The sequence below is a fragment of the Macaca nemestrina genome, chromosome 12, assembly GCF_043159975.1.
Source record: "Macaca nemestrina isolate mMacNem1 chromosome 12, mMacNem.hap1, whole genome shotgun sequence".
NCBI lineage: Eukaryota > Metazoa > Chordata > Mammalia > Primates > Cercopithecidae > Macaca > Macaca nemestrina.
In genome coordinates, this window is record NC_092136.1 from 533,399 (window position 1) to 647,991 (window position 114,593).

The 114,593-nt window shown below is 56.2% G+C and overlaps 5 protein-coding genes and 1 long non-coding RNA gene across 11 annotated transcripts; 3 read left to right on the forward strand and 3 right to left on the reverse strand.

Moving 5' to 3' along the window:
* Positions 1-838: 838 nt before the first annotated feature.
* LOC105494143 (secretin) lies at positions 839-1,971 on the reverse strand. Its single transcript, XM_071074011.1, has 4 exons — positions 1,803-1,971; positions 1,619-1,720; positions 1,429-1,521; positions 839-1,255 (listed from the first exon to the last, which is right to left on the reverse strand). Exons 1-4 carry the CDS (start codon positions 1,871-1,873, stop codon positions 1,144-1,146), a joined length of 378 nt encoding a protein of 125 aa, XP_070930112.1. The 5' UTR covers positions 1,874-1,971; the 3' UTR covers positions 839-1,143.
* An 11,102-nt stretch (positions 1,972-13,073) lies between these two features.
* On the forward strand, positions 13,074-17,753 carry LOC105494142 (dopamine receptor D4). The gene is made up of 4 exons (XM_011762291.2): positions 13,074-13,453; positions 15,668-15,780; positions 15,889-16,586; positions 16,682-17,753. Exons 1-4 carry the CDS (start codon positions 13,181-13,183, stop codon positions 16,882-16,884), a joined length of 1,287 nt encoding a protein of 428 aa, XP_011760593.2. The 5' UTR covers positions 13,074-13,180; the 3' UTR covers positions 16,885-17,753.
* A 2,791-nt stretch (positions 17,754-20,544) lies between these two features.
* LOC105494141 (DEAF1 transcription factor) lies at positions 20,545-74,186 on the reverse strand. 2 transcript variants are annotated; one of them, XM_071074008.1, is made up of 12 exons: positions 73,723-74,186; positions 70,003-70,100; positions 66,940-67,069; positions 66,516-66,662; positions 65,464-65,603; positions 63,668-63,733; positions 57,456-57,582; positions 56,202-56,330; positions 55,459-55,587; positions 49,164-49,411; positions 32,831-32,920; positions 20,545-20,966 (listed from the first exon to the last, which is right to left on the reverse strand). In XM_071074008.1, the coding sequence occupies exons 1-12, from the start codon at positions 74,009-74,011 to the stop codon at positions 20,862-20,864; spliced, it is 1,698 nt and encodes a 565-aa protein (XP_070930109.1). In that variant the 5' UTR covers positions 74,012-74,186; the 3' UTR covers positions 20,545-20,861. The 2 variants fall into 2 exon arrangements, with proteins under 2 accessions (XP_070930109.1, XP_070930110.1); XM_071074009.1 differs by lacking the exon at positions 73,723-74,186 and adding an exon at positions 73,162-73,180.
* Positions 74,187-74,262: 76 nt separating this feature from the next.
* On the forward strand, positions 74,263-85,506 carry LOC105494140 (transmembrane protein 80). The gene is given in 8 exon segments (XM_011762289.3): positions 74,263-74,729; positions 74,731-74,803; positions 78,430-78,449; positions 79,693-79,786; positions 80,176-80,268; positions 82,434-82,635; positions 83,919-83,973; positions 83,976-85,506. Coding segments are annotated over 8 exon segments (885 nt in total). The 5' UTR covers positions 74,263-74,573; the 3' UTR covers positions 84,168-85,506.
* Positions 85,507-85,685: 179 nt separating this feature from the next.
* Positions 85,686-106,503, forward strand: LOC105494149 (EPS8 signaling adaptor L2). 5 transcript variants are annotated; one of them, XM_071074005.1, is made up of 22 exons: positions 85,750-85,835; positions 86,224-86,347; positions 88,954-89,075; positions 89,177-89,232; positions 90,026-90,090; positions 98,628-98,789; positions 99,187-99,336; positions 99,420-99,499; positions 99,613-99,755; positions 99,834-99,904; positions 100,091-100,217; positions 100,433-100,521; positions 100,615-100,689; positions 100,920-101,068; positions 101,192-101,321; positions 102,039-102,151; positions 103,505-103,610; positions 104,511-104,630; positions 104,865-104,937; positions 105,070-105,250; positions 105,380-105,512; positions 105,680-106,503. In XM_071074005.1, exons 3-22 carry the CDS (start codon positions 89,032-89,034, stop codon positions 105,758-105,760), a joined length of 2,148 nt encoding a protein of 715 aa, XP_070930106.1. In that variant the 5' UTR covers positions 85,750-85,835; positions 86,224-86,347; positions 88,954-89,031; the 3' UTR covers positions 105,761-106,503. The 5 variants fall into 5 exon arrangements, with proteins under 5 accessions (XP_011760614.1, XP_070930106.1, XP_070930105.1 ...); XM_071074004.1 differs by having other exon boundaries at positions 86,224-86,335; XM_011762312.3 differs by lacking the exon at positions 86,224-86,347 and having other exon boundaries at positions 85,686-85,835.
* LOC105494148 (uncharacterized) lies at positions 105,833-111,078 on the reverse strand. Its single transcript, XR_011610381.1, has 2 exons — positions 108,311-111,078; positions 105,833-107,367 (listed from the first exon to the last, which is right to left on the reverse strand). It is a non-coding gene; the product is annotated as an uncharacterized lncRNA (long non-coding RNA).
* Between the last annotated feature and the right edge of the window lie 3,515 nt (positions 111,079-114,593).

The following is a 114,593-nucleotide window of genomic DNA, read 5'->3' on the forward strand; positions in this document are numbered from 1 at the left end:
AGGCTGCCCTTGCTTGGCTCCTCCCCTAAGCTCTACCTCAGGCAAAATTCCTAAGGCCAACCCTTGAGGCTCAGAACCTGGGTGTTCGCCCGGGAGTACCTCCCTGCCTGCCTGATGGCAGGTTCTGAAGGAAGAGACTCTCCTCACTGCGTCCTAGGGACACCCCTGCCTGCCTGCCCCAGAGACAAGCCAGCTTCTCAGGGTGGGGCTGGACAGGGCCTTAGTGACCAAGGCTAAGGCGGGGCTGTGGGGGGCAGCTGGGAGCTCCTGGGGAGCCCTGGTGCCCAACAGAGATGGTGAGGTGAGTCTTGACACTTGCCCTGCTCTTTTCATTGGCCCCCGCAAGCCCCCAGCTCTAGGGAGAGGCCACTGGCTGGGGTCAGGGCGAGGAAGGGGCTGTCGTGAGGCGGGGAGTGGAGTCATTCCTCTCCAGGCCTGTGCACCGAAGCTTCTGGCCTCTCGTGGCTGGGGCTGGGCTCAGTGTCCCAACCCTGCACCGTACCCTCATGGTCGCCTGCAAGCCCTGCACGCTCCATACGCCACAGGCTCTGAGGGGTCAAGCCACTGGTCTGAGGCCACACAAGACAGAGGGTCCGGAGTCCTCATGCCAGAGTGGACTCCTGGCACCCCAGGTGACACCTCTGCCCTCCCCTCTTCCTGCCCGCCTGAGCCTCCCTGGCCCCTCCACACCCTCCCCACTGCCCCTTCCGGAAACACTGACCACATGCCACCCCCCACCCCCCTGCAGGAGCTGAGAGTCTGTCCGGGCTCCCCCTGAGCCCTTGACTGTTTCCTAATGAAGACGGGGGGGGGGCGGGGCCCTGCGGTGCTTAGTCGATGTACAGGAGGCGGCACTGATGCCAGAGATAAGGATGAGGGGCCCGCTGTGGCCGCCAGGTGTAAAGGGCAGCTGGGTGTGGTCACAGTCCCGGCTGGGTGGATGGGGCCCCCTTCCATCTGACAGCCCTGCCACACAGGGGTTGCCTCGATTACACCAAGTGGACACAACCAACTCCCAGTGTCTGGATCTGATTCTCCTTTATTGGTGCCGAGTTCCACCCCTCCCCCTCTCCCCCCAGCCTGCCCACCACCCCAAATGCAGCTCCGCTCCTAGGCTGGGCAGGTGGTGAGGGGGTTCCTTCCTCATCTCGGTCGCAGGGTTCCTTCTGCAGCAGCACCGGCAGGTTCTGAAACCATAACCCCAGGCCTGGGCCCAGGGGGCAGCCAGGGAGACCAGGCCCCGCCCAGGGGCATCCTGCAGAGACAGCACGTGCGGGGTTGGGGGCTGGGGCTGGGGCTGGAGACCCCGGCCCCGCCGCTGGAATTGGGCCTCCGGTGGCCACCAGCGCTGACCCAGGGAGGCCACGGACAGAAGGAAGGGTCTGGGGTGGGGTCTGGGGTGGGGTCTGCGGTGGGGCGGGCGCTCACCAGGCCTGCAGGGTGGGCGTGTCGGACCCGGACGGGCAGAGCAGACCCGCGCCGAGCCTGGACCAGGCCGTGCTGTTCTCTGCGTCCTGCTCGCTGTCCCCCGCCCCAAAACAGAGTTAGTCCTGGAGCTGGGGGGTCGCGCGTTGCTGCCAGGGCACCACGGCAAGACCCCCGCCCCACCCGGCCTCACCTGCGCTTCCCCACCAGGCCCTGCAGCAGCCGCTGGAGCCGCGCGCCCTCCCGCAGGCGGCTGAGCTCGCTGGTGAACGTCCCGTCCGAGTGTCGCCGGGCCCTGGGGGCGGGCGGGGGTCGGGGTCAGGGCCGCGCGGGGGGCGGGTGCGGCCGGGGGCGGACGGGCCTGGCGGGCGGCTCACCTGGGGGGCGCGGGGCGCGCGGCGGAGCCCCCGAGGAGCAGCAGCAGCAGCAGGAGGGGCCGGGGGGCCATGGCGGGGTCGGGCGCGGGAGCTGAGCGCTGCGGCCACGGCCAGAGCCCCGCGAGGCCCCTTTATGGCGGCGCCCGGAAGGGGGACGGCCCGGCCGCGCCCAGCGATCCCGGGAAGGTCAGGGCCGCCCCCCCAGCTGTCGCCCCGGCCCGGCCTCCCGCCCCCTCCGCCGCGCTGGCGCCCCTCGGCCGGCTGGGGGAGGGGGACGTCCCGGCCTGGGGGGCGAAGGGGACCCGGGCCCGGGCCCCGCAGAGGGAACCGCACCGCGAAGCCTCGGAGCCTGCGGGGCGCGGGGACGGAGGGGCCGTGGGACTTGGGGGAGGATTTGGGGGGACTGGGGGACCCCGGGGAAGGGGCGGCGGCAGGAGCTCCGGAGGCCCCTGGAGCACCCGGCTGGGGCGAGTTCGTCGGGAAGGCCTGAGCGGGGTGACTTTGTTGTGGGGGCCGGTGTTGCCATTTTATCCGCTTTGAAGTGCAGGGTTCAGGATCATTGGGTTCGCTGACATTTCCGTGCATCCGTCCCCACCATCCGTTCTCAGACTCTCCCATCCTCCCAAAATCCGTTCTCAGGCTCTCTCGTCCTCCCAAAATCCCTTCTCAGACGCTCCTGTCCTCCCAAAATCCGTTCTCAGACTCCCCATCCTCCCAAAATCCGTTCTCAGACTCTCCCATCCTCCCAAAATCATTCTCAGACTCCCCATCCTCCCAAAATCCGTTCTCAGGCTCTCTCGTCCTCCCAAAATCCCTTCTCAGAGGCTCCTGTCCTCCCAAAATCCGTTCTCAGACTCTCCCATCCTCCCAAAATCATTCTCAGACTCCCCATCCTCCCAAAATCCGTTCTCAGGCTCTCTCGTCCTCCCAAAATCCCTTCTCAGAGGCTCCTGTCCTCCCAAAATCCGTTCTCAGACTCTCCCATCCTCCCAAAATCATTCTCAGACTCCCCATCCTCCCAAAATCCGTTCTCAGGCTCTCTCGTCCTCCCAAAATCCCTTCTCAGAGGCTCCTGTCCTCCCAAAATCCGTTCTCAGACTCTCCCATCCTCCCAAAATCATTCTCAGACTCCCCATCCTCCCAAAATCCGTTCTCAGACTCTCCATCCTCCCAAAATCCGTTCTGAGACTCTCCCATCCTCCCAAAATCATTCTCAGACTCCCCATCCTCCCAAAATCCGTTCTCAGGCTCTTCCATCCTCCCAAAATCCATTCTCAGGCTCTCTTGTCCTCCCAAAATCCCTTCTCAGATGCTCCTGTCCTCCCAAAATCCGTTCTCAGACTCTCCTGTCCTCCCAAAATGAAGCTCTGTCCCCATCAAACGCCCCCTCCCCTCCCCAGCCTGGCGCCCCGTCCACTTTCTGTCTGTGGATTCAGCGCCTGCAGGGACTGCGCGCAGGGGGAGCCTCAGGGGATTTGTCCTTTGGAGACCGGCTGGTTTCTCAGCTCAGCGTCCTCCGCCTTCGCCGCCGCAGCCTGGCCTGTGTGGGAATCTCCTTCCCTTTAGGGGGAACCGTGTCCCGTTGTGTGCAGGGACCGCGTCGACCGCGTCCGTTCATCTGTGGGCCTCTTCATGGACACCTGCGCTGCCTCCCCTTTGGGGCGAGGGCGAATAACGCTGCTGTGAACGCGGGTGTGCAAAGGGCCCTTCCCAATCCCGTTTTCAAGCGTTCTGGGTGTATAGTTATGAGGGACTTGCTGGGTGACAGAGTAATGATGTGTTAATTGTTCTGAGGAAAACAGCCAAACTGTTTTCCACAGCAGCGTCTCAGACGGACACGTCCCCCAGCAGCACAGCAGGGACACGGCTCTTGTCCTCGCCGACACTTGCTACTTTCTGGCTTTTTGTTTGTTGTGTACTAACGATGCTGGTGGGTGCAATGTGGTGTCTGGCTGCGGTTTTTATTTGTGTCTCCCTAATGACCAGCACCTTCTCGGGTGTCTGTGAGCCATTTATACCTCATGGAGAGGACGGAGAAATGACCGTCAAGCCCTTGATGTTCTGCTGTGGTTTAGAGCCATGCACTGTATCCATCTGTTAAATCGGCCACACTATTTACCCCAGCATTTGCATCACAGCCCCGCCAGCCACGTGGGTCCTTCCTTCCTTCTTTCCTTCCTTCCTCCCTCCCTCCCTCCCTTCCTTCCTTTTCTTTTTTAGATGGAGTTTTATTCTGTCACCCAGGCTGGAGTGCCGTGGGGCCATCTCCGCTCACTGCAACCTGCAACCTCTGCCTCCCGGTTTCAAGCAATTCTCGTGCCTCGGCCCTCCAAGTAGCTGGGATTACAGGCGCCTGCCACCATGACTGGCTAATTTTTATATTTTTAGTAGAGACAAGGTTTCACCACGTTGCCCAGGCTGGTCTCAAACTCCTGACCTCAAGTGATCCACCTGCCTCGGCCTTCCAAAGCACTGGGAATTACAGGCGTGAGCCACTGCACCTGGTGGCCTCACTTTCTCTGCACACTGTCAACCTTGCAGCAGTTGCTATTTTTAACCTTCAGCCATTCTCTCTGCCACAACACCTCCTTGTGGTTTTAGTTGCATTTCCCCAGTGGTGGGTGATTCGGAACCTCTTTCCAGGTGCTTGTTTCCATTTGCACGTTGTCGTGGGTTAAATGTATCTTCACATCTCTTGCCTGTTTTTAAATTGTTCTCTACTGCTGAGTTTTTTTTTTTTTTGTTTTTTGTTTTTTGTTTTTGTTTTTATTGCAGGAAAATACGCAAAACATGAAACTTACCATTTCAGCCATTGTAAACAGTCACGGAATTGTACAACCATCACCACTGTTTAGTTCCAGAACTTTTCACTCCCCAGATGGAAAACCTCAAATCCAAAAAGCATTTACTTCCCCTTCCCCAATCCCTTCAGCTTCTGAGTAACAATGAATTTGCTTTCTGTCTCTGTGGATCTGCCTATTCTGGGTATTTCATACAAATAAAATCATAAAAGCTGGGCATGGTGGTGCATGCCTGTGGTCTCGGCTACTTGAGAGGATGAGGCAGGAGGATGGTTTGAGGCCAGGAGTTTGAGACCAGCCTGGGAAACATAGCAGGACCCTGTCACTATTTTTATTTATTTTTTTTGAGATGGAGTTTCACTCTTGTTGCCCAGACTGGAGTGCAATGGCGCGATCTCGGCCCACTGCAACTTCCGCCTCCTGGGTTCAAGCAATTCTCCTGCCTCGGCCTCTGGAGTTGCTGGGATTATAGGCATGTGCCACCACACCCAGCTAATTTTCTATTTTTCATAGAGGCGGGGTTTCGCCATGTTGGTCAGGCTGGTCTCAAACTCCTGCCCTCAGGTGATCCGCCCGCCTCGGCCTCCCAAAGTGCTGGGATGACACGCATAAGCCACCACGCTTGGCCCCAGAGTTTCATTCATTTTAATGGCAAAATCACACTGCATTTGGTTCATCCATGCACCTGCTGAGGACACTTGGTTTATTTCTACCTTGTATATATTGTGTGTGTGTGTTTGTTTGTTTGTTTGAGACGGAGTCTCGCTCTGTTGCCCAGGCTGGAGTGCAGTGTACAGTCTCAGCTCACTGCAACCTCCACCTCCCGGGTTTGATTCCCCTGCCTCAGCTTCCTAAGTAGCTGGGACTACAGGCATGCACCACCACACCCCCCTAATTTTTGCATTTTAAAAAATATTTATTTATTTATTTATTTATTTTTGAGATGGAATCTCACTCTGTCACCCAGGCTGGAGTGCACTGACCTGATCTCAGCTCACTGCAACCTCTGCCTCCTGGGTTCAAGCTATTCTCCTTGAATACAGGCACCTGCCATGCCTAGCTAATTTTTGTATTTTTAGTAGAGACGGGGTTTAACCGTGTTGGCCAGGTTGGTCTCCAACTCAGAGCCTCAGGTGATCCACCCGCCTCAGCCTCCCAAAGTGCTGGGATTATAGGCGTGAGCCACCATGCTCGACCGGGACTTTGTGTATTTTCAGTAGAGATGGGGTTGCACCATATTGGCCAGGCTGGTCTCGAACTCCTGGCCTCCAGCAGTCTGCCCACCTCAGTCTCCCAAAGTGCTGGGATTATAGGCATGAGCCGCCATGCCTGGCCAGTACTTTGTATTTTCAGTAGAGATGGGGTTTCACCATATTGGCCAGGCTGGTCTCGAATAGGCATGAGCCACCATGCCTGGCGTCTTTTGTATATTGTGAATAGTGCTGCTGTGAACATTTACATACAAGCTGTTATTTGAACACCTGTTTTCACTTCTTTTGGGTATATAACATATCCATGGAGTCATATGGTAACTCTGTGTGGAACTTGTTGAGGAACTGCTGGACTTTTTCTAACAGTGACTGTTTTACATTCCCAACAGCAGTGAATTTCTCCTCATCCTTAACACTTGCTATTTTTATTTATTTATTATCATGGCCATCCTAATGGATATGGAATGGTATCTTACTGTGGTTTTGATTTGCATTTCCCCAGTGACTAATGAGGTTGAGCATCTTTTCAAGTGCTTCATGGCCATTTTTTTTGTGTGTGTATATATATTATTTGTTTGTTTGTTTTGGAGACGGAGTCTTGCTCTGTCACCCAGACTGGAGTGCAGTGGCACGATCTCGGCTCACTGCAACCTCTGCCTCCCAGTTTCAGGCGATTCTCCTGCTTCAGCCTCCTAAGTAGCTGGGATTACATGCACATGCCACCATGCCTGGCTAAGTGTTTTGTTTTGTTTTGTTTTGTTTTTTGAGACGGAGTCTCGCTCTGTTACCCAGGCTGGAGTGCAGTGGCCGGCTCTCAGCTCACTTCAAGCTCCACCTCCTGGGTTTACGCCATTCTCCTGCCTCAGCCTCCCGAGTAGCTGGAACTACAGGCGCCCGCCACCTCGCCTGGCTAGATTTTTTTTTTTTTTTTTTTAGTAGAGACGGGGTTTCACCGTGTTAGGATGGTCTTGATCTCCTGACCTCGTGATCCGCCCGTCTCGGCCTCCCAAAGTGCTGGGATTACAGGCTTGAGCCACCGCGCCCGGCCGTGTTTTGTATTTTTAGTAGAGATGGGGTTTCACCATGTTAGGCAGGATGGTCTCGATCTCCTGACCTCATGATCTGCTCACCTCAGCCTCCCAAAGTGCTGGGATTACAGGTGTGACCCACCGTGCCTGGCCATATATATATATATATATATTTTTTTTTTTTTTTTAATTTATTTATTTTTTTTTTGAGACGGAGTCTTGCTCTGTCACCCAGGCTGGAGTGCAGTGGCCGGATCTCAGCTCACTGCAAGCTCCGCCTCCCGGGTTTACGCCATTCTCCTGCCTCAGCCTCCCGAGTAGCTGGGACTACAGGCGCCCGCCACCTCGCCCGGCTATTTTTTTGTATTTTTTAGTAGAGACGGGGTTTCACCGTGTTAGCCGGGATCGTCTCTCGATCTCCTGACCTCGTGATCTGCCCGTCTCGGCCTCCCAAAGTGCTGGGATTACAGGCTTGAGCCACCGCGCCTGGCCCCATTTTTTTTTCTTTTTTTTTTTTTTTTTTTTTTTTTTTTGAGACGGAGTCTCGCTGTGTCTCCCAGGCTGGAGTGCAGTGGCGTGATCTCGGCTCACTGCAAGCTCCGCCTCCCGGGTTCACGCCATTCTCCCGCCTCAGCCTCCCAAGTAGCTGAGACTACAGGCGCCCGCCACCACGCCCGGCTAGTTTTTTGTATTTTTAGTAGAGACGGGGTTTCACCATGTTAGCCAGGATAGTCTCAATCTCTTGACCTCGTGATCCACCCGCCTCGGCCTCCCAAAGTGCTGGGATTACAGGCTTGAGCCACCGCGCCCAGCCCCATATTTTTTTTAAGATGGAGTCTCGCACTGTTGCCCAGGCTGGAGTGCAGTGGTGCGATCTTGGCTCACTGCAACCTTTGCCTCCCCGGTTCAAGTGATTCTCCCACCTCCGCCTCCCAAGTAGCTGGGATTATGGGCACCCACCAGCACACCCGGCTGATTTTTGTATTTGTGGTAGAGATGGGGTTTTACCATGTTGGCCAGACTGTTCTTGAACTCCTGAACTCAAGGGATCTGCCTGCCTTGGCCTCCCAAAGTGCTGGGATTACAGGCGTGAGCCACTGCACCGGCCATTTGTATATCTTCTTCGAAGAAATGTCTGTTCAAGTCCTTTACCCATGTTCATTATTTATTTTATTTTGGGGCAGCCTGGAGTACATTGGCTCAATCACAGCTCTCTGTGGCCTCAACCGCCTGGACTCAAATGACCCTCCCACCTCAGACTCCCAAGTAGCTGTAATTATAGGCTCATGCCACCACACCCAGCTAATGTTTGTATTTTTAGTAGAGACGGGGTTTCTTTCTTTCTTTCTTTTTTTTGAGACGGAGTCTTGCTCTGTCACCCAGTGGCGCAATTGATTTTGGCTCACTGCAAGGTCCACCTCCCGGGTTCACACCATTCTCCTGCCTCAGCCTCCTGAGCAGCTGGGACTACAGGTGCCCACCACCACGCCCGGCTTTTTTTTTCTATTTTTAGTAGAGATGGGGTTTCATTGTGTTAGCCAGGATGGTCTCGATCTCCTGACCTCGTGATCCGCCCGCTTCAGCCTCCCAAAGTGCTGGGATTACAGGTGTGAGCCACCGAGCCTGGCCTGTTTTTGGAGGATCTTCTATACGTAAGACCATGTCATCTGCAATAGTTTTCTTTTCCAATTTTGGATACCTTTAATTTCTTTTTCTTTTTTTTTTTTTTTTTTTTTTTGAGACGGAGTCCCGCTCTGTTGCCCGGGCTGGAGTGCAGTAGCCGGATCTCAGCTCACTGCAAGCTCCGCCTCCCGGGTTTACGCCATTCTCCTGCCTCAGCCTCCCGAGTAGCTGGGACTACAGGCGCCCGCCAACTCACCCGGCTAGTTTTTTGTATTTTTTAAGTAGAGACAGGGTTTCACCGTGTTAGCCAGGATGGTCTCGATCTCCTGACCTCGTGATCCACCCGTCTCGGCCTCCCAAAGTGCTGGGATTACAGGCTTGAGCCACCGCGCCCGGCCTAATTTCTTTTTCTTGATTAATGCTCTGGCTAGAACATCCAGAACAATGTTGAACAGAAGCAGCAGCAGTGGGTATCCTCGTCTCTTTAAAAGGCTTTTAGTTTCTCACCAATGAGTATGATGTTAGCTGTGTTTGTTTTTTGACACAGTCTCCCTCTGTTGTTCGGGGGGAGTGCAGGGGTGCGATCTCGTCTCACTGCAGCCTCCACCTCCTGGATTCACGTAATTCTCGTGTCTCAGTCTCCTGAGAAGCTGGCGTGCGCCGCCATGCCCAGCTAATTTTAATTTTTGTATTTTTAGTGGAGGTGGGGTTTCAACATGTTGGGCAGTCTGGTCTTGAACACCTGACCTCAAGTGATCCACCCTCCTTGGCCTTCCAAAGTGCTGGGATTACAGGCTGAGTCACCGTGCCTGGCCTGATGAAGTTGTTTCTACTCCTAGTTTATTGAGTCTTATTATCATGAAAGGATTTTGAATTTTATGAAATTTTTTTTCTGCATCAATTGAGATGATTGCGTGGGTTTTTCTTCATTCTGTTAATCTGGTGTATGACATTGAATTTCGTCTGTTCACTCACCCTTGCATTCCTGGGATAAATCCCACTGGGTTATGGTACATAATCCTTTAAAAAATGCTGCTTTTCAGCCGGGCGCAATGGCTCATGCCTGTAATCCCAGCACTTTGGGAGGCCGAGGTGGGCGGATCATGAGGTCAGGAGTTTGAGACCAGCCTGGCCAACATGATGAAACCCTGTCTCTACTAAAAATACAAAAATTAGCTGGGTGTGGTGGTGCACACCTCTAATCCCAGTTACTTGGGAGGCTGAGGCAGGAGAATTGCTTGAACCCGGAAGGCGAAGGTTGTGGTGGGCTGAGATTGTACCACTGCACTCCAGCCTGGGTGACAGAGCGAGACTCCGTCTCAAAAAAAAAAAAAAAAAAAAAAATGCTGCTTCTCTGACGGGCAGCACTTTAAAAGGGATTGTGTTTGCTCATATTTTGCCAAGAACGTTTGCATCTATATTCATAAAGGATACTCATCTGGAATTTTCTTTTTGTGATGTCATTAATGTTGAGTTTTGAGAATTATTAATATTTTTTGTATGCAAGCTATTTGCTGGATATATGATTTGCTAATTTTTAAAATTTTTGTTTCTATTTTTTTATATTTATTTATTGAGACAGAGTCTTGCTCTGTTGCCCAGGCCAGAGTGCAATGACGTGATCTCTGCTCACCGCAACCTCTGCCTCCTGGGTTCAAGCAACTCTCCTTCCTCAGCCTGCCAAGCAGCTGGGATTACAGGCACGCACCACCACACCCAGCTAATTTTTTGTATTTTTAGTACAGATGGGGTTTCACCATATTGGCCAAGCTGGTCTTGAACTCCTGACCTCAGGTGATCCACCCGGCTCGGCCTCCCAAAGTGCTGGGATTACAGGAGTGAGCCACTGCGCCTGGCGTAGACAACCCAATTTTTAACAAAAGCAAAGATTTTTAACAGGCACGTTCCAGAAGAGGGCACACTGACAGTTAACAGGCACATGCGAAGTGGTCAAACGTGAGTAGCCATCAGGAAAATCAACGACGTCCTACTACACTAAAATGGAAAAAAAAACATTGCCGGACGTGGCCATTTGCAAATATCATTTCCCAGTCTGTGTCTTTTGATTCTCTTGACAGCATATTTGAGTTAATTTTTTAATGTGTAAGGTATGAGTGGAGGTCCTTATTAAAAATTGTTTAGGCTGGGTGTGTGGCTCATGCCTGTAATCGTAGCATTTTGGGAGGCTGAGGTGGGAGGATCATTTGAGCCCAGGAGTTTTTTTGTTTTGTTTTGTTTTGTTTTGTTTTGTTTTTTGAGACGGAGTCTCGCTCTGTCGCCCAGGCTGGAGTGCACTGGCCGGATCTCAGCTCACTGCAAGCTCCACCTCCCGGGTTTACGCCATTCTCCTGCCTCAGCCTCCCAAGTAGCTGGGACTACAGGCGCCCGCCACCACGCCCGACTAATTTTTTGTATTTTTTTTAGTAGAGACGGGGTTTCACCATGTTAGCCAGGATGGTCTCGATCTCCTGACCTCGTGATCCGCCCGTCTCGGCCTCCCAAAGTGCTGGGATTACAGGCTTGAGCCACCGCGCCCGGCCGAGCCCAGGAGTTTGAGATCAGCTGGGCTAACATGGCGAGACCCCGTCTCTACAAAAAATGAGAAAATTAGCTGGGTGTGGCACTACGCATCTGTGGTCTCCGGCTGGAGCTGGAGGATCACTTGAGCCCAGGAGATTGAGGCTGCAGTGAGCCATGATTGCAGTGAGATGCGATCACATCCAGTTACATTTGATTTTCAGATAAACAACGGAAGTATATAGTATAGGCTGGGGGCAGTGGCTCATTCCTGTAATCCCAGCACGTTAGGAAGCCAAGGCAGGTGGATCACCTGAGGTCAGGAGTTCGAGACCGGCCTGGCCAACATGATGAAACCCCGTCTCTACTAAAAATACAAAAAAGTTAGCCAGGTGTGGCGGCAGGCACCTGTAATCCCAGCTACTTGGGAGGCTGAGGCAGGAGAATTGCTTGAACCTGGGAGACAGAGGTCACAGTGAGCCAAGATTGTGCCACTGCATTCCAGCCTGGGCAACAAGAGTGAGAAACTCTAGTCAAAAAAAAAAAAGAAAAAAAGAAACTGGAATTGTCTGTCTTTTCTCATTGTTTTAAAAGCACTCTTTATATATTCTGGATCTGCATTCTGTACCAGAGATGTGTACTGCAAACATCCTTTCTCCGCCTGGCTTTGTTTTCACTCTTGGTGGTCACAGACATCTTGGGGGCCACTTGAAGGAATTCTAAGCTGACCAGAGGCTGGGCTGGACTCACCGTTGGGCACCCAGCCGGAGACCCCAGGGCCACCCTCCCGGGTTCCATCCTAGAAGAGAAGAAACTTGCACTGTCCCAGCCTCTTCTGTGGTGACTTCTTTTGCACAAGGGTTCATGGGCAGGAGTCTGGTCTGCACAAGAGGGACTTAGCCTGGCTGCGGCTGCACCTGATGTCTGTGGACACCTGACCCTGGTGCAGGCCTTTCCCCTACAGACCCCAGGACCTTGCCTTGTGACGCTCACGGTGCCTGCTCCTTCTCAGAGCCCTCATTTCTCCCTTTAATGCACACCCCATCAGCACCTCGTCCAGCCCGTGTCCTCCATACGTTCGAGGTCAGGGGCCTCAATTCCTGGCACGGCCCCTCCACTCCAGTCCTCCCAGAAACAAAGACAAGAGCAAGATGTGCATCGCCCAGGGTCCCACAGAGTGGTGCCTCCTTTTAGTGCCTTCTAGGCCCCTTTAGTGACAGGACTACAGAAAATACCCCTCAGGTCATGGGTCACCCCGATTTGATGAAGAGTCCATAGAATTGTCTCTGCTGCACTTTGCAAGCACTTTCTCTTCTGCACGTTTGGAACCTGCCAGGGCCTGTCTTGTCTTTCTCGTTGCCTCCTCGCGGGCTGAACCTACTGTCCGGTCCCCGGACCCTCTGCCCAGGGTCAGAGGGACGCCTACCTAGCTCAGGGTCTTGGGCTGGAGGGACTGGAGGAGGGAGCAGGGTCGACCGCTCAGCTGTCCGCCCGGGGGTGGAGGGTCGGGGAGAGGTGCCGGCCCACTACCGGAGGCGGCCACGGGAGGACCGACTGTGCAATGGGTGGGGCCGCGGCTGACTGTGGTGGTCGCGGGGGCTGAGGACCAGAGGCTGCTGGGGAGCGGGGGTACGAGCCAGGCGTCGGCGGTTGGGTCGGGCGCGGAGTCGCGGGCAGGAGGGTGCGCGCGAGGTCGAGGCGAGTCCCCCGGGAGGCGGGCAGAGCCTAAGCTCCGGTCTTCCCGCGTCTGGCGGAACGGGCCTGGGAGGGACGTTTTCCCAGACACCAGGTGGACTAGGTGGACGGCCCGAGGGCCGGGCAGGATGGCTCTGGCGTCGATGCCCGCGCGCTTCAGGGCTTGGTCTGGCTGCCCCTCCATCCTTGTTGGTTTCTCGGGGTGCGGACCCCGCGCCGCACCAGGCGATGCTGGGCCTGCCCATGGCCACCACCTCGCTTCATTCCCGTCTCTTTGGGCCGCCGCATTCGTCCGCCTGCCCGTCTCTCCCTGCGCAAAATTCCAAGATGAGCAAATACTGGGCGCACGGTGGAGCGCCGCGGGGGCCCCCCTGAGCCGGGGCGGGGCGGGGGCGGGACCAGAGTCTGGCCGGGGCGTGCCCAAGGGGAGGGACTCCCCGGTTTGCGGCCCGGCGCTGTCCGCGGTGCTCAGCGCCCGCCCGGGCGCCTGGGGCCGGCGCGCCATGGGGAACCGCAGCACCGCGGACCCGGACGGGCTGCTGGCCGGACGCGGGCCGGGCGCGGGGGCGGCTGCGGGGCTGGCAGGGCCGGGCGCGGCGGCGCTGGTTGGAGGCGTGCTGCTCATCGGCGCGGTGCTCGCGGGGAACTCACTCGTGTGCGTGAGCGTGGCCACCGAGCGCGCCCTGCAGACGCCCACCAACTCCTTCATCGTGAGCCTGGCGGCCGCCGACCTCCTCCTCGCTCTCCTGGTGCTGCCGCTCTTCGTCTACTCCGAGGTGAGCCCCGTCTGGCCGCACGAGCATCTTCATCTGCTCCTCGGTTCTCCGTCCCTGTCCCTGCGGAGGACCCGGCGCGACCCGGCCCCTTTCTGCTCCGGAGCCTCCAGCTGGGGCGGCGGCAGGGGCGCTGCGCCTGGTCCCTCCGCGCTACACCCACCGCCGCCACCTCGCGACCTTCCCCCCGCTGCGCTGTCCCCCGACCCCCGTTCCTCTCCTCCCTTCCCCTTCTGTCTTGGCGTCTGCTATCCAGGAGATGCCCGTCCTTCGATCTAGGGACCCCAGAAATAGGCGACTTTGTCAAGCCAGCCCCCTCCCGCCGCCCGGCAGCTGGATTTCACCCCCAGGGCAACCAGCTGGACAGGCAGGCAGATGCGGGCTCGGCCCCCTGGCTGCCCTGGGACACACACACACGCACTGCACACACGCACTGCACACGGCCACAGCCACAGACCACCACGCACACCCAGTGCGGATGCTGGCTCACCCCCAGGAGGCTCACAGCTCACAGGGGAGACCTGGGCTGGACAGAACCCAGGGGAGGGTGTGTGGGGGCCAGGCCCCTGCTGAGAACCCTGGGGAGAAGCCCGAGGGGGAATTGGGGGATGGATCCCACACTCCACACCAGATCTGGCCCTCGGATGGGTTGGACTTGGTGCCAGCCCCTCTGCAGCCAGAGAAAAGCAGCTTAAGGCTGAGCTGGGGACGCGGTGTCCCGGACTGTGGAGGAGGGGGGACTCGGGGTTTCCCCTTGGTAGACACGGTGAGTCCTGGCGGCTGGGGCAGAGACCAGCAGCACGGGACACGCATGACCTGTGCTCCTTTCGAGCCGCAGACGTCACAGTGACGACGTTTAAGCTCCTAATCTTCCCAAATCGGCGGGAAGGGATTAAGGGGGCTGCCTGCTCCTTTGCCCTTGAAGAGAGTCACTCCACGTGGACTCCTACGCTGGGCACTGGGCAGGTCTTCATATTTTTAATTATAATTTATCTTCAAGACAATTATGTGGATACTATCATCATCCTCGTCTTACAGATGAGGAAACAAATGAATTAATGCGCCCGAGTCTCCCACAGAGAGCTTCACCAGACAGGCTGGCTCATGCCCTGAAGGACAGAGCAGCCAGCTTCATGTCTAGGCCCAGCGGGGACCCTGCCTACCCCAGGCTGGGGAGGGGCTCTCCTTGAGCCCGATGACATCAGGCCCCGCCCCCAGGGAATTCCCCAGGCCGTTCTCATGTTTGTAACAAAAGGGAGACCAAGGTCAGGAGTGGTGGCTCACACCTGTAATCCCAGAACTTTGGGAGGCCAAGGCAGGAGGATCGCTTGAACCCAGGAGTTTGAGACCAGCCTGGGAAACATACCGGGCCGGGTCTCTACAAAAAATTAAAATATCGGCCGGGCGCGGTGGCTCACGCCTGTAATCCCAGCACTTTGGGAGGCCGAGGAGGGCGGACCACGAGGTCAGGAGATCGAGACCATCCTGGTTGACACAGCGAAACCCCGTCTCTACTAAAAATGCAAAAAATTAGCCGGGTGTGGCGGCGGGCGCCTGTAGTCCCAGCTACTTGGGAGGCTGAGGCAGGAGAATGGCGGGAACCCAGGAGGCGGAGCTTGCAGTGAGCCGAGATCGTCCCAGGGCACTCCAGCCTGCCCCACTGAGCGAGACTCCGTCTCAGAAAAAAAAAAAAATGAAAATATCAGCCTGGGATGGTGGCATGCGGCTGCTGTCCCAGCTATTCGGGGGAACTGAGGCAGGAGTATCGCTTAAACCCGGGAGGCGGAGGTTGCAGTGAGCTGAGATCGCATCACTGCACTCCAGCCTGGGCAACAAGAGTGCAACTCCGTCTCAAAAAAACAAACAAAAAGAAAAACAAAAATAATAAATAAATCAGCTGGGGGGTGGTGGCGCGCGGCTGTAGTCCCAGCTACTCTGGAGACTGAGGTGGGAGGATCGCTTGAGCCCAGGAGTTCCAGGCTACGGTGAGCCATGATGGAGCCACCGCACTCCAGCCTGGGTGACAGAGCGAGACCCTAACTCAAAACAAAGGGAGACCTGAGTGCAGAGGGGGTGTTTCTCTGCCTGCTCCTCTGGTCTCTGGTTCACAGCCGGGCCCCCTCCTCCATATTCAGCCCTGGAACTACCCATAAGAGAGGGGGTCACAAGGGCCCGCGGTGGCTGGGAAACCTCAGGGCCTGTGGTGTCGCCGCGCAGGTCCAGGGTGGCGCGTGGCTGCTGAGCCCCCGCCTGTGCGACGCCCTCATGGCCATGGACGTCATGCTGTGCACCGCCTCTATCTTCAACCTGTGCGCCATCAGCGTGGACAGGTGCGCCGCCCTCCCCGCCCGCGCCCCCGCGCCCTCGCGCCCCTCCCGCCGCCGCCGCCCTCACCGCGGCCTCCGCGCTGTCCCGCGCACCCTCGGCGCTCCCCGCAGGTTCGTGGCCGTGGCCGTGCCGCTGCGCTACAACCGCCAGGGCGGGAGCCACCGGCAGCTGCTGCTCATCGGCGCCACGTGGCTGCTGTCCGCAGCGGTGGCGGCGCCCGTGCTGTGCGGCCTCAACGACGTGCGCGGCCGTGACCCCGCCGTGTGCCGCCTGGAGGACCGCGACTACGTGGTCTACTCGTCCGTGTGCTCCTTCTTCCTACCCTGTCCGCTCATGCTGCTGCTCTACTGGGCCACGTTCCGCGGCCTGCGGCGCTGGGAGGTGGCCCGTCGCGCCAAGCTGCACGGCCGCGCGCCCCGCCGACCCAGCGGCCCCGGCCCTCCTTCCCTTGTGCCCCGCCTTCCCCAGGACCCCTGCGGCCCTGACTGTGCGCCCCCGGCGCCCCGCCTCCCCCAGGACCCCTGCGGCCCCGACTGCGCGCCCCCCGCGCCCGGCCCTCCCCAGGGTCCCTGCGGCCCCGACCGTGCGCCCCCAGCGCCCGGCCTTCCCCAGGGTCTCCGCGGCCCCAACTGTGCGCCCCCCGTGCCCGGCCTCCCCCCGGACTCCTGCGACTCCAACTGTGCGCCCCCAGACGCCGTCCGAGCCGCTGCGCTCCCACCCCAGACCCCACCGCAGACCCGCAGGAGGCGGCGTGCCAAGATCACCGGCCGGGAGCGCAAGGCCATGAGGGTCCTGCCTGTGGTAGTCGGTGCGTTCCTGCCCTGGGGGGCTGGGGAGAGAGGAGGGGAGGAGTACGAGGCGCGGAGGGGCAGGGGGCGCTGACGTGGCTCTCGGCGCCCCCAGGGGCCTTCCTGCTGTGCTGGACGCCCTTCTTCGTGGTGCACATCACACAGGCGCTGTGTCCTGCCTGCTCCGTGCCCCCGCGGCTGGTTAGTGCGGTCACCTGGCTGGGCTACGTCAACAGCGCCCTCAACCCCGTCATCTACACTGTCTTCAACGCCGAGTTCCGCAATGTCTTCCGCAAGGCCCTGCGTGCCTGCTGCTGAGCCGGACCCCCACCCCCACCCCCCGCGGCCTGGGCACCGGCCTGGTGGCCAGGCCTCCGGGACCAAGGATATGGGGAGGGCGGTTTTGTACGTTAATTAAACAAATTCCTTCCCAAACTCAGCTGTGAAGGCTCCTGGGGTTGATGGGGAAGGGAGGAGGAAGGGCTTCTGCCCCAGTGGCCCCAGGCCGCCCAGCCAGTTAACCCCTTCCTTCCCGCCAAGGAAGCCCACAGAGCAGACCCCACCAAGCCGGCCCCCTGCTCAGAGTGAGCGGGGAAGGGGCCCCTGGAGACCCACTCAGTTCGGCAGTGCTCTGGCCCAGCCTACCCTCTCTGCAGGGGAGAGGAAATGGCACCGAGCAGAGAGCAAGGTGTCTCCTGGGGAAGCCCAGTTCCAATGGGAAGAAATGAATGAGGCGAGAGGGGCTGGGGGGGGGGTCAGCCGCCAGGCCCTGCCCAGGCCAACTCCCGCCTCCGAGGACGAAGCACAGGGTCTCCTGGCTCTGCTGTCCCAGCAGACCCAGGCGGGGGAGCCTGATATATCATTTTAGAAGCTGCCTTGAGGTCAGAGCACAGCTTCCTGCCAGTCCCTGGCGAGAGGATGCCCCAAGCCCCACAGGAAGGGGCCTGTGGTGATAGGTGGGGTCCCACCAAAAGGCTTCCCTGGAGGGAGCTCCATGCTCAGTCACCCAGCCAGCCTCTGCCCAGCATCCACCCATGTGGCTGGGCCAAGGGGTAGGAGTAGGGAGGAGGCAGCAGGGTCAGAGGGTGGGCAGAGCGACCCAGGCTGCCTGTCTGCCCTGGGCTGCCTGGCCTTGTCAACCATAGTACAGCCCCTGACCCTGGGGGAGGAGGGGTGGCTCCCAGGGCCCTCAGTGCAGTTAACAGCCCACCCTGGACTGGATCCAGCTCTCTCCCAGGCCCAGGCTGTGGGAGAAATGGGAGGCCCTCTGCCTCCCAGTCCTGCTGGCTGGAGCTTTACTGTGCTGGGGATGCAGCATCTACAGCCAGGGCGGCCAGTCATGGTGCCAAGCTCCCATCTGAACACTGAGAGACTGGGCTGTGCAGTCTACAGCAGTGGGTACAACCTCAGCTAAAATACTCAGTGCAGGCTGGGTGTGGTGTCACACCTGTAATCCCAGCTACTTGGGAGGCTGAGACAGGAGGATCCCTTAAAGCTAGGGGGTCAAGGCTGCAGTAAGCTGAGATCACACCACTGCACTCCAGCCTGGGTGACAGGGTGAGACCTTGTCTCAAAAAAGAAAAGAAGAAATACTGGGTGGAGAGACGACCAAGCCCAATTACGTCAGTGCAGCTGCCCCGTCCCGTCTGCTGACCATGTACTTCTGTCACAGCTTCAGCGGCTGCCTCCTCCTGGACACCTTCCCCGACTACCTACTTCCCAGGACCAGCCTGTCCCAGCCAGCCCCTGGAACAGACTGAGTCACAATGGATTCTTGTCGGACACCCATGAGAGTAAAGGAGGGGCTCCCGTCAGCCTTGTCCCAGGACCCACGGCCCCACACATGCCTCACTGACAGTGCTGGAGGCCACGGGAGGTGCACACGCATCTGGGGGTCCTGGGGGTGCTGAGAGCCCTGGGGCGGGGCGACCTCTGGCCATCAGCCTCCCAGGCTTGGAAAGGAGGAGCTGTGGGAACCTGGGATCCCAAGAGATGTGTGGTGCTCCGGCTTCCATTTTACGGAAAATCGGGGAAGAGTAAGTTGCCCCCACAATTCCAGGGAACACCCCACTCCACTCCTGCAGAGCCTGGTTGCAGGCGGCCAGGTGCATCACTGCTGGTGGGGTCACGGTGCCAAGGGGCTCCCACGGTGCCGTCCCCACCAGGCGGGGGTTTGGCCACTTCTGCGGCTGTGCTCTCTGCACAGACACGCTGGTGTTTCCAGCTTTGGGGGATTCTTCGTAAGAGGTGCAGGTCCTCACTTCCCTGCCACCTTTATGTTGGTTAAGACCCAAAGGAGCAGGCCCAGCCCTGCTGCCTCATGGAGGCCAACCCACGGCCCGCCTGCCTGGACAGTGCCGAGGCCAAGCAGAGCCTCTAAGATGCCTCCACCTTGTGGCAATGGCGGACCCTGCTGGGTTGGACGAAAAGCCACTCAGTGTAGAGTCTCAGAGGAAGGGCCAGGCGGGGCGAGGGTCAGACCAAGGGAAAGGTGAGGTGAGGGACAGGAGGGAGAGCATCTCGGTGGGGGAGGCAGGAGGGACAGGCAGGGTGAGGGTCAGAGGAAGGAACAGGCGGGGTGAGGGACAGGCGGGGTGAGGGCAGCATCTGGAGTGGGTGCTGCAGCAGGCCAGACACCTTTTCCAGCCTCCACTGCTCACTGGCAGCACCAACGGGGCAGCACCGAGTGCGTCTAAGCAGGACGATGAAACATCAGTGGGGCTTGGCCCGGCTGGGTGGAGACTTTACTAAGTAAATAGGCCAGGGCAGTGGCTCACGCCTGTAATCCCAGCACTTTGGGAGGTCGAGGTGGGTGGATCACCTGAGGACAGGAGTTCGAGACCAGCCTGGCCAACACGAAGAAACCCTGTCTCTACCAAATATTCCTAAACTAGCTGGGTATGGTGGTGAGCACCTATAATCCCAGCTACTCAGGTGGCTGAGGCAGGAGAATCGCTTGAACCTGGGAGGCAGAGGTTGCAGTGAGCCAAGATTGTGCCACTGCACTCCAGCCTGGGTGACAGGGTGAAACTGTCTCAAAATAAAAAAAAAAAAAAGAAAACCAGAATAAACCAGGTGGTCCTGAGAAACCCAGAGACTCAAATATGGTGGGGGGTTCTCTGCAGGGCCCACAGAGCCAGTGAGCCCTGCCCCCATGCACAGCCCCTTCCAGGGGAACTCTGGCCGCCTCTCGTAGAGCTCCAGCTGGTGCAGAAAGCGCTTAGAGGCAAACATCAGAATCGTTGGTGCAGGTTCCTCTTGGCGCTGCCAGCCCACCCCAGGTGCCTGCTGAGCTTTTGCTGAGTCTGTACTTTCTTGCCCCAGTGCAGCCACGGCCGTGGAGCCTTCAGTGTGCAGAGAACACAGGCCATGAGCGCAGAAGCTTCCAGAACAAGAGTGACGCTGCTCCAGCAGAGCTCTCAGTCAGGAGGGCAGGTGGGTCCCATGTCCAGGCCCAGCCCAGTGCCCAAACACACTGGACATGCCCCCTTGTGTCCCATGCAGGCCTCAGTCCTTTCTCTTTCCTCCACCTGGCACCAGAGCCATGAGAAACAAGCGGGAGACCAGGAGGCCATGAGGCTCTGCATGTGGATCCCTGGACCAAGGCCACCGAGCCGTCCACATGGACTGAACAGGCTGCACTGGGCCATCGGGCTTGCTCAGGAAGCCTGGGCACAGGAGGGTACCGGGTGCACAGAAACCTGGCGGGAAGGGCCGCAGGCCTGCTGCACTTGCCAGCAGCCACGAGGTTCTCATGGAACAGAAGGAATGAAGACCTCCTGGACTACAGGTGCCACCAGATGCCAGGGCTTCAGTCTGGCTGTGCTGCCCCGTGCACCGGAGGCTCCGGCCTGGCCGCGCTGCCCTGTGGACTGGAGATGCGGTGGGCTTGGGATTCCCACCTGCACAAGGAGAAGGAAGGGGAGGAAACCCCCCTGAGGGCTGGCACTGAAACCGGCCGCCCGCGTGGGGCAGGGAGACCTTATTTACACTTTATTGACAGACACAACACGTATGTACATGCGTCGCAGCACAGGCCCTGTGGGCAAGACCGGACGCTCATGATCCCAGGGATAAAAAATCTCTCCGCGAGCGGGCTGGGGGCCCGGGCGGGGGGAGTCCGCTCCCCAGGGCACCATTTGCTTAAAGTGTGTTAATAACTTGTCCAGCAAGTTTCTTTACCTTCCCACACCCCTCTTCTCAACGTCCCCCCAGAGTCCTCAGGGGGGCCTTCGACCTGCAAAAGCCTCACAGGAGTGCGAGGGGCCCCAGCTCCCAGGGCGGCCGATGGAGCCTCACACGGTCACCTTCTCCATCACGCTTTCAGCCACATGGACTTCGTCGGCCTGGACCGTGACAGCTGCTGACTGGCCGCATATGTGCTGGTGATCCTTCCAGTCCTGGAAGGGAGGACACACCCATGTCCGCGGGGTCAGTGGGTGCAGCAGGGCCTTGGAGCAGGGTCCCCAAAGTGGACCCCAGGCCCCTCACCCCAGAGGGTGCAGCCCCCTGTGAGCCCACCTGGGGGTACTGAGAGAATGCCCTCCCCAGTGCGCCCACACTCTGGTGGCCTCTGCTCCAATACAGCCTTCTCCACACTCTCTTGGTTTGAGGAATTGGATCAAAAGGCAAACAACAGGTGGGGCGTGGTGGCTCACGCCTGTAATCCCAGCACTTTGGGAGGCCCAGGCAGGTGGATCCCCTGAGGTCAGGAGTTCGAGACCAGCCTGGCCAACATGGTAAAACCCCGTATCCACTAAAAACACAAAAATTAGCTGGGCATGGTGGCAGGCACCTCTAATCCCAGTTACTCGGGAGGCTGAGGCAGGAGAACTGCTTGAACCTGGGAGGGAGAGGTTGCAGTGAGCCAAGATGGTGCCACTGCACTCCAGCCCATGGGAGAGAACAACTCCATATCAAAATAAAAGTCAAACAACAAACCAGGGTAAGACTCTCCAAAGCAGTTGTTTTGTGTTAGGGATGTAAACAAAAAATATCAGACATGCAGAAAAACATTTAAATACATGATCAAGTTCTGTGGGGTTTTTTTTGTTGTTTTTGGGACAGAGTTTTGCTCTTGTTGCCCAGGCTGGAGTGCAATGCAAAATCTCGGCTCACTACAACCTCCACCTCCAGGGTTCAAGCAATTCTCTTGCCTCAGCCTCCCTAGTAGCTGGGATTACAGGTGCCCGCCACCACACCTGGCTAATGTTTTACATTTTTAGTAGAGATAGGGGTTCACCATGTTGGTCAGGCTGGTCTCGAACTCCTGACCTCAGGGGATCTGCCCACCTCAGCCTCCCAAAGTGCCGGGATTATAGGCGTGAGCCACTGTGCCCGGCCCCAGTTCTGTTTTTAATGGCAAAGATGAAAAAGCAAACTGGAACCAGCCTGTGGCTGCAGAGGGGCTCTGCAGAGAGAAGGAGGGGGATGGTGCTTGGGAGAAGTCACAGCTCCGGTGAGGTCAGCACACGGAACCAGGCCCCACCTCCTGCTACCTCAAGCACCTCGGAACACAGCAGAGGTCTAGAGGAAGCGCCAGGTGCTGAAGCTGAGGCGGCCTCGTCAGACAGAGGCAGCTCCCTGCACGGGGGCGTGACAGGTACACACACAACACACAGAGCAGAAATAAACGCGTCCAAATGGTGACCGGGTTATTCCCTAGAGGGCAGAATTCCAGCTGATTATAATAAAAAAGCAAAATTAGGCGCAGTGGCTCAGGGCTGTAATCCCATCATGTTGAGAGGCCGAGGTGGGCAGATCACCTGAGGCCAGGAGATGAAGAGATCACCTGAGGCCAGCCTGCTCAACATGTCAAAACCCCATCTCTACTAAAAATACAAAAACTAGCCGCCTGTGGTCGCGCACGCCTGCAATCCCAGCTACCTGGGAGGCTGAGGCACGAGAATCACTTGAATCTGGGAGGTGGAGGTTGCAGTGAGCTGAGATTGTGCCTCTGCACTCCAGCCCAGGCAACAGAGAGAGACTATGTCTCATAAAAAAAAAAAAAAATTTTCCTGGTAACAGACTATAAATCTACATGGCATGAAAACACACATCAGCAAACCGCCGCATCGGGTGCAGACCCACCGCCCGCCCCTCCCCGGCCTCCACTCCGGGGCAACCAGGACGGGTTCCGGTTCCTGCCCAGACTCTGTGTGGGGCGAGGGGCCTGCACCCCTCATGGGACCTGCCCCCACTGAGAGGATGTGGGCCCTGGATAAGGCCCCCAGGAGTTCTAGATGCTTTTTCTCTGGTCTACAGGTTTGAGCCACTCCCTGGGGCCTGTGCAGATGGAGGGAGAGGGGGCGCACGTCAGTGTTCACTCTGAGCTACAGAAGCTTCCATCAAGTTCTCCAAGCAAAGAGGCAAATGCCCAGGGTTGACTTTTAAAAATCAGACATCCTGAGTTCTTTTTTAAAGCAAATTTTTCCATCTTTTTTTTTTTTTTTGAGACGGAGTCTCACTCTGTCACCCAGGCTGGAGTGCGGTGGCCGGATCTCAGCTCACTGCAAGCTCCGCCTCCCGGGTTCACGCCATTCTCCTGCCTCAGCCTCCCGAATAGCTGGGACTACAGGCGCCCGCCACCTCGCCCGGTTAGTTTTTTGTATTTTTTAGTAGAGACGGGGTTTCACCAGGTTAGCCAGGATGGTCTCGATCTCCTGACCTCATGATCCGCCCGTCTCGGCCTCCCAAAGTGCTGGGATTACAGGCTTGAGCCACCGCGCCCGGCCAATGTGATGCTTCTTACAGTATAATGTTAAAATACTTTTGAAAAAAAAAATCATTATCTGAAAAGCCAGAATTAGAAATTAGTGTTTTAGTTTTCGAAAAATAGAAAAAAATGGTTAAATTCACAAGAAGCTAACAGTGAAGGCCGGGCGCGGTGGCTCAAGCCTGTAATCCCAGCACTTTGGGAGGCCGAGGCGGGCAGATCACGAGGTCAGGAGATCGAGACCATCCTGGCTAACACGGTGAAACCCCGTCTCTACTAAAAAATACAAAAAAACTAGCCGGGCGAGGTGGCAGGCGCCTGTAGTCCCAGCTACTCGGGAGGCTGAAGCAGGAGAATGGCATAAACCCGGGAGGCGGAGCTTGCAGTGAGCCGAGATCCGGCCACTGCACCCCAGCCTGGGCGACAGAGCGAGACTCCATCTCAAAAAAAAAAAAAAAAAAAAAAAAAAGCTAACAGTGACAGTGCCTGATACAAATAAATGACAAAAGCCAACATCACAGACTTTAAAAACCATGACTTTGGGAGGCTGAGGTCACTTGAGGTCAGGGGTTGGAGACCAGCCTGAGCAACATAGCAAGACCCTATTTCTATAAAAAATGTTTTAAAATTAGCTGGATGTGGTGGCTCATGCCTGTGGTCCAAGCTACTTGGGAGACAGAGGCAGGAGGATCACTTGAGCCAGGAGGTCGAGGCTGTAGTGAGCCATGATGGCACCACCGGACTCCAGCTTGGGTGACAAAGCGAGACCCTGTCTATAAAAAACCTAAAATAGGCTGGGCATGGTGGCTCATGCCGGTAATCCCAGCACTTTGGGAGGCCGAGGCAGGCAAATCATGAGGTCAGGAGTTCAAGACCAGCCTGACCAATATGGTGAAACCCCATCTCTGCTAAAAATACAAAAATTAGCTGGGCCTGGTGGCACGCACCTGTAGTCCCAGCTTCTTGGGAGGCTGAGGCAGGAGAATTGCTTAAACCCGGGAGGCAAAGGTTGCAGTGAACTAAGATCATGCCACTGCACTCCAGCCTGGCAACAGACCTAGACTTGGTCTCAAAATATATAAATAAATAAAAATAAAAATACAAAAATTAGCCAGGTGTGGTGGCACGGACCTGTAGTCCCAGCTACTAGGGAGGCTGAGGCAGGAGAATCACCTGAACCCGGGAGGTGAAGGTGGCAGTGAGCCAAGATTGCGCCACTGCACTCCAGCCTGGGTGACAGAGCCAGACTCTGTCTCAAAAACAGAAACAAAACCAAACACAAACGAACAAACAAAAACCAAAAATAAGTAAGTAATGAAATAATAACAGTGACTAAAAATCCAATTAAGAAACAATCCAAATCTGACTTACAGTGATCGAGGCCTCACAAATGAAAATAATGATGCGTGGGGCTTGCTTTAAAATGCTCAGCCCTCAGCCCAAAGAGCGGGGGGACAAGCCAGAAGGGCAGGTGCTAAAGCAGCTGACACAGGTGAGGCTGACGGGTCTCTCCTGGGCGATCCTACTCCTGTGCACGTGTCACATTTTTCAAGTTAAGGGTTAAAAGAAAGTGCTGGCACCACAGAAGGTGGGTGACTCGGCCGGGCGCGGTGGCTCAAGCCTGTAATCCCAGCACTTTGGGAGGCTGAGATGGGCGGATCACGAGGTCAGGAGATCGAGACCATCCTGGCTAACATGGTGAAACCCCGTCTCTACTAAAAAATACAAAAAACTAGCCGGGCAAGGTGGCGGGCGCCTGTAGTCCCAGCTACTCGGGAGGCTGAGGCAGGAGAATGGCGTGAACCCGGGAGGCGGAGCTTGCAGTGAGCTGAGATCCAGCCACTGCACTCCAGCCCGGGCGACAGAGCGAGACTCCGTCTCAAAAAAAAAAAAAAAGAAGGTGGGTGATTCAGTCCGGGTGGTGCTGGGAGCAGGCCACAGGCAGGACACCAGGGCTGGGTGGGGAAAAATGCCCAGAGCCCCCAAACCCTCCTGGGAACAGGCCCTGCCGTGGGGACTGCAGAGGTACCCTGTCTACAGGCACGCGTGTGTGGAGAAAGCATAAAGAGTACGGGTGCCAGAAACACGCCTCAGCTGACAGCCCCCAGGCCCAGGAGGGGCTGGATCACACGGAGCTTGGCCCCCAAGGCTGGCTTTCTTCAGGTGGGTGGTGGGTGCAGGGGATTCCTGTTGGGGTTTCATAACACGCATAAACTCATGTGTATACTTTTGTGTACACACCAAGTCCTCTATAATGAATTTTTAAAATTATCACTGCTTTTTTTTTTTGAGACAGGGTTGTGCTCTCTCGCCCAAGGTAGAGTGCACTGGAGTCACCTCAGCTCACCGCAGCCTCAACCTCTCCTGGCTCAAGGGATCCTCCTACCTAAGCCTTCCAAGTAGTTGGGACCACAGGCTCACACCAACTAATTCTTTCGTATTTTGTAGAGATGGAGTCTCATGTATGTTGCCCAGGTTGGTCTCAAACTCCTGGGCTCAAGCAATCCGTCTGCCTCGGCCTCCCAAAGAGCTGGGATTACAGGCATGAGCCACCACACCTGACCTATCACCGCTTTTTAAGAGTAAGATGTTAGAGTCCGGGCGCAGTAGCTCACGCCTATAATCCTAGCACTTTGGGAGGCAGAGGTGGGCGTATCACCTGAGGTCAGGAGTTCGAGGCCAGGCTGGCCAATGTGGAGACAGCCCAGCTCTACAAAAATACAAACAATTAGCCAGATGTGGTAGTGTGTGCCTGCAGTCCCAGCTACTCGGGAGGCAGAGACAGGAGAACTGCTTGAACCCAGGAGGTGGAGGTTGCAGTGAGCGGATATCATGCCACTACACTCCAGCCTGGGTGACAGAGTGAGACTCCATCTCAAAACTAAACAAATAAAAGTAAGACATTAGAAAACCAAACACCAAATTTTTGTTATCTCTAAGGGGAGAGAATATGAGGACTTCAACTTCCTATCATATATAATTTTGAAGTTATGAATTTAAAACTAAGCTTTTTTTTTTTTTTTTTTTTTTTTTTGAGACGGAGTCTCGCTCTGTCGCCCAGGCTGGAGTGCAGTGGCGCGATCTCGGCTCACTGCAAGCTCTGCCTCCCGGGTTCACGCCATTCTCCTGCCTCAGCCTCCCGAGTAGCTGGGACTACAGGCGCCCACAACCGCGCCCGGCTAATTTTTTTTTGTATTTTTAGTAGAGACGGGGTTTCACCGTGGTCTCGATCTCCTGACCTTGTGATCTGCCCGCCTCGGCCTCCCAAAGTGCTGGGATTACAGGCGTGAGCCACCGCGCCCGGCCTTTTTTTTTTTTTCTTGAGACAGAGTCTCGCTCTGTCACCCAGGCTGGAGTGCAGTGGTGTGATCTCGGCTCACTGCAACCTCCGCCTCCCGGGATCAAGCGATTCTCCTGCCTCAGCCTCCCGAGTAGCTGGGACTACAGGTGCCCGCCACCACGCCCGGCTAATTTTTTGTATTTTTAGTAGAGACGGGGTTTCACCGTGTTAGCTAGGATGGTCTCGATCTCCTGACCTCGTGATCCGCCTGCCTCGGCCTCCCAAAGTGCTGGGATTATAGGGGTGAGCCCCCATGCCTGGCTGAAGGCAGCTTTTTAAAGAACAGGATCTGAGGGAGGCTTGGAGACAGGGTGGCCAGGGCTGGAGGTCCGGCTGGAAGGCAGCTTTTTAAAGAACGGAATGTGGCCAGGCGTGGTGGCTCATGCCTGTAATCCCAGGATGATCAAGACCATCCTGGCTAACATGGTGAAACCCTGTCTCTACTAAACATATAAAAACAATTAACCGGGCATGGTGGCGGGCGCCTGTAGTCCCAGCTACTTGGGAGGCTGAGGCAGGAGAATGGCGTGAACCTGGGAGTTGGAGGTTGCAGTGAGCCGGGATCGCGCCACTGCACTCCAGCCTGGGTGACAGAGTGAGACTCCATCTCAAAAAAAAAAAAAAAAAAAAAAAAAAAGAACGAGATGTGTTCATTTTGTTGGTGAAAGGAGCTCAGCGAGTGCTTATACTGGGGCCCAAAAAGCTTCTGCCAGGAATGTATATACTCGGCCTCTGCAGTACGCTTTCTCTGCTTGAGGAAATTCTATCCTCCCACTGAAATTGAGATAAATTAAAATGTATATTGTAATACCTATAGCAGTAAGAAAATAACTCATAACTTAAAATATACTGTTTAAAATTGTTCAACAAAAGAACTGGTACACTAGAAAATACAACTAGAAAATACACATTTAACAGAAAAGAAGTTAGTGAAAGAACAGAGGAGCAAGACATGAGACATAAACTGCAAATACAAACACAAATCCACTCATCGATAATTACATTAAACATGAGTAGATTAGGTTTTGCGAGGTGGCTCATGCCTGTAATCCCAGCACTTTGGGAGGCCAAGGTGGACGGGTTACTTGAGTCAAGGAGTTCAAGACCAGCCTGGCCAACATGGCAAAACCCCATCTCTACAAAAAATACAAAAATTAGCTGGCCATGGTGGTGCATGCCTGCAATCCCAACTACTTGGGAGGCTGAAGCAGGAGAATCACTTGAACCTGGGAGGCGGAGGTTGCAGTGAGCAGAGATTGTGCCACTGCACTCCAGCCTGGGAGACAGAGCAAGACTGTATCACAAAACAACAACAACAAAAAAAATGGGCATGGTGGCAGGTGCCTGTAATACCAGCTACTTGGGAGGCTGAGGGAGGAGTATTGCTTGAACCTGGGAAGCGGTGGCTGCACTGAGCTGAGATTGTGCCACTGCACTGCACTCCAGCCTGGGTGACAGAGTGAAACTCCACTTCAAAAAAAAAAAAGAAAAAAAGGCTGGGCGCAGTGGCTCACACCTGTAATCGTAGCACTTTGGGAGGCCGAGGCGGGCGGATCACTTGAGGTCAGGAGCTCAAGACCAGCCTGACCAACATGGTGAAACCCTGTGTCTACTAAAAATACAAAAATTAGCTGGGTCTGGTGGTGCCCTCCTGCAGTCCCAGCTACTCGGGAGAATGAGGCACAAGAATCCCTTGAACCCAGGAGGCAGAGGTTGCAGTGAGCTGAGATTACACCAGTGCACTCCAGCCTGGGCGACAGAGCGATACTCTGTCTCAACTCAAAAAACAAAACAGGCCTAGTGCCAGTGCGGTGGCTCACACCTGTAATCTTAGAACTTTGGGAGGCCAAGGCGGGTGGATCATCTGAGGTCAGGAGTTCGAGACCAGTCTGACCAACACAGAGAAACCATATCTCTACTACAAATACAAAAATTAGGCCAGGCGTGGTGGCTCCCGCCTGTAATCCCAGCACTTTGGGAGGCCAAGGCGGGTGGATCACCTGAGGTCGGGAGTTCAAGACCAGCTTGACCAACACGGAGAAACCCCATCTCTACTAAAAATACAAAAATTAGCCAGGCATGGTGGCGCATGCCTGTAATCCCAGCTACTCAAGAGGCTGAGGTAGGAGAATCGCTTGAACCCGGGAGGCGGAGGTTGCGGTGAGCTGAGATCGCGCCATTGCACTCCAGCCTGGGCAAAAAGAACGAAACTCCGTCTCAAAAAAAAATACAAAAATTAGCTGGACGTGGAGGCGCACACCTGTAATCCCAGCTACTCAGGAGGCTGAGGAAGGGGAATCACTTGAACCCAGGACGTTGAGTTTGCAGTGGGCTGAGATAGCGCCACTGCACTCCAGCCTGGCGACAGAGTGAGACTCTGTCTCAAAAAAAAAAAATTTAAAAGGCTGGGCGCGGTGGCTCACGCCTGTAATCCCAGCGCTTTGGGAGGCCGAGGCGGGCGGATCAAGAGGTCAGGAGATCAAGACCATCCTGGCTAACACAGTGAAACCCCGTCTCTACTAAAACAAATACAAAAATTAGCCAGGCGTGGTGGCGGGCACCCATAGTCCCTGCTACGTGGGAGGCTGAGGCAGGAGAATAGCGTGAACCCAGGAGGCAGAGCTTGCAGTGAGCTGAGATCGCACCACTGCACTCCAGCCTGGCGACAGAGCAAGACTCTGTTTCAACAACAACAACAACAACAACAACAACAACAACAAAAGCAGAGGCTATCAGACTAGATTAAAACCTAAGATCCAAGCACATTCTGTCTCTAAGGGAATGCTTAAGAGCCAAGGACACAAATTAGAAGTAACAAGATGTTTGTTTATTTATATATTTATTTATTTAAAAAATAGAAACAGGGTCTCGCTTTGTTGGCCAGGCTGGTCCCGGGCTCAAGTGATCCTCCCCGCTTGGCCTCCCAAAGTGTTGGGATTACTGCTGTGGGTCACCGCACCCAGCCAAAAAGATGTTTTCTAAAAAGATGCAGGTTGGGTGCAGTGACACACGCCTGTCATCCCAGCACTTTGGGAGGCCAAGCAGGGGGTGGAACACTTGAGTCGAAGGGTTCGAGACCAGCCTGGGCAACATGGCGAAACCTCGTCTCAACTAAAAATACAAAAAATTAGCTGGACATGGGGCGTGTATCTGTAGAGGCTGCAGTAAGTCAAGATCATGCCACTGCACTCCAGTCTGGGTGACAGAGTGAGACTGTCTCAAAAACAAAAGATGCAAACATTAACCATAAGACAGGTGGAATGTCTATACTACTATCAGAAAAAAATATATATATATTTTTGAGACAGTCTCACTCTGTCACCCAGGCTGGAGTGCAGTGGAACAATCTCAGCTCACTGCAACCTCCGCCTCCCAGGTTCAAGCAATCCTCCTGCCTCAGCCCCCCTAGTAGCTGGGATTACACGCATGCACCACCATGCCCAGCTAATTTTTGTATTTTTAGTAGAGATGGGGTCTTACCATGTTGGCCAAGCTGGTCTCAAACTTCTAACAGGCGATCCACCTGCCTCAGCCTCCGAAAGTGCTGGGATGACAGGCGTGAGCCACCGTGCCCAGCCAGAAAAAATAAATTTTAATATAAAAACTTCTATTGGCTGGTGTAGTGCCTCATGCCTATAATCCTAGCACTTCGGGAGGCTGAGATGGGAGGACTGGCTGAGGCCAGGAGATGGAGACCAGGCTGGTCAACACAGCAAGACCTCATCTCTGTAAGAAAAAAAAAAAAGAAAGAAATAAAAAATAAAAAACTTACTGAGACAAAGAAGGATGTTTTATAATGATAAAAGAGCTAATTCATCAGGAAGACACGATAATTATAAATTAAACATATATGCACCTAACAACAGAGTCCCAAAATAAATGAAGCAAAAACAGGCAAAATTGCAGATAAAGAGATAATTCAGCCGGGCGTGGTGGCTCACACCTGTAATCCCAGGACTTTGAAAGGAGGCTGAGGCAGGTGGATCTTGAGGTCATAAGATCGAGACCATCCTGGCTAACACAGTGAAACCCCGTCTCTACTAAAAATACAACAAATTAGCTGGACGTGGTGGTGGGCGCCTGCAGTCCCAGCTACTCGGGAGGCTGAGGCAGGAGAATGGCGTGAACTCGGGAGGTGGAGGTTGCAGTGAGCCAAGATTGCACCACTGCACTCCAGCCTGGGCGACAGAGCAAGACTCCGTCTCAAAAAAAAAAAAAAAGAAAAAAAAACCCCAGCTAATTCAACAGTAATAGCTGACAAGTTCAACACTTCACTCTAAATAAGGGGTGGAACAAGTAGAGAAAATCAGCAAGAATATGAAAGAGTTGAACAATACTATTAACCAACCTACTGATATCTATCTAACACTCCACCCAACAGAGCAGAATATATAAGCAACATTCTCCATAAGACCATACGCTAGGCCCTAACACAAATCTCAATAAATTTAAAGATACTGAAAAATACTAAGTATGTTCTTGAACCACAATGTAATTAAAGTAGAAATTAATTATAAAGGTACATTTAAGAAATCCACAAATGGCCGGGCGCGGTGGCTCAAGCCTGTAATCCCAGCACTTTGGGAGGCCGAGACGGGCGGATCGTGAGGTCAGGAGATCGAGACCATCCTGGCTAATACGGTGAAACCCCGTCTCTTCTAAAAAAATACAAAAAACTAGCCGGGCGAAGTGGCGGGTGCCTGTAGTCCCAGCTACTCGGGAGGCTGAGGCAGGAGAATGGCGTGAACCCGAGAGGAGGAGCTTGCAGTGAGCTGAGATCTGGCCACTGCACTCCAGCCTGGGTGACAGAGCAAGACTCCGTCTCAAAAAAAAAAAAAAAAAAAAAAAAAAAAAAGAAATCCACAAATATTTGAAATTAGTATACTTCTATTTCTTTTTTAGATCTACTCGTGAACCCAGCACTCACTTCCAAATAATTCACAGGTCACAGAAAAAAATCACACGGCAAATATTTTCAACTGAATAAAATATTCGAACTGAATAAAAATCAAACACAGGCCAGGTGCCGTGGCTCACACTCGTAATCCCAGCAATTTGGGAGGCTGAGGCAGGCAGATCACTTGAGGCCAGAAGTTTGAGACCAGCCTGGGCAACATGGTAAAACCCTGTTTCTACTGAAAACATAAAAATTACCCAAGGGTGGAGGTACAAGCCTGTAATCCAACTACTCGGGAGGTTGAGGTAGGAGAATCACTTGAACCCAGGAGGCGGAGGTTGCAGTGAGCCGAGATTGTGCCACTGCACTCCAGCATGGTCTACAGAGCAAAACTGTCTCAAAAAGAAAACAGAGAAGGAGGGCAGAAGGGCACACTTCCCAGCTGATTTGAAGGCCAGTGTTGCTCTGACACCAAAATGAGACAAAGACATAGCAGGACAAAATATAGACCAGCATCTCTCATAAATATGAGGAAAAAAAACAAACACCAAAAAGATTAGTAAAGCTGCTGGGCACAGCAGCTCATGCCTCTCAATCCCAGCACTTTGGCAGGCCAAGGTGGGCGGCTCACCTGAGGTCAGGAGTTTGAGACCAGCCCGGGCCAAAATGGTGAAACCCTGTCCGTCTCTATTAAAAATACAGAAATTAGCTGGGTGTGGTAGTGGCTGCAGTCCCAGCTGTGGAGAGGCTGAGGCAAGAGGATCGCTTGAACCCGGGAGGCAGAGGTTGCAGTGAGCCGAGATCGCACCACTGCACTCCAGCCTCGGCAACAGAGTGAGACTCTGTCTCAAAAAAAAAAAAAAAATTGGAGTGACTAAACGCTCCCAAGTACTCTGATTATGGTAGAAAAAGTTATACAATCCTGAACTACCATTTCTAGCCTACAAAAGTTCTCTTGAATTTTTGTGGAGCAGAGGGCTGAGTAACAGAAACAGAGGAACCATGGACAGTCTCTCTTGTGTGGCTCTGCAGGGGTGTGGACGGCTGGGAAGCACTGACCAGCAACCCTCAGGGTTTCTGGCCACCACTTGTGGGGCCTCCCATGAGAGCACTACCTGGCATGGCTCATGTGAGCCTCCTGCAGGGTCTTCGCGGAGCCAAGCAGCAGCCCCGGATTCCCAGAGGGAGGGACAGGGAGGGGAGTCAGGCGAGGTCCGAGGCACCAGGAGCACACGGGGAGGGAGGGCCACCCAGGGGTCTTTGCAGCGAGGGAGGAGGCAGGGGCACTGAGCGCGGTGTGGGTGAGGCCTACCTTGCGCTGGCAGAAGGTGGAGCAGTAGTTGACCTTGTGGCAGCCCGTACACTCATTCATAGCCTCCCGGCCGCAGTTAACGCAGGACTGCTGCAAGAAGGACACAAGAGGCTGGTCAGTGACGTGGCTGCGGAGAGCCCCTGAGACACTGGGGACAGAGGCAGGTGCAGGCGGGAGGCCCTGAGGTCTGCCCATTGGACTCCTGACTGCGCCTCTGCCCCAGTGCTGCTCAGAACGTTCTCGTAACCTCCAGAATCAGCTCTTTCCTAGCCTCAGTGCAGTTTGCCCCCTACATTCATTCACTGGAAGATTAGCATGGCCCAGGAGCAGTGGCTCACACCTGTAATCCCAGGACTTTGGGCGGCCGAGGCAGGTGGATCACCTGAGGTCAGGAGTTCAGCACAGCCAACATTGTGAAACCTCGTCTCTACTAAAAACACAAAAATTAGCTGGGTGTGGTGGTGGCCACCTGTAATCCCAGCTACTTGGGAGGCTGAGGTGGGAGAATCACTTGCACCCGGGAGGCAGAGGCAACAGAGTGAGACTCCCATCTCAAAAAAAAAAAAAAGGAAAATCAGGGCCGGACGTGGTGGCTCACGCCTGTAATCCTAGCAGTTTGGGAGGCTGAGGTGGGCAGATCACGAGGTCAGGAGATCGAGACCATCCTGGCTAACACGGTGAAACCCGGAGACTGCGCCACTGCACTCCAGCCTGGGTGACAGAGCGAGACACGGTCTCAAAAAAAAAAAAAAGGGAAATCAGCATGGAAATCTTTCTCCAAACTCCAAAGAGCTTCACTCCAGCCAGGCCAGCACAGAAAATTAAACTCAGGAGTCCACCACTCCCAACACTCCTGAGCAGGTAGCCTGGGTGGCGCCAGCCTGGGTGCACTGTGGCAGGCGTGTGTCCCAAACTGCAGCGGCGGCACCACAGCCGACATCCCCACCCACCACCCGAGCCGGCTTCTGTGGTGGATTGAAAAGATGACATGGGGCTGGGCGCGGTGGGCGGTGGCTCATGCCTGTAATCCCAGCACTCTGGGAGGCTGAGGCAGGCAAATCACGAGACCAGGAGATCGAGACCATCCTGGCTAACACGGTGAAACCCCGTCTCTACTAAAATACAAAAAATAAGCCGGGTGTGGTGGCGGGCGTCTGTAGTCCCAGCTACTCGGGAGGCTGAGGCAGGAGAATCCCTTGAACCCAGGAGGCAGAGCTTGCAGTGAGCTGAGATCCGGCCACTGCACTCCAGCCTGGGCGACAGAGCGGGACTCCATCTCAAAAAAAAAAAGAAAAAAGAAAAACGACACCAGAGGTTTGTGTACTTTCTCCTGGAATTACATTATTGCAGCTTTTCTTTCTAATCAGCGCATAGATCAACATGCTGTCAATGATTAACGTTTGTGGCATGACTAAGGTGCTTGACAGTTGTGAGTTCCGCCGTCAATGTCAATGCTCTCGGAGACGGAGAAGGCCACCGGGCCTAGGAGAGGCCTCAGCGACGGGACCCGCACGCCCGGTACGCCCAGATCATCCGCAGGCACTGCGGGAGAGGCCGTGGCCAGTGGGTGAGTGGCAGCGTCTGCAAGCAGCTCCGGAAATGACCCCAGTGCGGCCTCGCGGTTCCTGCACGCGCAGCCCGGCTCTGAGGCTCTGTTCTGATGCTTGCCTCCCTTCTTCGCAAACGTGATCTTTAGCATTTTTCCAGTTGTAAGACATTCAGAGCTCCAACATTCACTCACTTCAGAAAACAGGAGGCATTTTGGTACTAATTTAGGTTGTCCCCTGCCTCTACTTTATTTATTTATTTATTTATTTTTTTTGAGATGGAGTCTCACTCTGTTGCCAGCCTGGGGTGCAGTGGCACGATCTTGGCTCACTGCAACCTCCGCCTCCTGGGTTCAAGTGATTCTCCTGCCTCAACCTCCTGAGTAGCTGGGACTACAGGCACCTGCCACCACATCTGGCTATTTTTTTTTTTTTTTTTTTAGTAGAGACAAGGTTTCACCATGTTGGCCAGGATGGTCTTGATCTCTTGACCTCATGATCCACCTGCCTCGGCCTCCCAAAGTGCTGGGATTACAAGCTTGAGTCACTGCGCCCAGCCTTTTATTTATTTATTTATTTGTTTTTGAGATGGGAGTCTCATTCTGTTGCCCAGGTTGGAGTGCAGTGGCGCGATCTTGGCTCACTGCAACCTCCGCCTCCTGGGTTCAAGCGATCCTTGTGCCTCAGCCTCCCCACAGCTGGGACTACAGGCACGCACCACCACGCCCAGCTAATATTTTTGTATTTTTAGTACACATGGGATTTCACCATATTGGTCAGGCTGGTCTCAAACTCCTGACCTCAAATGATCCAGCTGAGTCGGCCTCCCAAAGTGCTGGGATTACAGGCATGAGCTACCACACCTGGCCTGTGCCTCTACTTTAAATGACAAAATATTTCTTGGAAAGTCTGTGACCACAAGAAGTTCCTCGAAGAAGAACACAGCTTCTGTAGCTTTATTAACATCCTGGGTTGCTCTGTGGATGGCCGGGTCCAGCCCCTCAGAGACCTGGGTCAGGTGGGGTGGGAGGCTGGCGGGAGCGAGGTCGGCGTGCCCCCACGCTGAGAAGGGCACGAGGCTCCGCGTCCAGCAGTCCCTGTGCACCACACACCAGGACGTCCTGTACTTGCCCCCCAGCATAGTTCCTGGAGGACAGCACCCCTGAACTGAACGGAAAGCCTGTCCTGTTGCCTCGCGGGCACCTCTTTGGCCTCAGCTGGGACTTTCAACCGCTCGGCCCTTTCGCAGTACACCCTTTGCACAACCTTTTTTAAAAAAAAAAAAAAACAAAAAAATAACTTTTTAGGAAGGTTAGAAGGAGTTTTGGGGTCTGAATTAGAGTCAGAGGCAGTAGCATGAACTCACGTTCTCTTCACAGATACAGAAGCGGCTGCGGAGACGTTCACACGAGGGTGACACAGGTGACACCCTCGTCCCTGCTCTGCAGCTGACGGCCTCCAAGCGACAACATCCCAGCAGCGCCGGACCCACCTGGCACCCACCTGGCACCCCGGCCTCACTCTCTAAGACTCTCCAGTAAAAGGATCTGGGCTCCTTGGAGAAGGGGCTGGTTCCCGGGCCAGGGCAGGGAATGCAGGAGGAGCCTAGAGCACCCTACAGTGCCAGGAAGTCAGGACGTGGCCCAAAATGGAAAATCTGTTGATGGGGGTGCGTCAGGGGACCCAGGAGCTGACTGCAGGAGCTCCCCAGGGCCAAGGACAGATAGTGTGAATCACAAAAAAAGTAGTATTGTATTCTAGCTCAGAGTTTAAAACATATATAAAATGAGCTCATCCGGCCGGGTGCGGTGGCTCACGCCTGTAATCCCAGCACTTTGGGAGGCCGAGGTGGGCGGATCACAAGGTCAGGAGATCGAGACCACGGTGAAACCCCGTCTCTACTAAAAATACAAAAAATTAGCCGGGCGCGGTTGTGGGCGCCTGTAGTCCCAGCTACTCGGGAGGCTGAGGCAGGAGAATGGCGTGAACCCGGGAGGCGGAGCTTGCAGTGAGCCGAGATCGCGCCACTGCACTCCAGCCTGGGCGACAGAGCGAGACTCCGTCTCAAAAAAAAAAAAAAAAAAAAAAAAAAAAAAGAGCTCATCCTGATACAAACAAATGATCAAATAAATAAATACAAGTCCAAGCTCTTCCGGTCCTCCCCTGTCTAGGAGGAGCCCCCAGCCGTGGACTTGCCCCCTGACTAAACGTGCAAGGGGAGAAGCAGCCCTGTTTCCAAGGAGACAGCCGCAGACACCCTGACTCTGGTGAGGAAGGTCAGAGCTGTCTGTAATGTCACTTGGATGTCAGAGACACCACAGTGGTGTAAGACAGGCGGCGGCACTCCTCCCTGAAACCTGTCATCCACCCCCACCAGAAAGCACAAGACAAGCCTGGGTTGGGGCACCTGGACAAACTGCCTGGCCAGACCCCTCAGAACTGCAGGGCACGGAAGACAAGGAAAGACTGAGAGACCGTCACAGGCCTGAGGGTGCCGGGTAAATGGCACACGGGAGGCCATCTCCCACAGGTGGCAGCGGGGACAAGGTCCTGGAGCAGAAACAGGATGTTGATAGTGAAATTCAAAGTCTGGAGTTCACAGTGACACCCAGTGCTGGATTCTGAGCTACAACAGCCACGCCCTGTGGACTCAGAAGTTACAGAAAGGAGGCTGCGGAGTGGCAGAAGGGATGTTCTGTGCTCACTCTGCAACTTTTCTGTAAACCTAAAATTATCCCGAAATACGTTTATTTTTAAAAATAACCATTCATTGGCAGGGCGCAGTGGCTCACGCCTGTAATTTCAGCACTTTGGGAGGCCGAGGAGGGCGGATCATAAGGTCAGGAGTTCGAAACCAGCCTGGCCAACATGGTGAAACCCCATCTCTACTAAAAATACAAACATTAGCTGGGCGTGGCGGCAGGCGCCTGTAGTCCCAGCTACTCGGGAGGCTGAGGCAGAAGAATTGCCTGAATCCGGGAGGCAGAGGTTGCAGTGAGCCGAGATCACACCATTGCACTCCAGCCTGCACAACAGAGCAAGATTGTCTCAAAAAATAAAAATAAAATAAAAAAATACCCATTCATTACTGTGGAAGAGGTGAGTTGCGTTGCAGAAGGTTAGGACAAGACACCGCGTTTCTGCTGCCAAGGACATTGATGAGTCCATTCTGTACTTTCAGGAAACCGTCAGGAAATCACAGGACTGTGGACGGCACAGAGGGCAGAAGTGCCCAGGCCTGCCCGGACACCCCGAGAAGCTCATGCTGCCGAGCAGTGGCACTGCCACTGGCATTCAGAGTTCTCTGGGCTGCGGGCGGGCAGAGGAGAAGACTGCAGCAGAGCACCCTCAGCACAGACTGCGAAGGGGTTTCCGGGCCGGCCTTCCTTGCTGCAGGGGCCCCCACCTGCACATCACACAATGGGAACACACCTCTGGCAACACAATAGCTGGTGTACTTTGGTCCAGGTGGAAAAAAAGCCTTGTGAATCACATATGCTGGTTTCATTATAATTGATTTTTAAATTAGACAAATTACAGATAACAAAGCCACTCCTTCAGAAACAGCCAACCAAGAGTAAGACCATAAGATCACATATAAAATGCCTATTAATTTTTTTTTTCTTTTTTGAGACGGAGTCTCGTTGTGTCGCCCAGGCTGGAGTGCAGTGGCCAGATCTTGGCTCACTGAAAGCTCCGCCTCCCAGGTTCATGCCATTCTCCCGTGAACCGAATAGCTGGACTACAGACGCCCGCCACCTCGCCCGGCTAGTTTTTTGTATTTTTAGTAGAGATGGGGTTTCACCGTGTTAGCCAGGATGGTCTCCATCTCCTGACCTCGTGATCCGCTCGCCTCGACCTCCCAAAATGCTGGGATTACAGGTGTGAGCCACCGCTGCCTGCCAATGCCTATTAATTTTTTAACCATCAAAGAATAAGCTAATAATGTATTCATTATTCTTTCTGCAAATAAAGCTAAGTCTAACTTGAAAACCTAGATACTGGCCAGGCATTGTGGCTATACCTGTAATCCCAGCACTTTGGGAGGCTGAGGCGGGAGCATCGCTTGAGCCCAAGAGTTTAAGGCCAGCATGGGTGACATGGCAAAACCCTGTCTATATATATAAAAAAAAATTAGCAGGCCGGGCGCGGTGGCTCAAGCCTGTAATCCCAGCACTTTGGGAGGCCGAGACGGGCGGATCACGAGGTCAGGAGATCAAGACCATCCTGGCTAACACAGTGAAACCTCGTCTCTACTAAAAAAAAAAAAAATACAAAAAACTAGCTGGGCGAGGTGGCGGGCGCCTGTAGTGCCAGCTACTTGGGAGGCTGAGGCAGGAGAATGGCGTGAACCCGGGAGGCGGAGCTTACAGTGAGCTGAGATCTGGCCACTGCACTTCAGCCTGGGCGACAGAGCGAGACTCCGTCTCAACAACAACAACAACAAAAAATTAGCTGGGCATGGTGGCATGCACCTCTCAGTTACTAGAGAGGCTGAGGTGGGAGGATCGCTTGAGCCTAGGACGTGGAGGTTGCAGTGAGCTGAGGTCGCACCACTGCACTCCAGCCTGGGTGACAGGGAGAACATGTCTGGAACGATACAAAATAATAATAATAAAAAAGAAAACCTGGCCGGGCGCGGTGGCTCAAGCCTGTAATCCCAGCACTTTGGGAGGCCGAGACGGGCGGATCACGAGGTCAGGAGATCGAGACCATCCTGGTTAACACGGTGAAACCCCGTCTCTACTAAAAAATACAAAAAACTAGCCGGGCGAGGTGGCGGGCGCCTGTAGTCCCAGCTACTCGGGAGGCTGAGGCAGGAGAATGGCGTGAACCCGGGAGGCGGAGCTTGCAGTGAGCTGAGATCCGGCCACTGCACTCCAGCCTGGGCGACAGAGCGAGACTCCGTCTCAAAAAAAAAAAAAAAAAAAAAGAAAACCTAGACACACCCAGGATGGAGTTGAGGCTGTGGTTGGAGGCGGCCTGGTGGAGTGTGTATCTCACGGGGAGTGCTTTCTTTATGACTTATTCTCAGAGGATGTGAACGCTGCCAGGGGCCTCGCTGGAGCCGACTCCATGTCACCATCACTCCTGAACTGACTGTGGCCACAGGGGCCTCCGCTTGCTTCAGGAGCCAGGTGACTGGAGGGCGACTTGGCCTTGGGGTTCAGAGCCGCTGGGAGAACCCTGAGTACCCTTTGCAGATCCACTCCTGGGTCTCGTCCCAGAGGCTCCTTTCCCGGCACTGCGGTGAGTTCAGGTGAAGCAGCCGCCTCGTTCCATAGGCCTGGCCCCTCTGGAGAGACAGAGGGGAGAGTGAGCAGGAAGCCGGTGGTGGACGGGGCTTCAGGAGAACCTGCTGGACCCTGAAGCTGTGAACTGGACGCTGGGGAGCCCCAGCGTCACCCTGCATGGAGGCTGAAATACAAAGCCCCCGACACAGGGCAGGCAGGGCCAGGCGGGGCTCGGATAGACGGGGCCCGGGGGCTGCTGCTGCGCACCCTTGAGGTCTGCCCCCAGGACCACTGTGGCTTCACCGACGCCCACCATGGGGCAGAGGGCTCCCCATGACTGTGTCCCGTGAGGGTGCAGCAGCTCAGCTTAAAAGTAAGAGAAATGTAAATTAGACTGGATTACTCTCCCTTGAGGAAGCAACAGAAATAAGAGAAAACCCTCATAAAATCAAGCAGATTTAGCTGAAAGCTGAGCCGCACGCGTAAGGAGATCAAAGGATTAGTCTAACAGCATCATTTTGAGCTGGGACAGAGTTTGCCGTTTCTATGAAATGACCATGATACAGATCTCTGAGGAAGCATCGGGCAAAATCAAATTTACAACCTGCCCCACCCCTGCCCCCGAAAGCCCACACACCTCATCCCGCTGGTCAGGCTGGGTCCCGCTGGTCAGGCTGGGTCCCGCTGAGGTGGGAATATTCGCGCAGCCACCTCTGTGCTTTTCCCAGCCTGCCCCACCAGTGCCGCTTCACCCTGTTCTGGGCACCTGGCCGCCCCTCCCGTCTCACCACACCCCCAGCTCCCTCGGGAGACTCCGAGGCTGCGTTTCTGGGGGCTTCCACACTGCCGGCTGTGCTCCAAAGAGTTCCCTGGGGACGTGGGGATGGCGGGCTGCTCCCGAGTATCCCAAAGACACCAGCAACCCTCGCTCACTCGGCCACGGCAGGACACAGGTCCGGCTTTGGAATCTGCCCTCTGATGCAGAACAGCTGACTGAGCTGCCTTGGGTCTGGCCAGGCCGATCTGGCTCACGTGAATGTTAGGCTGACACTAGAGAACAAGGCAGGCAAAGCCCTCATTTACAAAACCCCCATGCCTGGACTTCAGGGAAATGTCACCGAAACACAAGCCCCTCTCAGCGCTGCCTGTGGCACCGGCGGCCTTACAGTGTCGGAGGCCCGCGGGGAAGCGGCTGCTCTGGGTCTGGCTCCACCCTTCCAGATTCCCAGGCACGAAGGCACCATCCGGGCACAGCACAGACCTATTTCTGAGCTCCCTAGGAGTCAATGACATTGTTATTTACTGTCCAACTTACATATTCTTCTCCCTTTCATATACTTCTGTGCTGTGCTATATTTAACACTTTAAAAGGAAGTTAGGGAGACTGAAGAAAGCCTGAGAGAGAGCTACTAGAAACAGGGATAGGCTGGAGGAATGGGGTTTGGGCTCAGGGCAGCATGGCCAACAACAAGTTGGGGCCACAGCCGTGAGTCCAAGACCCTGCAGCCACTCGGCTGGCTTCCACTGGACACTGTGCCCTTGACGGCCAAGGGCATCTGCTCTTCTGCCTTGCTGAATCTCTGCAGAGCTCATTACATACACACGAATGCAGATTTCCCATGGTTAAAACTGGCAACAATACCCTTAATAGCTTCAGCTGGGCTACATTTGATTTTTTTTTTTTTTTTTTTTTTTTTAATTCCAGCTAAAAGGCCGGGTACGGAGGCTCATGCCTGTAATCCCAGCACTTTGGGAGGCCAAGGCAGGCGGATCACCTGAGGTCAGGGGTTCAACACTAGCCTGGCCAACATGGTGAAACCCCACGTCTACTAAAAATACAAAAATTAGCCAGGTGTGGTGGCAAGTGCCTGTAACCCCAGCTACTTGGGAGGCTGAGGCAGAAGAATCGCTTGAACCTGGGAGGCACAGGTTGCAGTGAGCTGAGATTGTGCCATCACACTCCAGCCTGAGCAACGAGAGCGAAATTCCATCTCAAAAAAAAACCCATGGCCGGGCGCGGTGGCTCAAGCCTGTAATCCCAGCACTTTGGGAGGCCGAGACGGGCGGATCACGAGGTCAGGAGATCGAGACCATCCTGGCTAACACGGTGAAACCCCGTGTCTATTAAGAAATACAAAAAAAAACTAGCCGGGCGTGGTGGCGGGCGCCTGTAGTCCCAGCTACTCGGGAGGCTGAGGCCGGAGAATGGCGTGAACCCGGGAGGCGGAGCTTGCAGTGAGCTGAGATCCGGCCACTGCACTCCAGCCTGGGTGACAGAGCGAGACTCCGTCTCAAAAAAAAAAAAAAAAAAAAAAAAAAAAAACCGATTCCAGATAAAATGTTGAAGTGGCAGCGTCAGGCCTGCCCTCCCCACTGCTGGAGGCACGGGAGCTCTGTGATGGGTGCTCACGAGTGAGGCTTCCTCATCCCCACACGTGGACCTTTCCATTCAGAGACAGTGCCGTCCACCTGTCAAACCCTGACTTTCCAGCACAAATTACAAATAACTATTTAGTGGCACAAAACAAGCTTGTCCAACCCATGGCCCGTGGGCTGCATGCAGCCCAGGATGGCTTTGCATGAGTCCCAACACAAATTCATAAACTTTCTTAAAACATTATGGGCCGGGCACAGTGGCTCATGCCTGTAATCCCAGCACTTTGAGACGCCAAGGCGGGTGGATGACGAGGTCAGGTGTTCAAGACCAGCCTGGCCAACAAGGCAAAACCCTGTCTCTACTAAGAAAAATAAAAAAACTAGCTGGGCGCAGTGGTGCGCACCTGTAATGCCAGCTACCCGACAGGCTGAGGCAAGAGAATCACTTGAACCCGGGAGGCAGAGGTGGTGTGTGGTGAGTTGAGATCACATCACCGCACTCCAGCCTGGGCAACAGGGCAAGACTCCGTCTCATAAAAAGAAAAAACAAAAAAAAAGATGAGATTTTTAATGTGTGGCCCAAGACAATTCCTCTTCTTCCAGTGTGGCCCAGGGAAGAGAAAAGATTGGACACCCCAGCATAAAGCCTTCCTCCCATTCTGCAGTGGCCACGAAAACTCACTTTCATCCTACTGTTGGGGGAACCATTCGGTCCTTCCTACAGGGCAGGAGGAGGCCAACATGCAACCACGTTCCTCCCCTCGCCGACTTCCCACTCCCGCCCGTCCCAGTCTGCACCCCCAGGCTCCGGAGGCTGCTCTGTGCTGCTGTCGCCGCCGGCTGAAGGGACACAGGCTGAAGGGACACAGAAGTCCTGGTAGGATGGGCCTCCCCTCCGAGCTCTCGTAAGATGCCTGTGGGGCTGATCTCAACGGAATCTCCGCGTCTGATTCAGAGCCATCATCTCACCAGACCCCAGCAGCCTTGCTCCGGCCTGGGTGCTGTAGCCATCATGTCACCACAATGGTCCAAGTGACCATCACCTTTGCTAGAATGGCTGCATGCACACGGCATGGGCACGGGCAACCACGTCTGCAAGAGCCTGTGACTGTTCACCAGGTGAGCCCTCAGCAGGGCAGCAGGGCTGTCAGCAGGCAGCAGGGGGGTCAGCAGGAGAGCAGGGGGGTCAGCAGGAGAGCAGGGGGGTCAGTAGCGCAGCAGAGGGGTCAGCAGGGCAGCAGAAGGGTCAGCAGGGCAGCAGAGCAACCGGTCAGCAGGAGAGCAGGGCGGTCAGTAGCGCAGGAGAGCAGGGCGGTCAGTAGCGCAGCAGAGGGGTCAGCAGGGCAGCAGAGGGGTCAGTAGGCAGCAGAGGGGTCAGCAGGGCAGCAGGGGGCAGCAGCACCATGAAAATCTCTTCCAGTCAAGTGAGCCTGCCGCACCCCCAGAGGGCACGATGCCCGTTCCCAGCCTCCCTGAGCACAACCGCCGTCCTGATGCTCTGAAAGGGATGATATCTTGTTTTTCACCACTGGCCTGGGGGCCAAGAGCAGGGGCTCATGCCTAGAGTCCCAGACTCTGGGAAGCTGACTGGGCAAATTTCTTGAGACCAGGTGTTCAGGATCAGCCTGGGCAACATAGCGAGATCCTGTCTCTATAAAAAACACAAAACTGGCCGGGCGCGGTGGCTCAAGCCTGTAATCCCAGCACTTTGGGAGGCCGAGGCGGGCGGATCACGAGGTCAGGAGATCGAGACCATCCTGGCTAACACGGTGAAACCCCGTCTCTACTAAAAATACAAAAAGAAATTAGCCGGGCGTGGTGGCGGGCGCCTGTAGTCCCAGCTACTCCGGAGGCTGAGGCAGGAGAATGGCGTGAACCTGGGAGGCGGAGCTTGTAGTGAGCCGAGATCGCGCCACTGCACTCCAGTCTGGGCGACAGAGCGAGACTCCGTCTCAAAAAAAAAAAAAAAAAAAAAAAACCACAAAACTTACCTGGGCATTGTGGCTTACATCTGTAATCCCAGCACTTTGGGAGGCCAAGGAGGGTGGATCACTTGAGGTCAGGAGTTCAAAACCAGCCTGGCCAATATGGCAAAACCCCATCTCTACTAAAAACACAAAAATTAGCCAGGCGTGCTGGTGCGCACCTGTAATTCCAACCACTTGGGAGACTGAGGCAGGAGAATTGCTTGAACCCGGGAGGTGGAGGTTGCAGTGAGCTGAGATCCTGCCACTGCACTCCAGTCTGGGCGACAGAGCAAGACTCCGTCTCAAAAAAAAAAAAAAAAAAAAAAAAAAAAAGACACCTCTGGAGTGAATATCAGGCTTTTGACCTTTCCTCCTCCATCTCCTCAGTGGTTTTTCTTGCAAAGGTCTGGTCTGCTGGACTCTAGGAGATGGCCCCATCACAGGAAGCACCGTGGTCCTGTCTGCTAGCATGGCTTCCCAAAGCTGTAGGTTCATTTAAGATGTCTCAAGAAAATGGACAAAACAGGGCTGGGTGCAGTAGCTCACGCCTTATAATCCCAGCACTTTGGGAAGCTGAGGCGGGCGGATCATGTGAGGTTGGGAGTTCGAGACCAGGTGACCAACATGAAGAAACTCCATCTCTACTAAAAATACAAAATCATCCAGGCATGGTGGCACATGCCTGTAATCCCTGCTACTCAGGAGGCTGAGACAGAAGAATCGCTTGAACCCAGGAGGTGGAGGTTGCAGTGAGCTGAGATCACGCCATTGCACTCCAGCCTGGGCAACAAGAGCGAAACTCTGTCTCAAGAAAAAGGAAAAAAAAAAAAAAAACAGTTCACTTTTGTAGCTACCAGAAAAAAGAAAAAAAAAGAAAAGAAAATGAAACCCACTGTGTCTGGGCCACCATGCAGGAGTGTGAAGCAGCGTCCACCCCAAGCCATGGCACTGAGAGGAGGAAGAGAGAAGATAGGGCATCACACTCGGTCCCTCTAAGTCCTCACTCAGCTATTCACACTGAGAGGAGGACAGGGTGTTACACCTGGTCCCTCTAAGTCCTGGCTCAGCTATTCACACTGAGAGGAGGAGCACAGGGTGTCACACTCAGAGCCTCTAAGTCCTGGCTCAGCGATTCACACTGAGGAGGAGGAGGACAGGGTGTCACACTCGGTCCCTCTAAGTCCTGGCTTGGCTATTCACACTGAGAGGAGGAGGACAGGGTGTTACACTTGGTCCCTCTAAGTCCTGTCTCAGCTATTCACACTGAGAGCAGGAGGACAGGGTGTCACACTCAGTTCCTCTAAGTCCTGGCTCGGCTATTCACACTGAGAGGAGGGGGATAGGGTTCACACTTGGTCCCTCTAAGTCCTGACTCAGCGATTCAACTAATGGCTTTACAAATGACACATCCGATACACAGCTTGAGAGAAAGGGCACGCAATGCTTCTAACACTTCCTGACATTTCTTCTAACTCCTGACATTTTCAGAAGCATGGGATGTTCACTGCAACAGCTGCTTCCAGCTGAGAAAGGGGCCGCCCTTTCTAACTTTTTAAAAGGCTTAGCCGTCTACCAAATGGGATTTTAAGAAAAAGGGATTTCATGTCACATTTCTTTCACAGAAGTACATAAAATTACAAATAAAATTCAAAGCCCAGGCTTTCAGGGCAGGGACCCGGCTGATCCAGCAGCATCAGACACTCTGACTGCCGAATGGGCAGGGGACAGAGGCAGCCAGGTAACGCAGCAGGGACAGGTGACGCAGCAGGGACAGGTGACGCAGCAGGGACAGGTGACGCAGCAGGGAGATGGAGCCAGGATGGCTTCTCCCAGAGGCCAACCCAGGCCACCAGACGTGGGTGGCCACACCGTGGTAGGAGGCTACAGTCACCCTGGCCGGAGCTGACAAAGTGCCTGGAAAATGAGGGGAGAAACCCCAGAAAGGTGCAGGCACAGAGAGAAGACATCCCCATCCCGCACATAAATGCTCCCCACGTACTTGTCTGACCCTGAGCTGCTGACGCAGTGTGTGGGGAAGACTCCCAGGGGCCCAGCAGAAACGGACGGCTGGAGGACGGAGAACACTGAGTTGAGACGGCGGCTGCTGCTCACCACCTGAGAGTCTGGAGTTTCAACCTTCACAAGTTAGAGGCTTAAAAACACCTCAGGCTTCCCAGGAACATCCAGAAAAACCACACCTTCGCAGATCCAAGACTAAGGATGTGTCAGGCAGAAGCAAAAGTCAGTCAGACCTGCCCTAATAGCATAAACACTGAGCCTCTTCAGGGTGATCGGCAGGAATTCAGCCTCCGAGAACAAAGCCCACACTCTTTAGGGGAAGACAACAGAATCCAACAGAATTCAGAGTCTCTACCATATAAACTCCACCATATTAACAGTATATAAACTAAAATTCCAACAGACAATCAGGAAGTACTAGACGTGTGAAGAAGGGATAACAGGATCCACGGTGAAGGGAAAAATTAGCCAAAAGAAGTAGATCCTGAGACCAGGCGTGGTGGCTCACGCCGGTAATCCCAGCACTTCGGGAGGCCGAGGTGGGTGAAACACCTGAGGTCGGTCAGGAGTTCAAGACCAGTCTGGCCAACATGGCAAAACCCCATCTCTTATAAAAAAAATACAAAAAATTAGCTGGGCATGGTGGTGTGTGCCTGTGATCCCAGCTACTCAGGAGGCTGAGGCAGGAGAATCACTTGAACCAAGGAGCTGGAGGTTGCAGTGAGCCGAGATGGGGCCACTATACTCCAGCCTGGTGACAGAGCAAGACTCTATGTCTCAAAAAATAATAAATAAATAAATAGGCCAGTGTGTTAGCTCATGCCTATAATCCCAGCACTTTGGGAGGCCCAGGCGGGTGGATCACTTGAACCCAGGAGTTCAAACCAGCCTGAGCAACATGGCGAAACCCTGTCTCCACCAAAAATACAAAAATTAGCTGGGTGTGGTGGCACACACCTATAGTCCCAGCTACTCAGGAGGCTGAGGCAGGGGAATTGCTTGAACCCGGGAAGCGGAGGTTGCAGTGAGCCAAGATTGCGCCACTGCACTCCAACCTGGAAAACAAGAGCGAGACTTGTCTCAAAAAAAAAAAAAAAAAAAACATATATATATATATGTGTAAGTGACAACCCAGAATTACACATCACTCAAAAATGTCCCTCAAAAATAAAGGTGAGGCCGGGCGCGGTGGCTCAAGCCTGTAATCCCAGCACTTTGGGAGGCCGAGACGGGCGGATCACGAGGTCGGGAGATCGAGACCATCCTGGCTAACACGGTGAAACCCCGTCTCTACTAAAAAAATACAAAAAAACTAGATGGGCGAGGTGGCGGCGCCGGTAGTCCCAGCTACTCGGGAGGCTGAGGCAGGAGAATGGCATGAACCCGGGAGGCGGAGCTTGCAGTGAGCTGAGATCCGGCCACTGCACTCCAGCCTGGGCGACAGAGCGAGACTCCGTCTCAAAAAAAATAAATAAAAAAAAATAAAAAATAAAAAATAAAAAAATAAAAAATAAAAAAATAAAGGTGAAAGAGGGACATTACAGATAAACAAAAACAGAGAATTCATGGCCAACAGACCGATATGAAAAGAAATGCTAAAAGTACATCTTTAGGTTGAAGAAAAACAAGATTTGAACCACACTATGAACCACCTTGACCTAATGACGTTACAGAAAATGAAAACCAATGACTGAATAAAACTCTTTTCAAGGGTATATGTAATATTCACCACAAAGAGTATATACATGATCATAAAACACTTCTTTTTGATTTTTTTTTTTTTTTTTTGAGACGGAGTCTTGCTCTGTCACCCAGGCTGGAGTGCAGTGGCCGGATCTCAGCTCACTGCAAGCTCCGCCTCCCGGGTTTACGCCATTCTCCTGCCTCAGCCTCCCGAGTAGCTGGGACTACAGGCGCCCGCCACCTCGCCCGGCTATTTTTTTTGTATTTTTTAGTAGAGACGGGGTTTCACCGTGTTAGCCGGGATCGTCTCTCAATCTCCTGACCTCGTGATCCGCCCGTCTCGGCCTCCCAAAGTGCTGGGATTACAGGCTTGAGCCACCGCGCCCGGCCTTTTTGATTTTTTGAGACAGGGTCTCATTCTGTTGCCGAGGCTGGAGCACGGTGGCGTGATCACGGCTCACTGCAGCCTCTATCCCCTGGGATCAAGTGATCCAGCTAATTAATTAACGAAACATTCTGGCCGGGCACAGTGGTTCACGCCTGTACTCCCAGCACTTTGGGAGGCTGAGGTGGGTGCATGGCTTGAGCTCAGGAGTTGGAGATCAGCCTGGCAGCACAGCGAGACCCTCTCTCTATGAAAAATACACAAATCAGCCAAGCCTGGTGGCACATGCCCACAGTCCCAGCTACTGGGGGGCTGAGGCGGGAGGATTGCTTGAGCTTGGGAACTTGAGGCTGCAGTGAGCCGAGGTCACACCTCTGTACTCCAGCCTGGGTGACAAGGTGAAATCCTCTCTCCAGCTTACTCGGGCTCTAGTAATTTCTCTCTACTCTATTCATGTCACCCACCCAAACCTTTACATTACCTAAAAGTCTTCAATCTAAGTAAAGGGTTCATATGAAGTAGAGACTTCATATGAGAAGAGGTCGAAGGGGCCTAAGTGACCTTTTGCTTGTGCTGCAGTAAGAGGAAGCTGCAGAAAACATGGGTACGACGCCTGGGAGCCTCCCACCACGCACAGGAGCCGCCTTCTGAAGAACATGCCAGAGCTGGCAGGGCTTTGTAACAGCAGATGGAGGGAGCTTGGCACCAGGGAGGCGCTGAGCATTCGCCCTGCCAGTCACTGATACTCAGAGACTCAACAGATGATGTTCTCCAAATTTCATAAAATATAAGCACATTTCACTAGGGGAAGACAACCTGAAGTATGAATAACGTCTAGAAAAGCTGAGTATTCAGAATGGCTGATGTGCATAAAATCGTTTCCCTTTCCGAAACAAAGAAACCTTCTCTACAAAAACCAAAACCACCTTGACACTAATAGCTGCCACTTTTCTGTAGAAAAAGCTTCATTTGTAAGTAAATGACTCTCCACTGCTCCCTTTTCCAGAAAGGTGGGGCAGGGGCCTTGTGGGCCAAGGTGGGTCTTACACGGCTGGGCGCAGGCGCCAGGGCGGCCTGAGGGACTCAGCACAGGTCGTGTCTACCCATTTATTCCAAGGTTACCTCCTTCCGCTCTGCGTCAGCGTGGATCTTGGCCTGGTTTGCGGCAGCTTCTCGGTAGGTGCTGGCATGTTTGGCTTGCTCAAACAGCGTCTTCAGCTGCTGTGCGGTGGTGAGCAAGGAGTTGACCATCTCCTCCAGGTACAGCCAGCTCCGCGGCTCTGACAGCTCCAGCCCATTGACCAACGCGGGAGGTGCCGCTTTGGTGGGAGTCGGGGGTGGGACGGCAAGCGCAGGCAGGGATGTCAACACTAGAGCATTTGGAAAGCAAAATAAACCAAGAAATGAATCAATTTCCTAGCTTCAAAATGGCCCCCGTTAAAAATTATCAGCTGGGCACAGTGGCTCACGCCTGTCATCCCAGCACTTTGGGAAGCCAAGGCGGGCGGATCATGAGGTCAGGAGATGGAGACCACCCTGGCTAACACAGTGAAACCCAGTCTCTGCTAAAAAAAAAATACAAAAAATTAGACAGGCGTGGTGGCGGGCACCTGTAGTCCCAGCTACTAGGGAGGCTGAGGCAGGAGAAAGGTGTGAAGCCGGGAGGCAGAGCTTGCAGTGAGTCGAGATTGTGACCCTGCACTCCAGCTTGGGTGACAGAACGAGACTCTGTCTCAAATAAATAAATAAATAAATTAATTAAATTAAAAAAAAAAAATTCTAATCACTCAGCACAGTGGCTCATGCCTATAATCCCTACACTTTGGGAGGCTGAGGTGGGAGGATCACTTGAGCCTAGGAGTTCAAGACCAGCCTGGGCAACATAGCAAGACCTTGTCTCTATGAAACAAAAATCAAAAACAAAAACAACTAGCTAGGTATGGTGGCATTCACCTGTGATCCCAGTTACTTAGGAAGCTGAGGCGGGAGGATGGTTTGAGCCCAGGTGGTCGAGGCTACAGAGAACCATGACTGCACCACCGTCCTTTGGCCTTGGTGACCTGAGACCCTGTCTCAAAAAGAAAAAATGCCAGGCATGGTGGCTCACACCTGTAATCCCAGCACTTTGGGAGGCTGAGACGGGCAGATCCCTTGAGGTCAGGAGTTTGAGGCCAGCCTGATCAACATGGTGAAACCCGATCTCCACCAAAAAATGCAAAAATTAGCTAGGCGTGAAAGTGTCTATAATCCCAACTACCCGGGAGGCTGAGGCATAAGAATCATTTGAACCCGGGAGGTGGAGGTTGCGGTGAGCTGAGATCATGCCACTGTACTACAGCCTGGGTGACAGAGTGAGACTCCACCTCAAAAAAAAAAAAAGAAAACTCTCACATAATGTCGGAAGTCGGGTAAAAAACTGACCAACAAACAACAAATCACTGCCCGATGACATCTCCCCAGCACCTGACACCCCCAGCACCTGACCACACCCCAGCACCTGACATCTCCCCAGCACCTGACACCCCCCCAGCACCTGACACCTCCAGCACCTGACCACTCCCAGTACCTGACACCCCCCAGTACCTGAGACCCCCAGCACCTGATCACTCCCAGTACCTGACACCCCCCAGTACCTGACACTCCCCAGCACCTGACCACCCCCAGCACCTGACACCCCCCAGCACCAGACACTCCCCAGCACCTGACCATCCCCAGCACCCAACACCTCCCCAGCACCTGACACCCCCCAGCACCTGACCATCCCCAGCACCCAACACCTCCCCAGCACCTGATACCCCCAGCACCTGACCACCCCCAGCACCTGACCACCCCCAGCACCTGACACCCCCCAGCACCTGACACCCCCCCAGTACCTGACTCCCCAGCACCTGACAACCCCCCAGCACCTGACAACCCCCCAGCACCTGACACCCCCCCAGCACCTGATATACCCCCCAGCACCTGATAGACCCCCAGCACCTGACACACCCCCCAGCACCTGAATCCCCCCAGCGCCTGACATCCCTCTAGCACCTAACATCCCTCTAGCACCTGACACCCCCTAGCACCTGACATCCCTCTAGCACCTGACACCCCCCCAGCACCTGACAGCCCCCCAGCACCTGACACACCCCCCAGCACCTGAATCCCCCCAGCGCCTGACATCCCTCTAGCACCTGACACCCCCCCAGCACCTGACAGCCCCCCAGCACCTGACACACCCCCCAGCACCTGACACCCCCCCAGCACCTAACATCCCTCTAGCACCTGACATCCCCCCAGCGCGCAAAAGAGGCAGGAAGATGTCCCATCCCTTCCCGCTCCACCCACCCAGCTCCACGTTGTAAAACTCATCCGAATGTGGCTGCTGGACCTGGAAACGTTCACGGAATCAGAGCTGAGGACAATGACCGGGGAGGGAAGCAGCTAAATCAGAGTCTCGCTCTGTTGCCCAAGTTGGAGGGCAGTGGTGCCATCTTGGCTCCCTGCCTCCCGGGTCCAAGCGATTCGCCTGCCTCAGCCTCCCGAGTAGCTGCGATTACAGGCATCTGCCACCAGGCATGGCTCATTTTGTATTTTTAGTAGAGATGGGGTTTCTCCACGTTGGTCAGGTTAGCCTTGAACTCCTGACCTCAGGTGGTCTGCCCACTTCGGCCTCCCAAGTAGCTGGGATTACAGGCGTCCACTACCACGGCCGGCTGGTTTTGTATTTCTAGTAGAGATGGGGTTTCACCATGTTGGCCAGGCCAGTCTCCTGACCTCAGGTGATCCAAGGGTGCCCAAAGTGCTGGGATTACAGGCGTGAGCCACCATGCCCGGCCCCAGGCTAAATCTTCTTTTTTTTTTTTTTTTTTTTTTTTTTGAGACGGAGTCTCACTCTGTCCCCCTTGCTGGAGTGCAGTGGCCGGATCTCAGCTCACTGCAAGCTCCGCCTCCTGGGTTCAGGCCATTCTCCTGCCTCAGCCTCCGAGTAGCTGGGACTACAGGCGCCCGCCACCTCGCCCGGCTAGTTTTTTTGTATTTTTTAGTAGAGACGGGGTTTCACTGTGTTAGCCAGGATGGTCTCGATCTCCTGACCTCGTGATCCACCCGTCTCGGCCTCCCAAAGTGCTGGGATTACAGGCTTGAGCCACCGCGCCCGGCCTCCAGGCTAAATCTTCTAAAGAGTCAAGCTGACAAAAGAAACCCTGCTTTCAACTCCACCCACCTGGAAAGTCTTCCTGGGCGCCTGCAGTCACACATAGGAGATTTTTTTTTTTTTTTTTTTTTTTTGAGACGGAGTCTCGCTCTGTCGCCCAGGCTGGAGTGCAGTGGCCGGATCTCAGCTCACTGCAAGCTCCGCCTCCCGGGTTCACGCCATTCTCCTGCCTCAGTCTCCCAAGTAGCTGGGACTACAGGCGCCCGCCACCTCGCCCGGCTAGTTTTTTGTATTTTTTAGTAGAGATGGGGTTTCACCGTGTTAGCCAGGATGGTCTCGATCTCCTGACCTCGTGATCCGCCCGTCTCGGCCTCCCAAAGTGCTGGGATTACAGGCTTGAGCCACCGCGCCCGGCTGGAGATTTATTAAAGATAATGGTAGGTGGGCTTCTTTTCTTTTCTCTCTCCTTGTTTTTTTTTTGAGATGGAGTTTAACTTTTGTTGCCCAGGCTGGAGTGCAATGGCACCATCTCGGCTCACCACAACCTCCGCCTCCCGGGTTCAAGTGATTCTCCTGTCTCAGCCTCCCGAGTAGCTGGGATTACAGGCATCTGCCACCAAGCCTGGCTCATTTTGTATTTTTAGTAGAGATGGGCTTTCTCCACGTTGGTCAGGTTGGTCTCGAACTCCTGACCTCAGGTGGTCTGCCCACTTCGGCCTCCCGAAGTGCTGGGATTACAGGCATGAGCCTTCGCCCAGTGGGGTTTCTTGCAATTGGAGAAGGAAGTTACAAAGTGGGAAAGGAAAGGAACTAGAACAAACCCTGAGGTTCTGCACCGGAACTAGAGACACTGGGGCAAACTCATGGCTTTCAACACACACAGACCTGGAGCACAAACGTGCACATGTGCACATGAGAACGTTTCCGACTTCTGCCCGCCAAGGGCACCCGGGCACAGAGATCCAGGAGCCACATGCACACCTTGCACCGGGGTGAGCGGTTGATGCGAACCCCCAGCCCTCCTGGAGAAAAAGCCCTGATTTCAAGCATTTGCTGATTTCTTGGTATAAATACTTCACCAACACCCACCCCACATTTTTTTTTTTTTTCCAGTTAATAGAGATGGGGTCTCCTTATGTTGCCCAGGCTGGTCTCAAACTCCTGGTCACGGTCTCCTAAAGTGCTGGGATTAAAGGGGTGATTTAATCCCCCTGTAATTGGGATTACACGCCTGTAATTCCATCTCTACTAAAAATACAAAGATTAGCCAGGCATGGAGGTGCACGCTTGTAGTCTGCACTCCAGACTAGGCAACAGAGCAAGACTCCATCTAAAAAAAAAAAAGGTGGCCGGGCACGGTGGCTCAAGCCTGTCATCCCAGCATTTTGGGAGGCTGAGGCAGGCGGATCACGAGGTTGGGAGATCGAGACCATCCTGGCTAACACGGTGAAACCCCATCTCTACTAAAAAATACAAAAAACTAGCCGGGCGAGGTGGCGGGCGCCTGTAGTCCCAGCTACTTGGGAGGCTGAGGCAGGAGAATGGCGTAAACCCAGGAGGTGGAGCTTGCAGTGAGCTGAGATCCGGCCACTGCACTCCGGCCTGGGCAGCAGCGCGAGACTCCGCCTCAAAAAAAAGGAGGAGTGAGCCACCACGCCCAGCCCTGAGATAAGCTTTAAAGATGGAAAGAGTTTAGATAGGCAAAAGAGAGAATAATGAAACAAGCAAATGAAAATGATAAGGTAAATTTTTCATGAACAAGTTTCTTGCACTGTCTGTGATAGTGAAAAATGGAAAACATACATTTGCCACCAGCAGGGGAGGGTTCAATAAATCATATATTGATCATATGCACCCTTTAAAAAAGTATAATGATGGCCAGGCACGGTGGCTCATGCCTGTAATCCTAGCACTTTGGGAGGCCGAGACGAATGGATCACGAGGTTAGGAATTCCAGACCAGCCTGACCAGCATGGTGAAACCCCATCTCTACTAAAACTACAAAAAAAAAAAAAATTAGCCGGGCATGGTGGCGCACGCCTGTAGTCCCAGCTACTCGGGAGGCTGAGGCAGGAGAATTGCTTGAACCTGGCAGGCAGAAGTTGCAGTGAGCCGAGATCATGCCACTGCACTCCAGCCTGGGCGACAGAGTGAAACTCCATCTCAAAAAAAAAAAGTATAAATATACAGAAATCTTGGCTGCATGTGGTGGCTCACACCTGTAATCCCAGCACTTTGGGAGTATGAGGCAGATGGATTACTTGAGGTCAGGAGTTCGCGACCAGTCTGACCAACACGGTGAAACCCCGTTTCTACTAAAAATACAAAAATTAGCCAGGTGTGCTGGTGCATGCCTGTAATCCCAGCTACTTGGGAGGCTGAGGCAGGAGAATGGCTTGAACCAGGGAGAGGTTGCAGTGAGCCAAGATTGCACCACTGCACCCCAGCCTGGGCAATAGAGCGAGACTCCATCTCAAAAAAAAAGTGCAGTTAAACGAAAAATCAAAGTTAGAATGCGTTTACAGTGTATCATCGTTTTAAAGATTTAGGCCACATGTGATATCAATCTTGGTTTCTCTTTTTTTTTTTTTTTTTTTTTTCTTGGAGACAGAGCCTCGCTCTGTCACCCAGGCTGGAGTGCAGTGGCCGGATCTCAGCTCACTACAAGCTCTGCCTCCCAGGTTTACGCCATTCTCCTGCCTCAGCCTCCCAAACAGCTGGGACTACAGGCGCCCGCCACCTCGCCCGGCTAGTTTTTTGTATTTTTAGTAGAGACGGGGTTTCACCGTGTTAGCCAGGCTGGTCTCGATCTCCTGACCTCGTGATCCGCCCGTCTCGGCCTCCCAAAGTGCTGGGATTACAGGCTTGAGCCACCGTGCCCGGCCTGTGGTTTTTCTTTCTTTCACCAGATACCGAATGCCCATGCCAGCTCTGGGGAGACCAAGACCTGCCACTGAGGAGTGTCTACCTTCAAGAGGATAACAGCAAACTCACCAGAAAGAACTTCAGCTCCACAGGCCAATTGGTTTCTAGGGGTGTGCCCTGCTGTTGTACCAAAAGCAGCTTCTACAGCACACACATGAATGGACGTGGCTGTGTGTCAATAAAACTTTATTTACAAACATAGGCAGTGGGCCACACTTTGCCAGCCACTGATCTACTGCATCAATAACAACAACAAAACAAACCAAAACGAATCCGATTTCACCTAGAAATTCTTTCACAGGAAGCAGTTCTGAGGAAAATTACCTGTACACGTGTGAATTCTTTCAAACCTACCTATTTTGGGATGTGACGTTGGCAACGCAGCTTCTGGAAACGGGGCGATCTGGCAGCTGTCCTGATAGCCGGGGTAGTGAGGCTCAGGGTGGCTGGCCCTGCATGGGGGCTGCACGCTGGCCTCTTGGACTGTTGGCGAGAGAAGGGACAGGGAACCTCGGGACGACTGTCCGCACAGCAGGCCCTAAATATCACACTGTAAGGCTGTGCCATTCAGTACACACAGCAGCTTATGGCCACACGCGGATACTGAGTCCCTACCATTCAGCACACATAGTAGCTATGGCTACACGCGGCTACTGAGTCCCTGAAAGGGGCAAGCCTGAATTATTGACATAGGATTGGGGCTATATCAGTTAAAATAAAATAGATTATAAAAATCAGTTGTAGCTCTTTCCTTTATTTTCCTCAGTGTGGCTACTAGAATATTCTCCAGCACACATCCGGCTAGGCCGCACTTCTGTTGCACAACTGTAGTCAGAAGCAGGAGCCGACAGACAGAGAGTATTTTCAGCTTTGCCGGCCCTGGCATCTGTCACAAGTAACCCACTGCCACGCCAACCCCACCCACACTGCACCGCCCAACTGACGTGGCTCACACGCTGTCCCCACCAATAAACGCCTGGTTCAAGTTCCCTCTCGAGGTACCCAGCAGCCTACGAAGCCCAATATGGCACTGGGGATGTGATGTCATGGTCACGGATATGCCGAGGACATGTCAGGCAGGCACTGGAGCAGCTCACCTGTGGCTCCTGCGAAGACGTCACCCTGGGCCGGACTCTCGGATATGACAGCAGTGGCCTCTACTGTGGATGCCCGGTCAAAGGTCAGTGCCCCCGAGGTCGTGATCTGTCCTGAAGGGGTCACGGTGACTGGAAAGGCAGAAGCACATTTCACGTGGCCAGGCAGTGCCACCCACGGAACACAGGTCCTGTGCCACCCATGGGCACCAATCCTTCAGGGGGCCTGGGCTAAAGTGCAGGCAGTGGTAACCATACCCTCCCATGTGAAGGACACACGGGAAATCCCAGACCTTGGAGAAGACCTCAGAGGAGAAAACCAGGATGGCAACTTGCCACCACCAATTGTTCACTGTTTAAACTGTGCTCCCCAGCATGGAAACTGCTGCCCAGCCAGAAAACAAACATAAAATAAAACTTCCAATGACTTTTAAATACTTTGTGGCTCAAATTAAGAAAAAGTATTTAATCCAAGCTGAAGGTAAAAAGCAGCCATGTCCCACAGCAAGGCTGCCTCTCCAGCTCAAAAAAAAAAATCCTGGCGACAGATCTCGAGACTCTGCTGCTGTGGGACTCTTCCCGCACCCACCACCCAGGGCCTCGAGAAGGAGCCGACAGGGTGTTTTAGAAAGACCTTGCTCTATAAAAGCAAAAACCCAGACTTACATTAGTTAACAGAAGCCTGTTACAAAGACATTTTCTCCTATTGCTATCTCTCCCCATTTAAATCCTGTCTGTACAATAAAATAAAAACATTAGCTGGGCATGGTGGCACGTGCCTGTGGATCCAGCTACTTGGGAGTCTGAAGTGGGAGGAATGCCTGAGACTAAGAGGTCAAGGCTGCAGTGAGCCTGGATCCTGACGCTGCCCTCCAGCCCGGCCACAGAGAAAGACCCACAGAGTTCTGTGCAGCCCTCATCCAGCACACTGAGAATCCCTCACCAAGGACACCCTTGTCAGGAAACGTCCCTCAAGCGTGTGCTGGGCACTCGGCTCTGCTCACTGACACTGGGAAACAGCCCAGGACAAGGCCGACAGCGCCCAGATCCCAGGGAAGCAAGACAGAGCTGGGCACTGGGACAGCCCTTCCCACCCGGGGGCCGCACTGCAAAGGAGCATGAAGGCATTGACATCCCTCCGGCCACACAATGTGCTTTAGAAATGAGAATCCCACAGTGGCCGTGGGAGTGGTGACGAGAGAAGGCAATGCACTTAGGTCCCCTCAGTAAACTAGAGCTATGTTTTCTCAGACTCACAGGTGGTGGCCGCGGTGGCTGGAAGCAACGTGATGTTCTTGGGGGAGTCCTTCTTCACAGGAGTTGTGGGCAGTTCATTCTCCTTCTTGCGCCTTTTGTAAGGCACAAAAAGCCTGACTGGGCCACTCTGGGGGAGAAAGGAGACAGGCCACCGCGTTGGTATGTGCAAAAGCTATGCTGCGCTTGCAGCTCCTCTTATGTGGGGGCACCGCGGGGTGTGTGAGTCACACGGCGAGACCACATTAAGATGGTAAGCGCCCCTAAAAATCCCACCTCTTTTTTTTTTTTAGATGGAGTTTCACTCTAGTTGCCCACGCTGGAGTGCAGTGGCGCGATCTCGGCTCACTGCAACCTCCGCCTGCTGGGTTCAAGTGATTCTCCTGCCTCAGCCTCCTGAGTAGCTGGGATGACAGGCATGTGCCACCACACCCAGCTAATTTTCTTTTTTTTTTTTTTTTGAGACAGAGTCTCACTCTATTGCCCAGGCTGGAGTGCAGTGGCACGATCTCCGCTCACTGCAACTTCTGCCTCCGAGGTTCAAGTGATTCTCCTACCTCAGCCTCCTGAGTAGCTAGGATTACAGGCACACACCACCACACCTGGCTAATTTTTGTATTCTTAGTAGAGACGGGGTTTCTCCATGTTGGTCAGGCTGATCTCAAACTCCCGACCTCAGGTGCTCCGCCAGCCTCAGCCTCTCAAAGTGCTGGGATTACAGGTGTGAGCCACCGCGCCTGGCCAAAATCCCACCTCTTTAGGCCCCAAATCCCTTAACATGACAGAAAGGATACTTTAAAAAAGAACATACGAATACCAGTGCAGCAAAATAACAAAGTATCATCGACAGATTAAAGGTCAGAAATTCAGGGCCGGGCGTAGCGGCTCATGCCTGTAATCCCAGCACTTTGGGAGGCTGAGGCAGGCGGATCATGAGGTCAGGAGATCGAGACCATCCTGGCTAACATGGTGAAACCCCGTCTCTACCAAAAATACAAAAAATTAGCCAGGCGTGGTGGTGGGCGCCTGTAGTCCCAGCTACTCGGGAGGCTGAGGCAGGAGAAGGGCATGCCTAGGAGGCAGGGCTTGCAGTGAGCAGAGATCGCGCCACTGCACTCTAGCCTGAGCGACAGAGCAAGAATCCGTCTCAAAAAAAAAAAAAAGGGTCAGGAATTCCTAAAAGACAGAAAATAGATGGGGGCCAGGGCCAAGCAAGGGAGGAATGAGAAGAAGCCACAGAGGAGAAAGTTGGCAGCACAAGGGCATAGCTTCAGCAGCACCGCACCAGACAGGAGGAGGCATGGGATCAATTAAAGAAAACGGTAAAAGTCACCAAAGATCTCCCATGAAAGAGGCCAAACCCTCACGGAGCTGGGCCTGGGACACTCCCGCCTCCGACCTGAGACCCTCACAAGCCCAGCACCACACAAGGCTGCCGGACACATGCTCAGAACGTCTATTCTGTCAGTTCAAACCTGTTGAGACTCTAGTGAATTTTTCATTCAGTTATTCTTCTTTCTAATTCTACAATTTCCATTTGACTTTTTTTTTTTTTTTTTTTTTTTGAGACGGAGTCTCGCTCTGCTGCCCAGGCTGGAGTGCAGTGGCCGGATCTCAGCTCACTGCAAGCTCCGCCTCCCGGGTTCACGCCATTCTCCTGCCTCAGCCTCCCGAGTAGTTGGGACTACAGGCGCCCGCCACCGCGCCCGGCTAGTTTTTTGTATTTTTTAGTAGAGACGGGGTTTCACCATGTTAGCCAGGATGGTCTCGATCTCCTGACCTCGTGATCCGCCCGTCTCGGCCTCCCAAAGTGCTGGGATTACAGGCTTGAGCCACCGCGCCCGGCTTTTTTTTTTTTTTTTTTTTAAAGACGGAATCTCGCTCTCTTACCCAGGCTGGAGTGCAGTGGCGCAATCTAGGCTCACTGCAAGCTCCACCTCCCGGGTTCACACCATTCTCCTGCCTCAGCCTCCCAAGTAGCTGGGACTACAGGTGCCGCTACCACGCCCAGCTAATTTTTTGCATTTTTAGTAGAGACAGGGTTTCAAGATGTTAGACAGGATGGTCTCAATCTCCTGACCTCGTGATCCACCCTCCTCGGCCTCCCAAAGTGCTGCGATTACAGGCATGAGAGCCACTGCGCCCGACTTTGTTTTTGTTTTTGTTTTTTTAATAATTTCTATCTCTTCATTGACATTCCCCAGTGAGGAGACAGTGTCTTCAGACCTTCCATGCAGTCGCTAGCTGTGGTCTTCTTCAGTCCTCTGAACATACTGAGGACGGCTGTTTTAAAGCTTTTGCCTGTTAAACCCAATATCCCGGCCACTCCAGGCAATTTCTGTTGCTCTCCTCCTGTGTATGGTTCATGGCTCTTTGCATGTCTTAGACTCTTGCGGTGGCTCAAGCCTGTAATCCCAGCACTTTGGGAGGCCGAGGCGGGTGGATCACGAAGTCAGGAGATCGAGACCATCCTGGCTAACATGGTGAAACCCCGTCTCTACTAAAAATACAAAAAAAAAACTAGCCGGGCGTGGTGGCGGGCGCCTGTAGTCCCAGCTACTCGGAGGCTGAGGCAGGAGAATGGCGTAAACCCGGGAGGCGGAGCTTGCGGTGAGCCGAGATCGCGCCACTGCACTCCAGCCTGGGCGACACAGCGAGACTCCGTCTCAAAAAAAAAAAAAAAGAATCAGATAACACAGGTGATACACTGTAGCAACAGTGGAAAGCTGTTCTCCTTTCCCCCAGCTCCTGGCTGCTGTCTGCTTGTTTATTATTCAGGGATGGGGCTGGACCCTTTAACTGAAACTGTTCTCCTGGGGCGGCCTCGGCTGCTGCTCCTCTGAGGGCTCAGCCCTGGGGGTGCAGTCACCTTTGGTGGTGGGGATTTTGGCTGTCTCTCTCCCTGATCTCTGTTAAGCTGTTGGTTGAGTCAAGTGTCAGAATCAACTAACCGCCAGCTGCCTGCTCCATTACTTCCAACAATGCCCTGGGGCACACACTGCTCCACTGTCTGAGCCGATTAAATTAGGGCTTCTTTACCAAGAGGTTAGAACTTGAGGGCTTGTTTCCCCAGTGGGTTCTTAGCTGTGGCTTTCCTCGCCTCTCTGGTAAACCTGCTGACCTAGTTTAGTTTCTTGCTCTAATGCAACTGCTGGCCTCCTCTTAACTGCTGACCACCAAAATGTCCATTGTTTTGAACATCCCCTTCCTGTTTCAAATCAAGTCAGTTCCTTTGGGAGGGGCTTTGGAACTCTGTGTTCTTACAGCCTCTCTCTCTTTGGGGCTGAATGTTGGAGCCCCTACTCCAGACCTCGAGGCGGAACAGCGCCTGGGTCCATCAGAGGGACTCTGTTGCATCAGCCGGGCTCTGTGAGGGGGGGCGGCAGCCTCTCACTGCGTGGACGTTCCACCCCATGGGCAACCTGGGTTGAGGGAAATTGGGGCCTCCCTATGCTTGGCCTCCCACCTCTGAGTAATGCCTCTGCCCTCTGAGTGGGGCTGACTGAAGAGATTTTCAGTCACACTTCCCAGGAATTTACTGCAAATTGGAGCTGAAGGGGTTGAGAACCGCTAGTGGCCTGCCCCTCCCAGTGAGATACCACATCCCTTGACCGGGAGCTGTGAGGAGTGGGAACCCTGTTTTCTTGGTCACAACCACCCAGAATGGAGCCTCCTCCATCGGGAGCTGGGGGCAGAAAGGGAGGGAAGGAGCTGGTCCTAGCTTAAATGTCACAATCCTCACTGCTCTTTCCAAGACTCAGTACATTTTCCTGGATGTTTCTTTATTTGCTATATGCACCTAGGACAATTTCCGGAGACCTTAAGGGGTTATTTTTTCACAGTTTTCACTAGTTATTTCTGTGGAGAGTTGGTCCACTGAGCTTATCACACCACCATTCCCCAAGTGGAAGCCAAAAGTTTTAAAATGTGATAAAGTCCAATCTAAGAAATCCTAGTTCTAACTCTAGGTCAGGAAGATTTTCCAATGTGTTTTCTCCTAAAAATGTTATAGTTTTACCTTTTACTTTAGATCTGTGACCCATTTTGAATTCATTTTTGTACCAAGTGTGAAGTTTAGGTCATCCTTTGTCTCTGCCGATGAACGTCCAGTCGCTCCAAGGCCATTTGCTGGAGTCTACGACACTCTAGTCTGACCCAGATTTTGGGGGTCTCTTCTGCCAATGCCACACTGTCCTGATTACTGTCACGAGCTAGTAAGTCTTAAGACCCCGCAATGTAGGCCGGGCGCAGTGGCTCAAGCCTGTAATCCCAGCACTTTGGGAGGCCGAGACGGGCGGATCACGAGGTCAGGAGATCGAGACCATCCTGGCTAACACGGTGAAACCCCGTCTCTACTTTAAAAATACAAAAAACTAGCCGGGCGTGGTGGCGGGCGCCTGTAGTCCCAGCTGCTCGGGAGGCTGAGGCAGGAGAATGGCGTGAACCCGGGAGGCGGAGCTTGCAGTGAGCTGAAATCTGGCCACTGCACTCCAGCCTGGGCGGCAGAGCGAGGCTCCATCTCAAAAAAAAAAAAAAAAAACAAAACCCCGCAATGTGATTCCAACCATTTAAATGTTTATTTCAAAACTGTTTTGGCTTTTTAAATTTCCTTTACCTTTCTATATAAATTTTAGAATCAGTTTGTCAGCATCTAAAAAGAATCCTGCTGGGATTTTGATAGTAATCGTGTTAAACCTATGAATCAACTTGGGAAAAAGTCACATCTTTACTATATTGAGTCTTCTAATCCACGGACACAGGATGTCTGTTGATGTATTTCAATCTTCTCTGGTCTCTTTCTTTAGCATTTTTTTCAGTACCTTCCACATACAGACCCTGTTCATGATTTCCTAGACTGACATTGAAGTACTTCAGCGTTGGAGCCCCTGCAAATGATCTACCCGCAGGCTCGACTGCCAATGGGACCGACGCCTCCTCCCGGCTCCTTTACTCCTCCAGCATCTCTAAGAGTCTCACCTACTGGCTTTTCCAAATCAACTTCAAAATTATTTTACATTCACAAAATTGTTTTTTCCACTAGAATCACATGAAATCTATATATAAACTAGACAATTCTAGGGTGTTTACTGTTTCACCCCAAGAACATGGTAGGTCTCTCCATGTTTTTTTTTTTTTTTTTCTGAGGTGCAGTAGCTCACGCCTGTAATCTCAACACTTTCGGAGGCCGAGGCGGGCAGATCACCGGTGGTCAGGAGTTTGAGACCAGCCTGACCAACATGGCAAAACCCCATCTCTACTAATAATACAAAAATTAGCTGGGCGTGGTGGCTCACACCTGTAATCCCAGCTATTCGGGAGGCTGAGGCAGGAGAATTGCTTGAATCCAGAGGCGGAGGTTGCAGTGAGCCGAGATCGCGCCGCTGCACTCCACCCTGGGTGACAGAGTGAGACACCGTCTCAAAAAAAAAAAGAAAAAGAAAATTATTTTGGGTCTTTGTCAAATAGTTAAGAATTCAGAATAAGGAAATACGTCAAAAAGATTTTTTTTTTTTTTTTTTTTTGAGACGGAGTCTCGCTCTGTTGCCAGGGCTGGAGCGCAGTGGCCGGATCTCAGCTCACTGCAAGCTCCGCCTCCCAGGTTTACGCCATTCTCCTGCCTCAGCCTCCTGTGTAGCTGGGACTACAGGCGCCCGCCACCTCGCCCGGCTAGTTTTTTATATTTTTTTAGTAGAGACGGGGTTTCACCGTGTTCGCCAGGATGGTCTCGATCTCCTGACCTCGTGATCCGCCCGTCTCGGCCTCCCAAAGTGCTGGGATTACAGGCTTGAGCCACCACGCCCGGCCGATCAAAAAGATATTAAAAGCTCTATTCATGAGTAAGTTTACAGTAGCATTTTTCTGACACGTTATAAAATGCAGAATATCTAACAGCACACATACAAGGAAAAGTGTGTATGTTTAGTTTTAGAGTTAAGGCGGTGACATTATAACCGCTTTTCATTACTTAAGGTTTCCATAAATGTTCTTTGAGCAACATCATGGGGGCCAACCACGTGCCCCCGCATCGAGACATCAGGTTTCATTGTGGTGTATCAGGGAGCAGGGGACAGAGCAGCAGAGGAGAAGCAAGGATAGTATCCCTCTCCAAGGCAGAGGGCAAGAGGGAAACAGCCAAGGGGCCAAGGGCTGTGGGACCCACTCAGCCACCCCCAGCTCCACCAAGTGCTCCTGCTCCAGACATGCTGGCAACTTACTAAGGTCATGTCGTCGCAGCAGGCAGCACAGGTGCAAGAGGCAGCGTGAGGGTTTAAGATCCCGTCCTGAAATGCAAAAAGAAGCACCACGCATTAGAAAGTCAGCCCCTAAATGTGAATCATTCAATAACAGAAGATTTCAACCACTTCTACCATTTACCTGTCATTCATAAATACAAAAACTCTTTTTTTTTTTTTGAGACAGAGTCTTGTTGGGTTGCCCAGGCTGGAGTGCAGTGGCACGTTCTCGGCTTACTGCAACCTCTGCCTCCCCGGCGCAAGCAATTCTCGTGCCTTAGCCTCCCAAGAAGCTGGGATTATAGGCTTGTGCCACGACACCCAGCTAATTTTTGTATTTTTAGTAGAGACGGGGTTTTGCCATGTTGGCCAGGCTGGTCTCGAACTCCTGGCCTCAAGCAATCAGTCCACCTCGGCCTCCTGAAGTGCTGGGATTACAGGAGTAAGCCACCGTGTCCAACCTCATAAAGACAAAAATTCTGAGAAATGGCCGGGCGCGGTGGCTCACGCCTGTAATCCCAGCACTCTGGGAGGCCGAGGCGGGCGGATCACGAGGTCAGGAGATCGAGACCATCCTGGCTAACATGGTGAAACCCCGTCTCTACTAAAAATACAAAAAACTAGCCGGGCGTGGTGGCAGCGCCTGTAGTCCCAGCTACTCGGGAGGCTGAGGCAGGAGAATGGCGTGAACCCGGGAGGCGGAGCTTGCAGTGAGCTGAGATCATGCCACTGTACTCCAGCCTGGGCGACAGAGTGAGACTCCATCTCAAAAAAAAAAAAAAAAAAAAAAAAGTTCTGAGAAATGAGGGCCGGGCATGGTGGTTCATGCCTGTAATCCCAGCACTTTGAGAGGCCGAGGCGGGCGGCTCACTTGAGGTGGGGAGTTCGAGACTAGCCTGGCCAGCCTGGTGAAACCCGATCTCCATTAAAAATTAGGCCAGGTACTGTGGCTCACGCCTGTAATCCCAGCACTTTGAGAGGCTGAGGTGGATGTCTCACTTGAGGTCGGGAGTTCAAGACCAGCCTGGCCAACAGGGTGAAACCCCATCTCTACTAAAAAAAAAAAAAAACAAACCCAGGTGTGGTGACGGGCGCCTGTAATCCTAGCTACCTGGGAGGCTGAGGCAGGACAATCCTCTGAGCCTGGGAGGTGGAGGTTGTGGTGAGCCAAGATCAAACCACTGCACTCCAGTCTGGGCAACAAGGTGAGACTGTCTCCAAAAAAGAAGCAGACGACCACCAGTAATTTCCAGAGACTTCTCTTCTTCACAGTGCCATTATTGGTGGCAGAACCCATCTCTTTCCTTTCAAGATTTGCAAAAGGCTCTAGAGGAATTGCTTCCTTAACAACACACAGGAGCTAAACTGGAAGAGGAATCAGAAGTCCTCCTTTTTAGCAGACAGAAGAAAAGTTAGGCGGCTTTGAAAGGGTCACATGCATTCAAACAGGAACGATTATCTTAACTTCCACTGTTTCCATTTTTTGTGTATTTGACACACCCCCTTTCTACAACTGCTCTGTGCCAGGCGCTGTGACCTCATGCACTTCTCCCAACAATCCTCACAGGGTCACGATCATCATCATCCCCATGTGAAAAATCCGGAAACTGAAATACGAGAGGGTCAGTCACTCATCCAAGGCCACACGGACACGAGGTGGAGGCTGCAAACCCCGTGTGTCTGACCCCGTGGTCTGTGCCCGCCCTCTGGCTGGGCCACCTCGGAGGCCCCGCATCCAAGCTGTGTGTTGAGCACAGGTGAGGACGCACAAACGATACCTGGATGAGGCACTGCAGGGGTCGGCCTGCGTAGCGAATGCTTCTTTTCCAGTCCTTACTGCTGGCTCTTCCTGCCATGGCCTCAAACTCGGTGGGACTGTACCAGTTCTCCCCCTGCTTGATGCACCGTCCCCGGCCGCCTGCAAGGAAAAGCAGCAGTCACGATGACAGCAGGTAGGAATGTCGCCTCTGCCATCACCTCCCTCCTGGGACCTCCTCCACCATTCCACGAGCACCAGTACCCCAGCAGCTTGTGTGATCTCACCCACCCGTGTACTTGGCCCTGACAGGGCCACCACGGGTCTGCCTTTGCAGCCTGCGCCTCCGATCCCCTACGTGATCTCTCCATCCACTGTCCGCAGGCACTGCAAGCTCGACCAGGTCCCACACTGAGCACCTCTAGTACCCACTTCCAGAGCCTTTGTCTACAAGTCCCAAGCTGACCTGGCAACTTGAGGAACACGTCCCAGCCCTGCCTCCCTCCCACTTCTTCTTGCTTGTCTCCTATCCCGTGGGTCACGATGGTTTTTCACCCCTAAATGGGTCCCAGGCCCAGCCCTGCCCAGTGCCTCTCCCAGGCCTCAGCTCTAGTTCACAGGAACTGGGTGTCACTTGCACCTTCTGTCTTCTTTGTTGTTGTTGTTGTTGTTTTTTTTGAGACACAGGCTCGCTCCGTCGCCCAGGCTGGAGTGCTGTGGCGCGATCTCCGCTCACTGCAAGCTCCGCCTCCCGGGTTCACGCCATTCTCCTGCCTCAGCCTCCGGAGTAGCTGGGACTACAGGTGCCTGCCACCTCGCCCAGCTAATTTTTTGTATTTTTAGTAGAGACGGGGTTTCACCGTGTTAGCCAGGACGGTCTCAATCTCCTGAGCCCTTGATCTGCCTGCCTCAGCTTCCCAAAGTGCTGGGATTACAGTTGTGAGCCACCGCGTCCGGCCCTGTCTTCCTAACTAGTTCTAGGTGCCACGATTTTCATCTTTCTCAGCCCCCAATTTATCCTAGTGGGGCTACAAAGGGAAATACAACTTTGGAGTCTGAAGCGGCAGCCCTCACCTGAGCCAAGCCTGTTCTTGTACAGAGTGCCGCTGATGTTCCGGCACCGCACGGGCAGCTCACTGTCGTACACAGAGGGGTCCCAGTTGTATTTAGTTCCACCTTTTTCTTGGCCGGGAGCCAGAGGGGTTGGAGGAGACTGAGGACCTTGGGCAGAGAAAGTGTGTGAAGGTGAGAGGCGGGACGCCAGGAAGTACATACAGCATGCACTCCCCTCACAGACACCCACCTCCCCAGCAGCACCACCTCCTTCAACGGCGGGAAAACTCTTCTCCGCCAGGAGAATTCCACGGCTTCTACTTAAAATCCATTAATAGTTGATATTCCAAATTTACCACAAAAAGAAGTAAATAAATTCCTGAAATAAATTCTAGCTATTCTGAAACGTGTTTTGCCCAGGCCTGGGGAGCAGGCACTGCTGTACCTGGGGTGAGGGGAGCTGCCGGGCCCTTCAGCCCGGTGGTCTCCACGATGCTCCCATCTGTGTGGACGACAATCAGTGTGGCTTTTTCGGTGTTCAGGCTGTCCCCGATCTGAAGGGCCGTCCTACCAGACTAGAAGGAAAAACCGCTCCGTCAGGTAACGTCCAAGCATGACACGAGGTGTGTCCCTGAGCCCAGCTGGGCCGTCCTCCAACAGGGCTACGGCTGTTCTCACCAAGAAGGGACGCCCGCCTAGGCACCCCATATCTTTTCCAAAGATATCTCTCAAAGACTCAAAAACAGAGCCAAGAACAAGAGCAGGCAGTGCCGAAGTCTGTGTGGTGCTGAGGAAAACGCCGGCCATCACTTGTCCAAGGGAAAGAAGACACGTGCTCCACGAACAGGAAACACCCTGACGTCTGCCTGAGCAGCTCCCACAGGTCACCGTCCTCATGCAGGGTCTCCAACAGACCGCGCTGGCCACCACAGACGAGGCCTCGTGCAGGACCACCCTGCAGAGCCCCTTCCAGATGGCGACGGGAGACCGGGGCCTCAAAACCACATTTCCACGCTGGCTGAAGCTGCTGCAACTGCTGCCTGCTTCCAAAATCACCCTTCAAGCTGCACAGACCCCACCACAGGCAGCCAGAGTCCCCATGCCCACACACCACTGCTGGAACTTGAACCCCACCTTGGTCAAGTCGTCTGACAAACTCTGGCCTGCAGGCTCTGCCCCAGCAGTGAGGCAGACCAGAGACTTCCAGGGGCATCTCCGAACCCAGCGTTCTGGGTGCCCCAAGATTTTAATTCTGAATACAAAACCAACCGAGGCAAAGCGAGAAGACAACTGTTTCTTTTTTTGCTTTTTCTTTTTTTTTTTTTTGAGACGGAGTCTCACTCTGTCCCCAGGCTGGAGTGCAGTGGCTTGATCTCGGCTCACTGCAAGCTCCGCCTCCCAGGTTCACACCATTCTTCTGCCTCAGTCTCCCGAGTAGCTGGGACTACAGGCACCTGCCACCATGCCCAGCTAATTTTTTGTATTTTTAGTAGAGACAGGGTTTCACCATGTTAGCCAGGATGGTCTCGATCTCCTGACCTCGTGATCCACCCACCTCAGCCTCCCAAAGTGCTAGGATTACAGGCGTGAGCCACCGCGCCCGGCTGACAACTATTTCTTACATCTGAAAATGTCACTGTCGAATCAGGGCACTTGAGAAGTTTCTCATGGAGTTGAGGGTCCCCCAACACACATGCCTGGCGCCTGGGCTCACGGAGGCCCACGGGCCAACACCTCACAATGGGGGTCCTACCACTGTGCCTGAGTCACCAAAGACCGGCAGCTCTTCACTGGAGAAAGGGAATGTCTTGTGTCTGTTTAAGAGTCACAGACTATTTTTCTTAGGAAGGGAACATACAGTTATTTCAGACCGTGCCCTGCTTTGTTGTCAGTTTCTAAACAGGAACACACCAGTCTCTGGTCTTCCTGGCCTGGAGGGGAGAAGACTAGCCTTGGCCTCTGCAGGCACTTGCAGGACACCGCTGCTCCATGATGGCAGCATGTTCCAGGCACCCGCAGGTGCCTTGGGTTTCAGCCCCTCCTAGGAAATGAGGAGGCGCCCAGACCCCGCTGCCAGGAAGGAGCAGCCTGACCGAAAGCACAGATCATTGCATGGCCACGGGTCAGCCTGTGTGTGTTCTCACACCCATCAGAAATAAACCAAGTGTCTGGGCTGGGCGCGGTGGCTCATGCTGTAATCCCAGCACATTGGGAGGCCGAGGTGGTAGCTACCTGAGATCAGGAGTTTGAGACGACCTGGACAACATGGTGAACCCAGGAGGTGGAGGTTGCAGTGAGTTGAGATCACTCCACTGCACTCCAGTCTGGGCAACAGAGCAAGACTCTGTCAAAAAAGAAGGAAGGAAGGAAGGGAGGGAGGGAAGGAAGTTTCCAAGTTTCTTATGTTTTTACTGAAGTCCTTCACAAGTTTTCTGTTTGCTGCCATTCTAACAATAACTCTGCTTTCTGGCCGGGTGTGGTGGCTCACACCAGCACTTTGGGAGGCCAAGGCGGGCAGATCACCTGAGGTCAGGAGTTTGAGGCCAGCCTGGACAACATGGTGACCTGTCTTTACTAAAATTACAAAACTTAGCCTGGCATGGTGGTACATACCTGTAATCTCAGCTCCTCAGGAGGCTGAGGCACAAGAATGGCTTGAACCCAGGAGGCAGAGGTTGCAAGGAGCCTAGATCGCACTACTGCACTCCAGGCTAGGTGACAGAGCAAGACTCCATCTCAAAAACAAAACACACAAACAACCACTCTGCTTTCAGGTATATGAGGATGATGTCCCAGGTGCGTGACCAAGGCTAAAAAGACAACAAGTAACAGGTGCCAGTGGTCCCAGGGAAAACCCCTTTCTGGAGACTGGACCCACCCCGGCATCTGCCACTTGGAAACAAGGTTGCCTGCCCTGGTTGACCCGATGTCCCCAGGTCGCCGAAGGCCCCACATATAAAATATAAAACAAGCTGATACAACATGATCACGAAAGGGCTCTGAAGGTGGCACAGACACTATCTGACACACAACTGGCTTTCAGCAGTTTCCTAAGCAGACGGCAGTCAGGCGTGCAGAATGAAGGAGGGTGGGAGACTGCGCCATAAACGCTATGAGAACAGGATATGGGGGAGGGAAACGCCCTGCTTCCTTCAGCTGGCCCTGCAGCTACAGGAGTAAGGAGCACAGGTAGCGCCGGGCCTCGGGCAGAGGCTGAACTGTGGGCGGACAGCAGCCTGGGCTGGGTCAGGAGCTGGGAGTCCCCGCCCGATGCAGGCCACCAGCCCATCCGATGAAGTGTGACTCTTCACCCGGCCTTGTGAGGCAGCTTCTGCCTCAGCTCTACGTTCTCCCACCCCAGCACAGCCTGAAGGCTTCTGAGAGCAGAGCCAGCCAGTGCCTCCCTCCCCAGCTCACAGAGCAGACGCGCACGACGGGCTGAACCCCGGGAGAGCCTCTGGGAAGCCCAAGGCCCCCAGCGTGGCACCACTCGCACAGAACAGCTTACCAGAACGTGTCCTGAGATGGACGCCGCGTTGGCCACAGACGTGGTGAAGACATTGTCTGCAGCAGCCCCCACGTTGGCCACTGTCACTGTGGTCACCTCTGCAACAGAAGGAGCCTCATTTAAGAAGCAACGAAAGCCAGAACGGACAAAGCGAACAGCCTCACTCAGGCGCTTCAAACAAAGCGACTCCCCCTGGGGTATGCGCACTTGTAACCCGGGAAGACCTTAACACTTGCATGAACGGGCGCTCGACTACCATTTCTATTCCACAGTCTAAGTCATTTGGCTCTTCCAGGAAAGAGAAAGGAAATCTATTCTTCCCCAGTAAAGCCTTTTATGTGCAGTAAAAAAATGCACACAACAAACCCACCCATCCCCATGCCCCAGCCAGCCCCAGCTCCACCAAATCACCACTGGGACTCTATCTCCTTCTGTGGCGTGGCTGTGTCCTGCCAGTCAGGTGTGTCCTGCGCCTACAATGAGCTCTCGGCCTCCCCACAGGTGAGGACACCTCCTGGACCCACTCTTGCAGCTCCATTCCTGCCTCTCCTCCACCACAGGGGTCAGGCCACCACCGTCAGGTGACCTCAGCCCCATGCTTACCGCCATTGCCCTTGGTCTCTGACCCCTTCCTCCTAAAAAGTACATCTAACCTGCCTGTGCCCCTTGGTGCCACCCCACCGCACCCCCTACAACATGGAACTCGGCCCCCTGGCATGCAGACAGGCCCTCTGGCAGCGTCTGCACACAGGGCAGGTACCACAGAGGTCAGCTACACCCCACCTCCTGCCCTTGTCATCCCAGACAGGTCCTGCAGCTCCAGCCTTTGCGTGTTGCAGTGTTTCTAGAGAAACACTTTCTGCTGCCAACACCCCCACACCCTCCTCTCTGCCTCTGCGAAGTCTTCCTGTGATGCTCCCAGGCCAAGCAAGTGGCTCGTCTGTCACCGAGTTCTAGAATGTTCTGTGCCCAGGGCAATGTCTGGCACACAGCAGATACTTAAAAGATACCGGTTGGCCGGGCGCGGTGGCTCAAGTCTGTAATCCCAGCACTTTGGGAGGCCGAGGCGGGCGGATCACGAGGTCAGGAGATCGAGACCATCCTGGCTAACACGGTGAAACCCCGTCTCTACTAAAAAATACAAAAACTAGCCGGGCGAGGTGGCGGCGCCTGTAGTCCCAGCTACTCCGGAGGCTGAGGTAGGAGAATGGCGTAAACCCAGGAGACGGAGCTTGCAGTGAGCTGAGATCCGGCCACTGCACTCCAGCCTAGGCGACAGAGCGAGACTCCGTCTCAAAAAAAAAAAAAAAAAAAAAGATACCGGTTGAGGCCGGGCGTGGTAGCTCACGCCTGTAATCCCAACACTTTGGGAGGCTGAGGCGGGCGGATCATGAGGTTAGGAGATCGAGACCATCCTGGCTAACATGGTGAAACCCCGTCTCTACTAAAAATACAAAAAATTAGCTGGGCGTGGTGGCGGGCGCCTGTAGTCCCAGCTACTTGGGAGGCTGAGGCAGGAGAATGGCGTGAACCCGGAAGGCGGAGCTTGCAGTAAGCTGAGATCGCACCACTGCACTCCAGCCTGGGCGACAAAGTGAGACTCCATCTCAAGGAAAAAAAAAAAAAAAAAGATACTAGTTGAATGTGTCCTGACCATACCATCCATACCATTAACCCAGCACTCACCCAAACTGCCCTTAAAAATGCCTGTTTGCAGCCAGGCGCAGTGGCTCACGCCTGTAATCCCAGTACTTTGGGAAGCAGAGGCGGGCGGATCAACTGAGGTCGGGAGTTCGAGACCAGTCTGACCAACATAGAGAAACCCCCATCTCTACTAAAATTACAAAATTAGCTGGGCATGGTGGCGCATGCCTGTAATCCCAGCTACTCGGGAGGCTGAGGCAGGAGAATCGCTTGAGTCCGGGAGGAGGAGGCTGCAGTGAGCCAAGATCGCGCCACTGCGCTCTAGCTTGGGCAACAAGAACGAAACTCCGTGTCAAAAAAAAAAAAAAAAAGCCTCTTTGCTGTCTGTCTCCACCACCAGATCACACCAGGTGCAGGGCTCACTCATCCTCGCCTCTCAGCACCACAATCCCCAGCAGGCGGTGTGGGGCCACAGTGAGAGCTGAACGCCAGGCCCACGGCAGCCCTGGGAGCATCCGCCCAAAGCCGCCTCAGGCGGCAGCGTGTCCTGCTGAGTTCCTTAAACCTGGAAACCACTTGACTTCAGCTTTTACCACATCAAAACACAACTACCATATTTTTCAGAAAAAAACATACGTCAACGTATTTCTCTGACATCATGATGGACAGCATCATTTTTCTTTTATGCATTCAGAAAAATACGTGCAAAAATGACAAAAACCTGAAGTCAACATCATGGCTCCAAATCCCAACGTCAAACCAGAGTTTAGCCACGAAAGCCAACCTGAGAGTCACAAAGCTTTCCCTCCCTTTTTCTTCTTAACCAACCAAACAAGCAGCAGTGACCCCCTTGCCTTTGAGGGCCATTCAGTGGACTAAGGGAAGCCCAGACACTGCTGGGACAGCCCCCGGGCCAAAGCAGCACCCAGAGCACATGCAACGCCCTGACATACCCGGCACACCAGGACTGGGGTCCAGTTCCTAAACGCACAAAGCTCCTTAGGGGAAAAGTGCCTCACAACGCAACAAGGGGCTCCTCCAAGGGTCTGAACACTGAGCTGCGAGTCCCTGGGGGACACTCGGGAGCTCCAATGGGGAAGAGCGCAGTGCGTTGGGAAGCTGGTGGGCGGGGAAGTCTATGCCCCACTGACACAAGGGCGGGACACAGGAGGTGCTGGATGGCAACAGCCCTGTAGGGCATCTGTGAGTTCTGCCCCGGGCTCCCAGTGTTTTGGAGCCTGAGAAGGAGGCTGCTCTGTGTGGCAAGAAACTATGAGCAGCTTACAGAAAAATATGGGCTGGCAAGCCACGGCGGCCTCCCCACAGGGAGCCCGACAAGGAGGCAGAAGGAGCAGGTCCTTAGGGAAAAAGGCAAGAGGAAGAGGGAGGACTGGGAGAGGAGCCTGCACAGGTAACTCCGCGGGTCCCCTGGGCCACCACACAGCCATGCTGACCTCTGGCATAATGGCCTCCAGCAGGCTGCCCACCCCTGGCTCCTCAGTACTCAGGTCATACCTGAACTGGCCCTCAGGACGTGGGGGTTCCTGGTGACCACAGGTGCCCATCCACCCCCGGGCTTCTCCAGGACAGGTGGGTGGGGGGAGCCAGGATAGATGAAGGCAGGGCAGGGGCAGGGCTGCACAGGGGGACCAGTAGGAGGCAGGGCTGCCACAAAGAAAAGGGGAGGTGAGGGCAGGTGTGTGCAGGGCAGGGCAGGTGAGGCTGGGTGGGTCACCAGAGGCAGGTGTGTGGGTCAGGTGTGTGGGTCAGGTAGGGCAGGCTGATCACGTGGGGCAGGTGTGAGGGGCGGGTGGGGCAGGTGTCTGTGGCAGGTGGGGCAGGCTGGTCACCTGCAGCAGGTATGTGGGGCAGGTGGGATGGGCTGGTGGGGCAGTGTGGTCATGTGGGGCAGGTGTGAGAGGTAGTTGTGCAGGGCGGGTGGGGCGGGCTGGTCACGTGGAGCAGGTGTGAGGGGCAGGTGTGGCGGGCTGGTCACGTGGGGCAGTTGTGCGGGGCAGGTGTGCGGGGTAGGCGCGCGGGAACCGGACGAGGCGAGAGGCCGGCGGGCGCACTTGCCTGCGAAGGCTGCGGCAGCGGCGGTCTCGTCGGGGCCGGGCAGGGCCTCGGCACCCATGTCCATGTGCCCGGGCTCCGCCGCCATCACCGCCACTGCCGTGACCCGCGGAGTCTCCCGCTCCGCCTCCGAGTCTGCGTCCTCCTCCGAGTCCTCGTCCCTGCTCAGCACCGGCTCCTCCGCCTCGCCTCCCGCCGCGGCCGCGGCCGCCGCCGCCACAGCGGCCGCGGCCGCCACCGCCGCCGCCTCAGCCAGGCCCAGCTGCTTTGCCGCCGAGTCCGAGTCCTCCATCCGGACTCCGCCGAGCCTTCCCGAAGGCGCCGTCCGGGGCCGCCCGAAGCGCCGGTCGCGGAGCCCGAAGCGGGGCCCGAAGAGGACGCCCGAGCTGGGCCGAGGCCGCCCGAAGCCGCCGCCCGAACAGGGACCGAAAAGGCAGCCAGCCGCCGAGCAGAGCCGAGCCGAGTCTGCCCGTGGAGCGGAACCGAGGCGAACCGAGGCTGCCCGAATAAGAGCCGAATCTGCACGAAGCCGCCGAGCCGAGACCGAGTCCTGAACCGAGGAGGGTCGAAGCTCCCCGAAGTAGGAAGCCGAGTCAGTCCGAATAGGTCCGAGTCCGCACGAGGGCTTCCGAGAGACTGAGCCCCGGTTCTCCTCACTGCCTAACAGGCTGAGACGGCTGTTGTCCCCGGCCGACAGGGCTGGACGGCTCTAGGCAGATTTTCGCCCGCGCCTGGCGCAATTCTGCCTCTCAGAGACAGAGCTTAGTGCCGCGGGTTTCGCCCGTTCCCGCTGCCGGCGGGAGCCGAGTCAGCCCGAGGCCGAGCCGAGACGAGCCGAATGTCCCCGAGCCCGAATGCTCCCGAACCTCGGTTCTCCGCCTCCTCCCTTCCGAAAGTGCCCGAGCGGTGCCGGACGGACTACGGCCGTGGCTCGGACGTCCGCTCCCGAAACGCGGCGCGGTCGGGCCCCTTCGTCAGGAGACGCGAAAATGGCCGAAGGAGCGCGAGCGGCGCTGGCCGAGAGGCTGCCGGGATCGCGACGGACCGGCGGGCGGGGCGGGTAAGATGGCGGCCGCGCGGCGAGGTGAGCTCGGGCGGGTGGGGGCTTCCGGGCTAGCAGCGGCGGGCGCGGCGTTTCCCTGTGGTGACAATCTGGTTTCCGTTTTCGGTGCGCTCACGGGGCTGTGCCAGCGTCTCTACGTGAGCGAGACAGCTCCGTCACCCCATTGAGAAGCGCGGCCTGGCCTGGGTGGCGGGCGTCCTGCGCCCCGAGGAGCTCCCCCGCGCGCGGGCGCCTGGGCCCGGGCAGGGTGGATGCGGAGCGGCTTTGGAGCGGCTCTCGGGGACCCGGTCCCCGACAGCTCTTGTCCCGCGCGTGGCTTTTGTGAAGACACGTGGGCGGGATGGGCGCGGGGTTTCGGTAGCCTTGGAACCTTCGCCAAAGAAACCGCGGGTGCCCGTGCCTCAGGCGTCCTGCGTGAGAGACTCGCCTCCGAGAGGAGGAAGGGACAGACCAAAGCAGTAAATCGGCCGTGCTGCAGAGGGGCCGCCTTCTGCTGTCTGTGGGTGCAGCCAGAGCGCTCAAACGCGGGCGCTGAAGTGCCACACCTTCGAGCGCGTTCTCTGGAAATCAGGTGCTTTGTTTTAACGGAATAACGAATGGCTATTCCATAGGCAGGGCAGCCTCTAGTAATCAGGTTTGTTTGTGTATTTTCATTAGGTTAAAAATTAAGTTTAGGTTGGGCGCAGTGGCTCACGCCTGTAAGCCTGGCACTTTGGGAAGCCGAGGCTGCAGGATCATTTGAGACCAGCCTGGGCAACATAGCAAGACACCCTCTCTACAGAAAAATTGTAAACATCAGCCGGTCGTGGTGGCGCACCCCTGTGGACCAAGCTACTCTGGAGGCTGAGGCTGGCTGATCACTTGAACCCAGGAGGTCGAGACTACAGTGAGTCGTGATGGCGCCACTGCACCCCAGCCTGGGCGACAGAGCGAGACCCCCCTCTACAAAAAAAAAAAAATTAAAAATTAGCCCGGGGAGCCTGTGGTCCCAGCTACGTGGGAGACTGAAGCTGGTGCATCACTTGAGCTCAAGAGGTTGAGACTGCAGTGAGCCATGATCACACCACTGCACTCCAGCCTGGGCAACAGTGCGAAACCCCCTTCTACAAAAAAAAAATTAAAAATTACCCCGGGGAAGGCCGGGCGCAGTGGCTCACGCCTGTAATCCCAGCACTTCGGGAGGCCAAGGAGGGCAGATCACCTGAGGTCGAGGGTTCGAGACCAGCCTGACCAACATGGAGAAACCCCGTCTCTACTAAAAATGCAAAATTACCCTGGTGTGATGGTGCATGCCTGTAATCCCAGCTACATGAGAGTCTGAGGCAGGAGAAATCACTCGAACCTGTGGGGGCAGAGGTTGTGGTGGGACAAAATCGCATCATTGTACTCCAGCCTGGGCAATGAGCGAAAATCTGTCTCAAAAAAAAAAAAAAAAAAATTTCCCCAGGGAGCCTGTGGTCACAGCTGCGTGGGAGGCTGAGGCTGCAATGAGCTGTGATCACGCCACTGCACTCCAGCCTGGGCAATAGAGCAAAACCCTGTCTCTAAAAAAATTAAGTGTATACCAGAACAAGATCTCTTAACACACCTTGTCCGTTACATCAGGGAAAACATTTGTTCTCTTTTACTTCCATGTTTAACTTCGCCTGACACAGCTATTCATAGCCACATTGTGATTACAGTAAGTCACTGACCAAAAATGTCCTGAAAGCCAGGGCGACGTTCAGTCAGAATGAGCTCCTGCAGGTCTAGAATCGTTAGAACAGCCGCCCTATAACAGCTGGTTATAGCCGCCCTTCATATTAATTATTTAAATGTTACATCACTTAAGACTTTTATACAGTTTTCCCCCAAACGCCACAACTTCAATCTGTAGCAATGAGCAACTAGCAGACATATTGGAAGTGTTTAAGAAGCCAACCTCTAAGAAAAGGAACAGAAGGGACAAAAACCCCAATTAATGCGAAATCATCACAGATAATGACAGGTATTTAGGTAGCCTGGTTTAGCTAGGGCCTGGAAAAGAACAGATCGGGTTTAAAGAGTGGTCTGCCGGTAACACGATGCGACGTGGTTTGCCGTGCACTTGGCTTCCTGCTTCCAGCCTGTGGCGCCTCTTCCAGGAGCCCTGTTCTGAGTCTCTGATGCCGATGTCCTGTATTTACCGGCTCAAGACTCTTGCCCATGTGAGATTCCACAAACTCTGGCACAGAAGGCCCCAGATCTGCTCAAGAAGCTGTGGGATCAGCCACAAAATCTCACTAACGCCAGGTTTCTGTCCTGCCCTCCCTGGCGTTGAAGTGGAAATGGAACAGAGAGGCTGTGTTCAGGTTGTTGTCCTGCCTGCCGCCCAGCGGTGCAGCTTGAGCCTCCTTTTATGAAAGGTTTCCACCCAATTCTAGATCTATATTGATGTATTTACACATGTAGAGACGTGCACATATCACATGTGCAACTAGCGTGAGCCCTTTTCAGACAATTAGTCCGACCCAGGTCACCGTGGATCCAGGATGAGTCAGGGGAGTCTTCAGATGCAAAACCTCAGAATCGAAAATGCGGAAAGAGGCTCCACTCACTCCTCCAGCTTCCTGTCATCTCTCAGGTGGGGGTGGGAGAAGGCCCAAGAGGTTGCATGATAAAAAGATTGGACTGCTGCATTGCTAGTTTTGAAAATTCTTATTTTTGTACAAAAAAATTAGCCGGGCGCGGTGGTGGGCGCCTGTAGTCCCAGCTACTCAGGAGGCTGAGGCAGGAGAATGGCGGGAACCCGGGAGGCGGAGCTTGCAGTGAGCCAAGATCGCGCCACTGCACTCCAGCCTGGGCAACAGCGTGAGACTCCGTCTCAAAAAAAAAAGAAAATTCTTATTTTTGGAGGGATGTTTGGGGATAAAATTCCAAAGGAATTTTTTTTTTTTTTTTTTGAGACGGAGTCTCGCTCTGTCGCCCAGGCTGGAGTGCAGTGGCCGGATCTCAGCTCACTGCAAGCTCCGCCTCCCGGGTTCACGCCATTCTCCTGCCTCAGCCTCCCGAGTAGCTGGGACTACAGGCGCCCGCCACCACGCCCGGCTAGTTTTTTTTTGTATTTTTAGTAGAGACGGGGTTTCACCATGTTAGCCAGGATGGTCTCGATCTCCTGACCTCATGATCCGCCCACCTCGGCCTCCCAAAGTGCTGGGATTACAGGCGTGAGCCACCGCGCCCGGCCGAAAAGGTTTTCGTTAGTCATATATGTGTGGCAAATACAGAGACGCCACAGACAACGAGGAGAGCTGCTGTTTGGGTAGGCTCAGGGTGCTGCTTTCCCTGAGGGCCAGGTGGGTCTGGCCCAGGGTGAAGTGGAAGATTCACTTCCCACCATGGTTCCTCCCATACTCGCTGCCTCCAGCCTCAGGTTCTGAAAGGCAGAGGCTCCTAGCCTCGTTGAAGGATGGCTAGAGAGGCACGGGAGATACCTAGGGGCAGGCGCATGGTATATGTTTACTGCTTTCTACAAATATGAGATCAAAAGAGAATAAAGCAGGGGTGGTTCCTATCAGTGTGGAGCGAGCCCCAGGAAAGCCTCCTGGTGGCTCTCGGGACTTGCTCACAGCCCCAGGAAAGCCTCCTGGTGGCTGTCGGGACTTGCTCACAGCCCCTTTCTCTTTCAGGGAGAGGCTCCTCCACAGTGGTATCCTACTGCGTGCCCCTCCAGGACAGCACCCAGAGGCCCGAATTGCTGCCACGCAGAGAGCACTCGGCCTCACCCCACGTTTTCCTTAAGTTCTGTCTAGTAATTCCACTTTGGAGAGGGGGGTGTTGCTTGACAGATTTAGAGAGTTGATGTAACTTCCTTGGATCAGTTGTGTTGGCTCCATCCCCTGCCTGCTCAGCCCTGTACAAAGTGGCTAAGCACACCAGACTGCCTGGCTCCGAAGAGGATGGCCACCTGCCTCTGTCTCGGCCAGTAGTGGCAGGAAGATGGAAATCCCTCACTTTGAATGTCCCTAGATTCATTTTATTTTATTTTTGTTTGTTTATTTTATTTTAAGGACGGAGCCTTGCTCTCACCCTGGCTGGAGTGTGGCAATCACAGCTCACTGCAGCCTCGGCCTCCTGAAGCTCTGGCATCACAGGCGTGAGTCACTGTGCCTGGCCCCATAGACTCATACTGGCATAAACAAATAGGAAATGTACACAGCTCAGGAAATGGCTAGTAGATACTTAAGTCCCCCCAAACAGAAATATATTTCCTCTGAAGAGCGCAGTGGCTCATGCCTGTAATCCCAACACTTTGGAAGGCTGAAGTGGGCAGATCACTTGAGGCCAGGAGTTTGAGACCAGCCTGGCCAACGTGGTGAAATCCTGTCCCTACTAAAAATACAAAAAATTAGCTGGGTGTGGTGGTGCACGCCTGTAATCCCAGCTACTCAGGAGGCTGAGGCAGAAGAATCACTTGAACCCAGGAGGCGGAGGTTGCAGTGGGCCAAGATTGTGCTGCTGCACTCCAGTCTGGGCAACAGAGCAAGACTCTTATCTCAAAAAAAAAAAAAAAAGAAAATGACAAAGTTATTTTTTCTCTGTAACTCATAACTGGGGCCAGAGTCAGGGTGACATCACTGGGAGTGCCAGTGTGTGGAGGCATCCCCTGACCAGTCCACAGTCACTGAGGGCAGAAGCTGCGGTGCACAGACTGCATTGTTCTGGCGTGGACGGTGGGGGGGTCCCACAAAGGCCTTGCCAGCTCATGGGACCCCAGTGGCAGCCAGCATAGTGGTAGAAGCCTCAGACGGGCAGTGAGCCGTTGCCAGGACCCCATGGTCCCGTGGTGTCTGTGGCCACCAAACAGATGACAGAACCAGCCTCTCTTGTTCAGCCACCTAGGAGGCTGCTCCCAGGTCCGTTGAGCTTGAGGATTCTTAACCACTCACCAGCTCTCTTCAGTTCCCCTTCAAATGCTGTTTTATCTCAGTGGAACGTACTACGCCCTGTATTTCCTCGCCACGCTCCTGATGATCACGTATAAAAGTAAGTCAGGCTGGGCGCGGCAGCTCACGCCTGGAATCCCAACACTTTGGGAGGCCGAGGCGGGCAGATCACTTGAGGTCGGGAGTTCGAAACAAACCTGGCCAACATGGGGAAACCCCATCTCTACTAAAAACACAAAAAGTAGCCGGGCTTGGTGGTGGGCGCCTGTAGTCCCAGCTACTCAGTAGGCTGAGGTGAGAGGATTGCTTGAACCCACGAGGCGGAGGTTGCAGTGAGCTGAGATTGCGCCATTGCACTCCATCCTGGGTGACAGAGCAAGACCCTGTCTCAAAAAAAAAAAAAAAAGAAGGAAAAGGAAAAGGCAAGCTGAGGCGGCTCCTGCTGCTGCGCCAGGTAACTTGTGTTCCGTCTGCACCTCTGCTCTCCAGGTCAGGTGTTCAGCTGTCCTCACCACTACCTGGTCCTCGATCTTGCTCTGCTGTTTCTGATGGGGATTCTGGAAGCATTGCGGTTATACCTGGGTGAGTGCATGTTAACACCGTGAAGAACCTGTCCTAAGAGTTGCTCTCTGTTACCACAACCTTTCAATAGTAATTATTTTACAGTATGGTTCTCGGAGACGTTTTTTATCCAAACTGCTTACCCAGTTGCTTTGCAGGCTCACCTTACAGTGTCATTAAGTATTAATCGAGAAGTTTTGTCCCAGAGACAAACAACGCTGGGGGCATCGTTGGGAGAGTCTGTGTTTGGAAGTGTGTCTTGTAGAAGTCACTGGGTAATGGCACTGAGATCAGAAGCCCAGCCCACCACCACATCCGGAGCTCTGGAATATTCACCAGCACCCCCTTCCCCTTGGCCTCGGCTGTCTGAGGAGAGAGCCCTGGAGAGTTCTGCCAGGTCCCAAAAGGCAGCAGAGTCTAGAGGGGTGGGAGCCCCCAGCGTCCCGAGTCCAGCTCTAGGGATCCCCAAGTCTGCAACCCCTTCAAGTGACCTACTTTTTTTGAGAGGTCTCACTCAGTTGCCCAGGCTGGAGTGCAGTGGTGCAATCACAGCTCACTTCATCCTTGACCTCCTGGGCTCGAGCAATCCCCCTGCCTCAGCCCTCCCCCTCTTCCCAAGTAGCTGGGACTATAGGCGCCCGCCACCACGCCTGGCTAATTTTTTTTTTGAGTTGGAGTCTCACTCTGTCACCCAGGCTAGAGTGCGGTGACGCGAACTCGGCTCACTGCAAGCTCCACCTCCCAGGTTCACAGAAGTCTCCTGCCTCAGCCTCCCGAGTAGCTGGGACTACAGGCGCCCGCCACCACGCCCGGCTAATTTTTTGTATGTTTAGTAGAGACAGGGTTTCACCATGTTAGCCAGGATGGTGTCGATCTCCTGACCTCGTGGTCTGCCCGCCTCAGCCTCCCAAAGTGCTGGGATTATACAGGTGTGAGCCACCATGCCCGGCTGGAAACAAGGTTTCACTGTGTTGCCCTGGCTGGTCTTGAACTCCTGGGCTCAAGCAGTCTGCCCACGTTGGCCTTCCAAAGTACCTCACTCCCCTTTTTTTAACCACACAGTTTGTTCAAGGATATATTCTTGTACAAGATTCAAGGGGTGCAGAAGTAAAACATGGAAATTTGCCCTCCCCAGAGCTCACTTCTGTGGCCAGTGGGGTACAGGCTTCCAGCCCTCTGCGTGCTCATGGTCATAACACGTGCACCTAAACACATGTGTTTGTGAAACATTGCCCTGCCGTGGGGAACGCAGTGGGCACTTCCAGGGCACTTTGCGCCTGCCAGGCTGGAATCTTGGACCCCTCTTGTTGACACACAGATATACCCCGATGCTCGATGTCCAGTGAGGAACCGAGGCTGCAGAGAAGGGTGGCCCCCACCGTTCCTCTTGTTACCAGGCCTCAGACACACTAGGAGGATGGAGGCGAGTTCTGTCAGTTGCCCATTCCACTGAGGGGTGCCCGGCCGTCAGTGTCGTCTGCACTTACAGATGGTCCTGGAGCCTCTACAGCTTGCCCCCCAGAGTGGGTACTGCTGGGAGGGTGCGAGCGCCACTGCTGCACGGAGGCCCGGTTCTTGGCCGGATCTTCAGGGGCTTGGGCCTGCCCCAAGGTGGTGGGGACAGGGTGTGGTCTGGCCCTGCTGGGGGCTGCTAGGCCAACCGGGACCCTCCCCAAGCGTGCCGCACACTGCAGGGTCTCCAGGCACCTGGGCTCAGCTAGTGCCTGACTCATTTGTTTGCTAAATACGCAGTTTTGTTTTTAATACGTATCCATGAAATTTTCCAGAACTGGCCTTGGACCAGAGAAAAATATTTTGGGAATTTTTCAAAAAAATCCCTTCAGTTCCACTTGGAATTAGGAAAAGGTGGCAGATGCAGTTGAATCATTTTAGAAACCAAATTCACCCTCGCCCACACAGCCGACCCAGAAGACCCAGAGACAGATCACACTGGTTTTGCAGGGGCACTTGCCCCAGGAGGGGCTCACGCCCGTGCTGCACACGCTCTCTGGCTCTCCTGAGTTCTGGGTGGCCATGGGGGCTGTTTCCCTGGAATTCCCCAGGCCCCCCAGGAACGTAGGGCAAGGATCTGCTCTGGTCCCAGCAGCCTGCCAGGTACCTGCGGGCAGTGGGCTCTGGGGATCACCCTGCGCCACCTTCACTCCCCCTTTTGCTCTGTTCTCCAGGTACCAGGGGCAACCTGACAGAGGCTGAGAGGCCGCTGGCCGCCAGCCTGGCCCTCACGGCCGGCACCGCTCTCCTCTCTGCCTACTTCCTGCTTTGGCAGACCCTGGTGTTGTGGGCAGACTGGGCCCTCAGTGCCACACTCCTGGCCCTTCACGGCCTGGAGGCCGTCCTGCAGGTGGTTGCCATTGCAGCCTTCACCAGGTAGCTGCGGGCACCCAGAACACCCCACACTGGGGCCCTCCTCCTGGGCCCGACCAGTCCCCCAGCTGTCACTCCCATTCCTGGACAGGAAGGGCACTTTTCCTAGCGACTGGCCATAGATGGTTTCGGACGGCTCCATCTGTCCTGGCAGGGGTGGGAGCAGGAGCCAGAGCAGAACAAACTGCTGGAGGCCCTGGTGTTGGGAACAGCTGCAGGGAGGGTAGGGACCACACAGAACTGCCTTCAAGGTGAGTCCCGGGAGCGCACACTCAGCCCTGTCAGTGGGGTCTGGCTGCAGCAGCCAGGCCTCCATGGACCCCCATGGGCCCCCAGGGCTGAGAGGGAGGACAGAGCCCTTCAGAACAGAGGCCTCGTCTCACCGCCTCCCCCATCACCCCCTAGTTCCCTGATGGTGCTCTGAGAGCCCAGTTTACTCCGTGGCCAGGCCCCACCTGTGTTTCCAAGTCCGGCTGGAGAAGCAGGATGGGGTAGGCCTTGTGCTTTGAGTGCCCCCAGCTCTGCCTCACAGGCAGGCAGGCCCCGGGGGCAAGAGTGCACTCTGGGTTCCTAAAGCAATAAATGCAAACAAGCCAACAGCTCTGGTGCTTGAGAATTTCCATCTCAGCCACACTCCTCCCTTTAGGGGCTTCGGAGGAGAGGTCAGGGCTGAGGCTGGGGATGGAACTGCAGGAGAGAGAGCAGCTGCGGGGCCCACATTCTGAGCCTCCGTCCATTCCAGTTTTAGCAACTTTTGCCTTTTGCACTGAGTGCTAAACAAATTCTAGCTCTGTGATTTTTTTCGCATTCCCAGATTTACTGTAAGTTCTCCTTAAAAAGTATCTAAGCTGTTATAGTAGCTTTCCCTTCATTTGGTTCTATTGTGTGTTCTCTATGTTTGGAATAATCACATCCTAATACCTAGATATTTTCTCTTCACTGCATTTTGTAAATAAAAGAGATGTGTATGTCTCCTTGAATTCTCCTAATTATGGCCACCTCCCCCACCCCATTGCCAGTTCTCCCACCCTTCAAGAGAGCACACCCTGCTTGCCAGCTGGTCAATTCCTGGCTGGCCTCGCCCTCGGGCCCTGGCTGCTGGGCGCCTTCCGTTCGGTGGACTCCTGAGGGCAGGAGGCTGCGGGGCTGTCCTGGGCCTCCACTGGGGCTCCCTCAGCTGGGGTGGCTATGGCACCCGGACAGACTTTCCTGCCTGTCTTCGTGGAAGCGATAGGAGCACCCGGTTGTCCTGGGCGGACTTGCTTTGACCTGCCTATCGCCCCCAGAGGCCACGGTGAGGACCTGCAGGCTGACCTGCAGGACAGCCCTCAGGACCCGCTTCCCACCCCTGCGCCCTTGCAGCAGAACCACACACGCCAGCGCCTGAGCGCCTTGGGCCCCCTCCCTCACCAGCGCCTGCACTGGCAGAGGACTGGCTGGGCATGCCTGCCATCTGAAGGACTCAGCCCATGAACCATGCAGACCAGGGAAGGGCCTCCTCCCCAAGGCTAGAGACCTGTTGCCTTCATGGTTAATGGATCCTGACACCTCCAGTCTCAGTGGGCACACAGGCAGTGGTCACCTGCTCCACAGGGAACGCATGGCTCCAGGTGGTCCGGAGTGGATGGGGCCTGAGAGACCAGCCTGTACCGTCTCCTGAGGGCAGGCTCTGCACTCACAATCGTGTTGACAGGCACCCATTCAGGAGTGGAGAGGGATGCCCCCACCTCGCCTGTGCCCTCCAGCGCCTGTTTCCCACTTGGCCACTCCCAGCTCTGCCTCCAGGGAGGGTGAGGGCAAGGGTGCACCGTGGGTTTGGCGTGTGTGACCCCTGAGCTCTGGGTCAGGGCAAGCTCATGCATGGAGCAGGATCTTGGCATGCAAACTGCAGGATCAAACTGCAAAGGCCGTAAACCAGGAAGCCAGGCCTTGCCCGGGCTCAGGGGCAGGCACTGGGCCCGAAGGAGGAGGGCCACTTCCTGCCACCCCTCTGCCGAGCTCACCTGTGGCACCTCCCCAGGAAGTGCTCTGGCCAGAGCAGGGTAAACACGCTAGCCCTGCCCCTCTGGGACCGGGGACCGGGGACCCAGACTCTTGGCCACACTCATTCCCACCCCCTCATTGCCACCCCTACCCAGGATGGCAGCCGGAGCCTTGGGTCCCTGCATGCGCCTGGGGTGCCTTGTGCCCCTTCACTTCCTCCTTGTCCAGTTTACTGCTGTGGCAGCCGGTGCTACCCACTGTGTCCACTGCACCCTGGCCTGTTCTGAGCGGTCAGAGCAGCTGGGCAGAAGGGCCATCCTGGGAGCCAGGTAGATGAGAACAGAACCAGACAGTCCCCCTGTGGTGGGCAGAGGGTGGGGCCTGGCCACGGGGCAGTGCAAGAAGAGGCATCCTGAGAGGGCCTTGGGTGTCCCCACCGCCCCCGACACCCAATCTCTCAGTGCCCAGGCTGGGCAGAAAAGGGGCCTTGGAGGAGCCCCTGCACTGTAAGGAAGGGAGGCCCCATCCCACTCCGGGAGCTCAGGGCCCCAAGCCTGGGTCTGTGGCATGGTTGGGTCCTGCCTGACACCCACCCGCTCACCGAAGCCTCTACCCCAGCTTCCCCAGACCTGGGGCGGGCCCGCTAAGGAAAGCGACTCTGCCCCACGCCTGGCGCATCTGAGGGGCGCACCTGGCTCGGCCAAGGCTCTGACCTCCCTAGGGCTGGAGCCCTCCCAGCATCACGCCAGCGCTGCCCCCGAAGTCCCATTGGCAGCGTCCCCCCGTGCCCCCCGGCCTGCTGGGGCGCAGCTAGGCCCTGTCCAAAGAAGAGCTCGAGGCCTCGTCCTGCTCATCCCGCGGAGGCGGCCCTGCGCCCCGCCTCTCCCCAGCGCCCCAGCTCCAGGTGGGTGTTGGGGAGGGCGGAGAGGGCTGGGGCTAGAGCCCAGGCGGGGCGGGGGCGGGGGCGGGGCGGAGCTGGGTCCGAGACCGGCAGGGGCACCTCCATCCCACGCCCTCCTCCCCCGCGCGCCCGCCCGCTCGCTCTCTGGTGACTCCGCAACCTGTCGCTCAGGTTTCTCCTCTCCCAGCCCCGCCCCGGCCCGGCCCCGCCGAGCGTCCCAGCCGCCCGCGGGAGACCGGGCGCCGCGGCCGAGGCGCGAACAGACGGACGCACGGGTGAGCGCCGAGGGGACAGGCCGAGCGCGGGGCGCCGGGAGCAGGTGAGCGCAGCTGACGCGGGGGAGCACGCCCCCCCGGGCCTCAGTTTCCCCAGTGGTGATGGGACGCGGGGCTTCTGGTTCCGGACACCGGGCCAGGCGTGGCGTCGCAGGGCGCGGAGCACTTGGAGGGCGGCTGGGCCGGGGACGCGGGGCAGGGGGCTGGGGTCCTGGCCGGGCCCCCGCCTCTCCTGGACGGGTCCTGCTGCAGCCCGGCCTGCCCACGTCGGTCCTGGGCGGCGGCTGGCGAGCAAGGATATTTTTAAGCCAGCGATGGGTGACTCACCCGCCCCGTCCTGCCCCTTCCCAGCTCTGGGGCTTGGTGGGGGCAATCCCTGCGTCCGGAGAGCGCAGGTGGTACGGAGGCTTCTCCGGCTTCTGTGGGCCGCAGGACCTTCCCGAGGTGAGCACCGCACGCCCACTCCCTGTGGGCCGGAGCCAAGAGGCACTTCCTGGGTGTCGGAGCCCAGAAAGAAGCCAGTGGCCTGGGAAGCACCAGCTGGGTCAGTCTCCAGGTCAGGGTCGGGGGTGGGAGTTTCAGGGGGTAGGGGAGGCTGGGACGGGGGCTGCAGAGGCCCTGCCAGGTGAGGCAGTAGGGTGGGCTGGCAGGAGCCTGTGGGCAGGCGAACTTCGGCCATCCTAGATTCTTGGTCCCTGGGTCCAGCTGCCTGGCGTTGCCCCTTGCTGTGGGGTGTCCCTGGTGGCAGGGGAGGGGGAGGCAGGGCCGGGCATGCCTGGACCTCTGTCCCCACCCACCCCGTGCCCAGTCCTGGGGAGGCAGGCCCAGCTGCTGACGGCCCCTCCCCTCGCGGCCCCTCCTCCCCTTGCTGCCCCTCCTTGGTCCCAGCCTCTCCTGGGCCTGCTTAGCACCCAGGCCTTGTTGGCACAGCGCTCCCACGGGGCCTCCTCTGCCTGCTTGGGTCTCCTTCCCTACCCTCAGCTTCCCCAGCTTATCCCTTTCTCCTTCAAGACGTAGCTTCCAAACCAGGACACGGCCAGGGCCTGAGGGGCACCCCCATTCCAGGGCCCCACCCGGCTCCCATGAGGGCAGCCTGGAGCCCCCATGACTCAGCTGACCCCTACCCAAGGTCACTCAGCATGTGGAGCTGGAATTTGAACTTGGAGCCTGTCTCTCTACCCTCTTGCCCTGCTGGGACCTCCTCCCCTCCACAGCCTGACTGACAAGGCACCCCGCTCTGCCCCACTTCACACCGGGAAAATGACCACAGTACAAAGTGCAGCCTGGGCCTCCAGGGCTTGGACCCCACCCCCAGTGGGCCAAAGAAGCTTCCCCAGGGGGGCGGGGCTCCCACGGGTCAGGAGGCAGCCCCATACCCAGGTACTTCAGACCCAGACACCACACCTGGACCCACCCCACTGCAGCCTGGCCCTGCCTGGGCCTGAGGTCCCCCCCATACCCTGCAGGCAACCAAAGGACGAAGGACGGGAACCTAGCCTTCCCCGGGGGGTCGTGTGTCACAGCCCTCTGTGTTTGTGTGCCTGCAGGCCTGGGTGCGAGGGCGCATTGGTGTCTTGCCCAGGTGTGTGCCTGGACACACGTGCCTGGCGCCCTTGGTGAACCCCGCCAGGAATCCCATTAAGCAAACACTCAGGCTTGCCACTGAGCCCGTGAACATTCCAGACATTCTCCACGGAGAGACAGAGGAAGTGGCCACGCCCCCTTGGTGCACCCAGCCCCTCATGGCAGAGGCAGTGCCCCCGGGCCTCCCAGACCCTCCCTCTAGGCCAGACCTGGTGAAACCAGAAAGTCCCAGGTGCTGCGGGCCACTCCCTTGACCCTCCATACCAGCAATGCTGGCCGGCGACCCCCACCCTGGCAGACCCAAACTCTGAAGCCACAGGGGACGGCCCTGTGGCCCTGGCAGGAGGCGGATGGTGTGGACCTGTGGGGAGCTGGTCACAGAGCCACAGAACAGCCAGGTTCCCACAGGGCATAGTCCCCTTGGGGCAAGTCAGTCTGGTTCAAGGCCATCAGGCTCTGCCCATCCCCCTGGGAAGGCCCCAGGGCCCAGCCCAAATCAGACCCACCTGCCTGCCCTGGCAGCTGGGACTTAGTTTCCCCAAAATGCATCGGGGAAGAGGGCAGCGCTGGGAGCCCAGAGACAGGCTCTGGGGATTCTGCCCCTGGGGAGGCCAGAGGCGCCAGCTGCCTACCCCATAGCCGCCCTACCTCGTCGGAGGGGCAGTGATACTGTGTGTTGGGGCCACTGGACTGGCTCCCGGTCTCAGCCCCCACCACACCCGCCCTCCAGTCCCTCCCCTGGGCTCGGCTGCCAAGGGTCCTGTGCTGGCCGCGGGGCCACATCCCTGCCCTCGGGGTGAGGAAATGCCACACCCCGGGAACCCCAGGGTTTCCTGCCCGCACAGACTGTTCCCAGCCAGGCCTCCCAGGCCCAGGAAAGAACCAAGAGCTGGCCTCTTTGCTGGGGCCTGGACAGAGGTGGCATGCGTGGGTGGCAAGTCCACATGCATGTGCAGGAGCCCCTTGGGGTGCAGGCCTGGGGTGGGGCAGGAGTGGCAGCTACAGCCGGGCTCCCTCTGGACTTCAGGATCCACCCCCACTCCCAGCTCCAGCCTCACCTCTCCTGCCATCCTGCAGCTCCCACCCACCCTCCCCCAACCCCCACCGCACCCCCTCCCCACCCCCATCACACACTCCTGCCCCCCTCCACACCCCCTACCACACATTCCCATCCCCCTCCCCACCCCCCCACTACACTCCCACCCCCTCTCCCCACCCGCTCCCCCAACACCGCCAGCATGTTCTCCTCCCCCTCCCCACCCCGTTCCCTCTCCCCCCAGCACCAGGGCCTTGAACTCAATGCTGCCCGGCTTGGAAAGTGCCTTCTCCCCCCAGGACCCTCATCAGAGCCTTCCAGGCAGCCTCTGGGGGTCCCTGTGGAGCGCCTAGGGTCTGGGGCATGATGAGGCTGAACGACTGCCAACTGGGACGTGGGGCCGTCTGGGATGTGGGGCAGGGGTTCTGCCCCCCAAGAGACCCCTACCCAGGCCAGGCCAGTCAGGGCTCTGGCCCAGGGAAGGAGGGGAGACGCCAGCCAGGCCGGGAGGAACTGTCAGCACAGCCCCTCTGTCCACCCAGGTTTGAGACAGGCACTGGCCTCAGACCTGGGCCACACTGAGGTCTGCCCTTCTCCTGCTGGCCGCTGCCCGGGACACCATGAGCCAGTCCGGGGCTGTGAGCTGCTGCCCGGGTGCCACCAAGTGAGCCCCCCCGCCCATCCCGAATACCCCACCTTCACCCTCTGAGTAGTCCCCGGGGAGGGGTGCAGTTCGGCCCTGCCCTCACAGCCCCTCCCCTACAGCGGCAGCCTGGGCCGGTCCGACAGTGTGGCCAGGATGAGCCCCAAGGACCTGTTTGGTGAGTGAGGTTTGAGAACGTGTTAGACGTCACAGGGGAGAAATGGGCACTGCGTCCAGGCCAGGGACAGCCGCCCCTGCCCCACAGCTGTGCCTGGCCTGGCCCAGGGGATCCCTCTGGACCCTCATCAACCTTCTGAAAGCTCCTGGCCGCTGGATCCCCTCCCCCACAGCTGTAAGGGGAGAGGCCTTTACTAATAATTCAGGGAGCATCAATATTGATTCCACTGCACTCCTTGCTGCAACCTGATCACAGGGGGGTTCAGGCAGGATGAGCCGCCAGCTGTCTGCTCCAGGAGGGGGGCCTGGCCAGCCCCCACTTTCCCCCACTCTGCCCTTCCCCAGACACGACCCCACCCTCTCCCTAGCTAGACGCCCCCTTCCCTTGTGACTTTGGACGAGGTGCCTCGTCTGGAAAGCAAGAAGCCCTGGGAGGGCAGGGAGGGTGAAGCTGGCAGCTCTCAGAGTGGGAACAAGCATGGCTGCGACCCCCCTCCTGTCCCCTCACCCTCTGGGACAGGAAGCCCCCCGGCACAGGCTCCCCAGTCCCCACTCTGAGCAAGCCCGTCACCTTCTCCGAGCTGCATCCTTCTCCAAGGGGGCTTCCCTGGAGGGAGGGAGGGGGCTTCCTGCAGGTCCTGATTTCACACCCACATCCTTCCTGGTGGCCAAGAGGTCCACGGAGCAGCCCCCCCTCCGCTTGACTCCACCTTCCCTTGTGGGTCCAGTCCCAACTGGACGGAGGGCTGTGGGTCCCGCCCGTGGGGGTGAGTGACTGGTGTCTCCCCGTTCAGAGCAGAGGAAGAAGTATTCCAACTCCAACGTCATCATGCACGAGACTTCGCAGTACCACGTCCAGGTAAGGCCCCACCCCCAGGTAAGGCCCTGCCCCCAGGGAGCACCCCCAGGACATGGCTGTCCTCATGCTCCCGTCTCCACAAAAAAAATTAGACAGGCATGGTGGTGCCCGCCTGTAGGCCCAGCTGCTGGGGAGGCTGAGGCAAGGGGGTCACGAGCCCAGGAGGCAGAGGCTGTAGTGAGCCAAGAATCGCGCCACTGCACTCCAGCCTGGGCACCTGGGTGACAGAGCTAGACCCTGTCTCAAAACAAACGAAAGAAAGAGAGAAAGAGAGAGAGCTCCAGGGAGAGTGGTCAGCCCATGTTCCGACACCCGCAGGGGCTGGGGGAGGCCAGAGCCAGAACTGCCCACACTGTGCCGGGCTCAGCCACGGGGTGGGGGAAAGCGTCCCTCTGGTTCCAGTCCTGGGAACTGGCGGTCTGAGGGGTGAGGCGGCCCAGGGTGTGCTGGGAAACACTGTGGCTGCTGCACAGCCGTGGATGGGAAGAGCCCGTGGAGGAAATGATCATCCTGGCCCCAAAACAAGGAACTGGATCGGGAGGGAGCAGGCAGAACAAAGACGCCCTTGATGGAGGCTGCAGGGAGACCCAGGCTGCTTCTCAGGGCCCAGACTGGGCTGCCTGCGCCCGCAGGACCAGCAGCCCGCCCTGAGGGCTTTTCTGTTTTCCTAGGTCAGTTTCATTGACACAGAGAACTCAGGAAACATGTTTTTTTTTTTTGGTGGGTAGGTGTGTGTGTGTGTGTGTGTGTGTGTCTTTCTTCCTCTCTCTCTCTCTCTCTCTCTCATTTGTTTTGAGACAGAGTCTAGCTCTGTCACCCAGGTGCCCAGGCTGGAGTGCAGTGGCGCGATCTTGGCTCTCCACAGTCTCCGCCTCCTGGGCTCGTGACCCCCTTGCCTCAGCCTCCCCAGTAGCTGGGCCTACAGGCGGGCACCACCATGTCTGTCTAGTTGTTTTGTTTTTTGTGGGGACAGGATCCCTATGTTGCCCAGGCTGGTCTCAGACTCCTGGGCTCAAGCAATCCTCCCACCTCCTAGCCAGGCCTGGTAGCGTGAGCTTGTAGTCCAGCTGCTTGGGAAGCTGAGGCAGGAGGATCGCTTGAGCCCAGGAGTTCAAGCTAGGATCCCACCGCAGCCCTCCAGCAGCCTGGGCAACAAAGTCTTAGGCCAGGCGCGGTGGCTCACGCCTGTAATCCCAGCACTTTGGGAGGCTGGATCACCTGAGGTTAAGAGTTTCAGACCAGCCTGGCCAACATGGCAAAACCCCATCTCTACTGAAAATACAAAATTAGCCAGGCATCATGGTGCACACCTGTAGTCCCAGCTACTCGGGAGGCTGAGGCAGGAAAATCGCTTGAACCTGGGAGGTGGAGGTTGCAGTGAGCCGAGATCATGCCACTGCACTCCAGCATGGGTGACACAGCGAGACTCCGTCTCAAAAAAGAAAAAAAGAAAGAAAGAAAGAAAAGGGGCTGGGCACGGTGGCTCATACCTGTAATCCCAGCACTTTGGGAGGCCGAGGCGGGTGGATCACCTGATGTCAGGAGTTCGAGACCAGCCTGACCAACATGGTGAAACCCCATCTCTACTAAAAACACAAAAATTAGCCAGACGTGGTGGCGGGAGCCTGTAGTCCCAGCTACTTGGGAGGCTGAGCCAGGAGAATCACTGGAACTAGAACCCGGGAGGTGGAGGTTGCAGTGAGCCGAGATCCTCCAGCCTGGGGGACAGGGCAAGACTCCGTCTCAAAAAAAAAAAACAAAAACCAGAAAAAGAAAAGGCCCCTGTGCCTGGGTACGAGCCGGGCTCCCGGCTGTGGTCCAAGCCTGGGTACGAGCCGGGCTCCCGGTTGTGCTCGAAGCCTACAGGACTCTGCCCTCTTGAGGAGGATCCTGGAGCCTCTCAGCCTGGCTCCTGGACTTTGGCCCCAGCTGGCCTGGCCCGGCCCCCAGCCAGCAGGAGCCTTTCCCATCTGCCCAGGGGCCAACAGAGTGAGGAGCGGAATGGTGGGTGGGGTTTTCCTGCCCCTCCCTGATGAGGACACTGGGGCCCAGAGAGAGGGTGAGAGTCTAGTGGGAAATCTCTCCAGCCAGGTGGGGGCCACCTGAGCCTGGGTCCGTGGTTTGCTTTTTTCTAAATTATCACACAGTAAAAGCCATGTGTATGGAGGGGTGTGGTTCTGTTACCACCACAGTCAGACCCATCGGCCCCGTCACTGCAAACCTGTGAATCCCCAACACTGGTGGCCACCCCTAACCTCTGGCAACATTGCCGGCCCTTCATCACCACAGTTTTTGTTTGTGTGTTTGTCTGAGACGGAGTCTCGCTCTTTCACCCAGGCTGGAGGGCAGTGGTGCGATCTCGGCTTACCGAAACCTCCGAATTGTTCAAGCAATTCTCCTGCTTCACCCTCCTGAGTAGCTGAGATGACAGGCACGAGCCACTGTGCCTGGCTAATTCTCATATTTTAGTGGAGACGGAGTTTCACCATGTTGGTCAGGCTGGTCTTGAACTCCTGACCTCGTGATCCACCTGCCTCCGCCTCCCAAAGTGCTGGGATTACAGGCGTGAGCACAGCACCCGGCCTCATCACCACAGTTTTGTCTTTTTGAGAATATCCTATAAATGAAGTAATATAGTTTATAGCTGTCTGTGTTCTGATTCCTAAACTTATTTTAAGAAAACTCTGGGGCCAGGCACAGCAGCTTCTGCCTGTAATCTCAGCACTTTGGGAGGCAGAGGCGGGACGAGCGATCACTTGAGGCTTGGAATTCAAGACCATCCTGGGCAGCGAGACCCAGTCTCTACAAAAAAAAATTAAAAATTAGCCTGGTGGTCACATGTCTGTCATCCCAACTCCTCAGGAGGCTGAGGCAGGAGGATTGGTTAAGCCTGGGAGGTTGAGGCTACAGTAAGCTGTGATCATACCACTACACTCCAGCCTGGGCAACAGAGGAAGACCCCGTCTCAAATAAATAAAAAAAAAAGAAAAGGAAAACAGTGTAGAGGAAGGCTCCGACTGGGCTACGTGGCATCTTCCCCAGGGCCCCTAGTGGCCATTTCTTCCCTAGTGGCCATATCCTCCCAGGGCCCCTAGTGGACAGGACATGTCCTTACGGGTGGCTGGGGGCTCTCTATAGAGAGACTTGGGTGTGTGGACTGGCCAGCTCTTCTCCCAGTCTGTGGCTTGTCAATGCATATGCATCACTGTCTTTTTTTTTTGGAAGATGGAGTCTCACTTTGTCCCCCAGGCTGGAGTGCAATGGCGCGATCTGGGCTCACTGCAACCTCTGCCTCCGGGGTTCAAACCATTCTACTGCCTCAGCTTCCCGAGTAGCTGGGACTACAGGCACGCATCACCACGCCTGGCTAAATTTTTTTTTTTTTCAAGGTGGAGTCTCACCCTGTCGCCTAGGCCGGAGTGCAGTGGCACGATCTCGGTTCACTGCAACCTCCGCCTCAAGGGTTCAAGCGATTCTCCTGCCTCAGCCTCCCCAGTACCTGGGATTACAGGCGTGCGCCACCATGCCCAGCTAATTTTTTGTATCTTTAGTAGAGACGGGGTTTCACCATGTGGGCCAGGCTGGTCTCGAACTCCTGATCTCAAGTGATCCACCCATCTCAGCCTCCCAAAGTGGTGGGATTACAGGCGTGAGCCACCGCACCCGGCCTAATTTTTGTATTTTTGGTAGAGATGGGGTTTCACCATGTTGGCCAGGCTGGTCTCCAACACCTGACCTCAGGTGATCCACCTGTTTTCACCATGTTGGCCAGGCTGGTTCCCGACACCTGACCTCAGGTCATCCACCTGCCTCCCAAAGCGCTGGGATGATGGACTGAGTCACTGCGTCCTGAGTCACTGCGTCCTGAGTCACTGAGTCCGGCCTCCATCACTGTGGTTTGATAAGTGGAAATCAATTTTGATGATGTCCATTTGTATGTGTTTTTCTTTTATGGTTTAGGGTTTTTGGTATCCTGTGACTAGAAGTCATCCCTTGACCAAATTTCTGCAGATTTCTTCCGTGTTTTCTTTTATTTTTTGTAAATTAGGAATTAATTGTGGAAGTTCCTGTGTTTTCTTTCTTTCTTTTTTTTTTTTTTTTTTTTTTGAGACGGAGTCTCGATCTGTCGCCCAGACTGGAGTGCAGTGGCGCGATCTCGGCTCACTGCAAGCTCCGCCTCCCGGGTTCACGCCATTCTCCTGCCTCAGCCTCCGGAGTAGCTGGGACTACAGGCGCCCGCCACCACGCCCGGCTAATTTCTTTTTGTATTTTTAGTAGAGACGGGGTTTCACCGTGTTAGCCAGGATGGTCTCGATCTCCTGACCTCGTGATCCGCCCGCCTCGGCCTCCCAAAGTGCTGAGATTACAGGCTTGAGCCACCGCGCCCGGCCTTTTTTTTTTTTTTTTTTTTGAGGTAGAGTTTTGCTGTGTCGCCCAGGCTGGACAGGCTGGAGTGCAGTGGTGCAATCTCGGTTCACTGCAACCCCCACCTCCTGGGTTCAAGCAATTCTCCTGCCTCAGCCTCCTGAGTATCTGGGATTACAGGCACCCGCCACCACGCCCGGCTCATTTTTTGTATTTTTTGTAGAGACGGGGTTTCACCATGTTAGCCAGGTTGTTCTGGATCTTCTGATCTCAGGTGATCCACCCGCCTCGGCCTCCCAAAGTGTTGGGATTACAGGCGTGAGCCGCCGCGCCCGGCCAGTTCCTGTGTTTTCTTTTCGATGCTTCACAGTGTAGGCTTTTGCGTTTAGGGCCAGGATCCATTTTATTTTATCTTGTTATTTTTTTTTGCGACGGAGTCTCAATGTACTGGACCACACTGATGGTTTTGAATGTTGAACCAGCCTAGTCGTCATTTATTCCAAGTGTGTGATCCTTTTTCCTGTGTTGAGGTACTGATGTGGTAATAGTGTGGTTAGGAATGTTTTGTGTTGATGTCCATTAGAGGTCCTGGTCTGTAATTTTCTTACAATGCCGATGGCAGGTTGTGTGGTAGGGTTATGTTGGTTTTGTAAAATGGGCAGGCAAGTATTCCCTCCTCTTCTGTTTTCAGAGTTTGTGGGCCAGGCACGGTGGCTCACGCCTGTCATCCCAGCACTTTGGGAGGCCGAGGCGGGCAGATCACAAGGTCAGGAGATCGAGACCATCCTGGCCAACACGGTGAAACCCTGTCTCTATTAAAAATACAAAAAGCTAGCCCGGCGTGGTGGCGGCCGCCTGTAGTCCCAGCTACTCAGGAGGCTGAGGCAGGAGAATGGCGTGAACCCGGGAGGTGGAGCTTGTAGAGAACCGAGATTGCGCCACTGTAGTCCAGCCTGGGCGACAGAGTGAGACTCCATCTCAAAAAAAAAAAAAAAAAGAAGAGTTTGTGAAAGCTTGTTATTGTTTCTTCCTTAGATATTTGTTAGGATTTGCCAGTGCCGCCCTCAGAGTGCAGGATTTTCTTTGTGGGAAGGTTTTGGTTATTAATTCCTTCTCCTGCCTGAAACATCTGTAGTGATGCCCCCTCTTTTGTTCTGGTTTCTGAGAATTTGTGTTTTCTCTAGTATTTTTCTTGATCAGGCTTGCTAAGGATTTACCAATTTTATTAACCTTCTCGTAACTAACTTTGGGCTCTGTTGATTTGTCTCTATTGATGCTGACGTCTGTATACAAGTGCGCTGACCTCCTCTTAATTTTCTACCTTCCACTTACTGTGGGTTTTATTTGATTCACTTTTTCTTTTTTTTTTTTTTTGGGACAGAGTCTCGCTCTGTCGCCCAGGTTGGAGTGCAGTGGCGCGATCTTGGCTCACTGCAAGCTCTGCCTCCCAGGTTCACACCATTCTCCTGCCTCAGCCTCCCGAGTAGCTGGGACTTAAGGCGCCCGTCACCATGCCCGGCTAATTTTTTTTATTTATTTTTAGTAGAGACGGGGTTTCACCGTGTTAGGATGGTCTCAATCTCCCGACCTCGTGATCCGCCCACTTTGGCCCCCCAAAGAGCTGGGATTCCAGGAGTAAGCCACCACGCCCGGCGTTGATTCACTTTTTCTACTTGCTTAAGGTGAAACCTTAGATTATTTATCTTTTTTTTTTTTTTTTTTTTTTCTGAGATGGAGTCTCGCTCTGTCACCCAGGCTGAAGTGCACCGGCGCAATCTCAGCTCACTGCAACATCTGCCTCCTGGGTTCAAGCGATTCTCCTGCCTCAGCCTCCCAAGTAGCTGAGGTTGCAGGCGTGCACCCCACCTGGCTAATTTTTGTATTTTCAGTACAGACAGTTTTTGCCATGTTGGCCAGGCTGGTCTCAAACTCCTGAACTCAAGTGATCCGCCCTCCTTGGCTTCCCAAAGTGCTGGGATTACAGGCATGAGCCACCGTGCCCGGCCAGATTATCGATTTTAAGTCGTTCTTCTTTTCTAATATATTCATGGAAAGCTCCACATTCCCCTCGCAGCACTGGTTTAGTTGTATTCCACAAATTGTGATATGCACGTTCAGTTCGGAATGTATCGGGGGAACCTCAGGATCCCTGACTTTCCGCAACAAGGATGCTTTCTAGTTTTCTTGTGACTTCATCTTTGATGCATGGGTTATTTAGAAATATGCCGCTTTATTTCTAAACATTTAAGGATTTTCTGGTTTTTTATTACGGGTTTCTACCTTAATTCTGTTATGGTTAGAAAACATATTCTGTACTGTTGCAGTCACTTGAGATTTACTGGGACTTGCTCTGTGGCCCAGCAGCCTGGTTTTGCTTGTTTGGTTATATTGTATGTTTCAGGTTCTACTCTGCTTCTCACAGAGAGATGAGCGGCCTCATAGTCCCTCGCATGTTTCTGCCCACTTATTCTTTTTTTTTTTTTGAGACAGAGTCTTGCTCTGTCATCCAGGCTGGAATGCAATGGCATGATCTCGGCTCACTACAACCTCTACCTCCCAGGTTCAAGCAATTCTCTTACCTCAGACTCCTGAGTAGCTGCGGTTACAGGTGCCCACCACCATGCCGGGCTAATTTTTGTATTTTTAGTAGAGATGGGGTTTCACCATGTTGGTCAGGCTGGTCTCGAACTCCTGACCTTGTGATCCACCCGCCTCGGCCTCCCAAAGTGCTGGGATTACAGGTGTGAGCCACCATGCCCGAGCTTTTTTTTTTTTTTTTTTTTTGAGACAGTCTTGCTCTGTTGCCCAGCCTGGAGTGTGGTGGTGCGATCTTGGCTCACTGTAACCTCTGCCTCCCAGGTTCAAGTGATTCTCCTGCCTCAGCCTCCTGAGTAGCTGGGATTACAGGTGCCTGCCACAATGCCCAGCTAATTTTTTTTTTTTTTTTTTTTTTTTTGAGATGGAGTCTCGCTGTGTCTCCCAGGCTGGAGTGCAGTGGCGTGATCTCGGCTCACTGCAAGCTCCGCCTCCCGGGTTCACGCCATTCTCCCGCCTCAGCCTCCCAAGTAGCTGGGACTACAGGCGCCCGCCACCACGCCCAGCTAGTTTTTTGTATTTTTAGTAGAGACGGGGTTTCACCATGTTAGCCAGGATAGTCTCGATCTCCTGACCTCGTGATCCACCCGCCTCGGCCTCCCAAAGTGCTGGGATTACAGGCTTGAGCCACCGCACCCGGCGCTAATTTTTGTATTTTTAGTAGAGACAGGGTTTCACCATGTTGGCTAGGCTGATCTCGAACTCCTGACCTCAGGTGATCCGCCCGCCTCAGCCTCCCACAGTGCTGGGATGACAGACGTGATCCACCGCACCCGGCCACGCAAACTTTTATGGTTTGCATTTTATGGTTGTCTTTGACTGTCCTATAGTAATTCACGTTAGTGTTTATCCAGCTGTGCCAGCATTGTGCACCGAATGGCCGACCCTTCGTAGAAGGGTTTTACTCAGCGAACAGGGCAGCTTGGCTGGAGGAGGGGGCCTGAGCCAGGCCTGGAAAGAGGAGAGATGGAGGGCACAGGGCAAGGGCCAGGCTGGCCGCAGATCCTCAGGGATGGGTGCATCCCGTACGCACTTGTTGAGGGTCCGCTGTGCACCAGGCTCTGCCCTGGACCTGGGGACACAGCTTAGCAAGCGGCAACTGGAACCCCGCCTGGGAGTAGCGAGCACGCCGGACACATAGCACGCCATGTGCAGCGCGACATCGGGTCTGATTCAGGAAACAGGGCAGTCGGGGATGGGGTGACGGCTGGCATTGTAGCCAGGTGGCCACACAGGGGACGTCTGAGAAGGAAGAGAGCTGGGGAGGCTGGCGCAGCCAGTGCAGTGGGCGGGTGCTGAGCCCGTGCCAGGAGGTGGGCAGGTGAGGATGGTGGCACGGGGCCGGGCAGCAATTGGAATTCTTTTGAGGGTATTGTCAGGACACAAGCATGGTCCCCACAGATGCCTGCCAAGGCAGAATAGAGACTCCCCCCACCAAAGGTGGGGCCGGGCCCCCGTCCTACCACCCTACCCAGGGATGGCTGTGGCCCCTTAGCCCCCCAGGCTGTGGCCCTTGGGGGCTGGGCTTTCAGCACAAGGAGGGGTCTGCCTAACAGTGACCGCCCGCCCACCCCCAGCACCTGGCCACATTCATCATGGATAAGAGCGAAGCCATCACGTCTGTGGAGGACGCCATCCGGAAGCTGGTGCAGCTGAGCTCCAAGGAGAAGATCTGGACCCAGGAGATGCTCCTGCAGGTGAACGACCAGTCACTGCGGCTGCTGGACATCGAGTCTCAGGTGGGGCCCAGCGCCGGTGGGGACAGGGAGCACGGTGGGTAGAGGCGGCGGCAGCCACTGGCTGCAGCCCACATGTGCGGCCAGGCCTCTCTGCAGGGCCGGCCATGCCCCATCATTCTGCTCCCTGGAAGAGAATGGGACGAGCGTGGGCAGAGAGGGCCGCATGGAACTGAGTCCAGGGAAGTTTGGAAGCCTGGGTCAGCCTTGCTGCACAGCAGCGGGGCGTGTCGGGGCCTCATTCTCATCTTTGGGAGCCCATTTCCCAGCGGCGCCAGAGGGGCTTGTGCCCCAGGCATGTACACAGTTCCGGCCACTCCCTGCCGGTGCCTCATGGGTGCTCACAGCTCCGGTCACTCCCTGCCGGTGTGAGTCGTGTTGGCGCGACGTGTCCCCGCAGGAGGAGCTGGAAAACTTCCCGCTGCCCACCGTGCAGCGCAGCCAGACGGTGCTGAACCAGCTGCGCTACCCGTCTGTGCTGCTGCTTGTGTGCCAGGACTCGGAGCAGAGCAAGCCCGACGTCCACTTCTTCCACTGCGACGAGGTGGAGGTGAGGCGGCACCGGGCAGGGCAGGGCGGGGCTCCGCAGCGTTGTGCCCCGCCCTCCCGGCCACCTGATGCCCGCTTTCCCAGGCAGAGCTGGTGCACGAGGACATCGAGAGCGCGTTGGCCGACTGCCGGCTGGGCAAGAAGATGCGGCCGCAGACCCTGAAGTAGGGCAGAGGGAGAGCAGGGTCACAGCGGGGCGGAGAGGGGAGGAGCCGGGCGGGGAGGGAGAGTCAGGTGTGTTCCCGTCGGGGCTGAGCAGGACCCCCTGACCCTCCAGGGGACACCAGGAGAAGATTCGGCAGCGGCAGTCCATCCTGCCCCCTCCCCAGGGCCCGGCGCCCATCCCCTTCCAGCACCGCAGTGGGGACTCCCCGCAGGCCAAGAATCGCGTGGGCCCGCAGGTGCCACTCAGCGAGCCAGGTAGGCTGAGGGGCTGGCGGGGGCTCCACAGGGCTTGTTGTGAGGGGCTCGGTGAGCAGCCGCCATGTCCCCCATCAGGTTTCCGCCGCCGGGAGTCGCAGGAGGAAGAGCCGCGGGCTGTGCTGGCTCAAAAGATAGAGAAGGAGACGGTGGGTGCCTGGGCATGGCAGGTGGCCCCTCCCTTCCAGGCCCCCAGCAGTGGGCACTGGTCCCTGCCGCCCCTCCGGCCAGTCCCCAGCCTGTGGCTGCCCCTCCACAGGTTTGGGGCCATCCCTGCAGCAGGGCGGGGCAGCGGGGAGTGTCTGAGGCTGACCCCTGACCCCCTCTGACCCCAGCAAATCCTCAACTGCGCCCTGGACGATATTGAGTGGTTTGTGGCTCGGCTACAGAAGGCGGCCGAGGCTTTCAAGCAGCTGAACCAGCGGAAGAAGGGGAAGAAGAAGGGCAAGAAGGGGCCAGCAGGTGCAGGGGCCAGGGATGGGGCCAGCAAGTGCAGGGACCAGGGACGGGGCCAGGGACGGGGCCAGCAGGTGCAGGGGACAGGGACGGGGCCAGGGACGGGGCCACTCATGGAGCTGGGGAAGGTCTGGCCCACACAGATGGGCTGCATGGGACACAAGGCACAGGGGCTGGGGAGACCAGGGCCAGCCTGGCTCACACGGTGCCTCCCATGCCAGAGGGCGTCCTCACGCTGCGGGCACGGCCCCCCTCTGAGGGCGAGTTCGTCGACTGCTTCCAGAAAATTAAGCTGGCGATTAACTTGCTGGTGAGTCCCGCGGCCCCAGCCCTGGCCCAGCGTCTGTGTGAGGGGTGGGTGGAGGCCCCGCCCCGGCCCCTGCTCACTGGTTCCTGCCCCCAGGCAAAGCTGCAGAAGCACATCCAGAACCCCAGCGCCGCGGAGCTCGTGCACTTCCTCTTCGGGCCTCTGGACCTGGTGCCTGGGGCCGGGCAGCAGGGGCGTGCGGGGTGGGAGCCCAGAGGCCTCTGGAGCATCTATCTCCCCGGGGTCGGGGTCGGGGCAGCAGGTGCCCGTTTTGGGCAGCCTGGTTCACGCTGTGTGGCCACACTCTCTGGGGTCCAAAGTCCCTTCCCGAGGGCCAGCCACTGGGGTGCTGGAGGGGGATCTGTGGGCCTCAGTCCCTTCTGAACCTCGCTGTGCTCCAGATCGTCAACACCTGCGGTGGCCCAGACATCGCACGCTCCGTCTCCTGCCCACTGCTCTCCCGAGATGCCGTGGACTTTCTGCGCGGCCACCTGGTCCCTAAGGAGATGTCGCTGTGGGAGTCGCTGGGAGAGAGCTGGATGCGGCCCCGGTATGGCAGGGCGGAGTGGTGCCGGAGCTGCATGGGGGCCAGCACTGCACAGGGGTCAGCTTTGGGGTCCTGGGTGGGCCAGTTCTTGAGGGGCAGGGCTGACTTCAGGACCTCCCACCCCAGCTCCGAGTGGCCGCGGGAGCCGCAGGTGCCCCTGTACGTGCCCAAGTTCCACAGTGGCTGGGAGCCCCCCGTGGATGTGCTGCAGGAGGCCCCCTGGGAGGTGGAGGGGCTGGCGTCTGCCCCCATTGAGGTGAGAGCACCAGCAGCCCCCATCCCCACCCCAGCCCCAACACCACCCCTCCCCAGAGCTCCCCTCCCCAGCCCCAACACCCACCCCTCCCCAGAGCTCCCCTCCCCAGCCCCAACACCACCCCTCCCCAGCCCCGACACCCACCCCTCCCCAGAGCACCCCTCCCCAGCCCCGACACCCACCCCTCCCCAGAGCTCCCCTCCCCAGCCCCGACACCCACCCCTCACCAGAGCTCTCCTCCCCAGCCCCGACACCCACCCCTCCCCAGAGCTCCCCTCCCCAGCCCCGACACCCACCCCTCACCAGAGCTCCCCTCCCCAGCCCCGACACCCACCCCTCACCAGAGCTCCCCTCCCCAGCCCCGACACCCACCCCTCACCAGAGCTCCCCTCACCAGAGCTCCCCTCCCCAGCCCCAACACCCACCCCTCACCAGAGCTCCCCTCACCAGAGCTCCCCTCACCAGAGCTCCCCTCCCCAGCCCACCTCCACCCACCACCCCTTCAGCTGCAGCTCAGCTGCCCCCAGCCCTGCCAGGAGAGGCAGCCCATGCCGGCATCACCAGGCTTCAGGCTCCGTCACCTTCAGTGGTGTATCAGTCACAGCACATTAGCCGAGCCCCTGTCTTGTGCCCCCTTGTCCTGGGACCCAGCCTGCCCCTGCCTTCCTTACCCAGCCCTGCCCCATGTCTAGCTCAGGCCGCCCACCTTCACCACAGGTGAGTCCAGTGAGCCGACAGTCCGTACGAAACTCCCAGAAGCACAGCCCCGCTTCAGAGCCCACCCCCATGGGGGATGCCCTACCACCAGTCAGCTCCCCACATACTCACAGGTAAGCCCCCCTCAAAGTGAGGGAGCATGAAAGTGAAACCCTTCAGAACCTACAGGCTCGAAAAACATATGGGTACGCTGCCACCAGGTGGTAGCAAGTGCATTGGTCAAGCGGTTTAAAACACCACTTTTCCAGATTTGAAGCGGTTTTACTGTATGATATATAATTAAAGGAAACATTTCGAAAGTCATGCACACGTTCTCTACCCTAATATATCAACTCTGTCTGTGCATCCACATGTATGTTTTAGAACCAAGGTTAGAAACTTACTAAACCACTGAACTTGAGTGGTTTCACCAAACACTGTCACCCTGTTGGGACTGCTTCAGGCCCAACCTCTGGTAGAGCCACAAGAGGAGACGGGTCCTGGGCTACTAAAGCCCCTCCCCTCCCTCCACCCCCAGCCCTGACCGTTTCCACAGAGGACAAAGAACAAGCCCACAGCACTACCGGGAGTCCTGTCTTTCCTTGCCTCCCCTCTTCCCTTCTGTTCCCATTCCTGGTCCAGGATCTGTATGGGAAGCCCCTGACCCTGCCACACCCCAGGATTCAATTTTGGGGGGAAGGGGGGCCAGAAATCCGTCTTCTAAGCAAGCATGGCCTCCCTTTGCCCACAATGTCAGCCTGGCTCTCATAGTCCTGGCCTAGGACCGCACTTAGAAACATTTTACCCTTTGACTTCAGTTCCTGGTCTGTCCACCCTGGCTGTGTCCTGACAGTCCATGGCCCCTTCATTTCCCTGAGCGCCTGGACACAGGAGCTGCCCTGATGACCAGGGCCACACTGGCCCGGACGGACGGCCTGGCCAGGTAGACAGGCCTGCTACATGCCAAAGCCAGGACCCCTCAGCCAGAGGCAGCCCCCCACACGCTTTTGAGGTGCAGGTCCCACCCCACAGAGAGGAGCTGGAGACCCATCCTCCACTGGACCATTTGGGCTGTGTTCAGTCCTCAGAGGAGCTGTGGCTCTGAAGACATGCTGGCCCTCATTGGCCAGCTGGGGGGAGCTGTGACCCTGGCATTTCCCAGGAACGCCCCTGGCTCTGGTTCCCCTGGGGTGCTGGACTAGAGACCCCTGAGGTGGCCTGGGATGGGCCAGCCTTGCTGTGCCACAGGCCCCTGCGCCACGCCCACCTCCTGCCTGCCCCACCTCCACGCAGGGCCCCAAAGCTCTGGGGCTGTCACAGTTTCCATTCCCGGCTGACGCTGCCTGCAGCCTCTCTCCACGGTGACCTCCAGAGCAGAAAAGAGGCAGCCAGCCGTGCACCTGGGAAGCTGCTGACCCCCAGCCGCTGCCCAGGTCTCAGAAAAGACCCCCACCAGCCTGGGCCTCAGCCCCTCCTGTTCCTCACAGGGGCCACCAGCCAACACCAGCCATGGCCAAGTACGTCAAGATCCTGTACGACTTTACAGCCCGAAACGCCAACGAGCTATCAGTGCTCAAGGATGAGGTCCTAGAGGTGAGGGGGCTGGACAAGGGGGTCCAAGAGGGGGAAACGGGGCAGGGTTTCAAGGGAGGGGCTATCAGGGGAGGTGGGGAGCGGTCTAGGACCAGGCTGGGTGATGCCAGGATGGGGCACAGCTGCCTGCCCCTTTCTCCAGGGTCCCAGCCCCTGGGCTCTGATCAGGATCTGCAGCCTGTTGGAGGGGCCTCCCTATCTTGGGGATCTCCAAAGGCATGCAGGGACCCCTGTGCCAGGCTGGGGGGAGCGTCTGCACCATGTGGACCCAGCAGGGGCCTGTCATTCACACCCACCCAGGAGCCCCCACGTCTGCACTGGCTGCATCTGCTAGCCGGAATCCAGGCCACCCACTGGGGGACAGAAAGTGGAGCAGGCTGGGGGGAGTGGGCCACATCCACAGCCTGGTTAGGCGGTTCATGCCTGTAACTGCAGCACTGGGAAGCCAAGGCGGGAGGATCCCTTTAGCCTACGAATTTGAGACAAACCTGGGCAACACCTCGAAACCCCATCTCTACAAAAAATATAAAAATTAGCTGGATGCAGTGGTGTGCGCCTGTGGTGCCAGCTACTCGGGAGGCTGAGGTGGGAGGATCGCCTGAACCCAGGAGGTCGAGGCTGCAGTGGGGAGTGATTGTACCACTGCACTCCAGCCTGGGCAGCAGAGTGAGACCCTGTCTCAGAGAAAAAGGAAGGGTCTCCCAGACTCCCTGAGGCAGGGTGGGGAGGAGTAGCCCAGCGAGGGATGGAGGGGTGGAAACAGGGCTGCGGAGAGGATGGAGCGAAGCGGGGCTCCGGGAGACCCTAGGGCGCACCCCGACCTCTGTAAAGCGGAACCAGCGGGTGGTCCCAGCCCCGCAGAGCCTGGATGTGGGGAGGGGCTGACGGTGCGCCCCACAGGTGCTGGAGGACGGCCGGCAGTGGTGGAAGCTGCGCAGCCGCAGCGGCCAGGCCGGGTACGTGCCCTGCAACATCCTGGGCGAGGCGCGGCCCGAGGACGCCGGCGCCCCCTTCGAGCAGGTGAGCCCGCGGGGGTCCCTGGGGTCGCAGCCTCCGAGCCTCCTGGAGCAGCCCTGCCGGCGCCCAGCCCCGCCCCAAGGCCAGCCCCGAAGCTGGAGAGGCTGGGGCAGGTGCAGGGCTCCCTGGGCAGAAGGGAAGGGCTGGTCCGCAGGCCAGGGGAGGGGTGGGGTCCCGGGCAGGTGCTGGGAGGCGGGGGCGGGGCGTGGGGACCCTGATCGCCTCCCGCCCCCGCAGGTCGGTCAGAAGTACTGGGGCCCCGCCAGCCCGACCCACAAGTTGCCCCCAAGCTTCCCGGGGAACAAAGACGGTGAGAGCTGCTGCTTCCAGGCGGAGGTCCCGGGTCCAGGGCCACCTGGGGGAGGAAGGGTGGGGAGGTCCCTGGGCCGGGGGCGGGAGCAGGGGCAAGGCAGCGGTGGGCCTGAGTCGCGCCCCCCCTCAGAGCTCATGCAGCACATGGACGAGGTCAACGACGAGCTCATCCGGAAAATCAGCAACATCAGGGCGCAGCCACAGCGGCACTTCCGCGTGGAGCGCAGCCAGCCGGTGAGCCAGCCGCTCACCTACGAGTCGGGTCCCGACGAGGTCCGCGCCTGGCTGGAAGCCAAAGCCTTCAGCGCGCGGTGAGCGGGGGATGAGCGAGGGATCCGGGTGGGGGGTGGGAGGCGCGGCCCAAGGTGCGCAGCGGTCGGGGCGGGGCCCAGGCAGCCTCGCCCACGGTGCGGCCCTGACGCCCACCGGCCCGCCCCCAGGATCGTGGAGAACCTGGGAATCCTGACTGGGCCGCAGCTCTTCTCCCTCAACAAGGAGGAGCTGAAGAAGGTGTGCGGGGAGGAGGGCGTCCGCGTGTACAGCCAGCTCACCGTGCAGAAGGCCTTCCTGGAGGTGAGCCCGCCTGCGCTCCTGCGCCCCGCCCCTCCTGCACCCCCCCCCGCCCCTCCTGCCCCTGCGCCCTTCCCGCCCCCGCCGGTTCCTGGGGTCGCAGAGCAAGGGGGAGGCCGGCACCCGGACCTGTGGGACCCCCGGCTGAGGCTGCCCCCATTTCTCCCTAGAAGCAGCAAAGTGGGTCGGAGCTGGAAGAACTCATGAACAAGTTTCATTCCATGAATCAGAGAAGGGGAGAGGACAGCTAGGCCTGGCTGCCGCGGGCGGGGGCCTGCGGAGGGGAAGCCCACGCCCAGTGCATGGAGTATTATTTTTATATGTGTATGTATTTTGTACCAAGGACGCGGAGGGGGCGCGGTGCTGGCTAGGGGTCCCTGCCTCTGTCTGGAGGCACAAGGCTCATCCTTAGGACCAGCAGTACCCAAGGCCCCAGCCCATACCAAGACCAATCTAAGCCAAACCTGCCCCCTGGTGGTGCCAGCCCCTTGTCCACCTTCCCCTGAGGCCACAGAACTCCCTGGGGCTGGGGCCTCTTTCCCTGGCCTCCCCTGTGCACCTGGGGGGTCCTGGCCCTCGTGATGCTCCCCCATCCCCACCCACTTCTACATCCATCCACACCCCAGGGTGGGCTGGAGCTCCAGGCTGGCTGGGCTGAGCCCCGCACACGCAGGGTTCTGCTCCCTGAGGGGGGCCTGGGAGGGGCTCCAGCAGGAGGCAGTGGCTGCCATTGGGGGGAGGGGGGGGAATGACACACGCTTCACCTGCAAGGGCGGAGGATGCAGGTGACACCATGCAGGCTTCAGACACCCCCAGCGCCCACCCTCACAGGCCCAGGAGTGGAGCTTTCTCTGGCTAAGTTTCAGGCCAATGATCTCCGCATGGTGTTGGGGGTGCTGTTGTGTCTTGGTGCCCGAACTTGAGTCTCACCCAAGAGATAAGAGGTGGCCCAGGCACCAGGGCGAAACAATTAAACCAGTTAAGTCTCCCAGGAGCCGTGTGTCTCAGTTCCCTGGGAGTGGGAGTGGGTCCTGGAGTCCCTGAAAACTGCACCTTTTCTAAGCACTGCCAGGCAGAGGGCGGGCCATCAGCCAGGCTGCTCAGCCCCTGAGCCCAGAGGGGACCCTGCCCACTTCTCTTCCTGTGGCCCTCCCAGGCCCGGTGACCAAAAGGCCCAAAGCCTGTCACCCAAGCCCAGCTTTCACTGGGCACAACCCTAGTGGGAGTGGTGGGGACAGAGCCAGCTCGGCCAGATGTTCGGCAGGCCCTAGGAGGGGCATGAGTCAGAGGGCAAGGCCGAAACTGGATTTGGAGATCTTAGCCCAGGCTGACGGAGGCTCCCGAGAAGGGGGAGCGGGCCACACTCAGCGCCCTGCCTGGGAGGGGCACCTGACAGCCCATCTGGCGTCCACCTGAGCCACACCCTTGGAGGGGCCTTTGGTGCCCTCTGCCGGCCGCTCCATGTGCTGCTGTGGGTGGCCGCCAGGGGTGCCCTCACCCTGGATTGGTGGCAGGAGGCAACCCATAACCCATGTGTCCCCATAGCAGCCGTGCACCCAACCCTGATGCGGAGCATCCGGGGACGCAGTCCTGGGGTCTTGGCCTGGGCAGGGGCGACTGTGGGGCTGGTCTGGGGGGTGTGTGTCCCTTGCCTGATCCACCACCCAGCCAGGCCTGGATACCAGGCCACAGAAGCCCTGACTCACAGCTCAGGCCACACTAGGCCAAGTCGTAACCACAGTGTCCGGTTGGGATAGCGGGGAGTGTCTGGTGCCCTCTGAGCCACGACCTGGGCTTGATGGCCACCACGGCTCCTCCAGGCCCCCAGAAGAGGCCTCCAGACCCTGTCAGATGGACCCTGCGGAGAGAGAGACAGGCCCAAGAGGAAAAGGGGAGGGATGGGGGCGCTGGCCCTCCTCCCTGCAACCCTCAGCTCCTGCTGCCTGCCGAGCCCCCACCTCGGGACTGGGATAGGCACCGGGGCTACATCTGCTCCTAAAGGGGCTTCTGTGGGCCCCGGGATGCCGGGCCTTGGAAGTGAGGGAGGTTGCCCACTCCCCGACCACCCCCAGCAACAGGGCCCTGCCTTCACCAGGATGGTCTGGGCTTCATATGCAGCCTCCAGACTGGGCTGCTCAGCTCCTGAGGGTCCCAGATCTACACCTGCTTCCGCAGTCCCCTCCCTGCCCACATCCCCCAGCCCCATTTAGAGCCCCCCGACCTGCTATGCCCCACTCTGCCTGCTGGACAGCTGAGGAGGCCCCAGGAAGCCAGACCCCCAGACTCCAGCCCCCAAATCCCAGCCCTAGGCCCCAAGCAGGCTCCCACCCCAGGAGCCCTGAGTCCGAGGCACCCTGGCCCCAGCTGTCTGCTCAGACCTCTGGGCTTCCGGAAATTACCCGTTTCTTCCAAGGGGCTTCCTGCCACCTCCTGAGACCCCCCTCAGGAGCAGATGGGACCACCGACCCCACTGGCCTGGTGATGGGTACAGGGTCACCTGGCATCAGGTGGGCTGGCTCTCTGTGTTCCCTCTGGCCACCCGCCCCAGGGGTGACGATTACCCCCCTTCCTGCCCTGAGGGCATCACTGTTGGGGGTCTGTGGTGTTTTGAGTGCTGCCCGTGGCCTCCGGAGACCCCAGCGGCAGCCCCGTGAGGCAGGCGTAGATAAGAATGACCCATAGACAGACCAGGTCACCTGCTCGAGGCCCGAGTTTGGGGCAGGGGCCGGGGTTAACATGCAATCTCTCTTAGTTCCAACGTCTCTTTAACCACTCACCCCCTACCCGGCCTCCCTACCCACCTCCCCATCAGGCAGGTCCACAGATAGAAGGAAGGTCTGCTGGTGCTAGTCCCGGTGGGACCCGGGTTGCCAAGGGTCTGGCTATGGGTGTGGGAGAGTCCACACTGGGCGAGAAGGGAGGGCGGGACTTTGAACCTCAGACCTCAGGGTGGGTGGCCTGAGCTGCCAATGGGGCTGCCAGTAGCCACAAGCAAATATCTCCACCAACAAGGCCCATCTGTCTCCAGACAAGCATGTCTTTGTGGCACTCGCTCCCCTTCTGTCCACCCCCACAGCTGGCCCTGTCCACCCATGCCCAGTCAGGCCCCGCAGGACCCAAGAGAGGCTTCCCATGCCATTCAGGAAGGGCTGTCTCTTCTTTTAAAAAAAGTAACAAAACGGTTGATTTCCCAAGAGGCTGACACAGCAGCACGTGCGGTAAGATGTTCCTCACACCTGTGGGGATGCCACAGCCCCAGCCGGGGGCACCCCTTACCTGGGAAGGTGGTGAGAGTGGTGCTGGGAAAATGTGTGGGGAAACACAATAGGGACCCCCACTAACCCCACAACGCTGAACCGGCCCCAGAAGTACTAGACGTCATGAAAGGCAAAACGAACCAGTTCACAGAAGATGCCAGGATATCCATGTGACAAAGGGGAAGAAGAATTTTCTGTCCAAAACTTCAAAAGCAGTGGATGCCGGGTGCGGCGGCTCACGCCTGCAATCCCAGCACTTTGGAAGGCCGAGGCAGGTGGATCACCTGAGGTCAGGAGTTTGAGACTAGCCTGGCCAACATGGTGAAACCCCGTCTCTACTAAAAATACAAAAATTAGCCAGGCATGGTGGTGCGTGCCTGTAATCCAAGCTACTTGGGAGGCTGAGGCAGCAGAATCACTTGAACAACCCAGGGGGCAGAAGTTGCAGTGAACCAAAATCATGCCCCATTCACTCCAGCCTAGGCAAAAGAGCAAAACTCCATTTCAAAAATAAAATAATAACGATTTTTAAAAAGGAGTCGAATTTGATTTTGGCAAAATTAAAGACTTGCAGCCAGGTGCGGTAGCTCACACCTGTAATCCCAGCACTTTGGGAGGCTGAGGCAAAAGGATAGCTTGAGCCCAGGGGTTCGAGACCAGCCTGGGCAAATGGCTTGACCCCATCTCTACAGAAAAAATTATTAGGCCGGGAGCGGTGGCTCACGCCTGTAATCCCAGCACTTTGGAAGGCCGAGGCAGGTGGATCACCTGAGGTCAGGAGTTTGAGACCAGCCTGGCTAACACGGTGAAACCTCATGTCTACTAAAAGTATAAAAAATTAGCCGGGCATGATGGCAGGCACCTGTAGTCCCAGTTACTCAGGAGGCTGAGGCACAAGAATCGCTTGAACCTGGGAGGCAGAGGTTGCAGTAAGCCAAGATCACGCCACTGCACTCCAGTCTGGGCAACAGAGAGAGACTCTGTCTCAAAAAAAAAAAAAAAAAAAAGAAAAGAATTACTAAATTAGTCAGGTGTGCTGGTTGAGTGCCTGTGGTCTCAGTGCCTGTGCTACTTGGGAGGCTGAGTGGGGAGGATCCCTTGAGCCTGGGAGGCGGAGGTTGCAGTGAGCCGAGACTGCGCCACTGCATTCCAGTCTTGGTGACGGAGTGAGACGACTCCTCAAAAAAAAAAAAAAAAAAAAATTAGCTGGCACCGTAGCAGGTGCCTGTAGTCTCAGCTACTTGGGAGGCTGAGGCAGGAGGATCACTTGAGCCCAGGAGATCGAGGTTGCCGTGATCACACCACTGCACTACAGCCTAGGCAACCGAGCGAGACCCTGTCTCCAAACAAAATGTATAACTATTTATAGAAATATGCTATTTAAGTGTGAAAGCGCTAGCTCCCCAGACAGCCACGAAGCCACGGGTCACTGACACAGCCAAGTGGGCGCGATTGCTGGAGCCAGAACCCGGCCTGAGGGTCTTCACAGGGTCTGAGTGGGCGCCACTGCCGGAGCCAGAACCCCGCCTGAGGGTCTTCACAGGACCTGAGGGGGCGCCACTGCCGGAGCTGGAAGCCCGCCTGAGGGTCTTCACAGGGTCTGAGGGGGCGCAATGCCGGAGCCGGAATCCCGCCTGAGAGTCTTCAGAGGGTCTGCCCGCCTGAGGGTTTTCACAGGACCTGAGGGGGCGCCACTGCCGGAGCCGGAATCCCGCCTGAGGGTTTTCACAGGACCAGAGGGGGCGCCACTGCCGGAGCCGGAATCCCGCCTGAGAGTCATCACAGGGTCTGAGGGGGCGCCACTGCTGGAGCCGGAATCCTGCCTGAGGGTCTTCACAGGGTCTGAGGGGGCGCAATGCCGGAGCCGGAATCCCGCCTGAGAGTCTTCAGAGAGTCTGAGAGGGCGCCATTGCCGGAGCCAGAATCCCGCCTGAGGGTCTTCGCAGGACCTGAGTGGGCGACATTGCCGGAGCCGGAAGCCCGCCTGAGGGTCTTCACAGGGTCTGAGGGGGCGCCACTGCCGGAGCCGGAACCGCCTGAGAGTCTTCACAGGGTCTGAGTGGGCGCGACAGCTGGTGCCGGAACCCGCCTGAGAGTCTTCACAGGGTCTGAGGGGGCGCCACTGCTGGAGCCGGAATCCTGCCTGAGGGTCTTCACAGGGTCTGAGGGGGCGCAATGCCGGAGCCGGAATCCCGCCTGAGGGTTTTCACAGGGTCTGAGGGGGCGCAATGCCGTAGCCGGAATCCCGCCTGAGAGTCTTCAGAGGGTCTGAGGGGGCGCCACTGCGGGAGCCGGAATCCTGCCTGAGGGTCTTCACAGGGTCTGAGGGGGCGCAATGCCGGAGCCAGAATCCCGCCTGAGGGTCTTCACAGGACCTGAGTGGGCGACATTGCCGGAGCCGGAATCCCGCCTGAGGGTCTTCACAGGACCTGAGTGGGCGACATTGCCGGAGCCGGAATCCCGCCTGAGGGTTTTCACAGGGTCTGAGTGGGCGCCACTGCCGGAGCCGGAATCCCGCCTGAGGGTCTTCACAGGACCAGAGGGGGCGCCACTGCCGGAGCCGGAACCGCCTGAGAGTCTTCACAGGGTCTGAGTGGGCGCTACAGCTGGTGCCGGAACCCGCCTGAGAGTCTTCACAGGGTCTGAGGGGGTGCCATTGCCTGAGCCGGAACCCGCCTGAGAGTCTTCAGAGAGTCTGAGAGGGCGCCATTGCCGGAGCCAGAATCCCACCTGAGGGTCTTCACAGGACCTGAGTGGGCGACATTGCTGGAGCCGGAATCCCGCCTGAGGGTCTTCACAGGGTCTGAGGGGGCGCAATGCCGGAGCTGGAATCCCGCCTGAGGGTCTTCACAGGACCTGAGTGGGCGACATTGCCGGAGCCGGAATCCCGCCTGAGGGTCTTCAGAGGGTCTGAGGGGGCGCCACTGCCGGAGCCGGAATCCTGCCTGAGGGTCTTCACAGGGTCTGAGGGGGCGCAATGCCGGAGCCAGAATCCCGCCTGAGAGTCTTCAGAGAGTCTGAGAGGGCGCCATTGCCGGAGCCAGAATCCCGCCTGAGGGTCTTCACAGGACCTGAGTGGGCGCGACAGCTGGAGCCGCAACCCGCCTGAGGGTCTTCACAGGACCTGAGGGGGCGCGACGGCTAGTGCCGGAACCGCCTGAGGGTCTTCACAGGGTCTGAGTGGGCGCCATTGCCGGAGCCGGAATCCTGCCTGAGGGTGTTCACAGGGTCTGAGTGGGTGCGACAGCTGGTGCCGGAACCCGCCTGAGGGTCTTCACAGGACCTGAGGGGGCGCCATTGCCGGAGCCGGAATCCCGCCTGAGGGTCTTCACAGGGTCTGAGGGGGCGCAATGCCGGAGCCGGAATCCCGCCTGAGGGTCTTCACAGGACCTGAGTGGGCGACATTGCCAGAGCCGGAATCCCGCCTGAGGGTCTTCACAGGGTCTGAGGGGGCGCAATGCCGGAGCCGGAATCCCGCCTGAGGGTCTTCACAGGACCTGAGTGGGCGACATTGCCGGAGCCGGAAGCCCGCCTGAGGGTCTTCACAGGACCTGAGTGGGCGACATTGCCGGAGCCGGAATCCCGCCTGAGGGTTTTCACAGGGTCTGAGTGGGCGCCACTGCCGGAGCCGGAATCCCGCCTGAGGGTCTTCACAGGACCAGAGGGGGCACCACTGCCGGAGCCGGAACCGCCTGAGAGTCTTCACAGGGTCTGAGTGGGCGCTACAGCTGGTGCCGGAACCCGCCTGAGAGTCTTCACAGGGTCTGAGGGGGTGCCATTGCCGGAGCCGGAACCCGCCTGAGAGTCTTCAGAGAGTCTGAGAGGGCGCCATTGCCGGAGCCAGAATCCCACCTGAGGGTCTTCACAGGACCTGAGTGGGCGACATTGCCGGAGCCGGAAGCCCGCCTGAGGGTCTTCACAGGACCTGAGGGGGCGCCACTGCCGGAGCCAGAATCCCGCCTGAGGGTCTTCACAGGACCTGAGTGGGCGACATTGCCGGAGCCGGAATCCCGCCTGAGAGTCTTCAGAGAGTCTGAGAGGGCGCCATTGCCGGAGCCAGAATCCCGCCTGAGGGTCTTCACAGGACCTGAGTGGGCGCGACAGCTGGAGCCGCAACCCGCCTGAGGGTCTTCACAGGACCTGAGGGGGCGCGACGGCTAGTGCCGGAACCGCCTGAGGGTCTTCACAGGGTCTGAGGGGGCGCCACTGCCGCAGCCGGAACCGCCTGAGGGTCTTCACAGGGTCTGAGTGGGCGCAACAGCTGGAGCCTGAACCACGCCTGAGGGTCTTCACAGGGTCTGAGTGGGCGACATTGCCGGAGCCAGAAGCCCGCCTGAGAGTCTTCACAGGGTCTGAGTGGGCGCGACAGCTGGTGCCGGAACCCGCCTGAGAGTCTTCAGAGAGTCTGAGGGGGCGCCATTGCCGGAGCCAGAATCCCGCCTGAGGGTCTTCATAGGACCTGAGTGGGCGACATTGCCGGAGCCGGAAGCCCGCCTGAGAGTCTTCACAGGGTCTGAGTGGGCGCGACAGCTGGAGCCGCAACCCGCCTGAGGGTCTTCACAGGACCTGAGAGGGCGCGACGGCTAATGCCGGAATCCCGCCTGAGAGTCTTCACAGGGTCTGAGGGGGCGCCATTGCCGGAGCCGGAATCCCGCCTGAGGGTCTTCACAGGGTCTGAGGGGGCGCGACAGCTGGTGCCAGAACCCGCCTGAGGGTCTTCACAGGACCTGAATGGGCGCCACTGTCGGAGCGGGAACCCGCCTGAGGGTCTTCACAGGGTCTGAGGGGAAAGGAGGGCTAAGGGTGGGCGTGTGGAAGGTTTTGGGGTCTGGCTTAAGGTGAGTCTTTAGCAGGCTTGGTTAGGATTGGGCATGTTTGGGACAGAATTGGTTCAGGATTGATGGATTTATGAAGAGTTTGGAGTGAGTCTGGAGACTGTGAGCCCAGCTGAGGTATCCACTCACAGGTCCTAGGCAACAACTTTCAGAAGTTCCCAAAATAAGCCACTCACAACCTCATCTTCCTGGGTAAGTTTCCTCGTACGTTCCACAGCTCAATGGTCTACTATTGTTTTATGTTTTGTTTTGTTGTATTGTGTGCGTTTTTTTGTTTTTTTTTTTTGAGACAGAGCCTCTCTCTGTCACCCAGGCTGGAGTGCAGTGGCGGGATCTCAGCTCACTGCAAGCTCTGCCTCCCGGGTTCCCGCCATTCTCCTGCCTCAGCCTCCCGAGTAGCTGGGACTGCAGGCACCCGCCACCATGCCCAGCTAATTTTTTTTTTTTTAATTTTTATTTTTAGTAGAGACAGGGTTTCAACGTGTTAGCGAGGATGGTCTCGATCTCCTGACCTCGTGATCCGCTCCCCTCGGCCTCTCAAAGTACTGGGATTACAGGCGTGAGCCACCGCGCCCGGCCTGTTTTGTTTTGTTTTGTTTTGTTTTTGAGACAGCGTTTCGCTCTGCTGCCCAGGCTGGAGTGCAGTGGGGCAATTGGGGTTCACTGCAGCCTCGACCTCCTGGGTTCAAGGGATCCTCCCAGCCTCGCCTCCCAGAGCGCTGGGATTATAGGCACGAGTCACTGCACCCGGCTTCATCTTTTTTTTTTCCCCCAAAATTGGCTGTCAAGAACAAGGATAATTAAAAAAAAAAAAAAGGAAAATTTATCATCTTAACCATTTTCAATTGTACAGTTCAGTGGCATTGAGAAAGTGGAAAAACTCAAACCGTGTTCCCTCTGCTCTCACTGCACAGCAATAATCAGCACAGAGAACTTTTGTTTCTCCCGCACACCGAGCAAGCAGCCAGCTCCGTTTTCCCGCACACCGAGCA

Bases quoted from the DNA above. Each gene is read 5' to 3' on its own strand.
- LOC105494142 (XM_011762291.2), top strand. From the start codon at position 13,181: ATGGGGAACCGCAGCACCGCGGACCCGGACGGGCTGCTGGCCGGACGC. The intron at 13,454-15,667 runs GTGAGCCCCGTC...GTCGCCGCGCAG, and splicing joins CGCTCTTCGTCTACTCCGAG to GTCCAGGGTGGCGCGTGGCT. The intron at 16,587-16,681 runs GTGCGTTCCTGC...CGGCGCCCCCAG, and splicing joins GGTCCTGCCTGTGGTAGTCG to GGGCCTTCCTGCTGTGCTGG.
- LOC105494149 (XM_011762312.3), top strand. From the start codon at position 89,032: ATGAGCCAGTCCGGGGCTGTGAGCTGCTGCCCGGGTGCCACCAA. The intron at 89,233-90,025 runs GTGAGTGAGGTT...CTCCCCGTTCAG, and splicing joins GAGCCCCAAGGACCTGTTTG to AGCAGAGGAAGAAGTATTCC. The intron at 101,069-101,191 runs GTATGGCAGGGC...CTCCCACCCCAG, and splicing joins GAGAGCTGGATGCGGCCCCG to CTCCGAGTGGCCGCGGGAGC.
- LOC105494143 (XM_071074011.1), bottom strand. From the start codon at position 1,873: ATGGCCCCCCGGCCCCTCCTGCTGCTGCTGCTGCTCCTCGGGGGCTCC. The intron at 1,721-1,802 runs GTGAGCCGCCCG...GCCCGCCCCCAG, and splicing joins GCGCGCCCCGCGCCCCCCAG to GGCCCGGCGACACTCGGACG. The intron at 1,256-1,428 runs GTGAGCGCCCGC...CTGTCTCTGCAG, and splicing joins ACGCCCACCCTGCAGGCCTG to GATGCCCCTGGGCGGGGCCT.
- LOC105494141 (XM_071074008.1), bottom strand. From the start codon at position 74,011: ATGGAGGACTCGGACTCGGCGGCAAAGCAGCTGGGCCTGGCTGAGGCG. The intron at 70,101-73,722 runs GCAAGTGCGCCC...CTTCTGTTGCAG, and splicing joins CGCTGCCGCAGCCTTCGCAG to AGGTGACCACAGTGACAGTG. The intron at 56,331-57,455 runs GTGAGTCTGAGA...CTGCCTTTCCAG, and splicing joins AGCCACCGCGGCCACCACCT to TCACCGTGACCCCTTCAGGA.